This window comes from Puccinia triticina, chromosome 6A, assembly GCF_026914185.1.
Source record: "Puccinia triticina chromosome 6A, complete sequence".
Classification (NCBI taxonomy): domain Eukaryota; kingdom Fungi; phylum Basidiomycota; class Pucciniomycetes; order Pucciniales; family Pucciniaceae; genus Puccinia; species Puccinia triticina.
Window position 1 is genome coordinate 6,249,794 of NC_070563.1, and position 139,273 is coordinate 6,389,066.

At 47.5% G+C, this 139,273-nt stretch overlaps 24 protein-coding genes across 24 annotated transcripts in view; 10 read left to right on the plus strand and 14 right to left on the minus strand.

Annotated features, from left to right (window-relative positions):
* Window positions 1–2,280, minus strand: part of PtA15_6A707 (uncharacterized protein) — a gene marked incomplete at both ends in the record, with an annotated part of 2,755 nt that extends 475 nt beyond the window's left edge. The window contains 4 exons of the mRNA XM_053170441.1: window positions 1–246; window positions 272–729; window positions 944–1,180; window positions 1,834–2,280. The exon at window positions 1–246 is cut by the window's left edge and continues 475 nt beyond it. Of these exons, the coding sequence (XP_053021632.1) occupies window positions 1–246; window positions 272–729; window positions 944–1,180; window positions 1,834–2,280 (1,388 nt within the window). The remainder of the gene's footprint in view (window positions 247–271; window positions 730–943; window positions 1,181–1,833) is intronic.
* Window positions 2,281–2,314: 34 nt separating this feature from the next.
* PtA15_6A708 (uncharacterized protein) lies at window positions 2,315–5,062 on the plus strand (the record flags this gene model as incomplete). Its single annotated transcript, XM_053170442.1, has 2 exons — window positions 2,315–2,431; window positions 4,943–5,062. The coding sequence occupies 2 exons, from the start codon at window positions 2,315–2,317 to the stop codon at window positions 5,060–5,062; spliced, it is 237 nt and encodes a 78-aa protein (XP_053021633.1).
* Window positions 5,063–8,365: 3,303 nt separating this feature from the next.
* PtA15_6A709 (uncharacterized protein) lies at window positions 8,366–9,532 on the plus strand (the record flags this gene model as incomplete). The annotated part of the gene is made up of 1 exon (XM_053170443.1): window positions 8,366–9,532. One exon carries the CDS (start codon window positions 8,366–8,368, stop codon window positions 9,530–9,532), a length of 1,167 nt encoding a protein of 388 aa, XP_053021634.1.
* A 4,501-nt stretch (window positions 9,533–14,033) lies between these two features.
* PtA15_6A710 (uncharacterized protein) lies at window positions 14,034–16,738 on the minus strand (the record flags this gene model as incomplete). The annotated part of the gene is made up of 16 exons (XM_053170445.1): window positions 14,034–14,220; window positions 14,294–14,422; window positions 14,489–14,566; window positions 14,637–14,650; window positions 14,726–14,854; window positions 14,926–15,003; window positions 15,078–15,135; window positions 15,199–15,228; window positions 15,300–15,592; window positions 15,660–15,795; window positions 15,866–16,034; window positions 16,103–16,193; window positions 16,286–16,328; window positions 16,396–16,430; window positions 16,524–16,545; window positions 16,635–16,738. 16 exons carry the CDS (start codon window positions 16,736–16,738, stop codon window positions 14,034–14,036), a joined length of 1,596 nt encoding a protein of 531 aa, XP_053021635.1.
* A 787-nt stretch (window positions 16,739–17,525) lies between these two features.
* PtA15_6A711 (uncharacterized protein) lies at window positions 17,526–18,047 on the minus strand (the record flags this gene model as incomplete). The annotated part of the gene is made up of 1 exon (XM_053170446.1): window positions 17,526–18,047. One exon carries the CDS (start codon window positions 18,045–18,047, stop codon window positions 17,526–17,528), a length of 522 nt encoding a protein of 173 aa, XP_053021636.1.
* Window positions 18,048–28,340: 10,293 nt separating this feature from the next.
* On the plus strand, window positions 28,341–31,559 carry PtA15_6A712 (uncharacterized protein; the record flags this gene model as incomplete). The annotated part of the gene is made up of 2 exons (XM_053170447.1): window positions 28,341–28,499; window positions 31,434–31,559. The coding sequence occupies 2 exons, from the start codon at window positions 28,341–28,343 to the stop codon at window positions 31,557–31,559; spliced, it is 285 nt and encodes a 94-aa protein (XP_053021637.1).
* Window positions 31,560–32,402: 843 nt separating this feature from the next.
* On the minus strand, window positions 32,403–32,999 carry PtA15_6A713 (uncharacterized protein; the record flags this gene model as incomplete). Its single annotated transcript, XM_053170448.1, has 1 exon — window positions 32,403–32,999. One exon carries the CDS (start codon window positions 32,997–32,999, stop codon window positions 32,403–32,405), a length of 597 nt encoding a protein of 198 aa, XP_053021638.1.
* A 5,127-nt stretch (window positions 33,000–38,126) lies between these two features.
* PtA15_6A714 (uncharacterized protein) lies at window positions 38,127–38,577 on the plus strand (the record flags this gene model as incomplete). Its single annotated transcript, XM_053170449.1, has 2 exons — window positions 38,127–38,463; window positions 38,573–38,577. The coding sequence occupies 2 exons, from the start codon at window positions 38,127–38,129 to the stop codon at window positions 38,575–38,577; spliced, it is 342 nt and encodes a 113-aa protein (XP_053021639.1).
* Window positions 38,578–52,278: 13,701 nt separating this feature from the next.
* Window positions 52,279–53,107, plus strand: PtA15_6A715 (uncharacterized protein; the record flags this gene model as incomplete). Its single annotated transcript, XM_053170450.1, has 3 exons — window positions 52,279–52,420; window positions 52,502–52,657; window positions 52,731–53,107. 3 exons carry the CDS (start codon window positions 52,279–52,281, stop codon window positions 53,105–53,107), a joined length of 675 nt encoding a protein of 224 aa, XP_053021640.1.
* Window positions 53,108–54,290: 1,183 nt separating this feature from the next.
* PtA15_6A716 (uncharacterized protein) lies at window positions 54,291–55,902 on the minus strand (the record flags this gene model as incomplete). The annotated part of the gene is made up of 12 exons (XM_053170451.1): window positions 54,291–54,351; window positions 54,416–54,498; window positions 54,567–54,585; window positions 54,660–54,674; window positions 54,746–54,824; window positions 54,882–55,020; window positions 55,156–55,201; window positions 55,281–55,318; window positions 55,429–55,525; window positions 55,589–55,620; window positions 55,693–55,771; window positions 55,847–55,902. The coding sequence occupies 12 exons, from the start codon at window positions 55,900–55,902 to the stop codon at window positions 54,291–54,293; spliced, it is 744 nt and encodes a 247-aa protein (XP_053021641.1).
* A 27-nt stretch (window positions 55,903–55,929) lies between these two features.
* PtA15_6A717 (uncharacterized protein) lies at window positions 55,930–58,543 on the minus strand (the record flags this gene model as incomplete). Its single annotated transcript, XM_053170452.1, has 14 exons — window positions 55,930–55,973; window positions 56,050–56,102; window positions 56,171–56,290; window positions 56,353–56,662; window positions 56,749–56,818; window positions 56,902–56,939; window positions 57,010–57,168; window positions 57,258–57,364; window positions 57,435–57,479; window positions 57,556–57,656; window positions 57,724–57,786; window positions 57,868–57,945; window positions 58,007–58,057; window positions 58,142–58,543. The coding sequence occupies 14 exons, from the start codon at window positions 58,541–58,543 to the stop codon at window positions 55,930–55,932; spliced, it is 1,641 nt and encodes a 546-aa protein (XP_053021642.1).
* A 1,551-nt stretch (window positions 58,544–60,094) lies between these two features.
* Window positions 60,095–62,656, minus strand: PtA15_6A718 (uncharacterized protein; the record flags this gene model as incomplete). The annotated part of the gene is made up of 7 exons (XM_053170453.1): window positions 60,095–60,242; window positions 60,439–60,599; window positions 60,674–60,759; window positions 60,859–61,914; window positions 61,989–62,301; window positions 62,380–62,555; window positions 62,626–62,656. 7 exons carry the CDS (start codon window positions 62,654–62,656, stop codon window positions 60,095–60,097), a joined length of 1,971 nt encoding a protein of 656 aa, XP_053021643.1.
* A 2,645-nt stretch (window positions 62,657–65,301) lies between these two features.
* Window positions 65,302–65,982, minus strand: PtA15_6A719 (uncharacterized protein; the record flags this gene model as incomplete). The annotated part of the gene is made up of 3 exons (XM_053170454.1): window positions 65,302–65,412; window positions 65,654–65,881; window positions 65,947–65,982. 3 exons carry the CDS (start codon window positions 65,980–65,982, stop codon window positions 65,302–65,304), a joined length of 375 nt encoding a protein of 124 aa, XP_053021644.1.
* A 1,167-nt stretch (window positions 65,983–67,149) lies between these two features.
* Window positions 67,150–71,512, minus strand: PtA15_6A720 (uncharacterized protein; the record flags this gene model as incomplete). Its single annotated transcript, XM_053170456.1, has 5 exons — window positions 67,150–67,250; window positions 67,334–67,396; window positions 67,475–67,481; window positions 67,591–71,028; window positions 71,105–71,512. The coding sequence occupies 5 exons, from the start codon at window positions 71,510–71,512 to the stop codon at window positions 67,150–67,152; spliced, it is 4,017 nt and encodes a 1,338-aa protein (XP_053021645.1).
* Window positions 71,513–72,098: 586 nt separating this feature from the next.
* PtA15_6A721 (uncharacterized protein) lies at window positions 72,099–79,870 on the plus strand (the record flags this gene model as incomplete). The annotated part of the gene is made up of 8 exons (XM_053170457.1): window positions 72,099–72,226; window positions 72,317–72,582; window positions 72,679–74,585; window positions 74,662–74,791; window positions 74,860–76,517; window positions 77,179–79,164; window positions 79,272–79,745; window positions 79,832–79,870. The coding sequence occupies 8 exons, from the start codon at window positions 72,099–72,101 to the stop codon at window positions 79,868–79,870; spliced, it is 6,588 nt and encodes a 2,195-aa protein (XP_053021646.1).
* A 1,091-nt stretch (window positions 79,871–80,961) lies between these two features.
* PtA15_6A722 (uncharacterized protein) lies at window positions 80,962–81,904 on the plus strand (the record flags this gene model as incomplete). The annotated part of the gene is made up of 5 exons (XM_053170458.1): window positions 80,962–81,169; window positions 81,256–81,351; window positions 81,457–81,585; window positions 81,674–81,766; window positions 81,837–81,904. 5 exons carry the CDS (start codon window positions 80,962–80,964, stop codon window positions 81,902–81,904), a joined length of 594 nt encoding a protein of 197 aa, XP_053021647.1.
* A 1,540-nt stretch (window positions 81,905–83,444) lies between these two features.
* Window positions 83,445–85,337, minus strand: PtA15_6A723 (uncharacterized protein; the record flags this gene model as incomplete). Its single annotated transcript, XM_053170459.1, has 7 exons — window positions 83,445–83,573; window positions 83,673–83,938; window positions 84,022–84,347; window positions 84,435–84,482; window positions 84,558–84,812; window positions 84,887–84,931; window positions 85,207–85,337. 7 exons carry the CDS (start codon window positions 85,335–85,337, stop codon window positions 83,445–83,447), a joined length of 1,200 nt encoding a protein of 399 aa, XP_053021648.1.
* Window positions 85,338–92,506: 7,169 nt separating this feature from the next.
* PtA15_6A724 (uncharacterized protein) lies at window positions 92,507–94,025 on the plus strand (the record flags this gene model as incomplete). Its single annotated transcript, XM_053170460.1, has 4 exons — window positions 92,507–92,661; window positions 92,746–93,403; window positions 93,475–93,748; window positions 93,823–94,025. The coding sequence occupies 4 exons, from the start codon at window positions 92,507–92,509 to the stop codon at window positions 94,023–94,025; spliced, it is 1,290 nt and encodes a 429-aa protein (XP_053021649.1).
* A 394-nt stretch (window positions 94,026–94,419) lies between these two features.
* On the minus strand, window positions 94,420–95,815 carry PtA15_6A725 (uncharacterized protein; the record flags this gene model as incomplete). Its single annotated transcript, XM_053170461.1, has 5 exons — window positions 94,420–94,830; window positions 94,906–94,979; window positions 95,086–95,328; window positions 95,425–95,686; window positions 95,762–95,815. 5 exons carry the CDS (start codon window positions 95,813–95,815, stop codon window positions 94,420–94,422), a joined length of 1,044 nt encoding a protein of 347 aa, XP_053021650.1.
* Window positions 95,816–111,224: 15,409 nt separating this feature from the next.
* Window positions 111,225–113,017, minus strand: PtA15_6A726 (uncharacterized protein; the record flags this gene model as incomplete). The annotated part of the gene is made up of 9 exons (XM_053170462.1): window positions 111,225–111,230; window positions 111,310–111,361; window positions 111,496–111,555; window positions 111,647–111,795; window positions 111,863–111,904; window positions 111,978–112,010; window positions 112,079–112,115; window positions 112,192–112,318; window positions 112,615–113,017. 9 exons carry the CDS (start codon window positions 113,015–113,017, stop codon window positions 111,225–111,227), a joined length of 909 nt encoding a protein of 302 aa, XP_053021651.1.
* A 2,698-nt stretch (window positions 113,018–115,715) lies between these two features.
* Window positions 115,716–117,542, plus strand: PtA15_6A727 (uncharacterized protein; the record flags this gene model as incomplete). Its single annotated transcript, XM_053170463.1, has 6 exons — window positions 115,716–115,880; window positions 115,976–116,152; window positions 116,263–116,425; window positions 116,481–116,701; window positions 116,795–117,238; window positions 117,327–117,542. The coding sequence occupies 6 exons, from the start codon at window positions 115,716–115,718 to the stop codon at window positions 117,540–117,542; spliced, it is 1,386 nt and encodes a 461-aa protein (XP_053021652.1).
* Window positions 117,543–117,932: 390 nt separating this feature from the next.
* On the minus strand, window positions 117,933–118,309 carry PtA15_6A728 (uncharacterized protein; the record flags this gene model as incomplete). Its single annotated transcript, XM_053170464.1, has 2 exons — window positions 117,933–118,032; window positions 118,161–118,309. 2 exons carry the CDS (start codon window positions 118,307–118,309, stop codon window positions 117,933–117,935), a joined length of 249 nt encoding a protein of 82 aa, XP_053021653.1.
* A 198-nt stretch (window positions 118,310–118,507) lies between these two features.
* PtA15_6A729 (uncharacterized protein) lies at window positions 118,508–119,619 on the plus strand (the record flags this gene model as incomplete). Its single annotated transcript, XM_053170465.1, has 5 exons — window positions 118,508–118,510; window positions 118,591–118,620; window positions 118,736–118,810; window positions 118,935–119,045; window positions 119,158–119,619. The coding sequence occupies 5 exons, from the start codon at window positions 118,508–118,510 to the stop codon at window positions 119,617–119,619; spliced, it is 681 nt and encodes a 226-aa protein (XP_053021654.1).
* Window positions 119,620–127,829: 8,210 nt separating this feature from the next.
* PtA15_6A730 (uncharacterized protein) lies at window positions 127,830–133,854 on the minus strand (the record flags this gene model as incomplete). Its single annotated transcript, XM_053170467.1, has 9 exons — window positions 127,830–127,868; window positions 127,954–128,013; window positions 128,085–128,234; window positions 128,294–128,694; window positions 131,206–131,317; window positions 132,343–133,003; window positions 133,262–133,523; window positions 133,589–133,688; window positions 133,759–133,854. 9 exons carry the CDS (start codon window positions 133,852–133,854, stop codon window positions 127,830–127,832), a joined length of 1,881 nt encoding a protein of 626 aa, XP_053021655.1.
* Window positions 133,855–139,273: the final 5,419 nt, after the last annotated feature.

Consider the following 139,273-nt stretch of genomic DNA (forward strand, 5'->3'; position numbering starts at 1 on the left):
TCAGCAATTAAGGGGATGCCGTGGCAGTCCATGTAGGCCTTGTTCTTCTCGACAGCAACGTTTCCAAAGCTGTGAAATAGTTTCCAGAGTATTTCGCCAGCCTTGGAGGATTCCGACATGAGTGCTTCGTAGCCTGTTGGATTTTTTTCGATGGCCTTTTTGTTCCGATAGCGTCCAATAATTTCGAGGCCTTCGTACCCTTTGCGCCACCCAATCGCCCACATCACCCCCCCCACATTTCCGAGTCTTTGAGGATACAGCATGAATGAACTCCTTGCAACGATTAAGGAATGAAGTTAGGAAGTTGAGTTCATCCAATTGGCCATTCGGCATCGATTCGATGGGCAAGTATTGCACAATTGCAATCAGTTGACTAGTTGATTCGTTGTATATTTTGGTATAACCGTCATGAACTTGAACAAAGTTTGCCTTGACGTATTCCAAAGCGCTAGTATTTTCGGCATCGGTTGGATTGCAAGCGATTATTTGTGTTTTCCAGGGCTTTTTGACTGTTTTCGGATTCGCTTCATGAGCAGCAACCTGTGCGTTGTAAGCAGCAACTCGTTTCATGAGGTCGGCTGTGATATTGGGGAATAGATCGATCGGCTTCACGTGCCCTTTGATGATGTGGATGCCAGACGGAGGGGGTGCAGTGGTGACCGTTTCGGCTGATTCCTGCTCTCTTTTATTCATCCTTCTTTTTGCAAGATACCTATTCCGCCTTTGTCGCTGGTGATCATTCAAATTTCTGTGTTTTCCATTCAATATGAGGCCGTATTAGGCTCAAGTTAAAGTAGAAGACAAGATAAATGAAATCCCATAGTGCCAAAGTGGGTCGGTGACATTCGTGTACAAGAGAAGAAGAGTTGGGAGGTGTAAGAGAAGAGCCGACATTGATCAGCAACACATATGAATCACGGTTCAGAAGGGAAAAAATACAAACGATGAGCTGATTTGGTTCCCTTGGGGGGGTGGGGGCAAGGGAGATCGCGGAGGCGGTGGGGGCAAGGGAGATTGCGGAGGGGAGCTTGGGTGCTTTTTTCGAGTTGATGATCTGGATTTTCGCTTCAATGGGGGTGGGGGCGAGGCTGATAGCTTGGGAGAGCCCGGGTGCTTGTTGGGATTGGATCGTTTGAGGTGTGAGATGCGACCCATGGTCAGTGATGTGTGGAATCACTAGCTGTGTCAAATAAAGCATGTGGTGAGTACTGGTTAGTTAGGAAACTGCTGCCACTCCACACGTACCTGGAAGTTGAAACAACTTGAAACAACCACACGGCACCACTGAAAGGCTAGTGGCTAAGGAGTTGCTGAACTAATATTTAGTGAACAAGCTAACTCCGTGTCGAGGAGACTGTTGCTATGGTGGGGAGGTTAGTGGTGGTGCAGGGCCTCGCAACGGTGGCAAGGCTAGCAATGGCGCCGAGGATTGTAATGATAAGTTCAAGCGTGAGCGGTAGGCTGGAGCGGAGGAAGCAGTAGCGACGAAGTGGGAGTGAGGCTGAGAGCACAGGAGCGAGAGCGGAGACAAGGAAGTGAAAGCAGATATAGTGCAAGGGTGCGAGGGTCCGGCTTGTATGGATTGAGCGAGGGCGATGTGACCAGGGAGACTGAGCTGAGCGTCCTAACCGCTAGCTTAACTAAGCCCTGCAGCAATGATTTGATTGGGAGGCTGGACCTGGCTGGACTGATAGCGACGAAGCTAGACCCACACCGACGGGACTGCAGCAATGAAGGAGAGGCCGAACTGATAACAAGTAAGCTACACGCAAGCCAACCAGACTATTGAAGTTGGTTAATCGATTGAAGTGCTGGCAGGATCGAGAGACTCACCTTGGGGGAACGGCTTGATCCTTTGTCAAGGGGAAGGTGGTGCGTATGTCCCTTACTAGGGCGTTGCAGCGTGAGCGGACCCGCAATTCCACAACCCAGGGCCAAATTTAACGCCCCGGGGATTACGGCCTCTCGAGTGCCCGGATCCGCGGCTCTTCCAGCTGGAGAAGTCGGCTGCTCATGTGTGTGGCCGGGCCGGTTGGCGCAATCGACAACTGGGGCTGGTCGGACACTCCTTGGGCGGCCGTGCTGGCAGCCACATCGATCCCAGAACTCTTTGCGGACCTCCTCCTCATCGACCCGGTGATCGGACCGGCACATGATCACGACATGGCCATCACCACCAGCCTTGTCACCCTGGCTGTTGCCCGCCAGTCGGACCTGAATCCTTTCCACAGATAAACCTCTCCTGGTTTCCGCATCTTTTGAACACCATGTCCCGAGCATCTTCCCCAAGCACTATCCCTTGCTCTCCCCCAGCATGATCTACGACGCCAAGCGGCTGATTGGCCGCAAATTCAACGACGCCGATGTCCAACGTGACATGAAACTGTACCCCTTCAAGGTCTTCAAGAAGGGCAACAAGCCTGTCCTCCACGTTGAGTTCAAGGGCAAGACTTTTTGGAGATGTCCCAATATAATATGGCCTATCTTGCATGAAAACTGTTACACACTTCTTGTTTGATAATAGAGATTTGTGAATTGCACATCAATTCTATAGGCTTGTCTTTTGTTGTAAAATGCTGAAATGAGATAACCACGATAAAATCTGGTCAAAAGATGAACTAAGTGAAATCATGGGTGCTTCTCAAAGTGCAAAGAGGTTAATTTAATGCAACAAACATATCAATCTTCAGAAGATGATTCAGTGATTCGATCAAATTGTGCTTTGACAAGTGGCAGCATCTGTTGAAAAACTTTCCACACATTTCCCACAGACATTTCCGCAAAACTGATTCCAATCTCCTCAAGAACATTGGTTGCCACTTCATGAAACCATTCCGGAGTAATTTCAAACATTGAGGTGCGGTCTTGGAAATCAGACTCCAAAACTGAGTTCACGACTTGGGCCGGAACTGGTACTAGTTGATCCGTAGTTCCTTTAGCTTCAGGTGTGCTGTAACAGAATTCAGCACTACATCCAGTTGGGAGTGCAGTTCAATGGTCAAGGCGCCGTTTGGAATGGTTGTAGATATCAACCCAAATGTCTACACTGGATTGAAACACCGGTATCCATAAGAAAAGAAAAAGGAGCCTGGTACAGTACTGTCAGTTGTGAATCATGTTATTTAATGTCAACCAGGATGCGTGACTTACTTTTGAACCCTATCATTGGGGTCATAAACAGAAGTTTGGATTGCTTCTTCAATGTTATTCATGATGGATCGGTTATGTTGTTTCATCATCTGGGACCATAGGGCCTCAATCTTTTGATTGTGAGTTGATTTGGTGTAGTGCATTCTTGCTTTGGCTTCCTCTACGCTCACTCCAGCAAATTGATGAGACAACCAGGGAAAATATGTTCCAACAAGAACAGTTTCACTCCCAAAGTTGCTGGTAATCTTCAGTGGTATGCCTCCAATAGTTGATGCCAGATGGAGAAAATACACTCCAATGTGTCGTGGGTCGTTATTTGTCACGTGCACAAACATTCCAAGAATTTTTCTTGACCAAGCGTCAATGAATCCGTACACACAAATTCCATACTTCTTCAACTTGTCATGTCCATCAATAGACCAGATGTGATTGGGACCATAAGTTCTGTACACCCGTCGAATGCAAGCATGACGGAGCCGGGCTGCAACTCCTTCAGGATCTACTTGCTTAAGTACTTCATAGACCATTTGTCTGATGGGGAGATAAGGGGTTGTGTACGTAAGTGCAAGGTCTAGTATCTGGCTTCTTTGGGAAGATTTGGGAGCTCACCTGGGTATTCGTATGGAGTATTGACGCATCAGGATAGTTTGCATCCTCCGATATCCAACATTGTCATGGAGGAGACTTCTCCGGGCGTGGTCAACAGCTTCAAAAACCCTTTCCATTGTTACCTGTCCTTCTGCTACATCATTAACAAGCAATTTAATCTTGAGCCTCCGTAAGTACCGTTTGACAGTACTGATTGAGACTTTGAGTTTAACTTCCTTTAGTAGTCATCCGACAATAGAGAAAATTATTTAAGCAGGCACAACAGCTCATCAAGTACTGAGGATCATACCATTCTTTCTGAAGAGCAATTCACCTCTGAAAATGAGCTTGTCAATAGCAATGTCGCATTTTCAAATGCAACAAATAATTTGAACACTTTTCACTCAAATGAAGACTGCACAGATCATTCCACCTCTAATGAAAACCGTACCAATAATTCATACTCTGATGAAGAAAATCACAGCCTTTCAGACAACAATGAAGACCTTCCAAGCAAATTTAGCTCCAAAAAAGACTATTCAGATGTGTCAAACACAAACAATGAATTTTCAGATTCTGCTAGCTCTCACAACAGTGACACTGACAACAGAGGCCACAGATGGAATCTAGCCTCAGATGAAGACAATTTGACCTCGGATGAAGACTCTTTGGCCTCCAATGAAGACGGTTTTGCCTCCAATGAAGATGATTCCGCCTCTGACAAAGATGATTCCGCCTCTGACAAAGATGATTCTGCCTCTGACAAAGATGATTCCGCCTCCTACAAAGATGATTCCGCCTCCAACCAAGATGATTCCACCTCTGATGAAAATGGTTCAACTTTCAATGAAGACAATTCAGCCTCACACAAAGAAAGTTTTTCTCACAGCCCTGATAATGGTAGTCAGGACAACCATGAATATTCAACAATCAAAAATGGAAATACTGAATCTGATTCTCATGAAGACAAAGACCCAATGACATCAGACTACTCTGAATTATCGGGATCCGATGACAATGATTTCTCCCAACTATCAGGCTCAGATGCTGCCACAAACAGCAACTCAACCAATAACCAGTCACCTGATCACTTGGAAAGGAAAATTGTGCAGAAACTACTAGCCCAAGGCCATAAAGGTCCAAGAATCATCAAGAACTTGAAAACTGAGCATGGCATTGACATTCTTCCTCGGACATTCTCTAGGAAGCGCAAGAGATGGGGTCTGCGGCACAAGGACCTTCAAAATCTTCCACCACCCCCTTTGTCACCCCCAGTACGAGCATCAATCTTGTCATCTCATTCCAAAGGTCTTACTCTTGTTGAAATTCAAGCTCGTCTACTAAAGGAAGTTAAACTCAAAGTCTCAATCAGTACTGTCAAACGGTACTTACGGAGGCTCAAGATTAAATTGCTTGTTAATGATGTAGCAGAAGGACGGGTAACAATGGAAAGGGTTTTTGAAGCTGTTGACCACGCCCGGAGAAGTCTCCTCCATGACAATGTTGGATATCGGAGGATGCAAACTATCCTGATGCGTCAATACTCCATACGAATACCCAGGTGAGCTCCCAAATCTTCCCAAAGAAGCCAGATACTAGACCTTGCACTTACGTACACAACCCCTTATCTCCCCATCAGACAAATGGTCTATGAAGTACTTAAGCAAGTAGATCCTGAAGGAGTTGCAGCCCGGCTCCGTCATGCTTGCATTCGACGGGTGTACAGAACTTATGGTCCCAATCACATCTGGTCTATTGATGGACATGACAAGTTGAAGAAGTATGGAATTTGTGTGTACGGATTCATTGACGCTTGGTCAAGAAAAATTCTTGGAATGTTTGTGCACGTGACAAATAACGACCCACGACACATTGGAGTGTATTTTCTCCATCTGGCATCAACTATTGGAGGCATACCACTGAAGATTACCAGCAACTTTGGGAGTGAAACTGTTCTTGTTGGAACATATTTTCCCTGGTTGTCTCATCAATTTGCTGGAGTGAGCGTAGAGGAAGCCGAAGCAAGAATGCACTACACCAAATCAACTCACAATCAAAAGATTGAGGCCCTATGGTCCCAGATGATGAAACAACATAACCGATCCATCATGAATAACATTGAAGAAGCAATCCAAACTTCTGTTTATGACCCCAATGATAGGGTTCAAAAGTAAGTCACGCATCCTGGTTGACATTAAATAACATGATTCACAACTGACAGTACTGTACCAGGCTCCTTTTTCTTTTCTTATGGATACCGGTGTTTCAATCCAGTGTAGACATTTGGGTTGATATCTACAACCATTCCAAACGGCGCCTTGACCATTGAACTGCACTCCCAACTGGATGTAGTGCTGAATTCTGTTACAGCACACCTGAAGCTAAAGGAACTACGGATCAACTAGTACCAGTTCCGGCCCAAGTCGTGAACTCAGTTTTGGAGTCTGATTTCCAAGACCGCACCTCAATGTTTGAAATTACTCCGGAATGGTTTCATGAAGTGGCAACCAATGTTCTTGAGGAGATTGGAATCAGTTTTGCGGAAATGTCTGTGGGAAATGTGTGGAAAGTTTTTCAACAGATGCTGCCACTTGTCAAAGCACAATTTGATCGAATCACTGAATCATCTTCTGAAGATTGATATGTTTGTTGCATTAAATTAACCTCTTTGCACTTTGAGAAGCACCCATGATTTCACTTAGTTCATCTTTTGACCAGATTTTATCGTGGTTATCTCATTTCAGCATTTTACAACAAAAGACAAGCCTATAGAATTGATGTGCAATTCACAAATCTCTATTATCAAACAAGAAGTGTGTAACAGTTTTCATGCAAGATAGGCCATATTATATTGGGACATCTCCAAAAAGTCTTGCCCTTGAACTCAACGTGGAGGACAGGCTTGTTGCCCTTCTTGAAGACCTTGAAGGGGTACAGTTTCATGTCACGTTGGACATCGGCGTCGTTGAATTTGCGGCCAATCAGCCGCTTGGCGTCGTAGATCATGCTGGGGGAGAGCGAGGGATAGTGCTTGGGGAAGATGCTCGGGACATGGTGTTCAAAAGATGCGGAAACCAGGAGAGGTTTATCTGTGGAAAGGATTCAGGTCCGACTGGCGGGCAACGGCCAGGGTGACAAGGCTGGTGGTGATGGCCATGTCGTGATCATGTGCCGGTCCGATCACCGGGTCGATGAGGAGGAGGTCCGCAAAGAGTTCTGGGATCGATGTGGCTGCCAGCACGGCCGCCCAAGGAGTGTCCGACCAGCCCCAGTTGTCGATTGCGCCAACCGGCCCGGCCACACACATGAGCAGCCGACTTCTCCAGCTGGAAGAGCCGCGGATCCGGGCACTCGAGAGGCCGTAATCCCCGGGGCGTTAAATTTGGCCCCGGGTTGTGGAATCGCGGGTCCGCTCACGCTGCAACGCCCTAGTAAGGGACATACGCACCACCTTCCCCTTGACAAAGGATCAAGCCGTTCCCCCAAGGTGAGTCTCTCGATCCTGCCAGCACTTCAATCGATTAACCAACTTCAATAGTCTGGTTGGCTTGCGTGTAGCTTACTTGTTATCAGTTCGGCCTCTCCTTCATTGCTGCAGTCCCGTCGGTGTGGGTCTAGCTTCGTCGCTATCAGTCCAGCCAGGTCCAGCCTCCCAATCAAATCATTGCTGCAGGGCTTAGTTAAGCTAGCGGTTAGGACGCTCAGCTCAGTCTCCCTGGTCACATCGCCCTCGCTCAATCCATACAAGCCGGACCCTCGCACCCTTGCACTATATCTGCTTTCACTTCCTTGTCTCCGCTCTCGCTCCTGTGCTCTCAGCCTCACTCCCACTTCGTCGCTACTGCTTCCTCCGCTCCAGCCTACCGCTCACGCTTGAACTTATCATTACAATCCTCGGCGCCATTGCTAGCCTTGCCACCGTTGCGAGGCCCTGCACCACCACTAACCTCCCCACCATAGCAACAGTCTCCTCAACACGGAGTTAGCTTGTTCACTAAATATTAGTTCAGCAACTCCTTAGCCACTAGCCTTTCAGTGGTGCCGTGTGGTTGTTTCAAGTTGTTTCAACTTCCAGGTACGTGTGGAGTGGCAGCAGTTTCCTAACTAACCAGTACTCACCACATGCTTTATTTGACACAGCTAGTGATTCCACACATCACTGACCATGGGTCGCATCACACACCTCAAACGATCCAATCCCAACAAGCACCCGGGCTCTCCCAAGCTATCAGCCTCGCCCCCACCCCCATCAAAGCGAAAATCCAGATCATCAACTCGAAAAAAGCACCCAAGCTCCCCTCCGCAATCTCCCTTGCCCCCACCGCCTCCGCGATCTCCCTTGCCCCCACCCCCCCGAGGGAACCAAATCAGCTCATCGTTTGTATTTTTTCCCTTCTGAACCGTGATTCATATGTGTTGCTGATCAATGTTGGCTCTTCTCTTACACCTCCCAACTCTTCTTCTCTTGTACACGAATGTCACCGACCCACTTTGGCACTATGGGATTTCATTTATCTTGTCTTCTACTTTAACTTGAGCCTAATACGGCCTCATATTGAATGGAAAACACAGAAATTTGAATGATCACCAGCGACAAAGGCGGAATAGGTAGCTTGCAAAAAGAAGGATGAATAAAAGAGAGCAGGAATCAGCCGAAACGGTCACCACTGCACCCCCTCCGTCTGGCATCCACATCATCAAAGGGCACGTGAAGCCGATCGATCTATTCCCCAATATCACAGCCGACCTCATGAAACGAGTTGCTGCTTACAACGCACAGGTTGCTGCTCATGAAGCGAATCCGAAAACAGTCAAAAAGCCCTGGAAAACACAAATAATCGCTCGCAATCCAACCGATGCCGAAAATACTAGCGCTTTGGAATACGTCAAGGCAAACTTTGTTCAAGTTCATGACGGTTATACCAAAATATACAACGAATCAACTAGTCAACTGATTGCAATTGTGCAATACTTGCCCATCGAATCGATGCCGAATGGCCAATTGGATGAACTCAACTTCCTAACTTCATTCCTTAATCGTTGCAAGGAGTTCATTCATGCTGTATCCTCAAAGACTCGGAAATGTGGGGGGGTGATGTGGGCGATTGGGTGGCGCAAAGGGTACGAAGGCCTCGAAATTATTGGACGCTATCGGAACAAAAAGGCCATCGAAAAAAATCCAACAGGCTACGAAGCACTCATGTCGGAATCCTCCAAGGCTGGCAAAATACTCTGGAAACTATTTCACAGCTTTGGAAATGTTGCTGTCGAGAAGAACAAGGCCTACATGGACTGCCACGGCATCCCCTCAATTGCCGATGTGAACTTTCCAAAATCCGCAGAAGACAAGTCCCCGTACGGTTTTGCCTCCAACCTTGCATACTCAGCAAACGGCTTTTACAATCACCATCACAAAGACACTGGTGATGCCACTGACCTCCCGCTGGCGTTTGCCATGATCCTTCCAACCGCCAAAAAAACTGGACAGATTGCGCCCCCAGGATATAAGGTTGAAAACGGGCAGTTTATTTTTCGTGACATCAAGGTAGCTCTAAATTTCAGCCCTGCCTCTGTTTGTCTCATGATATTCCGAGCTCAGGAGTATGTTCATGGAACCCTCAAGCCAACCGAGTCCAAAAACTGTACCAAAACTGGCATCTCGCTTCAAGTTGCCACTAGGGCAAGTAATGCTTGTCAGAACTACATGAATGGCGAGTATGACGATAGAGATGATATGTATTTTGGTGGCGTTTATCATCATTTAGACAAAGATAGCAACGATCACAGTACCTAGAAATCATTTTCAATCCAGAATTGTATTTAAATTGTTGTTCACTAGAGAATGCGTGTCCTGAAGAGAATTTTCAATGAAAATTACGTGACAAAGCTTGGGGAATCTTAAATGAATGTGCAGTAGTTGGGAGTCAATGATCTCATTCAGTGTTGCTAAACAAATGCATTTCGAACTGAATGTGCGGGAGATGGAGATGCAGAAACAAATGAATGTGAATCAAAAGAATGTGGAGCAGTTGGAATTCGATGTCAAAAGTATGAATCTGGTTGAGAGGTCAAGAGGTACTAGTGTTCTCTAAACCTGGAACTGATGATTAGGTGCCACGACCTGAAGAATGGAGGGGTTCTTCTGGAATCTTCAACAGGATGTGAGACAGGGAGCCACGTTGTGAACTTTGCTGAGAGGGTTGAGACAGAGTGCCATGTTGAGATCGTCTTTGAGAGAGAGGCCTTGGGACTCGAATTGGGACCTTAAGAGAGACTGGTGCAGTTGAAGTTGAATAGTCAGTATTGGATTTAACTGATACACGGTTTTTTGGAACTTATTCCTACCCTTATTTGACAAATCAGTTTCAAATATGTGATCACATGGAGGTCCAAATCCAAGAGCCTTGCATACTTTGTTACAAACATGCTCTTCAAGAAATGTTTTGATTCCATATCTTGAGTTGTTACCGTCAGACCATCGCCTGAAAAATAACTGTAAGCATTTGACTATAAGTTTGTATGTAGAAATTTGAATAACATACCCCTCATCCAAGTCGATGATTTGTGGATCAGTGAGAATAGGTCCCACACCTTGCAAGTCACAGATCAGGCTTTTTCCTTTAGAGCTGACATATGACCAATGCGTAAATGCAGTCAACAGGCGGGCAATTTCCGGGTCTATACCAGGTCGATTCTCTGCATTCCTGAAGTCCACATTGCTTGAATATTTGACATATTTTCCATCCAATGCCACCTCCAAGAAGTAAACCTCAGTGGGTGTTTCACTTTCACCGGTATAAACTACGGCATGCCTAACAACCTAGAATGGAATTATTATGACGAAGGAGATAAGTGCATGATGATATATTTATTATGACGTTATGAATAGCTAACCTCAAGTTGCTTTCCTTTGGTCAGATAATCTTGACTCAGTCTTTGACAGGTGGGCAACACCATCTTGAATTTGTTCAATAGAAGTGCACTTGCTTCGTACATGAGCGCATCCGTTGCGTGATGAGTGAGTTGTGGAGTCTTGTCATGGTAGCGTATTTTGGCAACATATTTCAGAATCTCCATGGATCCATTGGTGGTGAGTGATTTGACTTCAGCTCTAAATGCCTTTCTCATACTCCCTTCACCAATCTTTTGGTCAAGGTGAACTTTCAAAGTAATTGGTTCTGCCTCGGCCCCAAGCAAAAGAAACCTTTTGCTTGAAAAGTTATCAAATTCAGGTTTGTCGCTCTGAGTCTGAAATATTAAGCGGTGTGCGTTGATCCAGCCTGCAGTATTGACTGAAATCGTTGAGGGTACAGACCGGCCAAGGTAACCGATTTGGGTAGATAGACTTGCAGGACCCCTGGCAGGTACAGTACCTGTGGAAATGTGAATTATTATACACATCTATTCAAAGCACAATTGATTAGATAGTAAAATAAAAGTGTAAAACTCACAAGCAACACCATTGGCAGCCCATGAATCAGATTTCTTGACCGCTTTGCTTGGTCTTGCTGGATGAGACTTGTTGGTACGATTTGAGTCTGAAGGGTGTGATTTTTAATTTGAGAATGTCTTTTGGGTGTGAGGTCTTGTGGACAGGACCTCAATTGATGGTAATTCTGCATCAGAGCTAGGTGAATCAGAATCAGATGATATCTTCTGGGCTTTTCTTCGGCAGGAGGGGGCCTTGCTTGGAAGGTATTCACTACTATCGGAATATTCATCTTGATTTTTATTGGAATCACTATCTTCACATGGATGTTGGTACGCCAAATCAACTTGAATAGGCTTTCTATTGGTTGATTTGTGGACTACAAAAACTAGAGAATTTAAATCAAGCAGGCGACTTTTTCCGTGAAGAAGACTAGCATTTTGTTCAGCATGACGCGGTAGTCTATCTAGCAAGAGTTTCTGGAGAATCTCTGGAGTGAATCTACTCAAGAGTTGAGCCCGTAATTCTTCAAACAGGTTGGGGTTGTTGACATCAACCGTTTGTTTGATATTGAATAGTAACGGATTGTTTGCAGGCTTTTTTCCTTTGTACAGGACCAATCCGCAGTCAATGAGTCAAATGTTGGGGGATGGTGCAAATTTTGTCTCCTTGAGGGCGGCCGTGGTTGGTTTCTTTTTGGGGTAAGGAGCGGCTGAGGGTTTTTTTCTCTTAGCAGTGATTGCACTTCGGAAGTATTCTTTAGATCCAACTGGTGGTTGACTGGAGGAGCTTGTGGAGTCTGAAAGAGGACAAATACGGCTAGAGGTAGGCTTTTTCTTTGGACGACTATGGGAGGTAGGTTGGCTATCAAAACTGTTCACGAATGATGGGGGATTGTGTGAAGAAGCTTCAGATTTGTCGTGGCTTCCTGTGCCTTTTAGGCATTTAGAACACCAGGAGAAGGTTAGGGCGGCGCTGGTCCACCTTTGGCACTTTGCACAGGTGGGCATGATTGATGCTGGGGAGGAGCGAGCGTCCTTCTCTGCCCGACAGATGTCCGGCATTTATAACAGCAAGAAGTTGTTATAAATCACACCTGACACACACTGCTTGCTACGGGTTTCATTAGCATACCAGCCAACTGCAAATGTTTTCTTCAAGTTGTTATCTGTAACGTGCTACATAGTACAATATGGGGGAAATGCGAGGATTGCACGCAAAGTAGATTGGTCCAAGGACCAAAAGTGGCTCTTGGATTGGTCCAAGAGTCTACGCGACCCAATTGAGGATGTATTTCATTACTCCTGGCTTCGAGAGCATCCGTCGGAGCAATCTTTGAAATTGTAAGCGTTAAGTGTTATCGGGAATCCCCTGCCAGGATCCTCTTCACCATTCATCCTGGCCCAATCACGAAGATGGTGTATGTACATCTGTGGAGTTGCATGTCCAAACCTGTTGCAACTAGGTTATGACATGTAAGAGCTATGTACATGTACTGTTTGTAGTATGTGTGTGCAATGTTTTTTTCGGAAGTGTGTCAGGTGTTGGCGCGATTGGCGCGATTTGAGGTTGGCGCGAAATATGACCCCTGTGGGCTTCCGTACGCCGCCCCAACCAAGACGCTTGGGTGGCATCGCCCACGGGCGCCGGACTGATGGTGTCAAGGGCAGCTGTCCACCTGCGGCCTATACTGGCGCCCCCACGGCCCTCACGACCCCAAGCGTGACATGGTGGCGTCAGTATGCCAACCTGGTCATCCTGGCGTACTGTACCGCCCACCTGGCGCATGTACGACTGAAGCGTCAGGTGGGCGCAGGCGCTTTTGCCGATTCGCCCGGGTGTGTAGTTCCTGCACGCCTGACATTGGGCCTCCAACGGCGCAGCTTCAACTCCACCCTCTTCAACAAATGGCCGCTCATGAGGGGGAGGAATGCCATTGAGTGGGGTGGTGTCCAACGGGCTTTCCAGCTCCCCTGTGCAGTCCAAAAAAAGGACCTCTGGCCCACTCCCAATCCCCCTCTACCTATAAATGGATCGCTCCACCATACACTCCATTTTCTTTTGGGAGTGCAACTGCCTCAGCTCCTTTATTGTGTTGCATTTTGGTGCCCTGATAACTAGAGATTGCCATTGGACACAGCATTGTGGTACTCCATGGGGAGGCCAGCTGCCCAAAGCCAAAAAGGATGGAGGAGTGCATCCAGCAAAATTTGGGAGTGCATTGAGGCTGACCCAATAAACACAAGCACCAAGAGGCAAGAGGCCTGGCTTCGCAGTGGGCAACAGTGCTCATGTGAATCTGCAGAAGCACGTATAATAGTCGCAGTAAAAAGGGCCAAATGAAGTGAAAAGTGCCAATAGTAGATCAAAGTCTGGACGCACTCACCCCAGGCCAGCCATTTCAGTTCCAAGGCCCCCTTTTTCAGAGAGTTGCTTGGGGACGTTCTGCGGCTCCAGGCCTCCTCCCCAAATCCAGGGCTACGAAAGAAAGATCATTAAGTTGTTCAAGAGACAGCAAGCCGGAGACAGCGCAAGAAGAACTGTGGGGACGCATTACAAGATCAAAAAGAAGCGAACACAAAAGCACTAGTTCGAAATATAAGGGAGGAGAGGGAAGTGGTGGGCGGGGTGATAATAATACATCGGATGGGAACGCGGAACAGGATATTTGTTCGTGAGGAAAAATAGTCTGCTTCTGCTACACCAGTAAATATATGTATGTACTCCTGATGATAACAATACTGCCATGTGCCGTTTGGGAGGTCCATAAGGGAGGGCACACAGGGATTAAGAAAGACAAAAAGCAAGCGAAGCGCTGTTGATTTTGAGGGGAAATCTTGCACTAGTGTTCATTTTGGGTGGGAGATCAAGCGACTTTGGCGAGTTTGTCGGCCCGGTCGTCTTCGGCGATCGAGCCGAGGGGCGTAGAGGCGTGGTGGTTGTCGAACTCGCCGTTGACGAGCCGCTGGCGATAGGCGTTGGAGCCGAGGATGGAGCTGTTCATGTACAGCTGGTCGACCTGCTCGAGCGACAGACCCTTCGTCTCAGGAATACTGTAAGATGACGCCAACAAGCAAGTCAGACAACGAGGCTCTCGACACGGGCTATATGGGGGGTGGGACTGACCAGAAGAAGGTGAATAAGAAGCACAAGGCACAGCATGCGCCCCAGATGAAGAACACGTTCGACTTCAGCCCGGCTTTGCCCTCACCCACATCGACCAGGTAGGGTGTCGAGTATCCGATGGCGAAGTTCCTGGATGGGAAAGCGGAGGTCAGTTGGGAAACGGTGGGAACAGAGGTGAGTAGAAGAGAGACGAACAAGGCCCAGTTGGATGCGGTGGACATGGACATGGCCTTGGCTCGGATGGCCAATGGATAAATCTCACTGGTCACAACCCTGTTGGAAATAGACGTCAAATGATTAGACGTCGGACTCGGCGAGGATCAGGATATGAAAGTAAACTCACCATGCGATGGGGCCCTGTAGGGCAACGAGTCGAAGGAGGATGTCAGCGTTGGCTTGACGCAAAGCAGGTCAGGGGAAATAAAGGCTTACCCAAGTGGCTGCAAACGCGCCGATGTAGATGCACACGAGCGAGATCAAAGCGCGCTGGCCATCCCTGTTGGTGCTTTCAAGCTTCAATCCGATGATTGCGACCATGAATTCACAGACACACATGACGGCCTGTAGGGGGAATGAAGGACAACGGTGGTCAGAGTAGGCAGAGGAAGGGTCAAGGGGGATTGATGGCGTACAGCGCCGGTCAACAAGAGCGATCGTCGTCCGGCCTTGTCCACCAACCAGATTCCGGGGATGGTCATGACTACATTGACCTGCGACCGATACAACACAACGGTCAGCTAGGGTGCTTTATCATGAACTTTCTAGAAGAGGATCGGGTACTCACGACGTTGGTGATGATCGTGATGGTGAATGCGTTCTGGATCCCACTGTTTTTGAAAAAGCTGTGGAAGGATTCAAATGTCAAGACCTGGTCATATGTAGTAGGCGAATAACACACGGCTTACGTTGTGCCGTAGTAGAAGATGAAGTTGATCCTAAAATTAGAGAGAGGCCAGGTTAGTGCAAGAGTTTAGACGAGCAAGAGATTGACGAGTGGGCGACACACCCGGTGAGCTGTTGGAGGGCTTGAATACCCATACCGGTCAGCGTCCTGAGACGGTATTTGCCGGGTCCGGATTTGAAGCAGTCGGCGTAAGTGGAGGTGCCCATGGCGCGTTCGGCGCGCAGGCTTTCGACGACCTCCTCGTACTCGCTCAACACCTGGGGGGACGAGACTGGGATAGAGAGGAGTCTGGAGAGCGACTTCTTGGCCTCCTCTTCGCGGCCCTTGAGGATCAGGTACTTGGGCGACTCGGGCAGGATGTATAGTCCGAGAGACAAGATGAATGCCCAGACGAACTGCAATCCGAAGATGGGTTAGCATTGGATGGAGGTGGTAGGACGGAGGAGGAAGGTGTGGGTTTACCTGGATGCCGATGGGGATTCGGTACGAGCTGGCATCTGAAAAGTTCTGGGTAGCGTTAACGACGATGGCAGCGACCAAGAGACCGATGGTGATGGCCCATTGATAACAGGCCACGACAGCGCCACGGATCCATTTGCTGTGGCAGGAGGGGATTGCAAGCGAGTAAGTCAGGGTATGGATGAGAAAGCGAAGAAGAAAGGACGAACGGGGCACATTCAGACTGGTACATGGGGACCAGACAAGACGTCATTCCGACGCCGAGACCGGCAAACACACGGCCGACGGTGAAGACGGGGACGGAGGTGGAAGCGGTTTGCAGGGCCACGCCGACACAGAAGACGGCGCAGGCGACGATGACACCCCATCTGCGGCCGACTGTCACGGCGGGTGGGTGGCAGAGTGAGCTGGGATGTAACATGTACTGAGGGAGTCTGGACACGTACGGCGGTCTCCGAAAGGGTATGCTAACAGGGCACCCGTAAACGTCCCGGCCGAGAGGATAGAGGTGACCAGAGAATCGTTGGCAGTCGTGAGCTATGTGATTAGTTGCAGAGGGGTCAAAATGAGTTGGAGTCGGATCGAGGTACATGAACGCAGCGAAGAAAACGAGTTTCGGGGCAGCTTACTCGGTATTCCCCGTTGGGCTGCAGATCTCCAAAGTGCTGCTGCCTGGAACGTTGTAGTAAAGAAGCGTCAGTCTCACCGATTTGGCCCTGTATGGTTGGGCGGCACTGACCAGTAAGGCATCTCCTTGGTTCCGGAGATGTAACCCTGGATAGATCACGAAGCAACGGGAGGCGCATGTAAGGCGCTGATTGACATGTGTGGGGGGGAGTGTGGGGTACATGGAAGAGATCTACTGACAGTGTCATAGCCGTACAAGAATCTGCAGTGATCGTCAGTGGGGTAAGAGATGTGAGTGTGTCAGCCCAGAAGTCTCGCGAAGGCGCCGCTGTTGAGGGGGGATGGACGCACCCTCCAAAGGCCGCAAACAGCGCCATGGCCACTCCGACCAGCTTGGCCCTGGTCGTTGCAGGCTCCCCGAGGGGGATCACCCGATCGTCAAACGCTTTTGACATTCTCGAAGATTCTGGACGGGAGCTGCTCTAGCAGGGAAGACGCACGCCGAGCGTTGTCAGCTGCGGCCGGAGGGTGGATGCGCGGGATGGATGGGATGACACGTACCGGTTGGACTCAGGAATTCGGGTGGGGGGTGGAAGGTCTGAGCTGGATCTGAGTGTGGGTTAGCGCAGAGTATTGTCCGTTGAGGCGGAGAGATGGGAGGCGGTAGGTTTTTATTGTGTGTGTGTGTGAGTGTTTGTGGGTGGTTTTGATTAATAAGTTATTTGGAATAGCTTATGATGAATGAATCTTGAGCAGAGTAATGATGTTGCGTGCAACAACGCTTTCGAGAAGGAGGTTGGCGGGCAGTTGGGATGGTGCTGATGAGGAGGGTGTGGAGGCGACAGGAGATCCTTTATGGGGATCTGATCAAGGAGGACGATTGTGGGGAAATTCGAGGGAGTTCCTGGGGACTCCCAGGAGAGAGATGTACGGTATGGGTATTTGCGAATATTCAATGCAATGTATGCACTACGTCGGGTGGTGAAACGACGATGTGAAGCGGTGGGGCGGGTAAGGATGGCTGAATCGGAGCAAGACCAGTTCCGTTTTGGGCCTCTTGGAGAGTGTACCGAGGTGTGGTGGAAGCAAGTCAGCTGGGCAGTGGGGGCAGTCTGTATACAGTGGTGCCCGGAGGAACTGGGGATTGGGATACAGTCTGTGGGGTGTGTGGTCGGGCTTGTCGGTGATGGCGACTGAGTCGGAGTCGGGCGCTGGCTGAGCGCGTCTGCGGTTAGTATCCACTTAATTCTTCTCCTGGCGGCCGGGGTAGCGATGACGAGCACGCTGTGGAGCTGTAGCGCTTGTGGACGGGGATTGAGTTTTCCGCTTCTCAGCGGGCGGCCTTCTTCCTGCTGCTTCTTTTGGCGTGTACTGGGAGCGAAAGCCGAACGCCTGCAATCGATCCGAGGGAGACTGAGACCGGGTCAACTGATCAAGCCAAGGCACACTGCACTCGGATGGATCTCGCTGGAAGATGGCTGTGTTCTGTGGGCTTGTCGGGGGCAGAGCGAGTCGGTTGGGGCTGGCAGTCATGAGATGGCGAGAAGCACACGCGCTCGACGCTGCGATGCTCAGCATTCTCGACACGCTGCTCACCAATCCCGGAATATCTACTTGCTTCATCCGGACCGCCGGAGATGGTGTCCCCATGAAGATGCCGATTTTCCCTACAACGGAGCTGTGAGTTCTGGTCTGCACCCAAATCCGGACACCCCCAGACAGCTGCGAGCCTTGTGGAGCTGTCAGGAGTCGGCTGGATGGCATGGGCAGGCATGAACCGTCTATCCGGCGAGCCGCGGAGACATAAAAGAAATACATAAGAGCTTACATAATTGCCCGTCGAGGTGGGCGAAGACCGTCAGAGACGGATTTGTACACTCCATCGAGACAAAACGTGGCCCGGGCCGAGATCAACGGAGCCTGGATCGGCCTGGATATTCAAGCTGAGCTCATCATGAGCAATTCCCTTTTTTGGCTCCAGGCGAGAGAAACACCCAAGCTCATCGTCAACCTCAAACGATGCCCATATCATCCACCGATGTGTTTACGTTGACGCGCATCAGAGCTCACCAAATTCTTGACCTTGGAGGGACAGACGACACTGGCGAGGAGGTGCATTTTGGCCTCCACAGCTACACAACATCCATGCACATGGTCCGACTCGAGGTCTTGAAAAGGCTGAAAAAGGATGGAAGAGGGGGTGCAGATTTTCCCCACCCGGGCAAACTTCCTTAACTGTGAAAGTGACGAGGGTCGAAGAGTGACAGTCGCAGACCTCGTTGTGAAAACCCCGCCAGTCGGCCCATATCCAGACTGCGCACCCATGACCACGTCATCAATCCTGGATGCTGGGATTCCGTTGTGGCCAGGAGAGGAGCCCGGGCATCACATCTAACGAGTGATTTCAGGGTGGATGCTCCCCCTAACATGTCTCGAAAGTCGTGAAGAGAGGGGCCGAGGTGGGAATGGAATAGTCGCGTAGACGGATAGTTGGCTCACACAGAATCAGCACAGGAACAGCTCAAAGGAAGTGGCAGAGCAGGCCGATTCGGCCTCGCTGACCCCTCATCCAAGATGTCTACTCTCGAGTCCACACAAGAGCTGGACGGTCAACAAGAAGGCACAGAACACACATTTGGTACCGTGCAGCCGTCCAAAGCTTGGGAGAACTCGGATCCGGATAAGAGAGACCTGCGTCGCAAGGGGATGTTATCCTGCTAATATCGGATGGCGGCGAAAATGCAAGCCAGTAGCTCAGCAGAGCAGGGCTCTGTGTGCGCAGATCGAAGCCGGGTGGGCCCGCTGGTGCACCGACAAGGAACGACGCGGATGAATCGTCTGCTGGGACGCAGGGCGAGCGAGAATGATTGGGCGGGTCTTCGGGTTGGTGCTCGTCATGGGCACGCGTCGTCCGAGTGGACCTGTGTCAAGCTATATTGACCCCCCGCTTGGAGGGAAGATCGACTGGGCAAGACTTCTGGCAGCGCGCTGGGCCGCCGGGGTCCCGACATGTTTCTCATTCTGGGCACAGAATTTCAGGGCTCGGTGTTCGCCGTCGGTTGGCGGGAATTGGGCGGGATGGATGGGGCTGGCAGCGGGGCCGCTCATGGGAGGCCAGCGTGGCGAACTCGTCCGGAACGACGGTCAAATAGAACACAGAACATCATGTTGTGGGCGGGAAGCCGGGGACCACTCTTTCCAAAACACATCCCATCAAGCATCAAGGCCTCTGCAAGGCCCCAGAGCTGGTGGTCGAACCTCACCCAAGGCTGTACTTTGTGGCCCCGCCTGATCTTTATCGGGCCTAAAACGATAGGGCTGTATGTCCGATAAAGATCAGGTGGGACCACCAAGGAGAGCCTGGGACGAGGGTCGGACTGGCCTGCCACCTCTATAGAGCCTTGCGGAGGACCTGATGCTTGATGGGACGTGTCTTGGAAACAATGGCTTGGAATAGCTTGGCTGGTCCACGCAACCAAACACACAACGAATCAATTCCGGGCAGGTTTTGACTGAGCGGCTGCCACAGTGTAAGACTCCTCAGAGAATGCACTCTGACGATAAGATGTGCGTCGAGGTGATTAGCTCAAGTGCGCCTCGGTATCGGTCCAAACTCGGTGGATTACACTCACCTGACAATAAGATGTGCGTCGAGGTGATTAGCTCAAGTGCGCCTCGGTATCGGTCAAAACTCGGTGAGGAAAGAGTGGAACCGGTACCGGGCGCCTTGGACTAGACTAGGTACAAATGGGCGCAGCCGCAGTAGAGTATGTATGTACAAAGGGAAGTACATGCATAAAGATGAATAAACTTGGGATTTGCTAAGGGCCTGTACCATGGGCCTCAATTTTGAAAAATTTCAACTTTTTTTGCCCTGTGCACAAAAACTGAAAACTAGCGGAGGGTTCAAATGTTGAAATTCTTCACATTTGGGCTCAAGCCTACATTTTGGCCAGGCTCAGTTTTTGTCCCAAGAAATTTTGAGGCAAATAAATTTGGAAAATTTCAATTTTCATGCCCTATGGTACAGGCCCTAAGTTTACCACATTGGCTCTACCCCGGCCTCCAACACCCTCCCCCCCCCCAAGGTGGTAAACTTCACCCCCGTATAAGGATTAGATCCGGACCCTGAAGACCCGGAGATACCCGACCGGGTATCGGGTCGGGTATCCGATTGGGTGTACCGGCAACCCGATCGGGTATCCGACTGGGTATATGTATGAGAGGCTGGAGCTTGGAAAGTGTCTCCAGCCTCTGGTGAGCCAGTCTATTGATTGATGATTGATTGGTGTGATCAATCATCAAGTGTGATGCAAGCATTTTGAGCATTTGATGGTAGCAATCCTATGAAAACTTGTATGTTATTTTTATTTTGTTTTTCGGAAAATAACTCGATAAAAGTATTGGGTGAGAGAAAAATGAGGAATTTTTTGGGGAATGTTAAGTTGAAGAGGATGATGGGAGGATGTAATCAACATCAATCACATTCTCATCGACCCAGTCCTTCAAGCAAATGAGTGCTTCAAGGGTATCGACGCACATTTGGTTTTGTGTATAATCCTGGATATGACGACCAGCTGAGAAAGCTCTCTCAGACGGAGCACTGGATGCTGGGACTGCAAGGTAGGTTTGTGCCATGTTAGCGAGGCTGGGGAACTGGTCGGAGTTGACCTTCCAATACATAAGCGGATCTCGATCTTCGTCTTCACATTCAGAGGCCAGGTAATAGTCAATTTCATCGTCTACCGAGCACATTTTTCTTCGTTTTTTTGTGAACAGGCTGGATTTCAGAGTGTTTCTTGTGGCATTTGGATTGAGATCGTCATCTGTTTGTTCTTTGTTGTAGCAATCGTGTGTGAAAGTGCGGGCTTCGGTCTTGAAGATCTCGAGAACTGTTTTTCGGTCAACTTTCATGAGGTCCAAAAGCTCCAGTCTAAGTACATTGGTTTTGATTCGAGGATCGAGCAAGGTTGAGCAGAGGTAGACTGGTTTTGCAATGGCCGCATCGAAATAGCCCTGCAGCTTATCGAGCATTTCTTGGGCCGAAGGTATCAATTCACGAGCTTGGTACATGTTTGATGCCTTTATTGTCCAAAAAAATAAAACAATCAGTTTTTTTCCAGATGCAATGAGGAAAATTTTTGAAGAGAAGCCTACCTCTTCAATGTTTTTTATCAACATCAGGTATACCGGCGCAGCAAGCACTAAAGTGGCAGTCTTGTCAGGGGAAATGGTCTGAGTTGCCTCATCAAGAGGCTTCAAGAAGTCACAGAGTTGTTTGACTTTGAGCCATTCAGTTTGGCTGAGGTCGTACTTATCAGTCAGGTCATGCGTGTCGCAAAACACCGAGATACACGAATGAAGTTTCCAGGCGCGTTCTAGCATATAGAAGGTTGAATTCCAGCGCGTACTAACATCCTGAACCAAAGTTAGTTCCTCTCCTCGCATTCCAACAGTGATCTTCTTGAAGGATGCAGCTTTCTGGGGTGAGTGTTTCAAGAACGAGGTGAGCCCACTGATCCAAGAGATGATAGGTTTGACTTCGACCAGAGGTGGAGGATCATTCAATAGGTCTGATAGACGATCCGGTACCGATGATGTTGATGCTGGAAGTTGGGTTGGCTTGGAGAATGCTTTGATTCCCGCTTGAGCAGCAAGATTAATCACATGTGCCATACAATTGAGGAGGCACTTCTGATTATCAAATGAAACAAGAGAGTGTAGATGAGCTCCCATTGTTCGGTTGTTGGATGCGTTGTCCGTGGTAATGCAAAAATTTTTGTCACCAATGTCGAAATCTTGGAGCACATCGCCTAAATGATCTCCAAGTGAGACTCCCGTGTGACTTCCCTCCACAAGTCGGGCACCCAGGATGATTGAACGTAGAGAGAATTTGGCATCGATCCAGTGTGCTGTAACTCCAAGTACTGAGCAATTGCTTGGGGAAGTCCAAGTGTCGCAAGTCAGGCTTATTTTTGATTTGAGTCGTCGAAGCTGCTCACGGAGCACGTTCTTTCCTTCCCAAAAGGTTTTTCGAACACAATCCGAGATAGTGTCTTTGCAGCAGAGAAGCTTCTCAAGGGTTGGGTTGCAGAGACGAAGGAAGCGGTGAAAGTTTTCATCCTCGACGGTGTAGAAAGAAATGTTGCAGGTGACAAAAAAGCGAGTCACCGCTGAAGTCAAGGATTCGCGATCGAGTAGCTTCTCTTTGTGCAAGAATTTGCTGATCGCACCAGTACTCGCCTTTTCTTCATATATCTGATGTTTGCGATCCAAGTGATTTGCCATACTTTTTGTCGAGCATTTTTTGTCAACTGCTAGTTTTGAGTTGCAGATGCCGGTACCTTCAAGATTAGAGTTTACCTGGCAGACATTGTAAGTGACGTTTTCGACCGTTACCGTTTTGAAATACTGCCAGACCCAGCTCTTCTTAATCGCCCTGTTTGGTGTTTCATTGGGTGTGGGGGTCAACAGCTCAAGGTCTGAGTTTGCGGGGTCCTCGAGTTCGTCAGGTGTTCGCTTCGAAGCCATCTTGATGGAGCCGCTACGTTGCCAAGTTACGCCGTGTACCCAATTTTACTTTATGATGAGAAGACCTGAGAAGACCCGGTGTACCCGACATCAGGTACCGGGTACACCGGATCTCATGTCGGCATACCCGGTACCCGACCCGACCTCCCGGATCTAATCCTTACCCCCGTAGTCCCAGCTTCACGACCGCCGCGTCCATTTTGTTGGGTCCTAGCTTTTTGGTGAAGATATCCGCCTGTTGTTCGTGGGTGCTTGTCCAGGTAATCTTGATGTTATTTTCACGGACAAAATCGTTGATGAAGTAGAAAGCTCGAATCAAATACTTTGTTTTCTTCTTTGATGAGTTATCACTGGCTATGAGAATTGCCGCTTTGTTGTCGCAATAAATGTTCATTTTCATTGTGTGGTGAATGTCTTCAAGCAATATTGATAAGCCCGCTAGATGTTGAGTACCTTCCGACAACGCCACATATTCCGCCGCGCACGTCGAGAGTGCCACCACTGTTTGTCTTTTGGCCCCCCAAGCTATAGCGTCTCCCTGATGCTTGATGACAAATCCGGATGTTGACCTTTTGTGTTCTCCTCCCCAGTTCGCGTCCGTCCACAGATCCAATGAGTCCCCTTGCCCTTTCAGCGTCAATTTCATGCCCGTAGATTTCTTCAGGTATCCTATCAAAAAATCCAGCGCTTTCCAATGTGCATTTGAAGGGTTGTCGCTGTACCTAGCTAGCAAATTGACGCCATAAGAAAGGTCTGGTCGTGTTCCTGCCGCTAGGTACATTAGTGATCCAATTATTGATCTGTACGTCGTTTGGTCTACTGGTTCACCGGAATGGATTTCTAGATCGTCATTGGGTAATGTGCTTCTGCAAGAGTAGATTGGTCTTGTGTAGTCATGAACAATTTGATTCGCCAGTTTTTCTTGATTGAGTTCAACTACATCTGCTCTCAACTTGATGTTTATCCCCACCAATTTCGCCACTTTGTCCGTCCATTCAATCTTCATTTCCTTCTCCATCGCTGTTTTCAATTCCATCATCAAATCCTTGCTCAACGCCACCGCAAAACCGTCGTACACGTGTAGCCAAATGATTATGAATCCGCTCCCACGCCGATAGATGTATAGAGACTGTTCTAATTCCAAAGCAATGAAACCAATCTCTTCCATTTTTGACTTGAAAAATTTCCACCAACATCGTGCCGCTTGCTTCGTTCCGTACATTGCCTTCTTGAGTTTCATGATCTTCCCCTTGAGTTCCGGTCTGATTTCTATAGGAGGTTGCACGTAAACTTCTTCCTCAATTGGGCTGTACAGATAAGCCAAGCTGACGTCAAAGATCGCTATCGGATAGTGATACTTGATTGCTAGAGAAATGAGCAATCTCAGAGTTACTAGTGAGGCTGTTGGCGCGTATGTTTTGTTACAGTCTCCCCCCATAACTTGGTTGAATCCCTTGGCTACGTACCGTGCACGGAATATCTCCGGTTCATCCGGGGAGCTTCCATCCTTGATTGCAAAAACCCATCGGCACCCTAGTGCTTTCACGCCTGCAAATGGTTCAACCGGCGTCCATACCCCTAGCTCGAAAAACTTGTCAATCTCGTAATTTGCCGCCTTGAACCACTTCACTGAGTCTACCGCTTGTAACACTGTCTTGATGTTGAGAGGGAGTCTTCTGTCTTCGCCTACCGGAAGGTTTGCTACCGCACGCTCTTCCGCTTTTGCCATCACATCAGTTTCTTCTTCCCCCAATTTGAGTACTAGCTGGTTGATTATGAAATCTAGGTCCGTCTTCTTGGGTTCTTTCTTCTTGACCGGGAGGTTTTGGAATTCAGGAAATATAACAGAAGTCGAATGCAGTATACGTCCATCTCGTGTTGAGTGAATTAGCCAACCTCCTCCCGATGCCGGATAACCGATGAGCTTCCCAACATGCGCACGCTCCGAAAGTTTGTCGCGCTTGTCCTTCGGGATATGCACGATCGCATCAGCTCCAAAAGGGTACAATACATTGAGGTTGATTTGAATTTTGTACAGCACTGTCAGCGGACAAGAGCTAGTCTTCTTGTTTGGAATACGGTTGTGGATGTGTGCCGCCATTCGATACGCGTAACTCCAGTATGGTCGCGGCATTCCTGACTCGTGTAGCATTGTCCTGGCCATGTCGCCCAGGGTTCTGTTAACTTGCTCAGCCTCGCCATTTTCATCTGGGCTGTATGGTGGTACAGGAGCTAATGAGACTCCGATCGGGACCCAGCGACGCCGTGTACTCCGGTGCATTGTCGCATCTGATGTTCTTCGGGTATCGACCAAATGTATTCTTAAGATGATGAAGCCATGCCATGATCTTCGACGGGACCTCGCTCCTTTCAACCATTATGTCACACCATATGTATGTGGACGCATGATCTCGCATCGTGAGTACGTAGCGTTTCCCCGACATGTCGTATTGAAAAGGACCGGCCACGTCGGAAACTAGGAGATCTAGAGGTTCGTCGCGTGGTATGAGGGAGTTACCGCCTGGAGACTTCTTGTCGACACTCTTGGATTTTGCACATTGGGTACAAAAGAACAATTCCCATTTCTTTCCTTCAATTTCATCCGGGTAGTGCTGCTTGAGGTAGTTTCTTACTACTTCTTCTGACACATGTCCAAGTCGACGATGCCACAAGAACGGATCAAACAATGGGCGCTGGGTTACTTTGTTAATTTTCAATGATTGTTGTAAATTACTTAGGAACCAGCAGTAATTTTTGTACAAAGTATTGAAAACTACATTTGAGGGGCTAGTAAGAGTTGCATTCTGCCCTTGTACCATGAGATTCCAACCCGCGCATGTCAATCGACCAACCGAAAGGATGACTCCGTCTACTCCGGGGCAATAGAAAACGCCTTCAATCGTCACGTTCCCCTGCTTCGTCGGTATCGTGATTGTTCCCTTGAGGCTAACATCAACCAAGCAGTCAGTGACTGCTAGGAGTATCTTCCTGGGTTGATTGAGTTTTTCCGTTGAAGTGTAGAAGTCGAGGGAACCACTCACATGAGTCGAAGCTCCGGAGTCCAGAAGAATTTTACCGTCACTCACTTCCGGCACGTCTAGTTGTCGGATCCGGTTGTGTTTGCCAAACGGTCGGTCTGGTGGTAGATAGTTTGACCCTGGCGTATCATGTCCTTCTGGCGGCGATCCAATTTCGCCGGAGTTGACGTCTTCCCAGAAAAGTCGGCAGTTATTGTACCAATGTCCATTTTGTTTACAATAGTGACATTGTATACCATGTTTGGTTGTGAGCCGGGGGTTGAGTGGGTAACCTCTGAAGATCGTTGCTTTCTCAACTGACAGGTTGTGCTTGGGTTGGGTTGTCGGCAAGCCGTTCTGCTGGTTCGTTTGGCCTTGGGGGTTAGGACTCGGGGTTTGTGGGTTGCGGCAATGGGGCGGAGCATATCTGCCTTGAGGGAACCGGACTGCATTGATTGTGTCGAGGTCCATTGGGGCATATGAGTCTTCAACAGCTGCAGCGACCACTTTTTGTTGAGATTTGCCTGTTGCTGCTTGTATGACGGTCATCACATCGCTTAGGGTGGGCGCAGCCGCTGCTTCGAGCTTCTGGCCGACAACAAATTCGAATGTCTTTGCGTCTATCCCCACCGGTGCCGCAAAACTGAACTGCAAACACAGTCCACCGACTTCTTCAAGGGTGAGTTTGAGTTGGTTGATCTCCGCCCACACTTTGCTCCATCGCGCGAGATCTAGATCGGTGCCTGGAGTATGGGTGCTCATGAGTTTGGCAAACTGTCCTATCACATCGAGCTTGTGCTGTCGGTCAGATCGATTGCACTGGCTCTTCAAGTTTGTGAATATTGTCCAAGGATCATCTGAATTGGTGCCATCGACAATATCGAGGAGGGGTGTTTCAATGGTTGACCAAAGAAGGCAAGCTATTGCGGCTTGATCTTTCGCTGACTTAGATTTGAAATTCAACTCTAGTTCGGTGAAGGTGCCCTCATTTTTGAATACATATTTCAACGTTCGATTAATTTCGCAATTCCAGACAGTGAAATTTGCTTTTCCTTTTGCTAGCTTGGTTTTCTTTGGGTTATGCATCAGGTGGAGTTTGAGGGGTTTCTTGTGGAAGCTGTTGAGCACGCTATTGTTCCCTTTGTTCTGGATTAATTGGGGTTGTTGAATTCCACTGGTGTTGACTAAAGTCGTGAGCCGATTGAGTTTGGCTTTTAGTCAAAAAAAATCTTCAGCGGTTACTTGGTCCGCCATTTCGACTTCTTTTGAGGAGGATTGTTGAGGAGTGTTTAAACGTTTGTAAAATTCTTTCCGTTCTTCTTCTATTTTCTTGATTGTTTCTAATCTTTCTTGTTCTTCTTTCTCTCTTTCTTTCTTCTGTTTTTCTAACGTTTCTGCTATCGCTCGTTCTTGAATTTCTTTGATTTTTCCTCCTTTACCGACCATTCAGATTCTGGTCTCCCAAAAATTGGAACTCGAATCCCGATCGCGCTGCTCAGAGCCGGCTTTTAACCTGTAAGACTCCTCAGAGAATGCACTCTGACGATAAGATGTGCGTCAAGGTGATTAGCTCAAGTGCGCCTCGGTATCGGTCCAAACTCGGTGGATTACACTCACCTGACGATAAGATGTGCGTCGAGGTGATTAGCTCAAGTGCGCCTCGGTATCGGTCAAAACTTGGTGAGGAAAGAGTGGAACCGGTACCGGGCGCCTTGGACTAGACTAGGTACAAATGGGTGCAGCCGCAGTAGAGTATGTATGTACAAAGGGAAGTACATGCATAAAGATGAATAAACTTGGGATTTGCTAAGTTTACCACATTGGCTCTACCCCGGCCTCCAACACACAGCACGTCGATTGTGGTATCCAAAATTGCATATGTCACTATTTACATAAAATCATAAAACCAATTTTGGCTGGGAGATGTCAGCGTGCATAAAACTTAAAGTGACATCTCCCAGCCAAAATCGCGGTTTATGATTTTATGTAAAAAAATCTTATGCAATTTTGAATAACATACTGTGTTTTGCAGAATGGTTGAATTTTTCTCAAAATTTCTGGTTTCGCTATGCACTTACATAACTTTATTTAAACTTTACACCAAACCGTAGGCCAACCTTGCATTCAAGGTTCTTTCAGCACATGCAGACGAAAATCCACACCTAACTTTAAACCCAACCCTTCAGATTGACTCCCGCCTGGGATATCCTTCTGTAATGACCCAGCGCTCGGTCGGCCCCTCCCTTCCCCCTTGGTACGGGCATGGGCAGTGGAGGGTAGGGTAAAGAAGGCGCTCCGGTTCTGAATATGAACTCAGTTCGTCTCTTACCCAACTCCAAGACAATCTACCGGATGACACTGGCTCCGGGGGTGGATTTGGCCTTGGGCCTCATCTGACATCTGTCAGGTGCACCATGCGGGAAAAGATATTGAAAAGTATGTGATGGTCCCCGGTTAACGAAACCAGAAATTTTGGAGAATGATCCAAGCATTCAGTAAAACACAGTAGATGTGTAGGCCAACTTCTTCGTCATCTCAGAAGCATCAACTCTTGGCTTTGGGAAAATGGTCTCGTCTCTTGGCGGAAGCCCTTCGCCCAGTCAACGGGCTTGAAAGCCGCCACCTGCGGATTGCCGAAATCGGAAGACGCTTTGAGGAAGAACTGCTGGTAATTTCAAGGTCCTGCACAACTTCACTGGAGGACTTCCCGCCATCGAGCCCAGATTTCCCCGCAAAATCTGGAAAAATCTGAGTTCCCAGATAGCCTCCCAGAGTCTCAAAGCCTAAATTTCCCTGCAAAATTTGGCTCAGATCTGGGTCTGGAAGGGGTTACCAGATTGACGGTGTGGAACCTCTCAAATGGGTGAGATGAGCTTGGAGGGGATAAGTATGATAATATACTTGGGTGTTGGTAAGACTGCCCTCCTGGAATAACTCTGGGAGAAGGGTTCACTAAGAATAAAAATAATTTTGTGGCTGACTTCTATTCTAGTGAGAACTATTACTGGAGTCTTCCAAGGACAACCTGCAAGGAGGGGAGAGTGAGGGTTTGAGAAGGGAGAATGGTTGAGGATTCAAGGATGTATCTGGTTCTCTGTCAATTTTTTACTAAGGTAATCTGTTCTGGTTTCAATGATGGTTATCTGTCTCTGATGATATTTCTCAAGGATAAAGGTGATGAATGCTAGTATGTATCATTTACTATTCTAATGCAAGCATAGGGAGAAAGGAAACAACAACTGATGAGTGTAATCTTTATAACTGATCTAGTACATTGGGGTAAATAATAATCAAGGGAAATAGTGGGGCAATGCCTTCCCTGTACAACAAGTTGGGGTTTGTCTCTGGGGTTATTCTGTACTGGGGAAGGATATTTAGTTGGGCTAATTCCACTACTACAACTGGCTGGGGTTTCACTAGAATATTCTTCAGGCTAAACTATGTACTCTTCAGTTGGGGTGACTAGACTGGATGATGTAATAGTACTAATTATGCCAGATGCTGATGGGGTTATTTATCTAGAGTGATTTTAGCCTTCTTGATTATGTATTTATCTGTACTACTAGAGGCCAAGGCGGCTGCGCCGCTGCAGGGGAAAAAGGCACAAAATTGCCCCCAATGACCACCACATCCTCAAAAAATCATGAAAATGTTGGCTTTACTTTTAGTCATCACACTGGAGTGACACAAACTGGCACATTTCTCATTGGAATCACTTCAAGCTACAAATCATCACAAGTTATTCCAGTCATCATCTTAAAACTTTGAATCTACTCACAAGGCTGCTCCACCACTGAACATAAAATGCACACTCCTTACCAAAAGGAGGTATATCAACATACTCTGCCAAAAGCAGATTTATTTCTTTTGTTGAGGGTAACTGGGTGACACAAGACTAAGAGAGATTGACAAGGTGTCAAGGACATGGTCCAAGCACAGTGATCAGTCAACTTGCAATAATCATTCAGTGAGGAAGGATAACAGTAAGAAGAACAACTAGACTATATACATGTATAATATAGGCTAAGTTGTGGGTGTATAGGTTAGAAGCATACTACATAGGGAAATGCCAATATACTATCTCAACATCTTTGAGGCCACCAATAGAATCACACTATGATTGATTGCAAAAGAATTAAAGGTAAAAAGATACAAGCCAATACATCACAATTGCTGTCATTTTTTGCAGTGCTCATCAGGCCCACTCACCTTGGCATGGTAGTGCCATATTAAAACTCTCTTTACTTATACTTCCACAGATCCTAAATTAATGTATTGAATTATGAATCCATTTTGTCAAACTGTGGCATGTAGTCTTGTTTCAGTAGTGTTTCTTGTTTGGATCCCTCAAAAATAAAATATGGAAATCCATTAAAATGATAGATCACTTGGTGATTTTGAGAATTATCTGCCCATGATTTAACTTCATAAATAAAAACCATGTAGATATATTTATAAAAAATCAGAATACCATCAGATCACATCTATGGCTGATAGTTATTATAAATTTGACATTTTCATTTATGTGGGTCTAATTTAACATCTTCAAGGGTACCAGACGGTCTAGGAATTCCTCCACTGTGCTGAATAATGAACAATTCAAAAGCTGGTAATCACAAAGAAGAATCAGCCAAAAAGAAATCTGGTCCATTTTCAAACAACACAGCACAACAAAAAATTTGAATTGTTTTTGTTCTTCTTAATATAGGGAAGCATGATTGGCAATGCCATTGACATCTTATCAGCAAGTTTCTAAATCTGGAAGGCCGCCTCCGGTCTAAACATATTATGTGTGTGACAAAAGGCTGCCAAACATACATTACAATGCACTGGGACCCACCCCCAATGGGGATCGATGGGATGGGAGAGAATTCAGTGAATCTTCAATGGCCAGTGGGCAGAACTGCCTGCAGCTTTGCAGAGAAAGAGGAGGACGACTGGGTGTGCAGCTTTAGGATAGCAGTGTCTGGGAGGGACAAAACAATTAAAAGAGCTGGGTAAAGGGATGGGCACCGGAGTTGAGTGGGGAGATGTAAGGCGGGGTGGTTGAGTCACTTGAGGAGCAAGCATACATACATCCAGCCGGCAGCTGATTGCAGCAAATCAATTGGCGAGCTAAGCAACTCACAAAACTGCCTGCTTCCGGCACCAAGCTCAAGGGAATACCTTGCACCCACTGCTAGTTGTGTTTGAAAAGGGTGAAACTTACCAAAGTTCTTGGCGACGCTAACCATGACGCTTTCACCGAAAGCATGGGATGATACGAAGACCTACCAAACATCATATCTAGAGGAACGAGGTCCGTCAATTAGTTGCATGCTTGACTCAGAAAAAAAAGGGGGAAATGACTGACATGAACAGACTAGCAAGTAAGACGGTACCAGTCTTGAAGCTATCAAGCTTCAATAGTGTGATAGCGTTGAAGGCAAAGCTGAGAGCAAACAAGTTGGAAAGCATCCATTTTTTGGTGTACCATTTGACTGCGGAGAGGATGACGGAGATGGTGATGAAGCTGATGTGCCAGTTGGTGAACCGGAGACTGTACAAGACATCCGCCGTGTTCCGGGTCAATCTGAACTTGTATTTTGTCTGTTTCGCCCAGTTTGTTGGGCCAAGATTTGTCTTGGTGATTGTCACTAGCGCTCCCAAGCCCATCAGCAAGAAATATACGGCAAACACCAATCCTAATAAGGCTCCCGAGCCCCTGATCATCAAATTTCAGATATAAATAGATATACAGGAAATAAGTTGGATTGGTGGAAGGAGTCAACAGTGCAAGAGCTACACTACAAAAAGCGGCAGCGTAGCAAAAGCGTAGCGGTTTTAGCCTTGCTTTGCTAAGCTTTTTGTAGTGGACTTGGCGCTTTGCTATTTGCTACATTTTTTATAGGGAAAAAATTAAAGAAAATAGCGCGCTTTTTTTAGCGCAGAGTAGCGGCAATTCGCTACGCTTCTTGCTATAGTAGCGGAAAAAACGCTACTGTAGCAATTTTGCTGCGCTGCCATAGCACCATTCAAACATCAATACTGCACATCATAAAATGAGAGGATTGATGTTTGTGTACTATTTCTGGCATTTTCCACCAAAAGGCAGAGATGCCCGCTACGCTTTTGACACAAAAGCAACCCGGTTCGCTACGCTTTTGGCGCTAAAAAGCGCTATTAGCGCCAAAAAGCGTCAATTTTTCCGCTGCGCTATACTGTAGCAAAGCGGCAAAAAAAAGCGCTTCGCTATGCGCAGGCCAAAGCTGCAGTAGCGGTTCTGGCGCTTTGCTACCGCTCAAAGTAGCGATTTTCCGCTAGCGCTAACGCTATTCTGGATCCAGAGTAGCGTGTTTCCGCTTCGCTACGCAAAAGCGTTGCTTTTCGTAGCGAAGCGTAGCTCTTGCAGTGTTGAAGGAGTGGATAGCCTGGGATGTGCAAAATGACTTACAAGACCGGAAACCAGTAAGCATCTTCACTGGTCATTCCCTTGATAGCTTCCTCTTCCTCATTGGAAGATTCAGTGGAATCAGCAGAATTTTTTCCTCCATTTTTCTTCAACACAATTGGAGCCTAAGTCAAAGCATAATCATGAGAACAGCTTGGTCTGTTGTTTTTGTTGCTGCTCTTGCTGTTGGGCGGAGTCAAAGGTCAGTTCGCGGGGCTCGCTGGAGCTCTCAATTGGTGCTTGACCACCGGCAAAGGCAGCTGGGAAGAGCTTGGGGTGTTGAAGAGCAGCGGGGAGCAAGAGGCATAGCGCTCCTTCTGCTTCAGGTCCTCCATCGTCCTGTCGTCGCATGACGGGAGTGAGTACATAGATCAATAGCCGGTGGCCCAGGTTCGGGCCTCTTCCCTGGGCGCCACGCAGCGCGTCGGGATGCGGATCATTGTTGATTGCTGGCAGGTTGGGGTTGTACTTGGAGGAGGGCGAAGGGAGTGGGCTATGGTTGTGGTGCTCTGTTGGCTGGGGCGTCTTGTTGGCGGCGATGGGTTGGTCGTCATCCCTGCTGTTTCTGCAGTCGTTGTTGTTGGTGGATCTTGAGCCGATGCGGAAGAGCTTCTTCCACAACCGTTGCGAGCCGCCCGAGCTGGTGGTATCGATGGACGAGCAACTCTGGACGGTATTTACATTGAGTTTTCTTTTCTTGGCGTTGGTTTGCGGTATGTGCATACATGAAGGTGGCATTGATGGCGTGGGTCAGGTAGAGTTTGTTGCCTGTAGCAAGGATGTTGGCAGATGGGCGTGGTCTGAATTTGTTAGGGGGCGGGGTGCCAGACAATCATAAAAGGAAGAGAGTCGGAGGCCAAAATGTTTCCTCAGGCAACTATTGGGCTGTACTTCCAGTTTGAGGGTTGTCTCACCCCCGTCCGCTGTTGCATTTGCGCAGTTTGGCGGGGGATATTTGTGGACCCCCCTGTGCTTCTGGGCTGGGGGTCTTCTTCCCAACGCTTTTTGACCCTGCTACACAGGGATGGGTGTTGGGCCACGGTGCGTCAGCTTGCTGCGCTGGGTGGCTGGTTGTGGGTTGCGGGTATTTTTTTGCTTGTAGACTGTTTTTTTGGTGTGTGCATGCTTTTTGTAGGCAAAACCACAGTTTTTTGGCTTGTTGTATTAAAAAAGGGAAAACCTTTGATTTTTTTTTGTAATTTTGGCCTTTTGTAAGGGGAAACCCTTGAATTTTTTTTCTACAAACCTGAGGCTTTAATATACTTGGATTTTGCAGAGCCAACTTTGGCTGATATTTTGGGTTTAAAAGGTGTAGTGGGGGATTTAAAGTGAGTGGGTAGAAGGGCCAAGCATGAAAATGCTGGGGGGGGACTTAATCTGGGGCTTGATCTTTAACCTGCAGGTAATGAGAGGTACTTTTGGTGTAGGGTGGCCAACCGGCTTTGGGGTGGAGGAGGTGGGTGTGAGCCTGAGTCTCTATAGTGACAGCAGGACACAGGAAAAAAAGGGGGGAATATTTGGATTTCTTTGGATAAAGAAAATACAAATATAAGAGAGAGAGAGAAAGAGAGAGAGAAACTGAGCAGATTCAAGATAAGCAGATATTCAAGGTTATTCTGGTGGGAATGCACAATGCACGTCCACTGGCAATGCTACCTCTTCAGAATAGTGCTGCCAAGCTGTGCTAGAGAGTGCTACAGCCTCCTCTCACCAAAGAAACGTGGAGGGCTTCTGGATTAGACATGTTTAATCCAGCCAAAAAATTTTGGCTTCCTTCTGGATAGTCAAGGTTCTTTAAAGGGAAACCTATGTGGTTTGTTTCTTGCAAAAACCACAGAAAAGGAATACTGTTAAGCAGGGACAGCCCTGTGATCAAGGATAAGGCAAAGGCCAGAAAAGAAGAGCAGATCAAGCAGACACAGAGTTGTACCTCTGAGATAAACAAGGTTCAGTGAAAGAGGTTACTTACTGTCAATATCCTAGGCGCCTGTGACGGTAGGTATACTGGGAGTGTTGTAAACTATTTGGTGGTGATCCTGGGGTTATCTGGGGTGTGGTTCTGGTGTGCTGAAGTCTGTAGATCCTCCTCAGGCAAGGGGGATCCTGACTACAAAAATTTTCACAGTTTGCTTATGTAATTTACATATGGACATGTGGTTTGGCGCGCCTGGTAGCGCTGACACGTCACAACTGCGCATGCGCGCTACAACTCAATAACTCAGGGAAGGAGTATAGTTACAAAGAATTGGTAAGTTGTAACTAGGGTTACAATTGCATGAGAAAACAGAATATGAAGTCAAAACAAGTTTATCTCTTAAGATGAAAAAGATATGAAGTAATTCATATGTAAAAAGTAGAAAAAGGCAGACTTTAGGTCAGCTGAGTTGGCTCTAAGGCTGACAGTGGGACTACATGAGGACCAATGGGAAAACTAGGCCTTACCAAATCATGAGTGTTATGGGAAAGGCTGGGAAAGGCCTAAGGTTGACATGATGAAGGCTGCATAATCATGGGGTGGCAAACATGGGTTGGAAAGGGTGTGGAGGGGGCTCAACAACAGGAGATGGGCATATGGGGGGGGGGGGTCTTACACCCTGCAGTGGCGTAGCCGCTTTGGCCTCTAGTTATAAATAATTTGGGAAGGGTCCACCTAAGCCCCTGGCTCTGCATGAGCACTCAGGTTGGAATCAATTGGCTCAGTGATGAAAAATGGGACACACCAGTACACATGTGTAAATTTGTGTGACACTTCAGCTGCTAAATTTTGTCCCAAGGGAGTTAAAATTCTGGGACAAGTCCAGGGGAGCCTCAGATTATAACCCAGGGTTTTTGAATGAATTCCAGAAAATCTCCTTGAAAGAATTTCTGTAATGGTGGATGAGAATCAGATATAATTTGTAAAGGATTCAGCCAATTAGCCCCTGGGATTGCCAGGCACTCATCTTGGCATGATACAGCTGGGTGATGGTCTATATGTTGCACAAACGTGCGCACGTACGTTTTTGTGACACAATGTGTCACAGAAACCCGCGCATGTTACATTTTTGTGTGACAGTTGGCCCCTCAGCACCAAAGTCAAGCTGTAGACCAGAGAAAAATCAGACCTCCCACTCAAGCTGACACTTCACACCTGGTTACCCGCAGCAGGAGCGGGTACCTGCCTGAGTTTTGACACAGACTGGACACCCACACCCTTGCCTCGTACCTGCGTACTCCCCACAGGTACCTAGTACCCCCCAATGGGCACTAGGGGCCAGCAGAGATGTGAACTGGCAATTTGTGCGCAGGTACAGTCACTGGACAGAAACATTGGTACCCCCAAAAGCTCATTCTGGAAGGCCAACCCACAAACTTAAATTAATGAGGATTCAAGAATGAGTGAGTAAAATTACTTCAGAAGAATGAATATAAAAAAAGGGGGTTACTAAACGTACCCGGTTTTTCCGCGTTTGTACCCAGTTTTTGCGTACCCCCTTTTCCGCGCGCGTACCCGTTTTTTTTCTACTCATTTCTACGCAACACAAGTAATATCAAAATTTGTCTAAAATGATGAACAAAATTATCATGCAATCAGAATACCAAAAAAACCAATTTTCATTAATTAATCATTTTTTGCATACCCCCTTTTCTGGGGTACATACTTAGGGGATTGCTTTTTTTACATGCCCCAGCCACACAAGAATTTCAGGGCACCTATGATTGTGAATATTCTACATTCCCTGAAACTTTTAGGATTTTCAGGGAGTGCGTGGTGGGCTTAGTAGGAAATTTCCTGCTAACTGAATAACTCTTTTGTTACATTTCCAAACAAGCTAAAAATTTCAGGAGTTTTCAAAATCTGTATATTCTCCGTGTCCTGAAATTTTCAGCAATGGTGTGGCATAAAAACATGAGATATAAGGGGTGTGCCGCAGTCTTGAGGGGAAAAATCTGGCTAATTGAATAGCTTTTTTTTTTACATATCACAGCAGTCTAAAAACTTGAGTGAACTTTCAAATATGCATCTTCTCCGTGACGTTTAATTTCTAGCAATGTTGTAGCATCAGAACATGAGTTATATGGGGTGCGCAGTAGTAGGTATTATGACTACCGCACATCCCTTACATCTCATGTTATGATGCCACAACATTGCTAAAAATTTTAGGTCACAGAGGATATTCATATTCGAAATCTCACTCAAGTTTTTAGACTGCTGTGATATGTAACAAAAAAGCTATTCAATTAGACAGATTTTTCCCCTTAAGACTGCCGCACACCCCTTATATCTCATGTTTTTATGCCAAGAAATTGCTGAAAATTTCAGGACACGGAGAATATACAGATTTTGAAAACTCCTGAAATTTTTAGCTTGTTTGGAAATGTAACAAAAAAGTTATTCAGTTAGCAGGAATTTTCCTACTAAGCCCACTGCGCACTCCCTGAGAATCCTAAAAATTTTGGGGAATGTAGAATATCCACAATTATAAGTGCCCTGAAATTTTTGTGCGGCTGGGGCATTTGACAAAAAAGTTATCCCCTTAGTATTTACCCCAGAAAAGCGGGTACGCAAAAAACCGGGTACAAATTAATCAATCATTTGGAAATTGAGTTTTTTGAAATTCTGATTGCATGATAATTATGTTCATCATTTTAGATGAATTTTGGTATTATTTGCGTTGCGTAGAAATGAGTGGAAAAAAACCGGGTACGCACGCGGAAAAGGGGGTACGCAAAAACCGGGTACAAACGCGGAAAATACCCGGGTACATTTATCCAAGTTTATTAAATTCACAAAAACATGGCAAAAAAAATTGAAGTTTTGGCGTGCAGCCACATGATGGCCACTGTTGAAGAGATTACCCCCAAACACTATGTGCCATGGGTAGACCCTCCAGCTTGTGACAGTGCAACAAGCAAAAAAGGGCCAGCATTTTTTTAAATCAAGCAGGGGCCTATCCAAGCGAAGTAGGGGGCCTGCAAGGAGGGGCCAGGACGAAACCGGAACCCCTGGGGGGACAACTGACACCAGCCCCCCCTCCTTATATACTCAAGCTCGCCCCATCCATAGCTGGTGGTGAGTTGACCTCTCAAAGACTCTAGCCGCATCCAGCGCCACGGCCGCCGTATCCTTGCCAACGCCACGCCACCCAGTCCACCCCAACCAAAACCAAAACAACCATTGATACACGATGCCCTCTTTGGATTGGATGGCCAGCCAACAGTAGTCAACACATGACGGTGAGACAATGAGAAGGTCAAAAGTTGACGGCTGGGTTCTGTTATGTCACTTTTGCCAAAAATCAACCATCAGTTTCAGTCGTTGATTTTGCAAAGAAAGGCACATTGATCTTTTCAGTCTCGCTCGACGGGTCCATTCAAGCCTTCCACTTGATCTGTGCCCGCAACTTTAAGACGTCCCACCCAGTCCAATTCAAGGCACTCGCTGTCAACCCCTCTGCCGAGTTCGTTGTTGGCGGCGGCGTTGCCAAATGATTTGAGATTTATGTCTTGTTGGTTCAAACAGTCAGGATATTCAACATCTTAACCGGCCACAATGTCCAACATCCGCCTTAGCGTTCTTTCCACTCGGAGATAAGTTGGTCTGTTTCATCTTGGACATGCGGATCTGGGAGACGTACGGAAAACGAGATCAATGATCCTGCTGAACTGTCTGACTCAGATGATGTCCTGAATAAAATACAAGCAAGAGGTTCGGACAAAATCAGTGAAGTTTTTGCCCACTGGAAGGTCGAGGGAAGCCGCTTTGACAGATGGACTGCTACATACTCTATTCTTTAGACGACACGATCCACTTTGATCCCTTTGAGCTATCGCTCAAGATCACACATTGCTCCAGCAAACCGTTAAGAAATCAGAATATCTCAAATGCATTCCAAAAGGTGTACATGTGACTCTTGTGATGGCGTTCAGGCCTGTTCAGGCAACAAAGAGTACATCAGCAAATTCTACTACCAATCAATCCCGTTCAAAGAAATCAAGGTCATCGCCGCACAACTCCTACCAACTTCTGTTTCCAAGCTGCTCAAGTCCATCTCCAAAGCCATGTTTGACGGCTCGTCTAATCATCTCCAGTTCAACCTTACTTGGATCAACACTATACTTCTCATGGACGATACCTCAAGAACCATTCCAACAAGGTCGCGCCGACGATGCGCTCTGTCCAAGATGCCCTCCTCAACTCCTATTCTTCCGTATCTAAAATGTAAGTCATATCCTCTCCAGAGACCAAAGGGGTTCTCAGGAAGAGAGACATAGATTGCAATGGCTTGTACTAACTTCTCGTTTATGGCCATGGACTTTTTGCTACATAGATTAAACTGAAATACTTATATGCACCGTTACTTGATCAACCAAAGTTTCCTCCAAGTAATCATCTTACGCTTGGCTCAGATCCTGATGGTGATGGTGATGTGCAAATGTCTTGATCCATTTTTTGTTTGTTTGTTGGTTCCACTCATGCTCCCAAAAAGTCATCTTTTTTGTCTTTTCTTGGAATCCTTTTCCAAGATTGAGTTGTCACATCCTTCATTTACTTTCTGTCTTTTACATGGGGTCTTGATCTCACTCAATTTTCCCTTTTGGTCACCTTTGGTTCATTTGTTTTTCCTCTCACAAAAATTAAATCACATGACTAAGACATTCAGCAGTTATTCAAACCCTCAGAGAAATTGTCATGCTTGGAATCAATTGTGGTATTCAAGTGGGTAGTTAGAAAATTATTAGCCTGAAAGTCACCAAGATCCCAGGGGGTGGAGGCCAATTATATCCAATCATGTGGTTTTTTCATGGGGACTTGTGGATGCAAGTCAATCACCCCATTGCTGCTATTAATGTTGGCTCAGCTGATTGTTGTTTCTCCCTTTTCTGTGAATGTAATATATCTTTTTTTGGATACTTGATCTGTAGCTCTTGGGTGAATGGTTGATACCCTGAGGTTTGGGGAGGATTGCCTTCAGTTCCAGCCAGCTAGATGGATTGTTGAGAATGGAAATATCAAGCAGTTCACCCTTCAATGTCAGCTTCCTCCATCTCCTTTATGCATTCTGTATAAGTTTGAAATTAAACATTTTCTCATACATTGTGAACCTTGACAGGGTGGCCAAAGTGATTGGATATGAACCTTGCGATCTTTCAATGTGACTTGCTGATTGTGAGAGTTTTTCATAAATTTTGAATTGCATTTTCCCCAAACTGGTAGACAATGAATCCACAAATCAATCAAGCAATCAGTATCTAATTCTAGGTCTGTATGCTGAAAATTGTGGGTGATAAAATGTGCTACAACAGGTCAAGAAATTAACCATCATCCAATTTTATTAAAAGTGCACTGTGTGGGCTACTGGTAGGGCTACCTTTGAGTATACATACATGCACTTTAGGAAGAGTCAAAGGCAAGGAGAGCCTTGAGGTTTCTTCCCAGATAACACTTGCTTCTCCAGCACCAATCTCACCCCTGAACTTCTTCATGTTGCTGCCGCACACGGAAGTCACTCCCTTGCCAAACCTTCATATTGGCTGTCACAGGCCCCAGCCTGCTCTTGTCAATAGCTCTTCACAGCCTACAATGGCCTTTTTGATCTAACAAGCTATCTCCCCCACTGCTACCATCTATCAAGTCAAAGCAGAAAGAGTTTAATTCAAGTTTCTCTTATGTTCCCCTCCTTTCCTTCTTGAAATGAAATCCCTAGCAAAAAGCTCATCCTTTCTCCATTGTTGAATTGTTCTCTGTTATCATGATTCTTATTCCATCAATAAATATCTTATCTTTCAAGAAGCCTGGAGGATCCTTACAATTCCAGGGCCACTTTCATCATGATGGCGACCCTCTGACACTCCTACTCATAGATGAAGCATTGTTTCTTGATTTAATCTATTACAAAGTCTATGTAAAATGTAAAACAGTCTTGAGATTTCTTAGTCTAATCATGGCACTTGATACATCCAGCAGCATGATTGGCCAGATGGGGAAGAATGTGTACCTCAAAAGCTTCAGGAGTGCAGCTGGGTTGGACAAATTTGGCACTGGGCACCTCACAGGCATTCAGACCTTGAATGCAAGCAAAAAATGTGAGCTCTGGATGTAAGTTTGATGGGAATGTGCAGAGTGAGGTGCGGCAGAGGGAGGTGGACAAGGCTAAAGAAGATGGTGTCATTCCATGCGTTTTTTCCCCAGGCCTGGTGGGTTTTGAGTTGAAGCTGGGGATCAGACCCAGGGTCAGGGTGCAGACAATGAGAAGCAAGGGAAGAACAGGCGGAGATGGATTTTGGTCCGGGTATCCTGGAGGGATGGGACAAGTGGGCAGAGCAGGATTATTTTGCTACCTGACAGCTATTGGGGCCTTGCGGGGTTACTGGGCGGGTGAATTGGTAGACCGTCAGTCCACCTGGCCTGAAACAATAGCCTTATTGGATTCCATTTTGATGGGGGCAAGGCTTGGTTGGTATAATTGGGAGATGTGCTGTGATTGGTGCTTTTTTGCAGCGGTGGCGGAGGAGTAAAAGGTGTTAGTGTATGGTTAGGAAATCAGAAAGCCCCAACCAAGCCACCTTATGTAAATTCTGGTGATTCTGGGTTTCAGGCTCACAACAGGTGCCAGGTGCCAGTACAGGTTACAGGATCTTGGGCTGAACAACAGGCAATTACTTGGTACAATTACTCTCCATACACCTGTGTCCTGCGGTTTGTCTTATTTACACCAAATTTTCACTGTTCGATTACCCATAACTAGGGAAGTTGCGGCTCCCAATTGTACCTTGTTTAGATATGTAAAACATAAGGAGGATTTTTTGGGAGAGGCCCAGCAGGGCTTGGATACTTTTTACAAGAGGAAAATTGACCTAAATATTTCTTTTTCCTCCAGGCAAACCCAAAAAAATCCAAATCACATTAGGAAAATCTTTAAGAAAAGAATATGGATAAGTATCTGGTGATTTATATATTTTGCAAAACAATGTCCCCCGGATACATGCTACATAAGATGGCTTGGTAGGGGCTCTTGAGGGTCCTGTGTGGTTTTGCCTGAATCAAGGTTTGAAATGTATGGTGTTAGGTTCATTTGGCATGGTGGTGGTGGTGGGCAAGTGGCTTGATAAATACCAAGTGGTTGCCTGGTGATTCAAGTTGTGGCTTCCAGTTGAGTAGACTTGGATGGTACAACAAGTTTGGTGATCCAGGCCAAGTCAAATACATATAAAGATTGAACCTTATATGTAGCCAAATTCTTTGTTCTTCTGCCAAACCTCTGCGCTGAACCTCCTGCTAGATCAAGGTGGCTCACGCCCCTCTGCTGTTGCATTGGTGCAGCTTGGGGGGTTATATAAATATTTTCTGGCCCCCCATAGCATAAGTCCCTTTCCGCACGCTGGGGGACATCTACCTACTTTCTTTTAACCCCACTAGAAGGAGAGGGATGGTGGGCCCAGTTGCATTGGATCTTGTTTTTGTGGTCTTGGTTTTTGAGTTGGATTTTTTTTTTTTTCATTATTGTGTTGGTTTCCCTGTTTGAGCTTGTTGGAAAGGGGAAACCCTGGTATTATTTTTTTTGTAAGTTGGTGAATTTTAGGGGGAACCCTTGATCTTTGATTCTGTTATTCCCAGTAATGGGTACTTCAAAGATTTTTCACAGTCAAGCTACTTCTTGATTTGAATGGTTATGAGGAGTCAGAAGCAATTTTGGAAAAGCCCCAGATGTGTTGTGAGTAACCAGAGGTATGATATGAGAATCATCAGTGTGGGATTTGGACACCACAGTTGTGTTGGTAGAAACCATCTATTTTCTGCCATGTTTGCTTTGAATTTTCTGGGTGTGCTTTGTACACCTTGTAGAAGATATAATACTTGCATGTGTGATCCTGGTCAAGTACCATTTTGAGATTGTATTGTAAGGTGCTAATATTACCTTGATCTACAGGGTTCTGGAAGAGGGATTCAACACAGGGTGGAGAAACTGAACCATTAACTTGCAGCGGCAAAGCCGCCTTGGCCTCTAGTACCATCATATTGCTTTGCTTTGGTCAAAAGCAATATAATGGTACTACAGTACTGAATATGGCTGAATCAGTTGAATCTGACTTCATAATTGAAGAGACCAGTATTGTAGGTTGCCTAGAAAAAATATTTGGAGGCTTTATGTTGAATTTTGTAGTTTTCATTGAATTAACCAATGGTTATATCACCTATATTTATAGGGTCTTGGAAAAACGACTCCCAAGTTTTGGGAAAACAACTCCCATACGTCCGCGCGACTATTTTTCGACCAGCGCTGGACGTCAACCTAGACCCTTTTTTTGGGTACGGCTTTTTTGGGAGTCGTCGACCCAAAAAAAATATTTTTTGGGAGTTGTCCCCACTAATTTTTTGTATTATTTTTTATTATTTTTAATATGTATAACTTTTTTGTTCCACGTACTAGAGCCATAAAAATTTGATGGCACAGAGAAACATACACAAAAAGACAATACTGAAAGTTTTAGCAGTATTGTCCCATCAGAAAATGAGATATAAGGGATGTGCGCCAAAATTAGTAGGAAAATAACTGCTGACTGTGTAACTTTTGTGTTACACACCCAAAATGTCCACAAATTCCAGGGATATCTTAAGACTGCATAAACTCTGTGATATAAAATTTCTGGCATTATTGTTCCATCAGAACATGACACATAAGGGGCGTGCCGAATGCTCAGTAGGAAATGACTGCTAACTGTGTAACTTTTGTGTTACACAACCAAACAGTCTAAAATTTTCAGGGATATTTCAAGACTGTAACTCCTCTGCGCTATAAGGTTTGTGGCATTATTGTGCCATCAGAACATGAGATATGAGGGGTGCAGCTCCACAATAGACATGCTCCCTACCAGCGCACAATTTGTACCTCATGTTTGATGACACAAACTCTCAGAGCTGCCAGAAATAATGAGGACAAGAAAATATAAAAATTGTTCATTCAAAAAATACTAGAGAGGAATAATAACAATATTTATTCAAAAAAGACTAGAACAACCACCAATACATGAAAACTACAAATGGAAATACTAGTAAAATTTACCACTCTTATCAGGAAAGAGGAGCTTTCTTCCACCTGTTTGAGCAAAACAATCAGAGTATCTTGCCTCCCAACCTCGTGCCTCTGGGTTGGCATTTAGCTTCCAGCTCTTTTGTAGGGAAGGGGCAGGGAAGACGTCAGGGGAGGATAGTTCTAGAGCCACAAAGTGATCGAGTCGCCGGATGAAAGCCAAGAAGATCGGGGGGTTTTGGTTAGGAGGGCAGAAGGAGGGAAGGAAAGTTTGAGACCACTCTTCAGTGAAATAAAAAACTGGCCGTTGGAAAGTGTTGGCCAGTGCTTCGCCGGAGGAGGGCATCGCCATCCAATGAGCCATACCGCAACCTTTGGTACCGGAAAAGTTTATTCTGGCCAGAGCCGACTTGATGTTGTGAAAATGTCCCAACTTCACGTACCACTCACCTCGTTTGCTGATTTCGTTGGCTGGAGCTTCTCGGGCTGCACTCCAAGCGCCCTGACCATTCTCCAAGCACCATGCCACCGCGCGGAATCCACAATGGCCATCTGACTCGACATCAAGTATCCGCTTGACCGAGGATCTGATGATGACTGGGAGTTGATTGAGCCAATTCGGTTGGTCAACTGGTTCTTCGGATGGGGGTGGGGGGACTGGTGCTGTTGGTGGTGGAGGGACTGGAGCTGTTGGCGGTGGAGGGACTCGCGTGGCTCGCGCGGCTCGCGGAGGAGGTACCCGGCTAGATTTCGGCGGAGGGGCGGGGGCAGACGAGGTTGATTGAGCAGGAGCGGAAGGTGGTGCTGGATTCTTAGCGGTGGCGCGGGTCGGACGTTGCGGCGGAGGCGCGGGGGCAGACGAGGTTGATTGCAAAGGAGGGGAAGGGGAAGGCGGAGCTCGCATCTTCCCAGCGGCGCGGGACGTACGTTGCTGCGGAGGGGCGGCGGCAGACGAGGCGGAGTTCACAGGAGGGGAAGGGGAAGCTGGCTTCTTAGGTGCGACGCGGACCGGTTTGAAGCACTTTGTTGGGACTTGGGCTTTCGGCGGCGGAGGAGGAGGAAGCGCAGGTGAGGAGGGTGGTGGTGATGGAGACGGCGACGGAGAAGGAGTTGGAGAAGGAGACTGAGCGACTTTCTTGGCGGTCTTTGACTTTTGTGCCGGGAGTTTCCTCTTCTTGGGTGCTGGTTTGTTCTTCTCCTCTTCTTTCTTCCTTTTTTGTTGCTCCTTCTCTTCTTTCTTCATTTGTTTCATTTCTTCCTTCTCCGTTTTTCTGGTTTCCGCTAGCCTCTGTTTCTTGGACTTCATCATTGCTCCTTCTTCATTCTTCCTTTTATTTTCAACGTGTTTGAAGGCGGAGGGGTCCCTTTTTGTAGTTTTTGGTTTGTTTGGCGCGCCTTTTGGACGTCCATGGGTGGTCTGAGCTTGTGTTGGTTCCTGGATCGTCACGAAGGTTCCAGAGCCTTCCAATAGGCTGTTGATAGCTTGTAACTGGGCCGCCATCTGCGCGGGATTCATCTGCAGGAGCCTTTCGCGGATCCAGTTGACTTGCTTGATTTGGGTGAGATCAGCGTTGGTGCCAAGAGCATGGAGATCCTGGGGGGAATGAAAAGACTCCAATTAGTAAGGGAATGGCGCAGGGGAGGTTAAAAATTGGAGGGAGGGGTGGCAGAGGGGCGGTGGCAATGGCCGGACGAATGGGAGTCGGCGGGAGTCGTTCTTCCAATCAAGGCTTCGCAGCTGGGGGATTTGGGAGTCGTTGGGAGTCGTTATCCCAATTGGCAGGCCGCACGGACGGAAAATGGGAGTCGTTCCTGTCCCTGGTGCGCGCAGGGGTAAAAGGGAGTCATTGGAAAAAAATGGGAGTCGTCCACCAAGAAATGGGAGTCGCCCGCGGAGAAACGGGAGTCGTCATAGGAAAAATGGGAGTCGTCCACAAAACCCGGCCATCCAAGGCCCCCCCCACATGACAAAAAGATAAAAAAAGACCCAGATCTTACCTTCATGTGCCACTGGACATGAAAATCCTCGGGGAGTATCTTCTTGCCATCCATTGCGCGCTGCCGGAGTGTATGCTTACAAGGAATTCCCATCCGGTTTTTGTAACACCCGTTGCACCTGTGCCAATTCTCCAGGTCAACACTTGCTCTGAGATTATCCTGCGCCTTCCGGAGAGCAAAGTGGGTGATCCGGCCGTGACAGAGCAAGAAAATCTTCCCTATTGATCAAAGGCTTCTAATCTTCTCCTTGTGATGCGCCGCGGAGATTTCGTGGGATTGAGCTTCAAGCGCATTTGTGATTAACTTGATGACGGCGGCAAAAGAATTGTTGGGGCCCAGGAGATAAGATTTAATAAAAGCATGCGATGATTCAATTCGAGACGTCGTCCGATGGTCGAAATGAGGTATATCCTTTGTCCAAGCGTTAGCATACTTTTCACACACCGGAAGCCATGTCTCAATCATATAATCTCCAAAAGCTTCGCCGTATTTTGCGCAAAACCAACTGAAGCTTGAACGGAAATCTCCAGGACTAGTCATCTTGATTAAGTTGCTCCAGTGTTGAAGCATTTCAAACTCCTTCGCCTTGTTCTTGATGTGTTTTGCGCCATTGGAGACCAAGTTCTTCTGTATGTGCCAAGTGCAAAGCATGTGGGTCGAATGGGGAAAATTGGACTGGAGAGAGGAGATGAGAGCTTCTTCTCGGTCGGTCAGAACAACAGCAGGAAGGGGAATCTTGTTCAAGGTGAAAACAGTCAGGAGGGATTCAAGCGCCCAGTCGTAATAATCTTGTGTCTCTTTGGCAAGAAAGCAGAATGCCAAACTGAAAGACTTGTTGGCTCCAGTGACACCGGTGATGTGGAGGAGAGGCATCCAATACTTATTCGTCTTGTACGTACAGTCGAGGAAAAGGATTGAATGGTACTGATGGAGAAGCTTCACAGAGAGGGAATGGCAGAAAAAAAGGCCCTTGAGCTCGCCAGATTCGTCGACCTTTGTCATAGTCGTGAAATCGGTTCCAGCCAGAATTTCATTCAGGTGAATGATGGGACTGATTCCTTGCAACATCTCTTGCGCAGCCCGCTTTTGTGCTGAGTAAATCGTATCAATTGTGGCCAGGATTGTCTCGTCAGGGTGCAGCTTCTTGAGGCATTCAAGTATTTGTGCCGGTCGCAATCCGGCCTCGCCAAGTCTTTTCATTTCTTCGTAGAGAGTGTCGCTGAGCTTACGGTGAAAAGTGTGGGCAACGGCGGCGGTGGGGCAGTGATTATGAGTCGAGTTGGAGACTGTGAATTTCCAGTGGCCCTTCTTCTTCTGGTTTTATACGGCAGCGGCGAACGGACAGCCAATCAATTGAGATGATATATTTTCACGAGTATCACCTTTACGTTTGTTTTTTGCAGGATCACCTCCTCTGTATCATTTCAATGTGGATTTAAAGTCAGTCAATACTAACAGAAGAATGAAAAAGAAGTGGGAAATAACAGACCTGACACATTTAAAATGGACACTCTTTCCAGGAACAGAGCGTTTGACCAATATCCCATAGCCATGCGCACGAGCAAATTCTTGGATGGCCTCCTTAACCGATTCAACGTTGTCATAATTTCCAGCTGGCGGCGCAGGAATGTTGCCGTAGATCGTCCTTTCTCCTTCTTCATTAACTGAGTCTTCATCATCTGGTTGATTCTCATTCTCAAGTTCCATTTCTTTGAGCTCCGTCTCAGTTCTCTCTTCAGCAATTTTCTCAAGTATTTTCTCTATTTCTTCTGCGTTTTTTTCAGTTGGAACTGTTCCAGAGTTTGGATCATTGTTAGTATTATCTTTGTCTAATTCTAACATTACAATACAATCTTCTATTGTTTTCTCTTCTCTGGCTAGCTCTACATATTCCTCAAGTGTCTTCTTGTCATCTGGATTATCTAAGCTATAATCTTCAACTACTTCTTCCTCATTTTCTTTGTGGATTTCGTTTTCTAGTTTTTTTTGGCAATTTCTTGAGTAATTTGAAGGAGGAGGGGGTCTAGGGTGACGTCTTGAAGGGCTTCAGTGGTCTGAATGCAGGCTTCGACGGCGGCAATGGCCTGGGAGTTGGCGGCTGCGGTTTGGGAGTTGGCGGCTGAATGGGAGTTGGTGGCTGAATGGGAGTCGGCAGCTGAATGGGAGTTGGCGGCTAAATGGGAGTCGGCGGCTGCCGTTTGGGAGTCGGCGGCTGCCGTTTGGGAGTCGGCGGCTGCAGAAGGTTGGGAGTTGGCGGCTGCGGGACGTGGGGAGTCGACGGGGTCACGGGAGTCGGCGGGGGCTAGAACTTGATCACGGGAGTCGGCGGGGGCTAGACCTTGAGCACCGCTGGCTAGGACGGCTCCTTGGGGGTCTAGAATGGCCAGGGTGGCTCCGTGGTCCTGGGCTGCGATTGCAAGGGAGTCGGTGTCGATGCCAGACCCGTTCGCGGGGCCTTTGGCGGTGTCTTCATCGGCAGCTGGATAGAGGGTGTGAAAAAGGGTGTTGGGGGCTCAGTGCCTCCATTTTGGATGGGGGAGTCGGCAGGGGAGGGAGCTTACCTGGCTCTGCGGCTGGGGTTTCCTCGGCAGCTGGGGTTTCCTTGGCGTGCTCGCCAGGCACTGGGGCCTTGGCGTCCTGGATGGCGGCGACAGGGGGGTTGGCGAGCTCGACGGCGGCCATAGGGGGCCCGGCGTGCTCCATGGCGGCGACAGGGGCCTGGGAGTCCTGGTCCTGGACGGCGGCCGGGGCGGCTGGGTTGATCATATTATTGGATTGATTGGGCGGTTGGTGTGGACGGGTGAGCGGTGATCGGGCGGTTGGTGTGGCGGTTGTGGTGTGTGACTTGTGTGATGGGTGGGGGGCTCGAAGGGGAGTCGTCAAGGGGAGTCGTCACGACTCCCTGGGGGCTTCCGTGGCCCCCGCGGCCGACTCCCAAAATAACGCAGGGGGCACTTGTTTTGGGTGAACAACTCCCAAACCCCCCGAGAAAAAAATAATAAAAATTAGTGGGGACGACTCCCAAAAACAAATTTTTTGGGTCGACGACTCCCAAAAAAGCCGTACCCAAAAAAAGGGTCTAGGTCGACGTCGAGCGCTGGTCGAAAAACGGTCGCGCGGACGTATGGCAGTTGTTTTCCCAAAACTTGGGAGTCGTTTTTCCAAGACCCTATTTATACGGATGTACTTCGCGCACTGCGAAAAACTCGTCGCGCACTGCAGGGGGCGTCCACTTGACGTCCCGGCCACAGTGCGCGGAAGCTCAAAATGCTTCGCGCACTGCAAATGAAAAGCTTGAAATTCTCATTTTTTTTTCTGCCAGCCGGCAGAGGGGATTTTTCTTTCCCCTCCTCCATTTTCTTGGGGTATTCGGACCCCCCAGCATGACATAAAAAAAGGATGATAAAAAAATACAAAAAATAAGCGGAGCGCCTCCCCGGGGCGCACCCCCCGGGGATTCTTAACCTGCTAAAAAGCCATGGATCGGGTACCCAGCCCCTCGAAAACAGAGTTCGAGGGGCAGAAGTACATACCCCATGACTTCGCCGTGCGGATGGCCGGCACAGGCTGGTCCCAGAGCGGAGTACATGCACACTCCCCCGATGACCGGCCAGCACGCACGTGGAGTGCAAATCACCGGTCATCGAGGGGATTACGTACTCCTCTCAATGACCGGAACGGTCCCGCTTATCGAGAGGAGTAAACACACCTCTTGATGACCGGAACAATCCCTGTCATCAAGAGACTAAGCATTCCGCTCGATGACCGGAACAGTCCCGGTCATCAAGAGCAATTGATCCCCTCGATGAACGGAACGGACCCGGACATCGAGAGGAGGAACACTCTCGATGACCGGGTCTGTTCCAGTCGTCAAGGGGAGTGTTTACTCCTCTCAACGACTGGAACAAACCCAGTCACGGTCATCGAGAGGAGTAAACACTGCTCCTCTCGACGACTGGAACAGACCTGGTCACGGTCATCGAGAGGAGTAAACACTGCTCCTCTCAACGACTGAAACAGACCCGGTCATCGAGAGTGTTCCTCCTCTCGATGGCCGGGTCCGTTCCATTCATTGAGGGGATTAAGTGCTCCTCTCGATGACCGGAGCGAACCGTTCATCAATCCTCTCCTTGAACAGTTTGCTCCGGTCATTGAGGGAGTGTTTCTCTACTCGGTGACCGCAGCAGACTCGGTCATCAAGATGATTATTTTCTTGATGCCCGGGTTCGTTCCGGTCATCGAGTGGTGTATTTAATCCTCTCGATAACCGGGACCGTTCCGGTCATCAAGAGATGTGTTTACTCCTCTCGATAAGCGGGACCGTTCCGGTCATTGAGAGGAGTACGTAATCCCCTCAATGACCGGTGATTTGCACTCCACGTGCGTGCTGGCCGGTCATCGGGGGAGTGTGCATGTACTCCGCTCCGGGACCAGCCTGTGCCGGCCATCCGCACGGCGAAGTCATGGGGTATGTACTTCTGCCCCTCGAACTCTGTTTTCAAGGGGCTGGGTACCCGATCCATGGCTTTTTAGCAGGTTAAAAATCCCCGGGGGGTGCGACCCGGGGAGGCGCTCCGCTTATTTTTTGTATTTTTTTATCATCCTTTTTTTATGTCATGCTGGGGGGTCCAAATACCCCAAGAAAATGGAGGAGGGGCAAGAAAGATCCCCTCTGCCGGCTGGCAGAAAAAAAAATGAGAATTTCATGGTTTATTTTCTGCAGTGCGCGAAGCGTTTTGAGCTTCCGCGCACTGTGGCCGGGACGTCGAGTGGACGCCCCCTGCAGTGCGCGACGAGTTTTTTGCAGTGCGCGAAGTACATCCGTATTTATATTGGCTCCAAACAAAGCCCTAATGATTTGCTTGTGAATTTTTTTGTTTCCCTTCTCCTTGAAAGCCGACTTGATAGTGTATATATATGTTGCCAATGCTATACAATCTTTCTCTTTCGCACTTTGACCAATAAACAAGCTAAAGCCTAAAATTACCTTACCAATTTTCCAGAACACCAATTGCATCACTTCACTAATGCCGCTCCCCCCCCCCTGACTGAAGTCGATGATCGCCGTAAAGTTGGATCTTTTCTTCTCCTCGACCTGATTGTCGCCCAACGCATCCAGTGGGTTTAGCACCAACACGACCGGGTTCACAGAAGATGGCAACAGGTTAAAATACATTTCTGAGATCCTTGACTTTCCGAATCCTGTGCCAGCTAACAGAAAGGTGTTTTGTCCTCGAACAAGGCTGGCCACCGCCTCAATTTGAAGTGGCTTTGCCTCCTGACCGCCGTAAAATTTCTTTGCTCGAGTGGCGATTTCCATCTCCAAGGCTTCACCTTTCTTTCGCGAGACCTTTTGAAGGACATGAATACCAGTAGTGGGGATTTTGGAGCTCTGCGACCGTTTGCGCTTATTTAACGACTTTTTCGAACTAGATGACGACTTGAGAGGTGATTTTGATGACTTGATTGGGCTTGTGGATGACTTTGTCGGAAGCTTGGATGGAGCACTGCGGTTAAGTTTTACTGCCATTCTTGATTGTTCGGTTTCACAGAGAATTTTGTGATGCTTGAAGGACTGGTTACTGCAATCTCCGGGCACTTAACCAAACCATTGTTCACTGGTATCTTGACTAACAATCACGATCATCAGATTGTATGTATTTAACACTGACCGCTGGCTGCATGAGGTCGAAAACCCGTGAGAGGGTCCATGGACCGATGATCCGAATGGATCCGCACCCATCAAACTCTAATGATGGACTAAAACTTACAAGACACTGGCTATTTTTGGCCAAATGTTTCCAAAAAAAAAAGGAAAGATACCTGAGAAGCAAGGCTACAGCTTTGTCTACCCAGAATCATCTTCAAGAGGTTGTATTTTTTCCAAATAGATGTTGAGCATGAAAAATGTGAAATTCTGACCAATTTCTCGAAGTGCTCAGGCCCCGCGGGCGACTTTTGAGGTAAGCCTGAGAGCCTCTCCTACGGAGAGTCCCTTCGGGACCCCCGTTCGAGAGGCTTTGTTAAGCTCGCTCAGACCAGCCGGCCTCCAAGTGGCAGTCATCTCTGCTCGGATCTTGGCATGTTGCCCTTTTCGGGCTCCGGTGCACAGCCCAGCTCGTGTGATACCCTAATTTTAGAAACAATCTCTGGCAGCACCCATGGCGTATCAGGATTCTCCAGGAATGACGTGGTAGTCTGGTGTCTTTTGTATGTATGAGGCTTTCTCTGTGTCTCGTGGTTTGCACCCCCTGGGTGTTTCTCTCTGGCAGTGTTTCTCTCTCTCAACCGCTGGAGCCAATAGTGATACCCCGTCTCAGTGAGGGGCAATCTACGCACCCAGACTTCCGCTGTAGAACCGGTTCGGCTCTCTCCTGTCCCGTTTCTTCCGTTCCATTCTCAACATATTCCACGTCCCATCTTCAGCATTCCGACCAAGTCCCCTTCCAGTTCCACCCCACTGGCTTGTCTTGCTCTCCGCGGCCAAGTTACAAACACATTCATTTTGATAAAGCCGAGATACGTGGCCGCCATATTTCATCACCCCAGATTGCACCCGGCTCAAGCTGTACGTCTACCCTTGTGCCTCCGATTTGCATACCATTGAGTGGGGCCTGTCAATTTAAAAAAATCTGGCCAGACAGTCAACTCCGCACCCGTCAACTTAAACCTACTTCAACCTGTCGCGGCCCCGCACTCGAACAGCTCAACTTGACCCCGGCATCTCAAATTTGAAGCGCTCAATTCACGCCCGGTAACGCTTTATATTGTCGTTCGCATTCAGGCTCTGGCATTCCTACGTATCCAATTGTCGGCTCTGCCACAGTGGCTAGCTACTTTACAATCATTAATTACAGGACTACGCACAACTTTTTTCCTCAAGAATTTTTGCTGTCGGCTTGGACCCCAGGCCTCCTTTAATACAAACCACGATCCTGGCTTGTTTGTACTTGACTAATTACTGATATCCACCCAAGAAATTCAAAATTCCAATCAGAATTTTTGCGATGACTGAACCGCCAAACTCTGGCTCCCTGTCGGATCCGTTCCAGCCTAACATTGGAACCAGCTCGACATCACGAAGAACTTCAACAGATAGCTTTGATTCAGTACTTTCTTGCACAAAATCTACTCGAACAGTCAACACGAGTAAGTTTGTGGTTTGTTGATCGTTTGTCCATCTGAGAAGACGCGAGCAAAAGAAGATGCTTATCCTCGTGCTGCCTTTAGACGATTCTTGCTCATCATTTCCCCCATCACCATCGGCATCCCAAACGACTTTCGATAATTCCGACTGGAACCTTGACGAAAGATATACGATCAAGAGCTCTCCTGACGCCTTTTCGGCTAGCATTTGGAAAAGAAAACGGCCTACTCGTTTACTTCGTGCGTTGGATGTTCCCAGCTATTCAGCACTCTCAACATCAGGGACGCTGATTATTGTTCACCCTTTTCTTAGTCCCTCAGCACGAGCCCAGACGAAGCCAGTTGACAATTAGCGAAACATCGATCAGTTTTGAAATATCTATTGAGCTTCCAGAATTTTCTCCGGATTCGATTACGGTAGCTCAACGCAGAGAAGATCACTCAATTCACATCGTAGCAGATCAAGTAAACGGCGAGAACACAGGCCATTACGAGCGACTTATCAAGCTACGAGGACGCGACTCCGAATCATCCCCTAGTAAAGAAGTCACCAGCAAATTTGACAGCTCTACAAGTATCCTTTCTGTCCGAGTAATCAAATTGGGCTATTCACGAATTCGTCAACACGCTGTAGTTTGTGACAACGGGAGTGGCCTCACGGGCAACAAAACATATCGATTAATCCTTTAATAACTTCTTGCGGCCTATTCTCCGGCTCGACTTGTCTCAAAGCTTCCTCGCGGTATTCTCCAAAAACAATCCTCGGAATTCGGAAACATCTCTCTTCTCAACTGCACTGTTTCGTTGATCTCCTATGAACCTCAAGTCTCAATTCATTATATATCCATTTTGTAAGACGCTCTTCTGTGTCTTCAGTCTAAAAACAGAGCATAACTATGCTTCTGGATGAGTTGCCTCGTTCTTCTAGTGCGTGATCCGTGCTTATTCCCTCTCCAAAAAATGAGTTCAGCGCATCATGCATCAACTTCTAACTACAAGGATGATGCTGTAGTACAACTTCGAAAGCCCTCATGAATGAAACCCCTCACTTGTGAACAATTTAACCTGAGCTCGCGAAAACGACTTGATGATCACACCAATCCTCTCCGCCGAGAACTTGAAATAATGCATTTTGCCTAGTTAGTCTCGTTGGATTAGGTTGCTAATCCGTTATTGTGATTCGGCTTGGCGTGTCGTTTGTTTACTATGTCATCTGCTCAAGATTTCGCATTGTTTCAGGTACTTTGTGGTTTTTTGTTTATTCAGCTCAGATGCATATTTCCAAAATATCCACAGATTTAGTCGTTTGTATGCAATTTTTTAATTCTTGTAGCTCTACAGTTTTCTGTTTCTTTCTTTCTTATCAATTCAACCTGGCTTTATTGTGAGCTCTGGCTTTGTTTGCCTCGCCTGTTGGGGCCTCTTCATTTTCCTTGTACATGAACTAACTTTTCTTCTTAAGTAACATCATTGATGTCGCTGCAAATTAATGCAATGGGTGATACATACATTTAAAACTGGGCTTCCAAATGGTACCAATTTAGGGTAGCGTGAGGTAAAATTTCGTGAAAGTATCAACAACAAAATTAGAAGCTCATGTATTTGGATTCCAAGGAAGTTTATGTAGCTTCAGGAAACTGCGCGAGGAGAAAGAAAGGCCCAAACTTTTGCGGAAACAGTGGTACTAAATATGTATTCATCTTCCTTGAATGTCTTGTAGTCTAGGGAACGGGAATTGAAGTGCGTTACATGGGGTCTGTGGTAAAGGTACAGGATGATATAATAGCCCAAATGAAATTCTTGTCATTGGTAGAACGAGTGCTGCACTGTGGATATTAACTACGCAGTACCCTCTGCGAATCGAGTTTGTCAACTACGGCTTTGCTGAAGGTAGGTAACAATAGTCACGTGCCCCCTTCGGATTGAGGAAGTAGCTAACCAAGTGGAAAGTTGTCAGAGGTCTTTTTGAAAGAAGAGACAGTCAAGTATCGAGCTAACGTTGGCATTTCCACCTTGAATCCAGTCCCTCCCTGAAGAGTAAGCGTGAGTATCAACATCGTGAATTGGGTACCTCCGTCAAACTAATATTGTTATTGCAATCAGTCAGCCGCCAGCGGGTTTTGAAAAACAGTCGAGGCAAATGACCTACCGCTGCACTGAGTACATAGCTATTCAGGCAAAATAAGTCACTAAATTAACGATGTGCTGTCGAATAAAAGAGATGCACTAAAAAAACACGAACTTATACTTTTGATACCTGGATCGAAAAATGGCAATCAAGTAAGTCAGCCTCCAATCAACGCATATTCAACCACATTCAAGACTTACCATTGGAAACGGTATTTCCGTATATAGTACTGAGTGTAAAACCCTATCATGGTGCAAACAGTTCTGGCAGAAGTTACGCCTATAAAAATTTGTCAGCAAAAGGCACTTGAGGAGACGACCGTTCTGCGAGACTCACCACCTATAGCACCATGGAGGGCAGAGCAAAACAAGGATACGTTGATCTTATCGAAGCCAAAACGTGGCTTCCACCGGTGGAGCAAGAAGAAAGGTATCGGCAAGAAGAATCCCACTAGCAAAGAATATGGGATAACTGCCTATGGAAGAACGTTTTCAGGTTAGCCGTCAAACTTTTCGACCGAATCATACTGCTTTTTCTTCCCGTTGTTGTATGTTTACGGCATTTCACTATCTCGCAACTACTGTAATGATTTTAGTGGAAGAGGACCAACATATCTTTGTCCGGACAAATAGAGCTTTCTGCTGAAGACTCCCCAGCTGTGTGGCAAACAATCGTGAAAAGTGAGGTTTAGATAATAAGAGTTGAAGATTTCATCTCGAAACAGATCTGACGAACGTGGTAGATTCAGCTGCGAAAGTACTCAAGGCCATCCCCTAGTATCATATTTGAGAGCCTCAAATCAGCTTTGATTTATACCCTTTTCTTATGATCCGAATACTGTAACCTGGGGGAAACTGAATCTAGACAATGCCAATTAACTTACGGTAAAGATCCCGTTCCCATTTGGGAGTAGCAGGACATCTCGTTGTGTGCTGAGAATGGCTACCATCACGAAATAGTGAGTGAAGCCACCCACCACTCTGTTGAACAACATGTAACGTGAGTGAGTAGCTGATATATCCATGCTTCAGAAGAGAGCTTACGTTCCGGTCAACTGTGAACAAACCACCGATAACTACAAACCCGAACAAGCTCCTGCGTTAGAAACAGCTTCGATCAGAAACGAGGAAATAAACATTCAACTGACTGAAGAGAGATGCATGTATTGTCCAAGCTTCAGATCTTTGAGCATGAAAACAGACTGGCCAACGCTGGTACTTCCGAACCTATGAATGATAAATAACCGAAGTATCCTTTCAAGATCACGATTCCTTCTCTTCATTTTGAATTGCAGTGCTTACAAAGTGAACCACATATTTGCGATAGCATTTCCGGGAAACATCAGGCCGCTGCTCATTTCAAAACATCAGCATATGTTTTGACCTCAAACGTGAAGGCGAATTCCTAACCCAAGCATCTGAACAACAGCTGCAGGAAGAAAATTCAATTTTCAAAACTCGTCGCTCTTGTTCAAACAGAATTCAAATCGTAATTGGCCACTTACGATGGCAATGCAAACCAATTCCGACTGTTGCAAGAAAGAATCCAGCGGCCAAACTATGGATAGCGGTTTATCAGCAACTGCCCGGCATGAAAGATCCAAGACTTCATCATTCCTTTCCTACCTTAACACAGCAGATATGCAGAATGCGGTGAGGAGCTCGCCAAAGGAGAGCCCAGATTCTCCAAGGTAGGAGCATAAGAAGGCCAAACCCACAAACAGTAAGGCCAGGAGCGCAAAAGCCCTGTAAAAAGATGTATTAATTTTCGTAATAATTGCAAACAGGCGTTGTCATGAACCACTTACCATTCGGGGAATTCGCGATATTTCTTGGTGATTGTACGGTGGGGGTCTTCGGTCGCATGATTATCCCCTTTTCTGAAAGCTGCCTTGGTCTCTTCCCAGTTCCAGAGAAATGCACTCGTGATAGCCGCACTCACAGCAAGAGAGACTCCTACTTTCCCAACGATATAGGATATCGCATAGTAAGGCAATCCCAGCTTCTCAACTCCCTGAATGTTTTCTGTCCCGTTTCTGTTAATGGTAGTAGTCAGGTTGTACCGCTTGCCGTGCGAATCCAATATATCATAAGAGATGAAAGGAAGAGGGGGTCCTCCTGTAGGTGAGGATGACAATGCCATCAAATTGTAATAAGAAATAAACTCAGTTTCCGCCGAGAATAAAACTTGAGCGAGCACTAACCAAACCAGTTAAATCTGTATGCAGCTCCCATTAAGAATATTGCAACGGCGACTGAGGCCCAATCTGTGATCTGAAAGGTTTCCGTGGTGGAAGCGGGGTAAATTGTTTTTGTTTAATGTCCGAAATAAGCGCACAGAAAAGAATGACTCATACCTGTGCAATCAGTGGAATGAACAGGGGACCATGGGAACCTTTTTCGGATTTACAAGTCAGTTTGATGGAAGTATTTGTCTCGAGTTTTTTGCCAGAATACAAACTAACCAATCAGCGTCCAATCTGCGGAGAACGCGAAGAGTCCCATTCCTTCTGCGACCATCGAACCACCAAAGATGTTGGTGATGGCAGGCACTTGAGGTAATGTTAGGCACCAAGGACTGATGGCTTGAAGCGCAGGTGCAATATAGGTAGGGATAACTTCGTCTGCGGTTTCCAATATGCAATTAGTGGGTAGACACAAATAGTTAGTGGATACGCACAGGGCAGATAGATCTAGTAAGGCCAAGACTCACACAAAGTGGTCCAGATGAACGTTTTTTTGAAAAACGTTACCTGCGTCTCCACATCAGGGGTATATTGGCACAAAGATTTAAATAGCGCCACAGATGGTAATACGCTCCTACAGAATGTTGCAAATTGAACTCGTTGGATGATTGTGCTTCTTGATGACTACACATACTTAGACTCACGGGAATATCGACTTGGCGGGATAAATCAAGAATGGTCGAAGAAGCCTGTCGTAAAGGAAAGAAAAGAAGTCCATCAGCCTTGTACACGCGGAGATTGCAGTTACCAGCGAATGTGTTATACCCAGCCCATCCGTAGCCAATTAATTGACTGCTCATGATAGTCATGATGACAACCAACGGATGCATTTTTCGATCGAAAAACAAATCTAGAGTCGCCACCATCTGGAGAAAGAAATGTGTGAATCAAGGCTCTGTCATAACGCAATGGCCCAATGGGTATGTCACTCACTTCTACGCTGGGAGTACCAGCCGCACCAGCGGTCGCCATAATGGCAGCAAATACAGTCTCTTTCTATAGATTCCATAGGAAATTGAAAACGAGCCGCAATTCAATTGGTGAAATTTCAGTTGGTTTGAAAAAAGCCATTCTTACCACCGTCAAAGGACCCGGATTCCACCAACGGGGACCAGGTATTTGAGCAATTGCCCTGCCAAGGATTAAACAAGCCAACTAGATTCTTACGGATTAGCATTGAGTCACGCTTGATCAGGGGATGTTACCTGGAGCGTACCTGTATGAATAATGGATGGGGGTGTAGATGCACTGGTTTGTACATGAAAATCTGCAGCGGCGAAAACGGAAAAATTTAATGACAAATAAGGGGAATGTAAGACTTGTACAAATCGTCAAGAGTTTGCAAGCTCACCTGCGAGACAGCGGCACCAAATGCGGCCATGATTAGCCCGACGAGACAAGACCTGACTGTGACCGTTGGCATATCAGGGTCATCATCCCCCTCGTCAATGGCCGGTACCACAGCGGTCTCGTCAAAGGGATCGGAGGTATTAGGATCTTTCCCGCCCAAAGCTTCGGCGCCAGAGTGCTGGGTGACTTTTTCCTGCTCTTTACTTTTCTGGCACACCTGGTCCTGGAAAGTAGCCGATGAAGCGTTGTTGGATGCGGAATAGTGCTTCTCAGGTGGCTGTTCCTTCAAGAGGACATTGACTTCTGGTGGATAATTAGCGAGATAGTTGTCTTCATCGGCTTTGTCTGGCCGTGCAACGTTGCGCTTCCTTGCCCCAGGTAGGACTCCCGTGTCAGTTGCCATTTAGGATTAAGAGCTTGGTTGCGTTTGAGGAAACGTCTATGTCAGAATCGATAACAAGAACACTGTTGAGATTTTTACGTTATATTTGATGTTCTACTTGAAGGCTGAAGATGCTGTGGACCATTATTATGAAGGAGTTTCAGCACTCAGCTTCCGAGGGAAAATAAATGACACGGGTTGATTGTTCGAGGACCTACTGTGGGGTAAGGAAGTGTTCCAACAAATGAACGTCCCTGCCGTAAACAGGTTCCAGAGACAGCGTGCCGAGGTGTGGGAGGTGGGCTCACGAGATGTCAGGCTTGGACCAACATGCCTTGTTGAGCTGTTTTATTGCCTTAAAAATTACTCATCGGGTTCTGCTTGAGGTTTGCTGCGCTTCCTTTTGACATGATGCTCAGAGAAGCGTTATGGCTCGGTTAGATCTACGTGACTTATGGCTTCGATGCCTGATACTAGTCTTGTGAAGGGTGATTAGGCCTGATTCAGGTGAGATACATGGGTCCGCTATTGAGTATGATGTGCAATCCTGGGTTCAAAAGTAAACATTCGAACAGAATCATTGATGAGTTGTGGATCCGCTGCTCAATCGAGGACCGAGGTAGATCGACGTAAGTATAGGTATTGCCGCTAGCTTGGGTTCACATCGGCGCCGATGAAGATCCGCTGCAGTGCTCTGCGCCGGTTTAAACTTTAAATCGGTAAGATCGGAGTACATACAACGCAGCCGAGGGGGTAAAACACCCGGCAGTTGCACCCCTGGTAGTGACGGTACAGCTGTAAAGATCGGGCACAAAGACAGCGTCGGGTATGCCTCCGGTTAGATCACGTTGCATGCATGCACACAGCGGCCACAGTTCGGACATGCCTCTGGTAAAAGGGACACGCTATGAAAAAGGTTTATTAATTGCTAGAATGCGGTTATTGAGCACGCGTGTTTGTCTAACCGGAAGCTGCTTGTGGCGTCAAGCCTTTGGTGTATCCACTTTGGGACTGTGATGCCGATCTGTCAACCTGCTCGGAGAGCTTGCGGCTTCTCATCGACTTGAATACGGTGCCACTTTCCTAAACAAGGTCTTCTCTTTGTAATGCGTATCAAGAGTTGGTAAGTTTCTCTAACAAGAATATGCAGTACATAGAACAGCTTTCATGGCAGTGGCATATTATTTGAGCAGGCCTTTTTATTGGGGTAAATGTTATTTTTGGATGGTCAGGGAGTAGTCTGGAGTCCAGAGATGCATCTGGCTTGTCTAACTGAAAAGAGGCCGATATCTTGCCGGCAATGTCATTGACGGGTATTAAGCGGAGATGACAGGAGCGCCCCCAGACCTCTGCTTGTAAAGAACCACGCATCAAGCCAGAGAACGGTTGTCTTGTATTACAAGTTGAAACTTGACTTGCGAGTAATGGAATGTCTTGATTCTCGTCAGTTTGAGGCATGTGGATATCTTACTCCACGCATCGTCAGTTACATACTAGTACATCAGAGGTAAAATGATTGGGAGGCTCAGGATTTTGTCAAAAGTTAAAGAGTAATAGAGTTTATCTCATCGTTTATCTCATCAATGCATTGACGACGTGGTTGACTTTGAGGTTTTTCAAATCGGTGTAAGTTTGCCCGGTGCCAACAAAAAGTATCGGCTGGTTGATTGTGTAGGTCATGGACAAAGCAGCTCCAACCTTATCATCAATCGTATCGAACCTAAATGAATAAATGAATGAATGAGGTTGTACGAAAGCTGTCAGCGCCTTCCATTGAGGCTATTTCGGGCATTATTTCTAGGGGTAGTAGGAAGATTTGGCACGACTCAAGGCCCGATCGAGATATGAGGCCCGGTAACTAACGAGAAGATCTCGAACAAAGACTGAAAAGTATTAGAAATAACTGTTGACTCAACTTAGTCAAAATGATGCCGTCTATGCCCCGAGCAAGATGTGAATCAAGCCCGCTGAAAGTCTTCAAGGATTTGTCGAATTTTCCTAGTTGATCTACTGCTTCATTGCCAACCAATGCTTCCCCAACAAACAAGATTTTGTCTGGCTGGTTTACTACCACAAGCTATCCATCGATCCAGCAAGAAAATCAGCCGATGAAAAAGATATAAAGGATATCTGAAGATCTCGCCGACATACCTTCCCAAGCGCCCGCATCAATGGCTCATTGTCTTGCATTCTGCCAGCTGTATCGATCAGGACCACATCGAACCCATCGTTTTTGGCTGGTCAGATGCGCATCAAACCGTCAGCTTACATATTACTCAAAATCCGTGCCGGACCGACGAGTCAAAAAAATTAGCTGGAGAGACAATCAGTATTACCGTATTGTATTGCTTCTTTGGCTATACCGGCGGCGTCCTTCCCGTAGCCCTTCTCAAACAATTCAATCGTCTTGCGTTCTTCTTGGTTTGAACTGAATGATTGATGCTCGATCGCGCCATCGAGTTTCCCAAGATTCCGGACGTGGGTTCTTAGTTGCTCGACCGCTCCAGATCTGAAGGTATCGCATGCCGCGATCAATACTCGCAGGCGATTCTGGAGTAACCAGAAGGCGACCTTGGACAAGTTGGTTGATTTGCCGACCCCGTTTACACCCACAAATGTCATCACATATGGTGCAGTAGAGGATCTACCACTGAGCTGAGATAAGTTCATCTGCTTTTGGCGGTCTTGCTTTTGATGGATATCAGCTAAAACATCCACGCTGGTTTTCGGTGTAAGAATCTTGGTTAAGCTGATCTCTAAGCTCTGGTTGATTAATTTTTGGAGGGAGTTCGTCGATCGGTCTGCTAGTTTCTGCCCGACCAACTCCACTTGGATTCTCTCACAAATCCTCACAGCAATCTCACGAGCTACGTTTTTCTTCATCAGCTGGAGTTGGATCTGCTCGATCATTGGCTTGACATCATCTTCACGCAATGTGATTGGACCTGATTTCTGTCCACCAAAAATCGGAATGGATGAGATGATCTTGGAAAATAGAGTGGGTTGTGATTTATCTTCTTCGGACTGTTGGTCAGGTCGACTGCGGTCATAATCGGCAACTTCATAGAATCCTTTCTGATTACGAGTGCCCATCGACGTGTTATCGATAAAGTTCGATGACAATGTTTTCGAATCGTTCAGGTGAGCGTCTTTTTCACTAAAATCATATTCATCGATGTCGTTTGCGGTGATTCGGCCGTTGTCCCACTTCCTGGCAGTTTTTTTGTTCGGGGTTTGTGATTTGTTGCTTGCTGGAGCAGTGTCAGTGTCTGTACCAGACCGAGATGTCGCTCGACTGGTAGAGGACTTGCTGGGTTTCTTTCGTGCTTTCAACGCAGCTATATTTCTGGCGATCGCTTCTGCATTAGTGGCTGTCGTAAGAGCAGTTGGTTCTAAAAAATCCGGTGGACAAGAGCACACAAGTTAGAGATAAATAGTACTGCTGGATACTTCTTGAAATACCAACTTTGGTCGCCAATGAGTTGCTGTTCCTCGGCTTGTCTTTGCGCAGCCCTCTTATCGAGCTCGTTTGTTTTCTGATGATCGAGACCACCCCTTCTGCGATCGGCCATCCGCTCGATGTCTTTCAACAACTTATGAAACGATTGGTCCCACCCTTTAAACAACTCATTGAATCCTTGGGTCAATCCGATCTCAGGGACGATCCAAGAGTTGAAGGTAGTGTCGAGGATTGAGCTGTACAAGGAGGTGAAGAGTGATTTCATAGATTCGAGCAAGTCATTGATGTAAGTGAGTTGCAGGATCCGCTGATAAGCTACCTGTTCATAAACATCTTAATGGTGAGCTTCACCATGCCATAAACTGACAAAAATTGGCTGGAGAAAAATTATACTGACAACGAAAATCAATCCAAATTCATTGGAGAGATTCCATTGCAGGGAATAGCTTCCAATGTGCATCACCATGAGGTCATCGAAGCCAGACGCCTGCTCCCCGATTAAACCATCTCCAATTAACGTTCGAAGGGGAGAAGGGGTGGGGACGAATGATTTGGACCAGAGCACGAGCCCACCTGTGAAAGAGTACAGCCCATTCAATATCCCATGAGTTGTTAGAGGTGGAGCAAAGGGAAATATGCATACCTCGATGGAAGATATGAACGTGGTCCAACATCAGTTAAGCTATTTGATGGCGTCCTGTGTGTGTACAAACAGGAGCCTGGGGACTTGGAAGAGTGGTAAAATGGATGGGGTCCGGTGAGAAGAGCACCGGGGTCCCACACACGCCTCCGGGGCAGATTCGGAGGGCAACATTCGTGCGCGAGTCTGCGCGAGTCTATGCGCCGCGGTTTCAATTGGACATGTAGTTTTTTTGTTTGTGAAAAAATGTCAGGCGCTTTTCAGACGGTCCACTGCAAGTCTGCAACAGTCCGACAGGTTAAATTAAAAACCAATCCCATCACATCATGAAGACGCTAAGAACTCTGGCTCCTGACACAGGTCAACAATGGCTTTAATTTTTGCTGGGTTATCAAGATACATATGAAGTCAAATAAATCCCAAGACTGTGAGAAGACTGCCAAGGTTTTGGGAAACAACTGGTCAATAAGCTATTCGAAATAGCTATCTTTCAGTGTCGTCTACGTCTAATCAGTCGAGAATCTGGCTTGACCGATCCGGGAAAGAGAAGAAACAGGCTGAAAGAATCGGAACAGAATCTTGCTGCATAGAATGCCTGAGAAATATTTTGGAAAACGAAATTGCAAGCACAAGTATTATGTAAAGCACAAAAAATACTCAGGATTCATATTCTGACAATTTCCCAACACCAACACTTTTTACATGATTTATGTGTGATTTAAGGCGCTCGCTGATAGATTTTGGCAGGAAATTTATGTTGGGTGGAATGACTGAATGGTCTTGAGCAAGAGATCTGAAAGCACTCAATCTTGAGGTACCAGGTAATTCTTTCAGAAAAGCAAGAGTTTCAAGTGGGCCAAAGTATTTTTGATCAACATTGTGCAAGAGAGCTTGTTGGTATAGTGAAAATTCTTCAGTACAAATCAAACGACTATCCTCTTCTAGGAGAACAATTTCTCGGCAAGATCTAAGAAAAAGGTCTTTTTGAGAAATCAATCCACCCTTATTATTGTACACAAATCTTGAGATTGGCGAGCTGATTAACTCAGATGTTTCCTTTAATTTATTTAGCACTACCTCGTGAAGCCTAGCCTCAGTTTCTCGCTGCGCTCTGTCAGCCTTGAAATATTCGTCGTCGAAATTCCTGCTGAGAATGCTTATTGAAACCTTCGTAGCGTCATGGATTTTCTTGCTCTCTTGAGGCTGTGACAGCAAGTTGATGACCCGAATTTCATCACTTTTGAACTTGAGCATCTTGCTACACGGCGGGCGCGTTTCGCCGTCAAGAGGACAGAGATTTCCCGTACTCGGGACTCTGTTTGACCCACCAGTGGTTGACGACATCATGGCGGGGCGCACGATGTCTGCCAAAGAGCTGGCAGGCACACCGGTCGGATGGCCGGTGTAATAGCAGTGCCAATGCCAGCAAGCAGATTGTCCATCCGACCTGGGCCGTGTTGAAGACGACAACATGTGTGGCATTGCGACCAGCCCACCACGCCATAACTTTGTACACCGAACCAACCAGGTTGGCCATTGAGGCGGCAGAATGCTGGCTTTCAGACCCGGGTGGGCCGCCGGCCCGATTGGCAATATTATTGATAGACAGCAACAATATTTACATTAGCAGAATGGTTTTGTTTCAAGAATTAAACAAGGAACAAGATATATGTACACCGAGCTGATACAACTACAAACATGTCACACAGACTACTATTACAATGATTTGAGCTGATTATCCGCACAAGGGAGGAGCGATGGAGAGAGGAGCGAGGGAGAGAGGAGCAATGGAGAGAGGAGAGAGGAGCGAGGGAGAGAGGAGCAATGGAGAGAGGAGCGAGGGAGAGAGGGGGAAGGAGCGAGGGAGGGAGGGGGGGAGGAGTAAGGAAGGGAGGATGGAGGAGCGAAGGAAGGAGGAGGAGCAAGGAAGGGAGCTGGATGGAGGAGCGAGGAAGGGAGGCGGATGGGGTAGATGATGAGGGGGGACTTGAGACTGGCTCTCAAAGTCAAGAATTTCTGAAGCAGGTGACGTCACCCCTGCTGTTCAAAGTTGCCCCAAGGACTTGTGCACAGGACCGACCGCCATCTGCCCGGGAAACTGACCGAGTTGAGCAGCTCCCAACAGGTCTGGAATCATGACCGATAATATCTGGTCATGATGCCGGTCCCTAGCGAAGCGGACGTGGTTTTGCCGGGGTCGGGTCCGACCTCACGTCCTGGCCGTCAGAGATGGGGCAGCGCGTCGTCTGCAGGGCCCTGATCAGGCAATTTGCCGTCATCTGGGGACATTTCGGCGTCAATCCGGCCCGCCCGTCGGCTGGACGGGCTGGATCATCCTCGATCGCTCCCGCCGTGTAGCATCCAACTCGACGCCCTGATAAATGTCAGGAATGGTAGATTCTGAGATCAGGTTCGAGAGCCAAACAAATTTCTTCAGCACGTGAAATATGTCATGTGTTCCTTTCGAGGCGTCCCAGAATCTGTTCCACGTATAGATTATGCTTTTCCAATGAGCTCGCGTCAGTGACTTCTTCATTAGTTTATAAATGAAGGGAATCAAAATTGAATGTGATCTATGCAATTTTCGAACACCCGATGGCGCGTTAAAAACAAATCTAGGGGCTATGGAATAAGAGGCAAGGGCTGTTGCTGAGTTGATGTCAGGGGGGCTCCAATCAATTATTTGACAGGAGTAGTGTTGACAGACTTGTGCAAGAAGGCCGGCGGGATCATCACTAGGGGGTGTACTGGTTCCTGATTCTGCCCTTCTGATTGACGATTCGCCTTGCCCTTGTAGCGCAAATTGCACGGAGGAATCCAATGTGTCGGATGTAAATTGCACGGAGGAATCCAATGTGTCGGATGTTTCGCATGGGAAGGGGGGAAAGCTCAACCCGCTGGTTGGCTCTGCCGCGTTTGGGTACGTTAAATGGGATCCAAAGTGATCGAAACCAGGATGCAGCGGTTGAGCGAAGTCTCCACTCCATGGCTGCTGCGGATGAGCGGGGCCGCTGGCCGGATAAATGCTAACGGGATACTCCGATAACTGTTCCCGTCTTGACATACACTCTGCCTGCGAGTCAATGTTCCCCCTCGTGAGTGTTTCTGACCTCCAGCGTTTTGGCGAATGAGGCCCCTCATCGGCCAAACTCACAAATCCTCTTTGATTCTCCAGTTGCTCGGAACCGATTGGACTCATGACGGGAGGCTCGTTGTTAACCCGCTTGTGACTCTTCGGTGAATTTTTCCATGGTGGCAGCTAAACATAATGCGTGGGTTTGCATCAGCTTTTATTCACGTTTCTGTTTTTATCTGCAGTCTCACCTTGCCCTCCAGTGGGTGTTTTGCGCGCCTTTGCATAGTTTCTAGGGAAATCTGCTGTTCTGTATTAGGGTTAAATCCGCTTTCATGAACAAAATCCAGTGTGCAAAAAGCTTTGTCAATTTTTAGATAGCATACTAATAGCGGCAGTAAAGAACCCAGCCAAAGCTGCATGCTGTTTTGAGCTTCCTTTGATTGAGGAACACTAAAGGGCAAGTAAATAACGGGATGGCCCTGGGTAAATGATTGGGGGGTCGAACTCGAGTCAGTTGTACAATAAAAGTCAAGACGGTGAGTCGAGCACTGTCCAGCAACGCTTCATGAGCTATCCGAAGGTCCGTTCTTGATACCAAGTATGGAGAGCACTTGCCACATTAAAACTGTTTCCCCCTTCCGACAAAGAGGGGCAATTGAGTTGGCGACCCTGCGGATTTTTTCGCAAGAGACCCTGTCCGCGCCACCCCGGTGGCATAACTGATTAAGCGTAGGTTATCGCTGTGAGTATCTGTATTCATGGCACTTAATTGAAGGTCTTATCAGGTCTTATCATGCCTGCTGAGGCTACCTGAAACTTCTGAGGCTGATCTTCTCACGGAACTCTAAAAATGAGGCGTAGGATTAAAGTCGAAGATGAAAGTGTTTTTGAGAGTTCAATCAGGTGTTTTGTTATTGTTATGGACTTTTTGAAAGGTCCTTGCTTTGCAATTTTAATTTGCTACAAACCAGTCAACAAAACAGGAAAGGAGTTCTTTGTATTTGTAAAAAATTTGCCAGCACCCAGCCCGGTAAATATACACATTTATCCTTGCATTTACACCTGTTTAGTCGGCGAGTTGCTTGTCATGACTAACTTAACAAAGTCACTTGCCGTTATTGGGCCGATGCTTTCCTCCACCAAACATCGCAGAATCGTTCCCGCGGGGCTTTACAGAGCTAGGTGACACGCGGTAACAAAACTTTTCTACGAGATCATACCCTCTCTCATGCCATGTAAGATCCAAGAAAAATACACCACAAAGTAATACACATGTGCGCCCCCAGAGGATGTTGCAAGTTGATGATGGACGGGGCTAAAGGCACCCATAAAAATTAATCGAAATCGGAAGTAAACGATTATGGATCAACAATGACGAAGTAGATATTAAGTATTCAAAAAGTTCATGAACGAAGAAGTCTAAGTTTTACTGTCTGAATATATGTTTGAGATTAAAAATACGAAAGGAATTGAGAGATATGATACATGTGGGTCTTTTTCTCTAGAAAGGGACAAGTGGGAATGGATGGGGTGATATATAATGGTGACATTTCTGGAAAGTGAACAAACAGAAGAAGAAGGATGGGGGTTAATGGGGCTGTCTTTTCTTGGATGATGAATGCTGTGATGGCTCACTTTGATTGGCTGGGTGTAGTGCTCCGCTCTCATTCTTTTGATTTGATGAATTGGATTGAGATTCTAGTTATAATAAAAGTATCCAATGAGTGCTCATTAAATCTATATTTTGTGATGGAGAGAAACCGTCAAACAACATACCAGATGACTATACAAATGATTGATTATTCTCGGATGCGTTCGAGAGTTCTGCCGATGACTCTGATGATGAAATCGTCCTTACACCAACGGGTGACTTGCTCATTGCTCAAACCAACGGGAATGTTCTCGGTGTCGCTGATCGTCATCACCTCAACCATGGTGTTCGGATACCGGGATTGGTAGCCGTCAACGATCTCCTGAACGGGTGCTTTCATGATGTCCTTGTCGTCGACCAGGCTGCCTTCCAAGCGCATCCGATCTTCGCCTCGCGTGGCCTTGGCTTCGACCTCTTCCCACTTTCCGATCACCCAATCCGAGCATTCTCTCCACATGGATCCGTGCAGCATTCGCAAGACCTTCCCCGACGGCCTCCATCCCAGCTCCCTCCTCGCCTGGCTTATGTGGTCTAGCTGCTGACTCCAGCCCGAGTGGCTGCCAGTGTAGCCGTCGTGAACTGAGGGGGTCGAGTCTGGGTTTTCGAGCCAGTTCAGAAGGCCTTGGACTGACATCCGAGTCGCCGATTCGTCATCGAACCGGCGAGTCTTTCTGATGAACGTTCGATTCGGCGGTCGGATCGGGCTTTCAGTCTTCTGTGCCCCACTCAGTCGAGTGCCTTCCAAACCCAGCACGGTCCGTCCAAAGCGGAAGCCAGTCGTACGCTCCAACAACCTTGCCCAATTCATCTCATCTGAGTCGTCCACTTTCGCCCCCGTCTCGAGGGCCTCCCCTGGGTCAGCTTCCTTCCCGAAAAACACCCGCTCCGCAATCCACCATCCCATCCTGTGATTCCCACTTCTGAACATTGCTGCGCATAATTCATTCCAGTTTCCCGCATCAAAGCCGAACCCGCGTGCCTGGACTTCATGCCAACTTTTGGCAATCTCCTCGTGGTAACCGTGTCTCGAGAGGCAGTCTGTGTAGATAGATAAGGGTAGACATAGTTTGTTGGCTTTTCGTCTGTGGCGCTGTTCGGCAGTCGGTCTCCTGGGTGGCTCCGAGGTATTATTGTTGCCGGTACCGCCAGCTGGAAGTCCATCATTCTTGATCAGACTGATAACTTTGCCAATCAATTGCTCGCTCGCATCTTGCGATTGATTATTCTCAGTGGCCAATCGGAAGATCTCCCTCCAGACTTCCATCACACCCACCGGATCTTGTGCTCGACGGTAGCCATCCATCAACATGGTGAAGATATCCAAATCGATCGGTTTACCGTCACTAGAGACGATACCGGACTCGGCGCCAAGAGAGGACACCAACTCGCGAAACATCTCAAGTGCTTTGGCCGGTCGGGCAGACTTGGCATAGGATTGAATGATTGGGCCGAGTAGTCGATGTAAGAGTTTCTTCCGCATCAGCGGCCGCTCTCCCCAGGTGGCTCTTTCGGTAGGCGGCTTCCGGCTGACTTCGCCATCCACCTCATTACCCAAAAGCTCGCGTTTGAACCGGTCCGCCATTTCGTAGGCCACACGCACCCCATCCTCCTGCCTCTCTTCCTCATCCTCTTCGCCTTCAGCTCGGCCTTGAATTTGGGTGCTCGAGGATGCAGACGCGGCGTATGCGGTTGTCAGCATCGAGTAGATCACCAGGTTCGGCCGGATACCTGACGACTGCATTTCGCGCAAGTACCCATGTGCCAAGTCATGCTTTCCAAGCCTTAGTGATGCTGAAATCATGATACCGTACATGTACACGTTCGGCTTCACTGAGCCGCGTAGCCGATCGATCTGACCATCTCCGTTCAGGTTATTCTCTTTAAGGCTGTAAAACACCGTCTCGGCTAGGTCCATCATTCCACTATCGCAGATCGATAGAAGCAAGAGGGTGTATGATCTCGTGTCGGCGGCTAGACCGGTTTGGCTGTTATACATCGACTTGAAGGTCTCCAACACTTTTTCAGTCGGTGAGCCCGAGAGTACCAATGCCTTGAGGACACACCCATTGGTAACTGCATCGGATTCATTCCGGTGGTGATCGTTGAGCTCTAGATACTTGAGTAGCTTGGCGGCTCGGGTCCAATCGCCTGATTCAATGTAAGCGTCAAGGAGAATGTTCCACAGTTCCCGGTTGAGTTTTAGTGATCGACTGGGGGATCTGTGCTCCGCTAGCGCTTGGATAACTTCGCGAATCAACTCGGGTTCGCCCAGATTTGAAAATAATAAGCAGATATTTCCAAATGTGTAGATGTCGGGGCGGATTCCAGAAGATATCAATCGATCTAAAACAGATGAGCAACCTTCAATGTCTACCCGATTGGCGTAGGCCTGCAAGAGAGTGTTGTAGTGACGTTGGTCAGGTTGATTCAATCCATAATGGTCGGGCGTGCTAATCATTCGTGCCAGAAGTCGCTCGATGGCTCGAGGATTGTCTGCCTTCATGTATACCTTCATGATCTCTGCATACAAATCAGGGAGCTGGGAAGAAACGCCAAGTTTGGGAGGAACAGTGCGCATGGTTTCTTGAAAGATATCGATTGCAGAGCGTGTCTCGCCGAGCATCCCAAGCGCCTCAATCTTCGCCCGGGCGACGAGGATCCTTGGATCTTGGAGATGAAATGCGCGGCTCCGTTTGTTCCTCCCAGCCACATCCTCGATTTCGTTCGTGCTCGCCCATGTACGCTGATAAGCCTGGCCGATCTTCACCACTTCTGGAAGTTCCCCACGCGTAGCCTTGACCATCAACATGCTCAATAGATATCGCTGGTAGAGCGGCCCGAGCCATTCACCGACCAAGAGGACTTCCAGAATGTCATTCGCCGCATCGATTCTTTTGCGAGATCGTAAGGCATCCACAAGACCAAGCGCAGTGGCAGCGCGGCGTTCGTATGGTAAGACCTCGCCAGAGAATCCGTGGATCCGGGGTAATCTGTCCATCATCCAAAACAACTCCAACGCTTTCCAAACCGAGCCTTCTTTCGAGAGGGCCACGATCAAGAAAAGTCCGGCTTGGGCTAGCCTACCCAGTTGAGCCGACTCACTCTGAGCTTGAGAGATTTCTGAGGACCACCATGTCGATAGGTTGGGATTGAAGAGATTGATAAATGTGACCAGAGTTTTCAAGGTTTGGATTCGAAGATGTTCTTTGATCAAGTTACGCCAGCCTCTGACCGGATCCAAGCCCAGAGTTGAGACCACTCGATCTGAATTTTTGTTGGTGACCAAAAAGTATATGACGGCGTTGAAGATCTGTGATTTTTCAGCTTGAGGCAGGTTTACATCTGAACTCAGTGAATTGATCATCGTTTGTAGGAAGATCTCAATAGACTTTCTCTGCAGTTCGATGATTCTGAATTTCTCCTCCTTGTCATTTTCTTCGTTCGAATTCAAGTCCGACCAAATTTGATCGAAGTAATTTTGAAATTTGGAGTCTTTGAGTAGAGATGTTACGCTCTGGATAACAGGAGTCAAGGTTGAATTTTTGGGAAATGATTGAATCTTGACTAATTCAGAGACGTAATTCTGGAATGATTCATTTCTATTGCATTTTAATTTGAGCTTCTGGTGGACCGTGCCCTTCAAATCTCCCCTGGTAACATCGCGATGGTCTAGGGAGCACTGTTGTTCCCGGTAGAAAAATACAGCAGTTCAAATTAGCTCAGATAAAGAACCGTGAAAGGACGGATGCACACACCTGCCACCAACTTCGGTTGGGGTGACCAGAATTGTTGGAATTGATGAATAGGTCGATGGAAGATGGTCCCCCGTTGACAGGTGTGTGAAGGCGTTGATTAGAGTGATGGTGATTAACATGAAAGTAATGACGCAAGGGATGATTGAGAGAGTAAGAATGGTGATGCTGATTATGACAGGATGGTGGAGGATGGTCAGGACGGGCGGGGTGAATTTGATGCTGAGAGCGGAACTCAGTGAAGAATTTCAGTGGGTGGTTTTCGGGTGTTTTGGGCTTCGATCGATTGTCGGTTATCGTTCTGGAGCAGGTCGAGAGCTGGCCAGACTGCAGAGGGAGATGGTAGAACGTGGCTCTGTTGGTTTTGTGGTTCGGATGACGAATCGGATGGTTCGATCTGATTCTTCTCATTTGGTCAATTCGGTCGCATTCGTTGATGGGTTTGCTGCCAGTCCTTTATCACCCTGTCTTTGTTCAGTGATGATCGAGATAGCTTACATCAGCATCGAGGGGGGGCTAAAGTGTATGCAACATAGGACAATGAATATACCCAAGATGCATGCTCCGCCCACTGCTCACTCCGCATATGCAAAATCGGAGAAAAATTTCCGCCCAACGGCAGCAATCGCCGTAGTACATACACCACCTCTAACAAGTCGCCAAGATAGCCACCTTACCCTTCTGTGCACGCACGAGTTACGAATCACGAACAAAAAGAACAAGACATCCACCCCCCGAATCCATCCGTGAAACTGGTCTAACCAGCTCTACTGCCATCATCCTGGTTACGGACGAGAGCTCGATTGCTGCTTCTGCCAGAGACAACCCTCCCACAAAAGCATTTTCTTCTCCAAAAATAGATCATCAACATCATCCGACAACAATAATCAATAGATAAATAAACGTCTGTTCTCCGAATCTCTTCTGGATACCCAAAACCATAATCTTAACCTTGACGGACTTCTCGACTATTCCATCCCCCATTTCCCCTCACAGAATGTCTGGACTCGACAACGCAATCCTGGATGGTAGTCCACTCGCCAGTCCCATCGCATCTGTCTCAGGTACCGAGCCTCTGGATGTCGCTGCCAGACGTGCTGCAGCGATCAAAGGTCCCAATGGAGTGTGGGTCTATCTATCTCAAACCTTTCACGTATTCATCTATGCTGATAAATTGTTTTTCATCCTGTTTCCAATCCTTTTGTAACTCGCCAGCCGCTCGCCAGTGATGTCTCGTTCACCCTCCATCTCCAGCCACCAGAGAGGCATTCATTCCCTACCTCCGGCCACCCCCTCCGTGCCGGCGCTTGAAGATCTATATACTGCATCTCCTGGCGAAAGCGAGGATGGCAATCATGTGGTTCGCGAGGGACTGTCAAAGAAGATGATGGTTCTCGAGCTCGCCGATGGTACCATTTATCAAGGCTATGGCTTTGGTGTATCCGGTAAAAGCATCAGCGGAGAATGTGTCTTCCAAACAGGTGCCCGCTTTTTTTCTCGCATGTCTTTCCTCAATACACCCTCTTCGGTCTGGCTCATCACACTGACTCCTCGTTCATTGTTTTTCTTCCCCTTAGGGATGGTTGGCTACCCCGAGTCTCTAACCGACCCTTCATACAAAGGCCAAATCCTGGTTCTGACGTACCCATTGATCGGCTCATATGGCGTACCCAAACGAGAAGACATATTCTTACCGACCCAGTTTGAGTCCTCTCAAATCCACGTGGCCGCCTTGGTCGTCGGCTCTTATAGTGGTGACCGGGAAGACTTCAGTCATCATCTCGCCGAAAGCCCACTCGGTCAATGGCTCCAAGAGCAAGGAATCCCCGCTATCTATGGCGTTGATACTCGAGCACTGACAAAAAAGATCAGGGAACGGGGTGTTATGCTCGCCAAATTACTCGCCAAGTCCGTTTCCCCACCCACATCCTCAAGCAACGGTTCACTACAGAAGACACCTCTTTCAAGACTCAGTGGTATGGGCCCCTCCCGCGAATCATGGCGCGCTGAATATATCGACATCCCACTTCACGATCACAATGCCGATAATCTCGTTCAAGTTGTCTCCCGGACTAAGCCGACCTTGTATCAACCCCAGCACCTACCGGCTCATGATCAGCCAGCTCAAATCCTCCAGCACCATTCCAAATCAAGACCTTTACGGATCTTGTCATTGGATGTTGGGATGAAATACAATCAAATCCGTTGTTTCTTGCGTCGTGGAGTCGAAGTGCTGGTCGTTCCCTGGGATCACGACTTTTTAAACCCATCCGTCCAAGAACCTGGATCGTTTGATGGGCTTTTTATCTCAAACGGGCCAGGAGATCCCAAGCTGGCCGAAGCCCCCATCCTTCGGATCCGTCAAGCGGTGGAGATGAAAGCTTTCCCTATCTTTGGGATTTGCTTAGGTCATCAGTTGCTCGCGTTGGCAGTTGGCGCCAAGACACTGAAACTCAAGTACGGGAATCGAGGCCAGAACATACCTTGCACTGACCTCCAATCAGGTAGATGCTACATCACGTCGCAAAATCATGGATATGCCGTCGACACCGCATCGCTTCCCGAGGACTGGAAAGAGCTCTTTGTCAATGCGAACGATCAGAGCAACGAAGGTATCTACTCAACCCGCTACCCGTACTTCAGTGTCCAGTTCCATCCCGAAAGTGCGCCTGGTCCACAAGATACCGAATTCCTGTTTGATGTCTTTGTCAAAAGTGTCACTTCCTTCGCGCAAGACGGTACCTTCCTGCCCGTCACAATGCCCGGAGGCAGTGCCCACGAAAATAGCCTGAAGAACCCGAAAGTTCACGTCAAGAAGGTTCTCGTCCTGGGTAGTGGTGGTTTGTCGATCGGTCAGGCCGGTGAATTTGACTATTCTGGAAGCCAGGCAATCAAGGCCCTTCAAGAAGAAGGCATTTACACGATTCTGATCAATCCAAACATTGCGACTATCCAGACAAGCAAAGGATTGGCCGATAAGGTTTACTTCCTGCCCGTCACCCCTGAGTTCGTTCGGAAAGTGATCCGACATGAGCGCCCGGACGGAATCTATTGCACCTTCGGGGGCCAAACTGCCCTCTCGGTTGGAATCGCCTTGAAGGACGAGTTCGAAGGATTGGGAGTGAAGGTATTGGGGACTCCGATCTCTACTGTCATCACCACCGAAGACAGGGAGCTGTTCGCCAGCGCGATGGCCGAGATTGGCGAGAAGTGTGCCACCAGCGCTTCTGCGACGTCCATCGAGGAGAGTCTCAAAGCCGCCAATCAGATCGGCTATCCCGTCATCGTCCGGGCTGCCTTTGCGCTCGGGGGCTTGGGAAGTGGCTTCGCGAACAACGATGAAGAGCTCCGAGAATTGTGTGACAAGGCTTTTGCGATCAGCACCCAGGTGCTTATCGAAAGGAGTATGAAAGGATGGAAGGAGGTTGAGTATGAGGTCGTGAGGGACTGCAGAGACAACTGCATCACCGTTTGTAACATGGAGGTCAGTCTTTCGTTGTTCGCGTTGCGGGTTCATGTGACGCTTGAAGATCAATCCTGACGAGCCCAGAATCTTGTAGAACTTCGACCCACTGGGCATCCATACAGGTGATTCAATCGTCGTTGCGCCTTCTCAAACGCTCTCTGATGCCGATTATCAGATGCTCCGAACTACGGCTATCAATGTCATCCGTCATCTTGGAGTAGTTGGTCCGTGATTCACGACATCTTCGTCATTTTTCTCTTCTCGCAAGTTGACAGTCTCGTTCAATCATCAGGTGAATGCAACATTCAGTATGCCCTCAATCCCCGCTCGAAGGAATACGCCATCATCGAAGTCAATGCCCGTCTGTCGCGTTCTTCGGCTCTGGCCTCCAAGGCGACCGGATATCCCCTGGCATTCATCGCTGCCAAGTTGGGACTGGGTATCCCATTGAATGAGATTCGCAATTCGGTCACCAAAGTGACGTCCGCCTGCTTCGAGCCCAGCTTGGATTATTGCGTCGTCAAAATGCCGAGGTGGGACTTGAAGAAGTTCCAGCGTGTGTCCAGCAAGCTTGGTAGTTCTATGAAGTCGGTCGGAGAAGTCATGGCCATCGGTCGTACCTTCGAAGAGGCGATCCAAAAAGCCATCCGGTCCGTCGATCCGGCATTCACCGGCTTCGATAAAAATTCGATCGTAAGCCAAGATGAACTCAAGCAAGAATTGACCCAGCCAACCGATCGAAGAATCTTCGCCATCGCTAATGCCTTCAATGAGGGATGGACTCTCGAAGAAGTGTGGGAGATGACGCGAATCGATAAATGGTTCCTCCACAAGCTCAAACATCTGGTCACGATGGAAAACATTGTCCGGAAGTATCACGCCTCCAACTTCCCTGTCAACTTGCTCCGTTACACCAAGCAACTCGGTTTCTCGGACAACCAACTTTCCCGATTCTTGAATTCAAATGAGTTGGCCATCCGTCGTCTACGTGTTGAATTTGGCATCATGCCCTTCGTCAAGCAAATCGATACCGTAGCTGCGGAGTTCCCGGCATTCACGAACTATCTATTCACCTCCTACAATGCTACAGAGCACGATGTCACTTTTGAGGACCGAGGGATTATTGTTTTGGGATCTGGTGTTTACCGCATCGGCTCTTCAGTGGAATTTGATTGGTGTGCAGTGCGAGCCATTCGCACCCTGCGTGGTCGTGGGCTACGTACTGTGATGGTCAACTATAACCCAGAAACAGTCTCGACCGATTTCGACGAGGCAGATCGACTATACTTCGAAAACATCAGCCTTGAGACTGTCCTGGACATTTACGACACCGAGAAGTCTAGCGGAGTGATCGTTTCGATGGGCGGGCAAACCCCGAATAACATTGCATTGCCCCTGCACCGCCAGAATGTCAAGATTCTCGGAACTTCTCCTGAAATGATCGATAACGCCGAGAACCGATACAAATTTTCCCGAATGCTCGACAAGATTGGCGTTGACCAGCCCCGATGGAAAGAGCTGACGACCATCGAAGAAGCCCACCTTTTCTGTGAAACTGTGGGCTACCCAGTTCTTGTTAGGCCATCCTATGTGCTCTCTGGCGCCGCGATGAATGTCGCATATTCAGCAGATGACCTGTCTGCCTATCTCGCCCAAGCCGCACAAGTCTCGCGCGAATATCCGGTAGTGGTCACCAAATACATCGAAGGAGCCAAAGAAATCGAGATGGATGCTGTCGCTCGCCACGGAAAATTGATCATGCATTACGTATGTGAGCACGTGGAAAACGCCGGGGTTCACTCGGGCGATGCTACCTTGATTCTCCCCCCTCAAGATCTTGACCCCGAGACGGTGCGAAGGATCGAGATCGCGACCGAGAAAATCGGTAATGCGCTCAACATCACCGGTCCCTTTAACATCCAGTTCATTGCCAAAAACAATGAAATTAAGGTTAGTCACTTCAACTTATCGGCACAATATTTGTTCGACTAACTAACTTTTCTCTGTCCAGGTGATTGAATGCAATGTTCGAGCCTCTCGATCATTCCCGTTCGTCTCTAAAGTGACCGGGATCGACGCTGTGGCGATGGCCACCGATGCCATGATGGGATTCCCCGTCCAGCCATACCCGGCATCCACCATGCCGAAAGACTATGTCGGGGTTAAGGCCCCTCAATTCAGCTTTTCCCGTCTGGCCGGTGCTGATCCTGTCTTGGGTGTCGAGATGTCTTCGACGGGCGAGGTTGCTTGCTTTGGGAAGGACAAATACGAAGCTTATCTCAAAGCTATCTTAGCCACCAACGTCAGACTGCCCAAGAAAAGTGTCCTCTTTTCTATCGGAGCTTATGCTGACAAGCTCGAAATGCTACCTTCGGTGGAACGGTTGCATCGCCTTGGGTACACGATCTACGGTACTGCCGGGACCAATGACTTCATTTCGGTAAGCCTCTAAGTTATTTCTTCTTTCCAAGCACGTCGGATAGCTTGACCCATACACACTTGCAATCGCAAACAGGAACACGGTATTCCGTGCAAATTTTTGGAAGCCTTTTCGTCTCAAGAAGAAGCGAAAGGACAGAAGGCGGAATATTCTTTGATCGATCACCTCAAGCAAGGGAAAGTTGACCTGTTCATCAACCTACCCTCCCGAAACAGGTTCAGGCGTCCACAGCAACACATCTCACTGGGCTACCGAGCCCGACGAACCGCTATCGACCACGCCATTCCCCTGATAACCAATGTGAAGAACGCGAAAATCTTGATCGAGGGTCTCGCCAGATACCCCACACTCTCAATCAGCTCGATAGATGCTAAATCCTCGCATCGGACCATCAGGCTTCCCGGACTCGTTGACTCTGCTTGCTTCGTCAATTCTCTCATCTCTCCAAGCTCGGATTCCTTGGAGCAAACTACAGCAACCGCGGTCAAAGCGGGCTTCCTTACTCTGTTGGTCTCCGGTATTGGCGGTGATGGACGTATCGACGATAGCAAGAATTTAGCTCTGGTCAAGTCATCCATCGCGACTCGTGCCCATTGTAACTACAGCTTTGTCGTTGCCGCAACCGCCCATAACGTCAACTCTCTTGAAGGACCGGATATCAGTCTGGCCAGTGCTTTGATGCTCCCGTTTGAGCGTGATTGGAATGGCGCTAATCAGGCTGTGGCTATTGCCGCCCATTTCAACCATTGGCCGGTGGACAAGCCAATCCTGACCGACGCGAAGACTACAAACCTCGCCTCCATCTTACTCTTTGCCAGTCTTCACAATCGCAGTGTTCATGTCCTCGATGTTCGCACGGCTGCCGATATCGAGTTGATATCTTTGAGCAAGCAGAAGGGATTGAAAGTCACCGCTGACGTGACGATCTACACATTGTTTTTAAATCAATCAATGTACCCTCAAGCTCAGTGCTTACCAACCGTTGAGGATCAGGACGTGATTTGGGAACATCTGGAACATATCGACACGCTCTCTGTCGGTCGACTACCTTTCGAGTTGGCTCAAGAGCTAGGAAAACCTTACACCCCAGGAGATGGATATGCAGAATGCATCCAACTACTTTTATCCGCCCTCAGCCAAGGTAAACTAACTCTAGAGGACATAACCCTTCGATGTTCCGAAAACCCTGCTCGAATATTCCATCTGCCTCCTCTGGTGGACACCTACGTTGAAGTGGAAGTTGACCGTAGCCACAGGTTCACCAGCAGTAATTGGTCACCATTACAAGACCAAATGTTCAATGGCCACGTCCACCGTGTCGTCTTCCAGGAAGAAACTGTTTGTCTCGACGGTTTCTCTCACTCCAAACCAGGTACAGGAAGGCACCTCAACCAGGCTCCCATCTCACTTTCGCGCACCGCGAGTGAGCTACAAACCTCATACTCCCATCCTGGTGCCAAGACAAAGCCGGCATTCCCCGGTTCCAACTTGAATGACTCTCCTCAAGGTGCGGCCAGCCGATCAGCGCTGCGCTCGGTCAGTGCAATGGCCACCGGCTCGCCGAATGTGCGCGCTGAGGAAGCTGATGCACAGTTTGGCCCAGGAGCCCTTCCTGTTATCCGTTCTGGATCGCATGCCAGATCGCTCCAATCTGGTATGCCAGAGGCCCACCAGACCTCCGCTTCTTTCACTCCTCAGCTCATCCCCCGCGAGCCATCCAGTCCACGTCTTGGCCTTGATCGAAACCCAGCTTTCCACCAACGCCACATCTTGTCGGTCAATCAATTCTCCCGCCACGACCTCCATGGGTTGTTTAGCATTGCCCAGGAGATGCGCACTCAGGTCGAGCGCAACGGAGTACTCGATGTTCTCAAGGGCAAAGTGATCTGCTCGATGTTTTACGAGCCGTCGACCAGGACGTCGGCCTCCTTTGAAGCGGCCATGTGTCGATTAGGCGGCAGGGTTGTTTCCATCTCGGCCGATCAGTCGTCTACCGCCAAAGGCGAAAGCTTGCCGGACACCATCCGAACTCTTGGATGCTATGGCGATGCCATTATTTTGCGACACCCAGTTGCCGGGAGCTCCCGAAACGCTGCCAACGTCTCTCCCGTTCCGATCATCAACGCAGGTGACGGTGTAGGGGAACACCCCACACAGGTGAGCTTACTGGTCGCTTTCTTCCTCGTCATCGCCGCCTTTCCCTTGCCGTCACACTGACCCGAGCTTAACCCACCTTATCATTGCTTTATTGTGACCGATCTCAGGCCTTCTTAGACGTTTACACGATCCGAGAAGAGTTGGGAACGGTTAACGGACTGACGATCACTATGGTTGGAGATCTGAAGAATGGACGCACGGTTCACAGCTTGGTTAAGTTGTTGTGCCTCTACCAAGTCAACCTGATCTTTGTCTCGCCTCGCTCGCTCGCCCTTCCGGATTCGATCAAGCAAGAGGTCGCTCGAGCTGGGATTTCGTTCGAGCAATCGACCAACCTCGAAGAAGTGATCGGCAAGACAGATGTGCTCTATGTGACTCGTGTCCAACAAGAGCGCTTCACCAGTCAAGCCGAGTATGAGGCCGTCAAGGGTTCATATCGCATCAATCACGACTTGCTCAGCCGCGCTCGTAAACATACCATCGTCCTCCATCCTCTGCCTAGGAATGCTGAGATCGATGCCGAGGTCGACCTAGACCCTCTCAGGGCAGCCTACTTCAGACAAATGCGTTACGGCCTCTTTGTAAGCTTCGTTTCTCTCTTTTGCTCTCGTTCTTCTTCAAAGTGGTTCGTCCGAGGAATTTCTGACTTGTCCTTTTTGGTTCTCAGGTGCGCATGGCTCTGCTCACTTTGGTTCTGTCACCTTAGAACAATGAGTCCAATTGAAATGACCACCCCACGAACCCTTATGCAACCAAATCCACTTTTTTCTCCTAAAAACTACAACAACACAGAGCAAATCCCATGCATCTTTTTTCAATACATGACATCTTGTGACATAACTTACAAATCCACTCTCATGCGCATAATCTCTATCATCATCTTCGTCATCTTCATCACGCTCCTCAAAATGCGATCTCACTGCACGCAAATATACCCCCTTTCAATATCAGCCGATTCTCATCTTTTTCTTCTCTCTAATTGAATAGCAAGCATCCCCCTTCTTCATTTTTTCTCCTCTTTCATTCTTACATGGCTCCACACTGCTATCCCCGAAAGCCTATTGTCACATGCATTCCCAATTCCCTGGATCACTTACATAAAAAACACTCGAACCTGTTCATTCTTTGATCGAGATTTACTTTGTCAATCAAAGTGTGAACTGGTTTGTCCAGCAGATATTCAACCTGGTTGAGCACCCTGAAAAGGATCGGAAGGACTTGTCTTCATCAAGACTGCTAGAACTTTCCCAATACCCAATGTTAGTATGTAAACATCAAAATAATGCTTCGCCACTGGCCCTACAGTAGCAACCAGTTCGCGGCACAGCCGGCGCCGAGGCAAAGGAATGCGCTGCCGTGGCGTACTACACAAATACAGCGTCCCAATAACGCCCAACCACCTCACCTAGCCAAGCATCTTTGGCGGTCGTTGGAAAACGAAATGAAGAAAATGGTTGTCCCCTCCTTCCCGGAAAGTCCGTTTCGAGGAGGAGAGGAACTTCCGGGCCATGTTGTGGACTCGCGACGGTCCATCTTTGGGCCGGCCGGGTGGCAGTTGGGGTCGTATGCGCCCCCTGGGCTCGTGGCGTCCGGCGTATTCCTTGGCCTGGCGGCTGTGTGCCGCAACCTAAGTACTGCCAGTGCCTCTTAATTGGTAACGACGGTTCGCCCGGGTCACGGGTGTGTATATAAATACCACTCGAAGTCCTCTTTCGCCGCATTGCACCATTTACATTCACCAAAAAATTCCACATTATTTCTTCTTTTGAGGACTTCTGGGTAACCTTCACCAGCAACATGTTTCCAGCCGGTTCAATCTGGAGACTTTACGCCGTTTCGGCCGTGATTGCTCTCGTTAGCCTACCAGCCGTGGAGCTTGCCGAAGTCCAACGACACCCCCTTTCACGAAGAGCCGCGAAGCCGCCACCAGTCGGAGCGCCAGGCACGAATATTCGCTGTGGTAACAGCTGGAATGCAACAGCTTACATACCAGCAGGCCATAGCTGTAAGCTCCCAAATCATGTGATTGTGTTTCAATAGGAAGTTACCAAGCTCTGACTCTCGAAACACGACTATTTACTTTGTCTACAGCTTGCATAGCAGACGATGGTCTACCTTACTTTTGTATAACGTCTACATGCCATCTAGAGAAACGAAGAGACCCGAAAACAGTCCCCGGCTTCCGTCGTAAGTTTGATTGTTCATTGGGCGCTTGGTAAAATATTTGACAGTGCAGAACTAAGACAAATAATCTTCTCCTCCCCTTAATTTTACTGTCTTTCCGTTCATCAGTCGAGGACTGGGCGTTTATAGGCTGCACACGGTACCCCGATGAACAAGATGCACAAGATGTGAAGCCTGTAGAAGTACCACTAATGCATCCAACCCAATTCTGGGCTGATAATCGCAGGAGACAGTTAGGTGCGTGGTCTAGCGCTATTTTTTTTTTGAATATATGTTTAAAAGTTGTGAAGTTCATCCCACTCATTTGGAAACCTTCGGGCTATAGTGGCTAGGGGTCGGGATCCATCAGGTGATCAAAAGATACGTCCATACAAATGCGGGTGGACCGAACCTCTTGATATCAACAACCAAAGAATTGGTGAGTCCAAGCTTTGAATTCTGAGCAATACCGAGTTCATTTGCTAAAATCATCCTACCACTCTCCCCAGTGTGTGGTAGATGTACCCGCCAAAACTTCAAAGATCTGAATCCGCCGAAGATCCCTGGGGCGTGGTGAAAGCTGAGGCCCCCTCCTCCAATTTGCTGACTCAAAGCACCAAGAAAGACTTTATCTCTTCTGCCCATTCTCATCTTCTCATGCTCATCTACCCATTCTAGACTCCGGGTACTTGTCGATTTATCTGCCCGTCCTGACTTTTCCATTTGCCATGACGTTTCTAACCGGGAATTAGCTCAATGCTTACTACTATGTTGACACAAATGCACCAAATCTTTTTTCTGTATCTTTTTCACAAGTGTTGTAGACAGTTATTTTGTCATTTTGGAGCCATCTTTTGACTGGACAATATCAAGACTTGGAATTTCCTTGTCACATTTCTTCTTCCTTATTGTATAAATTTCTTCTTTTATTCACACATGTTGGATGGATGGGAAGACTGCCTAGGAACTCAATGTATAGAGGAGGGATAGAATTTAATGAAGCTGCGTAGTATACAGCCCCGATTTTTTTGCCCAGTAATCTCAGGGACAAAAAATGTAATACATCAGATAAGCTCTCATCAGCTTTACAAAAGCGCTACATGATACATCCCAGGCTACAGTTTGGCCAGAACAAAAAATGGAGTTGAATGTTTTCTCTTCTTTTTTGTGTTTGTGGACTCAAGATCACCCAACACTCCAAGATCGAGTCATCCGTGAGTGCCGGAGGCACAAATTTTGCGAAAGAGTACCAATGCTAACATGAGCCGCTTTCAAAAGAATACAAACATTGATCATACTTGGAGAAACGTAATCCTTGTTGGCAACTACGAAGATATGGTTGATTGCCAGACATTTTAAGGTTTGATATTTTAAAAAGCTTTCATCAAAGATTGTCCATTTCTTTTCATGCAAGCTACATAGCAGCGGCGTGTACTTAAACAGCGGGGTTGAGAAAGGAGAGAGAAAACAGTCCAAAATAATAAACCAGTTTTTTGTGAGGTTTTTTTAAGATAAAATACTTGATGTGAGATAAGATAGCGGATCAACGGAGGAGAGAAAGAGCTAAAATTCGGGTAATCCTTTCCTAGCACGATTCATTGACAAGAAGGAGATATGAGACCAAGTGAGGTCTCTAGCACCACGACCAGCGCCGTTGACCCGATCGAATTGTTCATGCATGGATCCGTTTGGTTGGATGTGATTCCTAACGATCTGTACAAATTGGTCCCCGATCATCCGTGCAGTCATGTTTTGACTTCCTCCTCCTATAAGCTGGGTTTTCGGATTCAGCCGGTACAGGTATTCTGCCATCGTCAATGTCGTTATGAACCATGGGTTTGCGATGCTCGTCGAAACGCCATCATAAATCTGGGTTTAAAGAGAGTAACGTGGTCAAAACATTATACATTTCAGTTGATCTTGAAACTTCTTTCGTTTTTCTGTTGTCTAGGTGACAAAGACTTACATCTTCAGGGTATCTTCCGACGGCTTTAGCAATTAAGTCGTGGTATCTGCTGTTCAGAGGATATGTTTTTCTACCATTCGAGAAAGATTCATTGATGTACACAGCAATTAGTATTCGAATAGCCGCATTACTTTGCAAAAGTGGTTACAACTTACGCCATGGACTCCAATATAGCGTGGAAGGTATTGACCATTTTGTCGGAATCCGGTCTGAACAACTCCGGAGTTTGTGTTCCAGCATGCAAGCAGCCCAGCAAGGTTCCGACATCTAAGCCAGATTTCTGAACCGAGGCGCAGAAAGATTGAGGAGAAAAGCACAGGTCAGTCGACTGGATACTGAACGAGACACATAGAATGGATGAAAGATGGGTAGGACAGACCTTTCCATGAGAATCGACAAAGTTTCGACTGGCTTGAATGTATCTTGCTTGCTTGTCCCAAAACAAGTCGAGTTGAGCGCCAATCTGATCAGCTTGCTTTTGGTACCAAGCGGCTGCCCCATGGTCTTCCATCTTCGTCGCAAAGCTCACACCATCCTTTAGCGCTCGGTGAATCACGGCAAAGGTGAAGAAGTGGGAACCATTGACTTCTTCCCATAAATCAAACGAGCGTTCTTTCCAGCTGTTCGAAATGTATTCGAGATCGGCTAGTAGAATAGTTGTTAATGGAATCAAAATCAGAAACTTCTCTTGATAACGAAGATAGAGAAGAAGAAAAACCTTTGCTTACCCTTTATCACGGATCGAGATCTCCATTGGCCATCGTACAAGACACTTTTCACATATTGTGCAGCTTCTGGGCCACCAACACTGAGATAGGCAAGCGCAAATTTGATATACACCGTAGCTCTAAGGGCTGGTCCATCTCTTTGTGGTCTACCCCAAGGACCAGTAAAAGCCGAGCCGTTGACGAAGTACTTGGGCTCCCCGAGACCACCAGCCGCGCCATAAGATGAACGCTGTATGACTTGAGTGGCCGAAATAGTTTGCTTGATCAGAGCCAAAAGCTTCGGATCATGCGACTGCTGGTATCGCCAAACGATCTCCTTCAACACTCTTTTTTCACAGCGAAACGTTTATATTTAACAAACTGGTTAGCATATCTAGAATCACTAACGAATATGAAGATCGAAATTGACAAACATGGATGTATCACGAGTCCAGCTGTAGTAGTAATCGGGCTTCGAGGTTCTGTTTGTAATATGTACAGAACACTTGGTCAGATGACGAAAACATAATCGAGCGCAGATGTACCTAAGGACTCACGAACGAGAGGCGACGATGATCCCAGGTAAGGCTCCGTTAGGGGAAATGTTAGAGAGCGCGTTTGACCAAGACAGCTCGGCTTGTTTGCCAATCCACGCATCCAGGTCGGAGTGCTGGGGCTGCTGCTGTCGGCCCGGGTAAGTTGGGTTGGTGTTTAGTGGAGGAGCTCCAGTGTCAGCCAGGCCGACATCTAGCAAGAGCAAGTGGGCCAAGAATGCGAGGAATAACATGAGGGAAGATCGAGAACTGTAAGCTCTGAAGAGAAAGTGGAGAATTGTTCACAATCAGCGACACTTGTTGGAGTCTTGGAGTCAGGGGATTGAGCTTACCTGGGAGTTGTCCGTGCTTTGCGATCTGAAAAAGTCGAGCTTAAACTACCAGCCATAACGGACAAAGAGAATCACAAGACAAGATCAGTCCATCATTTTACATAAGTATATCTCTCTACGTGCAAGGGGGATAAGACTGACGAAGATCAAACACAGACAGACGTGCGAAATACTCTGATGAATGAAGAGGGAATTTCCAAGTAAAGGAGGTCTACACTGCGTAACTGGCTATCATTCAAACTTCCGATGAGGGGGGGAAGATGATCGATAGCCAGTTGGTAGGAAGGCAGCCTTTATATAACCAATTTGTGCCACCCGACTTTGCGAGCTCCATCGTAGTGCCGGTGACGATGACATGTGAGGCGGCAGACGAAGGTCCGACATAATCCCGGTGAAGTGAATCGATGGCCGAGTTCCAGTCGCAGCTCCGGTCTTTGCTGGGCCAGTGCATAACTCAAGCGGGGCTGGCATGCACTTCGGCTAAGAGCTGTCAAAAGATATCACATTCATCAACAGATGCGACGCGTCGTCTGCATCTCTCAGCGGCGATATGGCCAAGGTGGCTTGCTCAATCGGAGATTTACATCGCCGGCAGCACTCTCTTTGGAAAAGTGCATCGCCGCTGGGAAAACCCTTTAGTCGCTTGCCGATAAACCCTGCCTTTTCCAACGACAGATCAAGAAGCCACGGAAGAAAATTCAAACAAAAGAACAAAAGCACGCAAGTCAGATAACAAAAAAGCACAGAGAACGCAGAAGAAATAAGAAACAAAAGAAAAGGCTCAATGAGCGCTTACCGAGCGTCATACGCTAGAGTGAATCGATGTGGAGATCGATGTGACCTGGAGTGAAGCGGGCAGCATGAGCATTCTCGGTGGCTATAGGCAGGTTCATGAGTGCCATCACGGAAGCTCAGGCAGCAATTATAAACGCAAATTCGAGATTTTTTCGAAAAGTAACTGAAAAGATTTTCAAAAGAAATTACAATTTTATTTTATTTTATTTTCTTTCAAATATCTTTTGATTGAATTTCAGATCATTGGGTGCAGTTATGAACACCCAATGCCACGCGTCCACAAAGCGTGTACATAAGACTCAAGAGCCTGTAGCCAGTGTACCACGCAAGCCACCTCCGTTATTGGAACGGACATGGCTTAATCATGGAGCCTCTCCACCACACTGCAATACATAGCCAGCCTCCTGGGGTTTCTGCAGCGCCAGTATCCTCCTGGGTGGAACAAGACAATTTCTGAGTCGTCTGCCAAAGCCACACCGCTCACGATGCTACCTCCCCCGCTCCTCAACATCAACACCTCGAATCAGTTGATGGCCTTTTGGTTCTCCAATCAGCACCCGCACGAAGAGGTTTATATACGAGCAACCCGGCAGGCGTTTAAGCGACCCCCCCCCGATGGGAGCCATGGAACGATCCCCTCATGCCACACACAAGATTTGTTGAATATTTCCGGATGTCCTTGGCCGATTTCCACTGGCTAGCCGACAGCTTACGAGATACTTTGCAGCTCAATCCCTTGCGGCGTGGAGATCCGCTATCCGTGGAGGCTCAGGTTGCCGTTGGCCTTTATCGGCTTGGCCACGGGTCCTGTTATGTTACGATTGGCCACGTTTTTAGCATTGGCAAGGAAACGGCTGATAAAGCGTCTGCGCGGTTTGTTACTGCCGTCCTGCAGACGTTCAGGTTGAATACCGTCAGGTGTGTGCTTCTGTAATCCTCTCCCAACGTCTATGACTGATCCCTCCCATTGATTCCAGCTTTCCTCGTCTGGACAATCATGAACAATGGGATGAGATCAAAGCATCTTTTGAAGAGAAGCATGGAATCCCGGACATTGTTGGTGCGATTGACGGGACGCACATCCCGTTGGCCATGCCGGCAGAGGATTGCTGGAAAGGGTATGTCAATAGGAAAAGTTGGTCGTCCATTGTGTTCCAATGCGTCGTGGACGGTGACGGTAACTTCTGTAATGTACATTCATTAGCTCTATTTTCCCTGCCCTTTGGCTGTTCAGCTTGGGTCACTGATACTTTTGGTTCAGGTCAGCGGGGGTGCCCCGGGCTCCATGCACGATAGCCGACTGTTTCGGCGTTCACAACTGGGTCATAGTCTTTCACCAGCCTCGCCAGTTGCGCTGATGATACCTGAGGGCTCTTACCTCATAGGCGACGCCGGCTATCCATCTAACGTCAGGATACTGGTACCGTATCCTTCACTGGCGCGCGAAGACAATGTGGATTTCAACTTCATCCACTCTTCAACCAGGATGATTGTCGAACGGGCCTTTGGTCAGCTGAAGAATGGATTCCGGATCCTCCTGACGGCACAAAAGGCCAAGCCCCTTCGAGCCAGAAATAACACGTTTGCCTGTATGATTCTTCATAATCTCTTACAAAGACGAGGCTCTCTCTACCTTCAAGTATGGGACAAAAGGAGCTCTAATGAGGATCTTTTTAACGAGGTACCCGCGGCCGATGCGCGCGCTGGGGACAGAGCTGGATATCAGCCTAATCCTCCAGTTGAACACATGAACTCAATTAGGGATAGGCTCCGGTCTTATTTAGTGTAGTTAGCTTCTTGTGATTAAAGTAATCCATCAAATCATATGGCAATGCTATTCTTCCAGTGGCGGCTGAGCCGCTGCTTCCAATGCCTCCGCGGCGTCCATGGATCTGATTAAGATCTTATTGCTATTCATCCTGTGGCCGCTGAGCCGCTGCGTCCAATGCCTCTGCGGCTTCCCAAGCCGCCACTTCGTCTAATGCCACCCCCGTTTGACATCCCGCGGCGTCCATGGCTCGGCGGATCCGGGCCATCGCATCACGTGATGCCCTCTGCACGTCATCTGGGGAGTCGTATTCCTCCGATGATATCGTTGAATGACAGGATGACATGGGCTCACGGATGCCCCATGCCGTTTCGGAGGAGTATACCGCCGTGCTCTCATCAGTCCGCTCCGATGACACAAGGACGGGGCTGCTGACGGGTTGGTGATTCTAGCAGTGTTTACCATGGTCAGTGATAGGATCATTGGTGCCCAGCGCCTGAAGATGGTTGCTAACCTGTTTGGATATGGACACATATTCATACCCCTGCTGGGGACGGGTACCATTGCATTGGTCTGCTGATGGGGCTAGCCCGGTCGTGCCAAGGACTCGCGTGTGAAGGGCTATTGTCTCCTGCTCGTTTGAATCCGGGATGCTAGGGTCGTGGGCTGGGTCAAATTGCTGGGAGCTAGAGGCCTTGGGAACACTGGCGGCGTCTTTTGTGTCGCCCATGTCTATGGATGATCCCTTGGCGGTGTCCTTGGGAGTTGGAGGCTGCGCGTCAAACCTAGTAGAAGCCCATGAAACTAGGGATGAAGTGTGGCCCACAGTCCGGGTGGATCCGGACCCCCCCAGCCAGAAGACCTCATCCGGCATCTCCCTGATCAGCCTATTCCGATCCGTCCGGTCAATCCTCTGCCATTGTTCACCCACACAACACATCATCATCAACATTCAAATGACACCAGTCCAAGGAATCTCGTGGAGCTCTGACGGGGTCAACGGTGGGCCTCCTTCAATGACCATACTCATTGATTGGATGTCCACTGGAGACAATTATCAGCGGTGGCATGGATTAGGGTCGCAGGCTGCAAAGCGCGCAATGTCCCAGGAGATACTCAGGGAGTTGGCCGTCTACGGGATTAACAATCGCAAGGCAACAGGTCAGCCCTCCGGCTTATCTGATCATTTGCATGTTCCTCCACTGACGCACCAACCACCATTGTAGAGATATGCCTTTGGATTTTCTTCCTTGAGCAATCCTACAAGGAAGCCGCGGCGTTCCGCCGCGCCTCAGTGGGCTCCCAATGGGGCATTGATCCAACAGGTCGCCGAGTATCCATGGAATGTCAGTGAATGCCAGTGATCTCGGCCGTCATCATTTTCATGGCAATAAAATCCTGACAATGCCTCTGATCCTCCACACAGCTCATACCCGGCGCATTTGCAGGCACTGGGATCGACTTAACCCAATTTTGGCCCCGTACGAGGCCATCTCAATGGAAGATTGAATCAGAACTTAGATCCCATATTAGAGCTTTTACCAACTTCTTCTGATTAGAGACATGTTCCGAGACACTTAGAAGCAAATAGATAACAGCTATTTTGCCAACAGTATAATGCTTTTCTGATAGAGAAAACAAGGAGAAACCTCGAGAATAATCAGCCAAAGCTACTGGAGAGTTGCAAGGAAAAGCATATGGAAAAGAATATGGTCCATAAGTAATTCTGATGGGGATAAAATAGAGAATGATCTGTAATAATCTGCAGAAGCCACAGGAGGGTGATAAATCTAGTGATTGACAGCATGCGAGGCAGCGCGTAACATGAGGTACTAATTCCTGTTGGCCAGATTGCCAAGCATGGTCAACATGGCAGTCTCAAATAGTTGCCGGGATTTCTCCTGTGCGGCCCGATCGGATGCCATGCGCTCCTGGTTGGCCTCATATCTTCGTGCCTCTTCACGCGCCCGACGATCATCCTCTTGAACCTGAGCTTGTTGTTCGGCATTCTCGCGTTCCAACTTGAGATGGCCCTCGGCAATCGCCCGTGCGGCCTCTGCATCCTTGAAGGCCGCCGCCCGCGTGGCTTCTTTCTGATCCTCGCGCTTCTCGGCGTGTGCACGTTCATCCGCCCGCAACTGGTCCTGTCGCCGGCGATCCTCGTCCTGTCGCCGGCGATCCTCCATCATCCATAGGCTTGACGTCTCCTGGGCCTTTTGCATCATCACGAGCATCCCGGCCGCAGTGGTATCTTCCGGCTTGACGACCTCAGTACGACCGCGGCGTCGTGCAGACAACTCGACAACCCTTGGGGGCTGCGGGGCCGGCGGCATTGGCAAGCTAGTTGGAGGGCGGTTCAATGGCTGAGATGAAGGGATTGGCGGGAGAATTCCCGCGGGCTGAGTCAATGGCTGCAACAAAGGTAGAACGAAAGGGTTTGTGTCAACCCCAGCCGCCTCTGCCGCCTCAGGTTCTGGGTCGGATGGAGGATCGAGGGCTAATTCTGCCGCGGTCAACCCGGCCTTGCCTTGGTGGTCCCGGGCGGCGGTTGCGGCATCCGAGTTGCTGATTGGGTCCTCCCCACCCCCCTCTGGGCCAATGTCAGCGACCAAGGCCGCCAAGTTGTTCGAGATCTCTTCATGCCCGTAAGCTACCGTGGCCGCGTTGTCACCATGCATTGAGGAGATGTAATGCCAATACTGGAAGAGAGCAGATGGATTGGCCACGCATCCCATAGAGATAATGAGCACAAAGGGAAACTCACCAATGCAGGAAAGCTCTTCTGAGTGAGTACTACATATAGCCCACCACTGCCCGAATGGGATAGCATATCGTACACCTCCTAGGTGCGCATCATGGCAGAGAGTGCATCAGTTTCCATGTGCACGGATCCAGTAAGAGCTGCCTACTTACTTTCCAAACTCCCATAACCACTCGGTAACGCCGGGCCAGGCTGTCCTTAACCCGGTCCGCTATCAAGGGGTAAGCCTCGCGCGCTGGATTGCATTGGTTATAGTAAGTCACCCAGTTCATGTAGCCTGGGCGGACACGATCAAGCTCGTCAAACTCTGTTTTGACCTCGTTGTACCACTGCAATAGTTCCAGAGTGGCTTCCTCCGTCCACAGCGAGCGAGGCGTTGGCAGAGGCGTTTCTGCGGCTATGATGGCCGCGCGAACACCCTTGTGTAGGTTCTTGAGGCGCACCGCTTCAAGCCGCTTGGCCGTGATCCTGGCGCGATCCGCCTGCTTTTGAGCCTTGAGGGCCTCAGCAGCGTTGATTTCCGCCCGGGTTCTGTTCTGCCGGCGAGTCGACGATGATGCCACTCGGGCTCGAGTCGACGATGATGCCACTCGGGCTCTGCCTCTAGATCCCCCGCCACGAGATCCACCGCCACGAGTGGTGCAGGGGCCCCTTGCAAAAGCATTAGTAGGGCTGATACCTGCTTGCAAACCTGTGATTGCCTGCGCAGATTGGCCAACGGTATTGTTGTTTGAAGACCCCAAAGAACCTGGGGTCTGGAGCAATCCGGCCGGGGTGTTGGAATTGACAGGCGTGCGCTGTCCACGGTTAGGCAAGACCGGTTCGTGGTCCTGAGGTGAGTTGGGATTGTCGACGTGGGCTGACCCTGATAATAGGGCAGGATCAAGGCCAAAAGAGGCAGAGCCTTCAATATCTTGATGCTGCTGAGTGGACATTGTGTCAGATGGCAGTGGATGGATGATGGATTGTGGGGTGAGCAGATATGGGAGTCGGATGACTGTTGGTGGTGCAGAGGGGATGATGGATGGCGGATGGGGGAACTATGTGAAGATGGCTTGGTTGGGCGGTTTCATAGCTCTGCCGACCTCCGCCGCCCCAAAATACAGGAAATAGTATTGGGCACGGCACCAATGACCTGCAAACGGTACAGATGTACAATTCATCTATACTCATAAATGACTTTCGGAAATTTGAAAGTTTCAATCCCGCCTCCTGCGGTTCTGAAGATTTTTTGTAGTATTTTTGAAATAAAATACATTTCAAAAAAAGTTGAATAGAACTTTGGGAAAAGTTTGAATACTTTCCAAAAATATTTCAAAAAGGTGTTTATAATTGCTGCCTCAATATCACCAAATTCTTTGGCACGCAGGCTACAAGGAGGATTTAGGTCCTCAAAGAAGACACCTCTCTCAGCCAGCTACTTCACATCCTCTAATTCCTTGCGATGAATAAGCACAGATAAAACACCTGATTGAAACTTGGGTTGGATAGCAATCAGGTGTCCCAATCTCACTATGGATTGTTAACTGGGTAGCCTGGCGGTGGTCAGCGGGCTGTGTGATGTCCGGCCCCCAGGACATACAGTTCAATCGGGTTTCCTTTAAAACCTGGAACTATATATAGCCCGGGTGGATTTCTTCTGTGCCGAAACAAGTACGGCACGGATGAAGCAAGCTGATCAAGGGTCGTAGAAAATATTCGCACTCCATACATAATCATAGTGCACAAATCCGAACCACAAGCGAAGCTCAGATCCTCTACTTCTGTGGCGATTTGTGAGAACAAGTGACGATTGGGGAGTTGACCAATTCCCTCTTGTTGAATATTGGCCCATTAACCCAATCGTCATACTTCAGATATCTGCGGGGAAGAGAACCAGGAGGAAAATTCCCAGCTTGAAGAGACCACAGTCCTCCCGACGCTAGCTTTCGGTTTTTCGAAACTTGATAGTCGACTTCACTGCAGTGAAGTCTATAGAATCTCGTTGATTGACGATCAAAGTCTAAACTGCGTTTGGGATGATGCGTTGTGCGTTTGATTCGAAAAGCTGTCGGGTCCAAAGTATTGAAAGCAATCGCGAAACTGCTTTATCCGCTTGGCTCGCGGAGTGCACTGGAAAGTACTCCCCCAGAATGTTGCCTAAATGTTGCCTAGATGTTGTCTAAATTGTTGCTTTGGATGCGTGTAGACCTGGATGTATGCGGGCACATACCCGCGTACTTTCTTGACTGAAGAACTGAATGCTTTTTAACATCGATGTCCCTCAGTCGCGATTTTTTGAAATGTAACACCCAAAATGAGTTTCCTATATAACTGGCTCCAGCCTGAGCAGCATCGGGCCCATCCCGACTGTAAGCTATCCTCCAGATCGAGCTCACTAAATCTCTTGAGAGCCATAAACTCCTACCCCCAATACCACCAAAATCGCCCGCCCAGTGCTTGTATGAACACGTGAGTACCTCAGCCCTATATCTCTCAGGTGATTATTTCTGACTTCTTTCGTCCTGCCTGCTGACCCTTTATATTCTCATCAAGACTCTTCAACCGATTCAAGAAACTATTTTCACCAATGGGCAAGATCACCGAATTTCTCTCACCCCGAAGCTCTCCTCGCAAGGGACAGGTAAAGCCGGAGGAAGAAAAAGAAAAGCGCACCGCACCCCGGAAAACCAAAGCCGATTCACCCAAGAAACCTGCCAGAAAGCTGAGAAAGCCTCGAGACGAAGCATCCATCAAGACCCGATCGAGCGCTGGTAGCTTAGCATCGTCTTTCGTGCTCGTGTCCTCGCAAGAGACTTTCCTCTGCGAGACAAGACCAACTCAGGGTCCATCCAATGCAAACTTACCTCCAGTTTCTGAATCACCGTCGCGCGAAGAACCCGCTCACCCCAGCATGGTCCCCACCTCAAGAGCTGTTTCGGGCCTTCGTAAGAAGTCCCCCACACGAACACCGATGTCCCGTGCGCCTATCCAAACCAGAAGCCGAACGGCAGCCTCTCAGCACCAGTCAGCAGCACCTGCAGAGGTCGCTTCAAGTGAAGACGCGCATGACGTACAGAGATTCTCTTATCCAGTAGAGATTTTGTCAGTGGATCCGGTCAGCACCCAGGCAGGCAGCTCAACTGCTCAGATCCTCGATATTGAGGGATTTCATACCGATTCAATGGGACCTAGTAAGAGGCAAAACAATGACGTGTGTTCCCCCCTTTTGATTGAGCGGAGTACATGACTCTCTAACTTATCTTCGAATGCGACATTTTGTAGATGGTCATTTACCCCGACAGTTTTCCTGGCGTCAAGAACATAAAAAATGCATGGAATATCTTCGACAACTTCGCGGTGCCTCCATCCGCCTTTGCGACTCCCCAGCCTTTTGCTGCTCCTCAGCCAGTCCCTCGTGTCGATAGCCCTCCCAAGAAAAGACGGCTTCTTTCTCGAAAGACTAACCAGAGAATCGACTGGTTCAGCCATCCATCGAGACCGAAGCTCGAGACAATCCCGGAATCCCAGTCGTCGGACGCTGAGACTCTGAGTGAAAGTAAGCCTTCTTTTCCCAATAATATCGACACATTTTGTATGAAACTAATTTAACTTTGGTTGGATTTATCGAAGATGAAAGCAGGCTTTCTCTTTCTCAGAGCAGCTCAAAAAGATTCTCGGCCTCAACTCCACCGCACTCCCACACGGAGACCGTTGGCGGATTTAGCTCTCCTGCCCAGAGTACCTCTACCCAGAACTCGCAGAAGGCTACCAAGCAAGACCCGAAATTGATTCTATCCAAACTGTTCCAAATGATGGAGGAAGACTCTATTTAAGCACTGATCTTTTTCAATCCGTGATTTTCTATCATCTTTCCTCCAGTATTCTTGTTCATCATATAATAACCAGCTCTCCATTTCTTTGTATGTTACCCCTTGATGCAAGAGCATAACAAGATTTTGTATATTAGTTTTTTTATGTCGTCCCCTAGCTTGCCTCTTCCGAGGACAGGCGGCCTCTCAAAATTCCTAAAGGATGACACTTGAACTGTAAACACATCTCTTCGCAACCTGTTGTATACTTGATAGTTTTGTAATTAAATTTTATTTTCCATTTCAGTAAAAATGTGGGCTTTGTAGGCTTATATTCTGAGTTTCACGGCGACCCTTGCTGAAAGCTGATGGTGGAATGAGTCATCCTAGCCATATTTCACGCAGGTTACTCCTTTCCTTAGAATCGGGCCCCGAGGTCGATATAATTTTGAACAGTATCTACAATGATTTCATCGAATTCCCTGATCCTGATACCAAGTTCTATCTTCGCTTTGTCAGAGTTAAGAGCGTAAACTTCTTCTGGGCGATAATGCTTCCCTGGTCGTCCGGTAGGAACTTGCCCCGAGGCGTGGGGGATCTTTTGACGTATCGTATCCACGATGCGCTGGTTATCGTAAACGCCTGATGCGACTATGAATCTACCGCTTGCCATTCGGGAAATGGCTTGGTAATGAGCCTCGGCCACATCACGCACATCTGAAAGACAAGGGAAGCGTGTAGGCGGTACTTCTCCGTGCGTGTTTCCTGCAAATAAGTCGTACAACTGGCGTGAGGATTCATTCAGGCCACTCAGGTTTTCGGTGTGAATCTGGCTTGAATAAAAATTTGTCACACAATTATTCAGAATTGTCACTTTTTGAGACCCTAATTAGAAAACACCTACGACTGGACCAAATATCATTGGCGGACAAATGGTAGCCAAATTCCAAGGTGCACCCGCTTCTTTAACTCTCCACGCTACAAAAAGAATGGACACGGATCAGATTGTATTCCATTTCTCCATCAGATCAAATCCGAATAATATTTTGTAAACATGAAATTTGTAGCAGGGAGCAAGGCCTACCGGCTTCTTCCGCCAGTTTCTTAGATGCGCAATACCAAAGTGAGGAATCAGTACTTGCATCAGCGGCCTCATAGGTGATTGGGAGCCAGTCGGCCTCCGAGTAAACTCTTCCACCTTGCTTTTCGGGAGGCTCCGTGTGATCGACTACCGATACGAAAGAGGAAGTAACAACGACGGCCTTGATTCGAGGAAAGCCTTGAGCAGCCTTGAGGACGTTCAGAGTCCCCTCAATCGCTGGTCCAGCTGAAAATCAGAAAAAATTGGGCAAACACATTCTTTCAATGGGATGTTCATCCAAGGCGTCGCTGAATCTATCCAGAAAAAGAACAAAACTCGCACCATAATCGGAAAACTTCTTGCCGTCGAAATGAAAAGGGCTAGCAGTATGCGCGAGGGCATCAACACCGCACAAGATTGGATTGAAGTCGGCCTTGCTGATGTCTTCAACGACTGCGAATTTTATTTTGCCATCTTTTGCAAATGATGAAAAACCTGGTAAATCGAGTAGGCTTTCGCCTTTCTCGGCTGATCGCACCGTACCGATCACTTCCCATCCATTATCCAGGAAGGTTTTTGCAACATGAGCTCCAACAAAACCACTCTATATTAACGATAAAATAGAGTCATCGCATAAGTGAAATCGTCTGTCTTGGTTTGCCGAATAGTATTTACTCACAATACCTGTGATTAGAACTTTCTGAGGTTGGGGGCTGTTCTCTTTAAATGGCATTGCGCTGAAATACGTGGATCTCAAAAAAGTTCTATGTGAAGTTGAAAATTCCTGCCGAAGCCCTCACCACGATGTGACTTGAGCCATCTTATACAAATGCTCTTTCCATCACATCCAAGTACACTGCAGGGGGAATCCGGACCATGCAATCTTGCTTGGGGTCGAACGTCTAAGGACCAAAGACCATGCAATCTTGCTTGGGGTCGAACGTCTAAGGACCAAAGACCATGCAATCTTGCTTGGGGCCGAACGTCGGTCTAGGACCAAAACCCCTACACACCGGGACAGGTTCCTGCAGATCCAGCCCGTCAAATGTCGGTTGGGGCTATAATGATAAAATTGAGGTCAAAATGACCCCAGGCTAACCGCTATGCGACCCAGCCCGGCAAATACCTGACTCCAAGGCGTCAAATGACCGGCTCGGTCAAAATGGCGGCTGAACATGAGACCCCATGGCCGCCTCTTGTACCACTCATTGAGATCCCACCAATGCCGGGACCCACTGGTCATTAAGAGGAGTCCCTTGATTGACCCTCCTCTTGATGGTCAGATGAACCGGTCACATCGATGAGCATATTATGTACTCCTCTCAATGACCGAACCAATCCAGTCTTGTAGTTTCACTGGCAAAGAATTGGTCTTTGTTCCTCCTTGCTTTTTTACACCACTCCTGCCACTGGCAGTATTTGATCTATTCTTCCCTATGTATTTTTTTGTTGTCATGAGAAAATAACATTTATTCATGTTTGGTTCTCCTAGTCTTGAAAGTGCAAGGTTCATCAAGCCTTTCCCAAAAATAATTTCACTACTAAACACAGTAGGAGACAATTTATATACTTCAGTGGGAATTTTGTTGACTGGATTGCACTTTAATTTAAGTCTTGATGTCCCAAGGAGTTTTTCTTTCCAAGTTCTCTTGAGAGAATGGATGAATTTTTTGCTCTACATTGACATATATGGAAGGAATTTGGACTCAATCAAGCCAGGGTGAGAAGATATAATTTCTGAGAAGAATTAGCAGCAATTCTAAAGAATTGGAAGCTTGAAAGCAGGGTCTACAAAGCCAAGGCCTCTATCAAGAATGGTTTGGATTTCCTCTTCTGATACATCATACAATCTCAAGGGTGTCTTTTAGATGAGTCAAAACTCCCACAATGGGCAAGGGAAAGCATGTCATATTATTACTTTGGTGTTACCAGGCGTGTTGCAGAATTTTCATTATATTGAACTTCAACCTAGCTAGTGTATTTTGGCATCCAAGGATATCATGAGTGAGTAATCAAACACTAAATTGGTTGGATGAATCATTGGCATGTGATAATTTATAGTGTTATCATAATCACTATGTATCTCCAAGTGTGGCATGAAGATTTTCTGTTAGTATCACCAAGTCCTATACCTGAGGTCCTTCACTGTTATAATCAATTCTGCTCTGATGCAGCCTGCCAACCAAAGACAACTGAGTTTGAACCTGGTAACATGACAAGCAATGTAAACACATAGAAGACTTGATCCCAGGATACATGTCAATAACACCAACTTTGGTGACCGTAAAGTGAATTGAGCACCCTAAAAAGCAACAGCGCACTTATCTCAGTTGGTAAAAAGCATCAATCATGAAGTTTGAGGACACAGGTTCAAATCCCATAGGGCACAACTTGAATTTTGGTTTCTGACATTCACAGTGGATACATACAACACTGAAACAAGTACGATACATGGAGCGTATCTGGTAAACGTGTTTCATTGAAGATGGAGACCTACATGTCCTGTTTTTTTGTTTTCAGCCATCCTATAAATAATCAGGACTAAAAACAAAAAATAGGACTTGTAGGTCTGTATCTTGAATGAAAAAGGTTTACCAGATACACTCCATGTATTGTACTTGTTTCAGCATTGATACATACTTAGGCTTTGTTTGGAGCCAATATAAATATAGGTGATATAATCATTGGTTAATTCAATGAAAACTACAAACTTCAACATAAAGCCTCCAAATATTTTTTCTAGGCAACCTACAATACTGGTCTCTTCAATTATGAAGTCAGATTCAACTGATTCAGCCATATTCAGTACTGTAGTACCATTATATTTATGGTGTTCAAAGTTGGTTTGCATAATTTTATGCATGCATAAATCATAAAATCATAAAAATATTTTGGTGAGGAAATTTTGTATTACATAATCAGACTGTCACATCCCCTGCAAAAAAGATTTTATGATTTTATGATTTGTGCATGCATAAAATTATGCAAACCAACTTTGAACACCATAATTGCTTTTGACCAAAACAAAGCAATATAATGGTATTATGGTGCTGAAGATGGCTGAATCAGTTAAATCTGACTTCATAGTTGATGAGACCAGTACTGTAGGTTTCCTACAAAAAAAAATTGGATTCTTTATGTTGAGTTATATATTTTTTATTGAATTTACAAATGATTATATCACCTATATTTATATTGGCTCCAAAAGGGGCCTTAAATTCATTACTTACTGCATACACCCCATGTGTGCAGTGTTACAGTACCATTTCTAAACTAGGGGGATTTAAAGTTGGCCATGCATTACTTGCATGCACTTTTGCAAGTTGGTGTTCAAGGATTTCATTGAACACCAAATTCCAAAAAAACATTTAAGCAGGCTTAGGGGGTGTAGTACAGTGTGGCTTGCATGCACTTTTGCAACTTGGTGTAATGGACTTGAACACCAACTTGCAAAAGTGCATGCAAGTTGCATCTAGGGATGCCAATTGGGCGGGCTTGGGCCGCCCGTGGGCCCGCCCAAGTCATGCCAACTTTTTATTGGGCAGGCCAGGCCTGGCCATTTTCTGCCAAATGGTTGCCCACCTCAAACCCGTTTGGCTCCCAGGCGGGCCACGGGCCGCCCACAGGCTGCCCATGGGCCCCAGCCAAAAATTTGAAAAAGTGAAAATATTTATTTTTTTCTTCAGGGTAGTCTGTAGATTAGGGGGTTTCAAAGTTGGCCAGATGCGACTTGCATGCACTTTTGCAAGTTGGTGTTCAACTTCATTCTTGAACACCGAGTTGCAAAAGTGCATGCAAGCCACACTGTAATACACTCCCTAAGCCTGCTTGAAGGTTTTTTTGAAATTTGGTGTTCAATAAAAGCCTTGAACACCAACTTGCAAAAGTGCATGCAAGTCATGCATGGCCAACTTTGAATCTCCCTATTATAAACAAAAGAAAAAAATATACTTAATAGCCTCATAGGCATAAACAAAAGAAAAAATATACTTAATAGCCTCATAGGCATAAACAAAAGAAGTAAATTAGTTAATAATTCCTTGCCAGCTTGCTCGCGTGCCTTGAACCAATCTTGAGTGCAGATTAACACCTCAACAGAATCCTTGCTTAAGCGCATCCAATAATCATCCAGGACCCGTCCACCTGTAGAGAACGCGGACTTGGATGCCACTGAGGTCATTGGAAAGTCCTTGTTGATGTAGTGGCCAGTCACAACCATGTATCTGGTAAGATCAGCAGCGGTCCATAAGTCAGTTGTGAGGGCTATTTGTTGGGCTTGCTGTTCAATCTCGCGGAGAAGCACCGCCTTTTGCTTGTGGAAGATCTTGATGCAATCCTTTTGAATTGACATTTGTCCTGGAACTACAAACTGGGGCTGAGCCTACTTCATGAACTTGAGGAATCCTTTGTGTTCCACCATGGCAAACGGTGACAGCTCTGTTTATGAAGCTTAGGGCAAAAACCCGTCAAAATAAGGGTTTTTAGCCCTAGCACTATAACTGTGCTGATGTAAACACTGGTAATTTAAATTACCAAGCTTGTTACGTGGCAAATATGGCCACTACAAGGGTTTTAACACTCTGTAACAGAGGAGGAATTAATTATGTAATTAATAATATGTAATTATTAATTACAGGGAATTAATTTGGCGTAAAAGTAGGTGGTAAGCGCTTAAACTGATTGGCTGCTTGACAGAGGCGGTGGTCTTACTGCAACTACTTATAAGGATAAAGCTTTTAAATATACTAATAAGGGATTTTTGATGATTTAAAGGGTTTAATCCAGTGTATTTTACGTGCTGGGGAAGGTTTATAAGGAAAAGTGGCTACAAATGTAGCAGAGGAGAATATTCACGGCAAACTTATGTTTATGGGTGGTGATGGTCTGGGGGATCTTTTCCTGAGGGCCAAATAGGCCTCTATTTATAGAGGGGACTTCAGTGGGCGTAAACACTGAGTCCTTTTCTCCCTATGGGAGTATCCAGGGCTGTAGCCGTGAAAAGGGCTTGGCTGTGGGTATTTCAATTGTATTAAAATAGACTAATTTCCCTGACTCTGTCACATGGCATGTTTATAACCAATTGTCATGTGAAAGAGCTTCAGTAGAAGTCTACATAATACTTTCACGGGGTATTTTTACACGAGTAATATTACTCATTATTGTACAACAGTTTATTTTCATGTACTTTAATTGTTTTACTAATTTTTTGTATGTAATACTATTTTTGGGCGCTTTCTGTGGCTAATTCTTAATTATACAATTAGTACATGAAGGAATAGGAATAAGGGGGTACTTTAAGTGGGTGACCCCCCTTAATTTATGATGAGGAATCTGATTCTGCAATAATAATTTAATAATTATTATTATTTACTGAGTTATTGCAGTCTTTTGGATACTTGATGTATCTCTAAGGCTGACAAACGGATACTTGTGTTTGATAATCATTTTGGCCATGCCCTTGCGAGTTTTTTCTTGATTTTATATCCAGACTCCATGTCAGCTAGAAGGTTGATTTGAAGAGCTGAAGTTCAAGAGGCCTTGTTGAGGTCCAATAATCCCACCTTTTTCAGTTATACACTTCTGAAAATGCCTGCAAAGATGGTTGGTTCCAGCTGATGAGGCGCCCAAGAGTCTTGTATGGCAGTAGTTGCACTGTGCCTTCTCCTTTACATTCTCTAGATCAAAAACAATCATGAATAATAAAGATTTAAGGCCCCGTTTGGCACCAATATAAATATAGGTGATATAATCGCCAATTAATTTAATAAAAAAACGGACTTCCTTCGCGCACTGCGAGAAACTCTTCGCGCACTGTGGGGGTCGTTGTCTTGACGTCCCGCCCCCAGTGCGCGCTTTCGCCACGGCTCTTTGCGCACTGTGCATTCCCCCCCAAAAAAGGCTTGCATTTCTTGAGATATTTTTTGATGAATCAATAGAATGACTTTTTATGATCCCCCTAAAAAAATAATCAAGTCATTTAGGGGTCTCCTTGAGCCTAGAGAAAATTGACATGAAAAAATCATATTTTAACGCGGCAGGGACCTGTAATACCGCTTCCTGTGCCCCAGTAGCCCAAAAATTTCACAGTATCATGGTACATGTGCAAATTCATGACCTGATAATTTTCAGAATTTTCACCAGCTTTCCTTTAGCCCAAATAGGTATTGCGTTTATTATTTTGCATATATGTATAACTTTTTTGTTACACACAACAAAGTTACAAAATTTTGAGAGCACAGAGAAATATGCTTCAAATTAATTCCCTGAAATTCCTAGCAATATTGTGTCATTATCAAATGAGATATAAGGGGTGCGCAGCAGGCTTAGTAGGAAAATTACTGCTAACTGTATAGCTTTTTTGTTACACACCCAAACAGTCCCATAATTTCAGAAATGTTTTCATTGTGGATATTCTCCGCGCCATAAATTTCTTGGCAATAGTGTGTCATGATAACATGAGATATAAGGGGTGCGCGGCGGGCTTAGTAGGAAAATGGCGGCTACATGTATAGATTTTTTGTTACACGCTGAAACAGTCTGAAGTTTTCAGGAATGTTTCAATTTTGCATATTGTCCGCGCCATAAAGCTCTTAGAAATAGTGTGTCATTAAAACATGAGATAAGTTAGCAGTCATTTTCCAACTAAGCCCGCCGCACTACATCTCATGTTATCATGACACACTATTGCCAAGAAATTTATGGCGCGGAGAATATCCACAATGAAAACATTTCTGAAATTTTGGGACTGTTTGGGTGTGTAACAAAAAAGCTATACAGTTAGCAGTAATTTTCCTACTAAGCCTGCCGCGCACCCCTTATATCTCTGGGAAAAATTCTGAAAATTATCAGATCATGAATTTGCACATGTGCCATGATACTGTGAAATTTTTGGGGCTACTGAGGCACAGGAAGCCATATTACAGGTCCCTGCCGCGTTAAAATATGATTTTTTCATGTCAATTTTCTCTAGGCTCAAGGAGACCCCTAAATGACTTGATTATTTTTTAGGGGGATCATAAAAAGCCATTCTATTGATTCATCAAAAAATATCTCAAGAAATGCAAGCCGTTTTTTTGGCGGAAAATGCAGTGCGCGAAGAGCCGTGGCAGAAGCGCGCACTGGGGGCTGGACGTCGAGACAACAACCCCTACAGTGCGCGAAGAGTTTTCCGCAGTGCGCGAAGTAAGTCTGTAAAAAAATACAAAATTCAACATAAAGCCTCCAATTTTTTTAGGCAACCTACAGTGCTGTTCTCTTTAACTGATAACTTGGATTCAACTGATTCAGCCATCTTTGACACCAGAATACCATTATATCACTTTTGACCAATGTGAAGCAATATAATGCTTTTATGGTGCTGAAGATTTCTGAATCAGTTGAATCCAAGTTATCAGTTGAAGAGAACAGCACTGTAGGTTGCCTACAAAAAACATTTGGAGGCTATATGTTGAATTTTGTATTTTTTATTGAATTAATTGGCGATTATATCACCTATATTTATATCAGTGCCTAACGGGGCCTAAGGTGTTGACATTCTTGACGGGCTGAAGAGAGAGAAGCTTACCTATAATCTTTGAGAAGTGTTCCCAAACACTGCTAGTAAGTTTCCTTTTCTTTGATTGACTCTCTTCTTGTGATTCACTGACACTGTTGGCGGGTGCTGCAGTCTGTGGCCCTGTATTATTGGTCGTAGTAGCTTGCAATTGCAAATTGGACTGGGTAATGACATTGATATTGCTTCGCGGTTGCCCAGTGTTATAAGCCGCCATTTCCACTTTGACCAACAACATTGGTGACTGATTTGACTGCGTGATAGTCAAACTGGTGAGAAAATAGCTGGGAATCGGGATGGTGACCGGCTCCGGTCCGGAGTTGAACTACATCCTGGCACTGGTCACAACTGCCCCCTTCCCCCCGGGGCGGGGACTGGGAAAGCCCATCAGGCGCCCAACAGGCTTCCTGTGCCGGCCCAATTTCTCTTGCGGGTCTGCTGGGCTGGGCCAACATCCGTATTTTCTATGAAAAGGCGGCCCACGCCCGGCCCAAACCCGGCCGGGTTGCAGCGGCCTGTTGGCAAGCCCGCCCAATTGGCATCTCTAGTTGCATCTGGTCAACTTTGAAACCCCCTATAACTATATTAAAATAACCATAGATCAGGAGTTAATTATTGGAGGCATGAAAGTCCAAGTCCAAGGAGAGGCTTTTACCTCCAAAATCTGATAAGAAGGCTTTACAGATCCTTATCTTGTTGCTATTGGGCACTTCCTTGAAAATGACAACTGTTTTTTCTAGAATATTCTAATCCTTCTTGTTGCTAAGGCAAACCTTCCATTACAGTTGATAGACCATTGTGGAACATTACATTTCTTCTTGGGGCCATCATCATGCATTGTTGCACAGCCTCTGCTGTATTGTTGCACAGCCTCTGCTATATCCATAGTTACTAGAATATTCCATACTTGTATTGCTGTGCTACCTGAACTTTTTGCAGGGAAATTGTGATCCTCCAGGGGGCAAAAATCCCTCACTTTTGTCTATAAAAGGAGGCTCTCCTCCACTGTGTTTCTGTCCTACAGCCCAGGCATGCTAGGGCAGCTGAAGTATATGGCCAACCAAGTATTTAGCCAACAAAGATTGTAAACAAACCAGCACATATTTACTAGCAATACATATATACCAGTTACACCTTATAAATAAACAGCAGTTCATCTGAAGAGTCCCAAATAAATCCTGCCAGGCTATTAACAAATACACAGTAAACTTCTTCTTCTTCCAAGCTTAGCTTGGGGGTGTTGTCAGTCTGATTTTCAGAGAGGCAGGGTTTTACCCATCCACACTTCTCTAAATTCAGCCAAAAGCGGTGCAACCCACTTTTGGAGTCTCACAACAACTTTTGTTATTGGCTAAGGCTGGCATGTAATGCTTGTAGGTCTATCTTCAATACCAATTGTGATTTCTTGCTTGGACTATATTTGCAGTTTGTGCAGTTTCCTCATTGCAAGAAATGACCAACCTTCTAGAGTATTGTAATACACAATCAGGGAGTGACCAAATGGAAAGGAGATCAATTGTAGGCTGTCACCATCAAATATCAGGCTGAGATGATGATTTTGATGATTCTTTTGGGTCCTACCAGAACATATTGCAGGTCAAAAATGCTCTGGTATTGAAATTGGGTTTTTAATCTATCAATAAAGTGTACAGTTTAATGGTTCTGGGGAACTTCTGCCTGGGAAAAAATTGAATAACTCAAAATTCTATGTTTTTGATATGCCAGGCACAAGTTACAGCCAATTGTAATTCAAATTGCATATTCCCTAATATCTAGTACCTTGTAGAGTAAAAAGAAAACTTGAGAATGAACCAGTTTCACTGCTTCATTTTCTTCTGCCAAATTCAAAAATTGCTCAGATCTATGGGCCTCAGATCAGTCAAATTTTGGGCAATGAATGAGATGAAGTTGTGATAGGAGTAGGCAGAGAAATTTCATACTTGACCTATTCTGTGTTACATATCTGGATGTGGCAACCATATTTCAGGGACAAACCAAAGGAAGGAAGCTGCTATTCAGGGATCAATTTATCAGATGTTAGTTGTAAGAGTTTCCAATTCCAGGCTGTCCAAGTGAATTGTTACTGTGAGATTGAAACAAAAGAAGTTTGGATGAATTCTTGATTATGGGTGTGGAATCTGAATTCAGAGACCTTGAGCAAGACCTTGAGCAATAGAACTATTACACCTGGAAGAATAAATAAATAACTTGGTATGAAGATTGAGTTTTTCTCACTTTGATGCCTGGTTAAGTTGACAGTAAAGAAATATGTACACCAAACAGTTCTCTGAATGAGAATTATTCATTTTTAGGAGAGCAGATGGGAAAATGACTGTACCAGTCAGTTTGGTGAGCCTAATTTTTGACCTTGTCACACTTTAAGGGTTGGCAACCATTGGGGTAACTGCAACTGCAACCCAGCCACCCTCACTCAACACACCTAACTCACTTCAGAGGGCCATAGTTCAGCCTGGGCTTCCTCTGTTTGAGAGGCTTAGTTGGTGAACCATATCTTGAGGTGAAGTGTTTCCTGGAATCAACGCTGCAACCAATCCAATACAATACAGGTATTGGTATTGGGCTGTATTGTATCACAATACATCCAGATAATTGGTGTTGGTATTGTATGGGAAAAAATGATTTTAGCGCGCTACAAAAAGCGGTCACGTAGCGCAGAACCGCTGCGCTTCAGCGGTAGCGCAGCGGTTTCAAAAAGATGAATGAAAATGGTTTAAATCATGTCAAAAGAGGTTTAACATTACATTAAATTCCGCTATCCGCTAAATTAGTGGATAGCGCAGCGGATTTCCGCTTCCACTGCGCTATTGCTAATTGCCCTGGGTTGATCTGCGGATTGGAACCCTGCCTGTGGGCTTTGTTAAGAATTCGGCAGCGTTGTTTGCGGACTTGACGTAGAGTAGGTTGATGAGGCCTGCCAGAATGAGTTCCCTTACGAAATGGAGCCGTATGGACATGTGTTTAGTCCTGAAGCTGTTCTGAGACGTCTCGCTTTTTGCAAGATTGATCGCGCCCCGGTTGTCCATATGTACACTGATTCCTTTTAGATCCGGAAATACTCTGGTCTCTCCGGCTAAGCTTGCTGTCCACGCTAGATCCCTTCCTAGGTCCGAGAAGGCCTTGTACTCCGCCTCGGTGGTGGATAGCGAAACTGTGGTTTGTTTAGTTGACTTCCAGTTGACTAAGTGACTGCCAGTGAGAACGACATAGCCGGTGGTGGAGCGGCGAGTATCGGGGCAGTTGCCCCAGTCGGAGTCAACGAAGGCTTGCACGGATGTGGCTTTCTCTTTGATGTAGTTAAGGCCAACGTGTCGTGTTCTGATTAGGTAGCGAAATACCTGGACTGCCGAGTGATAGTGTTTGATGCCTGGTTGTTCAAGGTACTGGGATAGCGAGCTCACCGCATATGCAATATCCGGGCGGGTCCAGATGCTGAGATAGTTTAGAGACCCCACCAGTGCTCTGTAGTTCACTCCTAGCTCCTGGAATTGCTTGATTTCTGCTAGAGATGCTTTCTTCAAGTATTCCCTTGGGTTGAGAGGGCAGGATGCCGGATGAAGGTCGGTCATCCCAAACTCCTGGAGCTTGCGGTCGATATATTGAGTCTGATTGATTTCGATGCCGCCTTCGTGCCGGTCGATGTTCATTCCTAGCAAGAACTCCGCGTCGCCCATATACTTTATTTCGAACTCCCTTTCCATTTCGTCTTTGAAGACCTCCGGCTTGTCGCTGATGATGACGAGGTCATCAACATGCGCGAATATCCAGGTTGCTGGCTTGCCTGTCGACGCCGTCCGCCAGAAGACACAAGGGTCAGACAGGGCCGCCTGGAATCCGATCGACTTGAGGTATGTTGAAAGTCGCTTGTACCAGACTAGCGGTGCTTGACGCAAGCCGTAGATCGCCTTTTTCAGCTCCAGGACGGAGTTGGGGGGGCAATCCAGCCCAGGAGGTGGCAGCAGGGTGACCCTATCTTCGAGCGGACATGTCAGAAAAGCCAATCGAACGTCCAGTTGGTGGATCTTGAGCCCGTTGTTTACCGCAAACGACAATAGGAATCGGAGTGAGGAGGGTTTGCCCGTTGGTGCGTACTTCGCTTCAAAGTTCAGCCCTTGGGTCTGCTTGAAGCCTTGTGCACAGATACGTGCTTTGAATTCGACGACTTGGTTTTCGGACCCTAGTTTCTTCCGATATGCCCACGTAGATGGTATCGGGTCGTCGCTTTCAACCCTTATCCGAACTATCCAGACCTTGTGCTTGTCCATGTTAGCTATTTCTTTTTCCTCGGCGTCCTTCCAGTTCTGGCTCTCAGCACAAGCCATTGCTTGTTTATGATTCTTTGGCTCTATTGACACAGAGACTGTGTAAGCCTGCTTGCGCTCACGCTTGCCCTCGAGTATATTGCGCTTGTCGATTCCTCCGATGATTAGCCGCCCCGGGGCTTGGTCGCTTCCCTCTGTGGTTGGTGTTATCGCCTGATTCGGCTCGGTGTTGCCAGTGCTTGTTTTGAGATTATTGAGGATGTCGCGCATGTCGGCCTCTTCATCCTGCTGTTCAGCCTGCTCCTCAGGCCGCGTCTCATCCGGCAGGGCCGGCTCGTCCTCAAAGGGTAATTCAGGTGCGGCGTTGAAGATTGGAAGTCTGTTGGCTCCCACAAAAGTAGGCCCCCTATGGAGTGGACCCACGTGCGGAAAGTTTGCTTCGTCGAAGTGGACATGTTTTGCTGTGATCACTTGCTTGTCTTCATGACGGAGAATCTTGTACAACAAGTAGTCGTTTTCATACCCTAAAAGCGTGCCCTCCCACAAAATGGGACTAAATTTTGAGTCACGGTTCTGTTTAGGTTTCACCACCCAGACTCGGCAGCCGAAGGGTCGAAAGAAGTTCATATTCGGCCGTGTCTTGAAGAGCAGTTCGACAGGTGACTTGGTGCTTCTAGATAGCGACAGGAGGCAGTTGGTGGTTGCAGCGGCTGTTTTTACCGCCTCACCCCACCATTCCGGCGCTAGGTTTGCCTGCATAATCATGCATCGCGTCATGTCAATGATCGTCCTGTTGGCCCGTTCAGCGATCCCGTTGTTCTGAGGCGTGTAGGGGGGAGCAATGTTGTGTTGAACGCCCGCTTCCTTGAGCAGGTCCCCGAGGGTGTGATTGCAGAACTCGCCACCGCCGTCAGTGACTAACTTCTTCAGAGTCTGGCCAGTTTGCTTCTCAAACAAGGTCTTAAAGTCCTGTATTGCCGCCGGTGCCTGGCTCTTCTCCTTTAAGATCGCGGTGTGTATGTAGCCGGTGTGCTGGTCGACTAGGGTAAGGAAGTAGCGCGCACCTCCATTGGTTGGAGGCGTTATTGGGCCTACCAGATCGCCGTGGATAACTTCGAGGGCCGCGTTTGTTTCCTTGAAGTGGCCTTTGCAAGGCTGCCTTGTGACTTTTCCTTGCATGCAAGCATCGCATGCGTGAGTTTTCTTCAGGTCTAGCTTTTCCGAAGTTGCCGCCGCGATCCTGCTGGCGCTAGCATGGCCCAGTCGATTGTGCCATTTGACGAAATCCGACTGAGCGGGCTTTTCTGCAAACAGTCCTACCGCAATGTTGGTAGGGTCGAGAACTCCCTGTATTTCTAGCAGGTCATTGCTTAGGTCAACTTCTATAGATTTGCCGTCGTCGACATCCTCTCGGTTGACTATGGCTTTTGTCTTCAGGAGCTGTACAAACGAGACTAGGTTGCGCGTGAGTCTTGGCACGTAGAGCGCGTCACGGAGTTTGAGGGTGCCTCCGTTTGCTAGTATTAGAGTCGCGTCTCCTTTTGCTGTGGCCACGAGCTCACCCAGGCCGCTTCCAGTGGCTATTCCGATAGAGACTGGTTGCGTACTGGTGAAGTAGGACAGGGATGTCAGCATGTGGTTGCTGGCTCCCAAGTCCAAGATTGTCGTTTGAAGCTTGCTTTCAGCTGTGTCGTGATGATAGCTGAATGACAGGCGGATACCGCTGGAGGAGCCTGCGGTTGGTGTGGCGGTGGTGTGAAGAGACGTAGCTTTCTTCTGGTCCTCCCTCTTCTTCTTAAGAATGCCTGGGTGAAGAGTCCAGCATTCCTCGGGTGGATGGCCAGCGAGGGTATTGTGGTCTCCAATGCACCTGATTGGGTTGTATGGTTTCTTGCGCTTGGTGCCTTGGTGAGCTGGGGCATTGGTAGCGAGAGCCGTGGTTGTTGGTGTAGCTGTTGTGCTGATGGTCTTGGAGGTCTTCTCAAAGCGGCCGATCTCCCTAAGTTTTACTAATAGCATCTTTGGTTTGCCTAGCGCGTTCATGTCGCCGAAGAGGTTTTGCATGAGTAAAGGCTGCTTCTTTGTGATGCGACTGATGATGCTGCAGCATACTACGAAGTCGGGGACGTCCATGCTTAGGGATTCAAACTTTGCAAGACAGTCTTCAATCCTTTCGATGTATTTCGACATATCACCTTCATATTGTGTGTCTTCCCATTGAGCCCAGACTTCGTATCCAGCGAGTATCAAGTCCGAGGCGTAGACCGATTTGAACATTTGCCAGAGCGCATAGGGGTTTCCAGAGTTAGTCTTGTTAACAATCGTGTTGAATACGCCGTCCAACAAGTTCATGCAAAGTATATTTGCCGTCCTGACCATTTTTCTTTGGGTTTTCTTGTTTGGGTCTGGTATTGGAGGATTATCGATGAATCTTGCTAGGTCGTGTTCGTCAAGAGCCATTCGAACCTTTTTCTCCCAAATTTCAAAGTTATTGCCGGTGAATCGAGGCACTTTCATCGAGGATTTCCCGTCGTCGCTGGAGCTACTCGAGTCTCCATTGGTATCGGCCATATTGCCTTGCTCTGCTTTCAGTAAGTCCTGGGTTTCTCGAGGCCAAAGCGCCGAGACTGTAAATCTGAAAGATTAAGGAGAACTGAAATGCATTTCTCTTAGACTGTTTGTTCTTGGGTTGAAGGGCTAGTTACAAGTTGTTTAGACAGGCAAACGGGTTTTTACCTGAAAGCAGTGCGAGTGACCGCCGCTGACTTAGACGTTGAGAGCAAGAAGTCTTGCGAGCCGTTATGTGGCCGGGTTTTTTCCAGGCTTGAACCTTTAGCTGAGACGGTCCGATAGAGATGCGCTCCCTACGCTTTCTGTTGAACGTAATGGTTGGCTCAGCATCTCTTTTTCTCGGCCGTTGTCTCTGGCTTAGGACCTCTCCACTTACTTAGCTCCTTTCCTGTTTGGTTAGGAGTGTTTGTGGTTCGGGTCTTGTTCTTGAGTTCTGGTGCTGCAAGTAACAGGGTCGAGCATTTAGCCACGACTAATTAGTTAGCTGGACGGTTCACAGTCGCTCACCTTTGGTGTTGGATGTGATCCTGTCCAGTAATGATGATCGACGGAGTTTGTCCGTGTTTTCGATCTTGCTGTCCTTGGTAGATGTACCTGCTATCATCAAAGTTGATGAAGTCAGTTTTCCATCTCCGCGAGCAGCTTGGGCTGCGGAAAGAGGTTTGCTTTGCTTACCTGATTCCGCAGCTTTTGTGGTTCGCGGCGCTTTCCTTAGATCGCGCCGTTTGCCGGGGTTTGTATTCTTACAGGTAGCGGTCAACCGCTGCGCCTAGCGAGTAGCGCAGTGGTTTTCTCAACAGCTTCCGCTACATGCCTCTGGGATGTAGCGGTGTGAGCGCTGCGCTGCGCTAAATGACCGCTTTTTTGAGCGCAGCAGAGCGGTTACAACATTGTCACCAGGTACCTCTTTGCGGGTACCTTGTGTCCGTGGGCGGGTACCTTTGGGAAGGAAAAGCTAAATGGTCACAATCTTCAACGTGCCTGTCACATCACCTTCATTTGCTCACATCTTAAAAACAGCTTTGTGAGAGATAATGTCAAAACTTTAAATGATGGATTAATGCGATTTTTTTCTAAATCTTTTTATCATACCAGAGCAGTTGGATGATTTTTCATGGGTTTTTCAGGTTTAGGAGTACAACTGTTGTATAAATGCATGACAAATCATCACAGATAAATATAGAAATAATCACAATTTGCATAAATTTAGACATGACCAACACCACATGAGCCTGGCACTCCATTTTGTATGCTTGCAGCTGGTAAAGCTTGAGCTTGAGTAACCTCTGTTCGCCCCTATTTTTTCAATCATTTAGCCGCTAATTTGAGTGTGGATTCTATTTGATTTTCAATTAAAAAGACTTACTCTAAAACTATTCAAGGCTTGGGTGTCTACAGCAAAGTTGTAATTTGATGACTGAATCATGAGATTACTGACACAAGGTCTGCCAAGAGCTGCTGTGCAGAGATTAGAATCTTCATTTCTGAAGGGTATAAAAGACTTTCCACCATCTTTTGTTTTTAAATCACTGTTGTTTTGGATTTTAACATTCTTGAAAACGTTGCCTTCTGCCAACACATTGCTTCCTTGACCCACTTGGATTGTCTCGCCTCTTTTTGGGGTAAAAATTGTCTTTCTTCGTGAGCCAGAGTTTTCATAGGAACTTGCTAGATTTGATCTGAAAGAAAAAAAGGGAAAATGTGGAGAAGAATCTTACACAATATTGGTGTGTAGGTTGTTATAGCTGCGAAAGATTAAACGTCTTGTGAGAATTTTTGAGGGTGTAGAAATTGGCCTAAGCCCTTTCATTGAAAAGGACTCACTAATGCAGTAGGACCTTTGGATTCCCTGAACCTCCGGTTCGTGGACTTCTTCCTGAGGTTGAATCAATACAACTGATTGAGGATCGTCACATCATTTGTCAGACACTTTTTCATTACTCAATCTGATGGGTTTTTCTGTTGTGTTGTATTGATAGAGAAAAGAAGAAAATCAGACTAGAACCCAACTTGCGAGCCATTGTGATTTGATCATTTGGTCCTGAGAATAGTGCATTCCAGTAATGTCGGCTAATAACTCACCCAATTGTCAGTGTTAAAATTTTAAAAAACATTCAGGATTGAATTCAATTGCAATAATAGCCAAGTTGAGTCCACTCACTCGTTACACTTTGAAGACCATTTAGTTTTGCCCGAAAAGAGATTATTGGATATTGTGATACCCGTATTGGCCTCGGTAGCACTTGATTTTCCGCCACTGACAATCATTTGACGACCTATGTTGCTGAAGGAGCAATGGTCAATCCATATCTACACACAAAGAAAATACATGTGAGAATGGGTTGTTAATGATTATTAGAGAAACAAAATGAATCACATTACTTGCGCCATTGAATGATAACGCATCACCTCCCCAGACCTGACGATTACAGTTAGAAGGGCCGAGGGTTTAACGAACTTGCATTTAAATACAGAGAGAAAAAAATACTGACTACCGATGGATTGAGCCAAGTAATGTGAACATTCTGGTCAAGTGAGATCACAACTTCTTCAGTGAATGCTAGATCATAGAGATTGGACGGGACATACAAACCTGTATTATAACATTTTGGACCTTATTCAGGGCCAGCCTGTTGGAATAAAACACACGATCAAATTAGCCATCTATGCAGATGAGAAGCCTTGTAAATTGGCCATGACACTTACCCTTTTCCTTTGATAATTGCTGTTGCGCCGACACCCAATAAAGTCTTGTGGCTTGCCACTTTTATAGGCTCCAAGCCAGAAGCTTGGAGTGAAACCTGGGTGGAACAATGGTTATCAATGGTGTAAGCTTAAAAGGTTGCGTTTTTATACCCATGCGTACTTGTAAATTACCGGCAAGTGGTTTTTCTTTGCTACACCAGTCATCTAAATCAGTGAGACCAGTTAGCTGGAATTCTACCTTCAGTTGATCGCCGGAACTGTAGAAAACTTACTGAAATTCCTTGCTACTTGTACTTGAAGCCCGTTAGAGCAAGGTTTCCATGGACGGCTATAAAAAGCAGTGAAATGTAACCATTCAAAACGAGAGGCGTTAGAACGAAAACTCAGAGGGAAACTAATCAAGAAATTTTTGGACATACCAACCGGGGGCGGTTATGTTTCGAGAGGGAAGGGTGAAGTCGTAAGTTTTACGAATTAAAATCACGCGGGGAACCTTATCGGTGAGCCAGGCTTGTAGCTCCGCTGTATCCCTTGGGGTTTGTGGCGCGGCATTTCCACCACCGGTAACTTTAGAACCGAAACCAAATGGGACCGGTTTCCCGTTACTGGGTGGATTTATTGGAGTCCCACCCTCAGTCGTGCTGGGTCGCGGATCAGGCGAAGGAGGCCTTTTCTGATTACTTCCAGATGGTTTGGTTGTGCCTTGTGGGGAGCGGGGATCCATGTTACGATGAAGAGTAGATGTTTCGGTAGACTTGCTGGCCGCGTTTACGACGATAGAGAGCACCTGTAAACCGAGAAAAACGAGAGCTAGTGAACCGACCATTCCTCGTGAATTTGAGTTTTCTATCCAACCAATGCGAGTTTATTGCTGAGGTGAATGGATGGAATTATTTTAATTGAATTTGCTAGGGTTTGAGAAATATTACAGTTTGAGAAATATGAACTAATCGACACGTGGAAAAAATAAAGGACAACTGGATGCCAGGTGACACCCTAGTCATGTTACTATTTGCACATAAGCACTTACGGCTGATGGGCTCAGCTCCTTGCTGAGACAATGCTAACCCGTTGTCCAGCAATCAGCACCTTCAGCTGGGCAGCCACACCGAAGGGTAACCCTCAGGTCAATGGCCAATGCATGTTGGCTGTTGGACTGGGCAAACTCTCATGTCACTATCCCCGTAGCATTGGCCACTGAGCTAGGTAACCACCTGGCTCAACGCGAAGTGAATACTGGCCATGGGTTGCGCGACATGTTGGCTTAATGGCTGGTCGCCAAGCTGGGCGAGGCCATCCAAGAAGTCGCGAAGCTCGATAGCCCGTGAACACTGGCCATTGAGCCGGGGATCGCTCAGCCCGATGGCGATACATACCCAAAAACTCGTTAGTCGCAGTGCTACATATCTCTTGAAAAATAGATGGACCGGGAGAAAAAATGGGGAGGGATGCCCTTGACGGTTTTACCAAGAAATATTGTCTACCAAACAACAGCAACAGTTGATTTTTGTTATGGCCTGGTGTTATACCTCTCCGGGGGAGAGTTGATGCCCGCTACGATCGTGTAGTCGGGTGGTACCTTTTCTTCCTTCCCCGGGGTTTTTACAATTTTACCAAAGCTGCATGCCCACTCCTTCAGCTGGACATCGACCGAGTGGATCATGAGGGAATGAGACACCAATAGAAGACTCCTGAGCTCCATCCTCAGTTTTACGCTCACCAAACATCAAGCACCTTACACACACACACACACACACACACACACACACACACACACACACAATGTCGTGGTTACTGGGCCATGAGCATGGATGCTGATGCTAGGCTCGTCATCCATATATGTACGCAGCCAGGCAACGAGAGTATGTATTTATGTACCTTTCTCCAGACCCAGCTTCAAGCTTCAAGTGTACATATGTATTTATGTAAACATTTGGATTTCTTGATGAAGCGACAGCTTATAGGAAATCCAAACATCGCACAACCTGGGGCCAAATGGGCCATGAGAGGAAAGGGCCGGTCGCTCAGAGTGGACCTGCTTCCGTGCCAACGGGCAATCGAGAACTGAAGAGTTGTCCGGGCAAAGCGGGCGCCTTTTTGTCTATGACGGGCAGAAGAAGCCAAGATGACAAGACCGCCTCCTATGCCGATCTCCTATACCTGGAGACCGCCGATCGCATCCACCAACAAAGGCCGATCTTTGCTCGCTCCTTTCTTTGGATACGCCTGGCAGCTATGGACAACGCACATATCCAGGGCCGTGCAATCATCCGGGTCGGGGCATGCACTAACTTGACACAAGTCCCCCCTGGTGGGAGGCTCGCTGTGGCTGGCCGCGAAGCGGCCCCTCCCGCAGGGAGGGACTTGTGCACAAAGTCAAAATTTTGGCTGAGAAAGAAATCATGAATGGCTGGAGGAAAAATACTTAGCATCACCCAGCCTCCCCCTCAGCTCCTGTGGACCTGCCCCAGAGCCAAATTACACTTCTCAATCTCAGCTTTCAAATGGCGCTGGTCTCATCTCCTCAATCCTTATCATTTTTTCTGTACTAATGTTTTAAAAATAAAAAAACACAAAGAAATGTAAACCAAGGAATTACAACCATCATGCCTTGTGGATATTGGATTCACAAGCCTGCAGATATCTGCAGATCCTACACCTGTAGCCACCCAATTGTTGCAGATAGGATATTCAATTGTGCATATTATCAGAAAATCCAAAATTGGATCTTCAGTGCAATGGAATATCCTCCAGGATTCCTTTGACCTCCAAAACGGATTCCTTCAATCAGTTTTGGAGTTTATGCCTCAAAAACTTGGGGGAGGGTGCCCATCAGCACTGCCAAGAAAACTGTCTATTCAGTTTTTCTTGTACATATTTTGGTGAATTTTAAATTTTGTTTTTGTGTTTTTAGGATTGAAAATCCTTCCTTTGTCTGCCAGCCTGCAGACATTATTCATAAGCTCTCCTACGGAGAGCCCTCCGGGCGGGGTCCCCCAGACCCTCCGTTCGAGAGGCTTAGTTAAGCTAGGGGCATGCATATGTTTCGAGACCTCTTGGTACCCAGACCGTGGTCTCGCTGAGGCGAGTCAGCGGGAGATATGGGCAACGGCACCGACCGGGCTTTCGCGGCCTGCAGGTTTGCTTCCGCTTCTTTGTGTGTACCGTCGAAGTTGTGTGTAGAGAGAGATACTTGCGGGCCGTAGAATAGTTTTTCAGTCGGTTTCTACGAATGAGTTTCCAGCCTCCTTGGCCTTCCTCAGACGGAATGCGCAAGTCACGATTGCCAATATTTGTCCCCGTCTCTCGCTGCATAGCACCACCCTTTCAGGCTGCCTTTATGCACCCGTTGCAGCACGACTCAGTCGACGTACTGCGGAGCTTTCCCACACTTTATAAGAGGAGCGCTGTCGCATCCCCCAGCTGAAGCTCCCACCAACTGCCTTCCCCCATCTCTTCCCCCAATCGCCCCGTCCCCCCTACGTTCCAAGTCTTACCCTCACTACCAAAGATTCTCTTCCGACATGAGATCCTCTTCACTTCCTTCATTCTGGCTCCCTTCTGTGCTCCTTATTCTCCTCCTGAAGGCCACTGGCGAGACCCAAGCCTTGGCCAACACCACGAGCTGCCCGTCGAAAAGAGGCGGCAGCTATGCCAGCCCAACGCCGATAGTGTCGGTGTACTATCCCGTAAGAGCGTCCCGGACCAGCTCTCTCTCCTCTCCTCTCATCCCCTCCCGACTGGTCTGCACAGTATTTATTCTCTCAGTTGGCTCTTTGAACAGGGTTACAATGCCAAGTTTCTCCCGGTAGAGCAGATTCCCTGGAAGATGTACAACCATCTTCAGTACTTCGTCGCTGTTCCGGCCGCCACACCCGAAGCCGACTTGCTCATAGACACGGAAGAGAATATGATCCAAGTCATCAAGGCCGCGAAGGCCCACGGTGTCTCCATTTCTTTGGTGGGTCATAGTACTCATTTCCCTCTAACAATAACAATCTTTCCGATCTATCAAAATATTCACGCTCGTACCCATCCAATCCGGCGAACTTTCTCTCCCTACATCAAAAGAGTATCGGCGGATGGACGGGTAGTCGGTCTTTCAGTTACTTGGTCGGAAACCACAGAAACAGGACCAGTTTTGTCGAGACGATCGCGCGTGCTGTCAAGAAGTACGGCCTCAACGGGATCGACCTTGGAAAGTTTCCATTCTCTTTACATAACCAATCCAAACGTTTTAATCGCCTTTCCACTAACCGTCTTGACATTGGTCGTGGTTGATCTAACAGATTGGGAGTATCCAAACGTCCAAGGCATCGGATGTAACGCGCTGAACAAGAACGACTCGGAGAACTTCCTCCGCTTCCTGACACTTTTGCGCGCGAAGATGGGCACGGAGTTCCGGCTCTCGGCGGCCGTGTCGATGAAGGGATTCATGTCTTCAGACGGGAAGAACTACCTGAAAGACGTCAGTGCATATGCGAAAGTCGTGAACTTCTTCACAATCATGGTATGTCTATACTCTCTCAACGGGCAGCGAATGGAGAACCACAGAGGAAGAGAGACACTTGAGCTGAGAATGATGATGTGGAATGGGACACAGGCCTACGATGTGTATGTGCCCAGTCTCTCCAAGGTAGCCGGGCCGAATGCGCCGTTGTACTCGAGTTGCTCGGAGCGGACGCAGCGATACTCGGTGGCGCAAGCGATCAAGCAATGGAAGAGCACGGGGGTGCCCGCCCACCAGATCTTACTGGGGATGCCAGCATACGGGTACGGCTACACGCTGAAGCGGAGCAAGATCGTCCCGAGCCACTTCGCAGACACGCCTGGCCTCACCAGCCAGCTCTTCCAGCCACGCGAGATGACCACCCCGCCCGCGGGCCAAACCGCCGGCGAGGCCACCGGCGTCGATGTCTGTGGAACCCCCAACGTCGCCGGCGGGTCCTGGCTGTTCAAGGAACTGTCCGAGACGGGCAAGCTTTCGCGCAACCAGAAGCAGGGCTTGGGCGGCTACCAACGCCATTACGACAACTGCACCCACACTGTGAGAATCCTCCTCTTCTTCTTCCATAGCCATCTGTTCTTGTCAATACTCATCCAGCTTGCTCTCTCATCCGATACTGCCTCACTAGCCTTTCCTGTTTAATCCGGCCACCAAGAACCTGATCAGCTACGACGACTCCTCCTCGCTCAGAGAGAAAGCTTCGTTCGCCCAGAAGTACGGCTTGGGAGGCGTCGAGATCTTCGACGCGACGGGCGACACGCCTGACTCGCAGCTCTTGAGGAGCGTCCGGGAGGTTTTCTTCCCGAAGACCAAATACTCCCAACATGGGATCAGGGACTCTTAGTGGACTTTCTCCAATTCTCTCCGCTTCTTTCTTCTTGGGTCTTGCCTGGTATCTTTTTTGCACTTGTCTTGCCTCGTTTTTGCGACCATCGTTATCCTACACACATGTGCATCTCTTCTCGCCCGCAAGGGCTCCTTTGTTTTTCACGTCTCTTGAATGTTTAGTCCCAGGCCAGCGGCTTATACTCCCTTGTTCATCTTCTAAAAGAAATTGAAAACCAACCATTGAAGCCACCAGAAACCACGAACTTGCCACAAGTCCCACCCGTGCTTGCAGGGTTTCAGCACCCTCCCGTCCCTTTCGGAGACGCTTCGCGCCTCCTCGGAGAGGCTCAGGTATGTATACGTGTTATTAGGCGTCATGCCGGAAGAAGACAATTTGGCCGAGTGGTTAAGGCGATTGACTCGAATCGTCTAGACTCGTCATCAATTGGGATTTCCCGCGTAGGTTCAAATCCTGCAGTTGTCGACGTTTTTTTGCCTCCTCTTTTCTATCGTGTGTAATTTTCCAATCGAGCTGCACTCGGGTTTGAAATTGGAGGAACCAGCTTTCTTATTTTCTCCTACCTTCGGTTATTCTCCATTTTGAGCTATGTAACCATGAATCGGTTACATTTACAGGTCATAGGCCAGATCGGTGTCTGTGTGGGGATTCGGTAGTCCGGCGTTCAGGCTAGTTACCAGATTGAGATCCGGGGTAAGATCCGGATCCAAGGCCCCGGGTCGGAGCTCTAAAGCCGTAGCCGAGGCAACACAGCATTGAACCATACCAATTGTCACTGGAGTCCCCTGAGTCACAACAAAAACCACATACTCGATCACTAGCATGTAAGTCAACCTTTCAAACCGTGACCAGCCCCTCCCCCAACGGACACCGCCAACCAAAACCATTTTCCAATTGAACTGAACCGCGTTTATCCACACACACCAACAGGGGAGAGCAAACTGGAAGAAACGCGAATTCAAATGGTACCAATCCAACCAGGAAACCAAAGCTTGATCCAGAACTCCTACCAGCCAACAAACATGCACCTACTCCGTTGGAAAAGCAGAGGGTAGAGGTGGCTAGACTTTTACAGGTTAATCATTTCACCTTCCGAATTTCATGAACTATGTAGAAGGAATAGTTGACCAAAAAACTGTCGCACTAATCGACCGAAGTGAATCCGTTTGTTTCATGACTCCCTCATCTAGAACCCAGCACGCGAGATTCATTTGCCTAAAGCACCCAGAGAAAAGTCAATCCGACCACCACGAGAAATGATGAAGGTGAGTTGATTTTGACTTTTCAATCCATCAGAGGAATTCAGTCTCGCATTCGTAAAAAAATAATCAATAAAAGATAAAGGCTGTGATCTTTGCCGAATTAATTTCTTTTTTCATGAATTAGTAGAATGTGCAAGGTAGTTCAGCTGGGGCTGGGTCGGGTGAATTCCATGTGTATAAGCAAAGTCGTAGGAGAGAATATGAACGACTGCGATTGATGGATGAAAATGAAGAAAAGGTAGGAATCAATCTCGACATTGATTCAGATGCAGAACTTGCTTGAGTTTCGATCAATTCTCACCCAAATGATTCACATGGTCCTCGGCATTGAAAAAACACATAATTGACAGGAACGATTGAAGGCCGAGTTCGAGAGCAAACAAGCCGAAATCAAGCAGCAAGTCGAAGCCAAAACAAATAAGAACCGACTAAAGAGACAAAAGAAGAAAGACTTGCGGAAGAAGAAGTCGCAGAAATTGGATGATCAAGGGCGACCAAAGAAAGCCAATCAAGCCGGAGAAGAGCAATCGGGAGACTCGGGATCTGACGGTTCTGGTTCAGAGACAGAAAACGATCCGAAAAAGAAGAGAAAGAAGTTGGGTGCGGCGCCGATTGCTGAAGGAATGGTCTTCAAACAACCTAACCAAAACGACGAAGATGACCCCGAGAATGACGAGCAGGAACAAGCCCAAAACCCCTCCGAAGACAAACTAGATAATCCTGATCCGACTTCTGCTCCATCCGACCAACTTTCAACAACAGTGCCTGTAGCTCAGTCGGTTGGTTTGATAATAGTCGACGATGAGTTGTGAATGTAAATGATAATCTCAATCGCTATGTACAGCTAGCCTAGGCTGTCCAGAATTCCTTTTCCAATAGATACCAAAGCCCTCTTTGGTTCAAACATACACAGTGTACCTCCCTCAGAATCCCTGCACACTGTGAGAGAAAGTTACTCAACTGCCAACTGTTGACCAGCAAGATGCTCCAGAATACCATCCACCCAAATTCACAATTCTGTGATAGTGTTTTGGGCATCACTGCACATCAAAGCTTAGTTGAAACAAAATTTGAGAACTATCCCCAACTAGCTTCCTTTGTGTTTGCGCATGTCAACTGGCAGCAGTTGAGTGACTTTTTCCAGAAGTGACACAAACTCTTGGAAATACTTGGCATGGATTGATTTCATACTATACTAGTGATCTCAAAATTATGTCCAAAGCAAACATTCAAATATTATGGCTTTGTTTGGCAGCAATATATAGAGTATTGGGGGGGGAGGGGGTTCAAACTTGGCTGGGTGCAACTTGCAAGTACTTTTGCATGTTGGTGCTTCCTTGAACAGAACAAAGAAATGGCCTCTGGGGGCCAAATAAATCAGTACAAATATCTGTCATGTGAGTAACGCCGGCGTCAATGCTCTGCTTTTGTATTAACCACACTTTTACTCCACCTGGTCATGAACAGAACCTTGAACTCTTCAAGTTTCAATCTATGGCCTGTCCCTAAGTCCGTTTGGGCAGACTCAACGGATTTATTACCTCACACCCCCTGGAGCCCCAAATTTGGGGGCTATTGCCTTGTATATAAATAAATAAGTAGGCCTGGGGATGTGGTAAAACTTGACTTGGTTGTTCAAGAATAAACTTCAACAATGACTTGCAAAAGTGCATGCAATTCACACCTTGCCATAATATGGGCAAATTACATAGGGGGTTTCAAACATGGTGCAGGCCCTTTTTCAGAAACACCCAATTCAGGAAATCAGCACTCCTGCAAGAGAAACTGAAGACTGGAACCTAATTTTGCGCAAAAAACATGCAAAACTAGATGGAAAATTCTTGTTGCAAGAAATTTGTCTTCCTGAATTGGGTTTCCTGAACTGGGACCTGCATCGTATTTGAAACCCCCATGATCAAGTCACAGTTTTGGTGTTATTTTCCAGCATTTTGCAAGAATTTCTGTTCTTGGTTACTGCCCTCACCCTGCCAAACGGGGCCTATCATTTGTATGTTAGAGGATCTCAGAGAGCATCCACATTGGTGGCTAGATTGGTGTGGACTAACTAGCTTGGATTACTCTTGCTACAATTAGCTCAAGTGAATCTTTTGTGTTATGCACATACATGTAGCTCCTATGTGCAGCATTTTTGTAGCATATTATGTCTTTGGCAGTATAATGCATAAAATTCATGCATGTGAGATTGATGCCTATGCATCTTGGTCCCAGGATTACTGGGTGCTAGATTTGGACCCTGCTAGCTCCAAATGGAGCTCTCTGTCAAGTTCATCCTGGCTAAACCTAGGTTAGCTAACCTGGACTAGAGAATGCCAAAATGGAACCAGGTGCAGGTACCAGTGGTACCTCAGGGTGTAAACAACGGTGGGCCGCTACGCTACACCAAAAAATGAGCTAATAGCAGATTACGCAGCCCTTTCTGCAGCATTGAACCACTTAAACTGGTGAGAATATTCTAGGAGCCTCCCTGATCAAAATGGTCCAGCAGGACCATTGCATCAGGGAGTCAGGACATCCTGGTTACAAGATGCAGAGCCAAAATTCCATTTTGAGGACAGTTCAGCTAACATGGTCTGTTTTGCAGCATTCAACTGCTTGCCTTGCGTGGATTGAACCATAAGCCTCCCTGAGGAATCAGTCAATCAGGACTGCACAATTCAGGGAGTTTGGAAAATCCTGCTGCCAGCTGCGCCGCTGTAATTGACAGTTAGCTGATTTCTAGCGCAGCGTAGCGGCCCACCGTTGGTGTAAATGGGTTGGTTGGGTTGGTTTGGGTCTTGGGTCAACCAATGTTGCAACAAATACTATACATGTATTTGTATATGGCATGTATTGTATTGTTTTGTATAGCATGTATATTGTATTTGTATTGTATTTTTTATCCAATACAATACAATGTATTTTTTGCATAATGTATTGCCCTTCCCAAATGTAATATTTTGTGGATTGGCACGGTCAATACATTTTTTTTGAAATGTATTGTATTGTATTGTATTGGGTGACCAATGCAATACAAATACGCCAAGACATTTTGTATTCAAAAATAAATACAATACAATGTATATGCCTATACAATACATGTATTGCATTTGTTGCACCATTGGGTCAACCCAACCTATTAGGTGCCAAAAACCCCCAACTTGAGTATTGGAGGTGTCATAGTTGGGTCACAGGCTGACCCAATTAGAAAATAGGCTGCCCTAACCCAACCCAACAATTTTATTAGTTGGGTTGGTTTCATGCGAGTTTCTCCCAAAACATGCCCAAACCCAACTTGGACCCCTTGGGTCCTGGGTTGGTTTTGGGTTGGCCCAACCCATTTACACCCTGAGTAGTACCTGCCGGTTTCTTTCTCATCAGTATTTTTTTTATTGGCTGCAATTAATGAAAGGCCATTGAGGGAGTGTGCCCTATGACCTGTCTGTGCTGGCCAGCTGGAGTGGAGTATATAGTGCATGAAGCCTTTCTGGGCACATGCACAAGTTTGGAGGTGAAAAGCCCAAGCCCGCTGGGCACTCGCCCAAGCCCAAAGCATGTGTGATATACCCAAAACCCTGAACTTGTGGAAGCCCCTCTTCTGCAGGGGGGCGGGCAGCCCTGGTTGCAGAGCGACCTCTCTGCTAAAACCGACTTACAACCGTTTTTTGGTTGGCCAGTTTTGATGTAGCCAACTTTTGGACGGCTGCAACTCCTGATTTAGCCACTAACTCAACCAATTCTGGTTTTAAATCACATTAAACTCTTTCTCCAACACTGTTTTTGTTCCTCAGTTCCCTTTTTAATACTGTCTGCATGGATACTTCATTGTGTCAGGAGACTGTTGCTTCATTGGGATGTTCATGCACATTTTTTTTTTTTTGGTTTTGGAGTGTTGCATGGTTGTTATTTGGTTTTTTGACTGTGTCTGTATGTCTTGTTGTCTTAGTAGCGGATGTGCATCAGACACAAGGGTTGCTCACAAACCACTCCCAAACCCTGAGTATAATTTCTGTCTGAAATTGGACACCCAATGCAATTCCATCATGATCCAAGGAGGATGCCATCAATTCTTTTGATACATAATGAAACTATCCTGATACTGATTTTTTGAGTTCTGCCTCCCCTCCAAAGGGAGTGTTCTGAGTTTTGATCCTATTCCCTGATCCCTTTTCTGACTTCTGACCCTCAAATACCACCATATTTATTTTTGGAACCTTGTTCTTCCCTTCTGCACCTCTCCAAAACTGTTTGTCATACCTTATTTCCTTAATTCTCATCCACTCACTTCTGCCAAGGGTATCCATCCCCCTTGCTTTCTCAAACCATCCCACCCCCACCTATGCTATCCATTTCTTAGATCCTTTTTCAACTCAAGATTTACATACCACCTTGAGAGAAGCTGCACAGCACTTTAAAATCACCGCACTGCCCAAGGTCTGACACTGTAGGAGCTCCATAATGTCACCACTTGCAATCATTGGTTCTTTTGGATGGAATGAACAGTTGGTGACCGTAACGCTATGGCCAGGAAGCTTATTCAAATATGTTGCCAGTATTCAAATTCCATATACAAAATCTTCAATTGGCTGCTCCTACTCCAGATTTATCAACAGAAGCATCCCATTCTAGCAATTTTAATTGCTGTCATATGAAAAGTTAATCAAAACAGAAATTCCTGGAGGCAAGCTTCCCTTATACTTGATTAATTAAATATTTTCAAAGACGTGATTTATGCTATTTAACCCAGTTGGTGCTCCTAACAGTTTACCAAACAACAATGGGCATTTTGACCATGTGTACTGGTGACTGGAGCAGAAATCCATACATCCAACTATCAACCATAGGGGTATCAATGGACTCATATTACAGAGTGTGCTTTGGCACAATCTATTGAACCTATGACTGGATTGCTAATAAATATAAGACCAGAACTAGAAAAGTGACAGAAGTTACTGAGAGATTTAGATTAAAGCACCATGAAGAATAGAGATGCCACTTTGCACCCGGGCACCCACCTCAAATTTCCAGGATTTTGGACACCTGAACCCAGGTGCAAAAGGCAGGTACCCATGGGTACTTGCACTTATTTTTTGGTGAAACAGGTTTGGTTGGCAGAATTTGGAAGGGTGGAGCTTGGTTTCTCAGGTGTTCTGGGTAAGGTCCAGGTGGGGCGGATTGTGAGCCTGTTTCTCTTATGTGACATCAGGACACAAAGAAAAGAGGTGGAAACTGCTTGGATTTCTTGGGATAAAGAAATACAAACAGTGAGAGAGAGAAAGAGAGAGAGAAGAGAAAAGATCAGGCCAAGACTTTAAATCTTTAAATATGATCTAGGCTATTCTCAACCTGGAAAAGTTGGATGCCAGCTGTTCCAGGCCAAGAGAGTGCAACAGCCTCCACTCACAACAAAAGTTGGCGGGATTCAGAATTAGGGTTACTGCTCTGCTCTGGGTTTATAGGTCTTAACCAGAGATAACCTTTTGATCTTCTATGATTGAAAGAGTTTAAAGAAACAGGAGATGGAGATTCAATAGCAACACATTTTCACTTTGGATAAGCAAGGTTCAGAGAAGAATTTACTTACTTTCAATATCCTAGGTGCCTGTGACAGTAGGTATACTGGGAGTGTGGTAATCTCTTTAATGGTGGTGATCCTGGGTTATCTGGGGTGTGTTTCTGGTGTGCTGAAGTCTGTAGATCATCCTGATGCATGGGGAATCCTGAATTTGAAAATTTTCACAGTTTGCTTATGTAATTACATATATTGTACATGTGGTTGACGCACTTGGTAGCACTTACACATCACAACTGCGCATGCGCTCCACAACTCAAGAACTCAGGGAAGGAGTAGAGTTACAAAGAAATGGTTAGTTGTAACTAGGGTTAAGATTGCATGGGGAAACAGAATATGAAGTCAAAATAAGGATAGCTCTTAAGGTGAAAAATATATAAAGTACTTTAGGTATAAAGAGTAGAAAAGGCAGACTTTAGGCCAGCTGTGCTAGCTCTAAGGCTGAAACTGAAGGGGATTTCCCCTAGTCCTTGGATGGCTCAAGTAGCCCCGGCAATCCTGAGACTTGTTGGGATGCTTCAAGAGGGAGCTGAAACAGGCTGATCAGACAGGAAGGGGAAGAAACTTGTATCTGACCCAAGCCTCCTCAAAATCCATCCACTGCCAGTTGCAGCCCCTTGGAGGCTGAGGCACCACCTTGGGCTCAAAAATAAAGTGTGGCTACAACCATTTCCACTACCTATCACCCAAGTTAAGGCCTGCATACAGGGTGAATAGACTGATTTTGAGAAGGTAGTGGTGGGGGCTTGGGTTGGATATTGAGGTGGGGGCTGAAAGGGTGTCCCCAGCCAAAAAGCATTGCCGGAGGGATCTCCATAACCTGCTTGTCCTCCTTGCTTGGCCCATTGGCTGCCAGCTGCTTCCAGGGCGGGTACCTGCTGGTAATTTCCGGTTTTCTGGACACCTGCACCCTTGGACGGGTACCCACCTACCCATCAATGGGTACCCAGTGACATCTCTAATGAAGAAAGAAACAACTAACCCTAAGTAGATTATAGATATATAAGTATGTGAGAAAAAAAACCAAGATACAAGATCATGGAAATGATTGCAAGCTGAGAGAATAAGTGAGGTAGTTTGGATGAGTGATTGAGTGGAACAAGTATGAGAAAGCACAAAACCTAACAATATAGGAATTTTAAGTAACAATAAAGAAGAAGAAGAGCATACAATCCAGGAAAAGATATAAAGTGCCAGACACCTTGATCTTGATCCAGAAGAAACTGGTCAATGAAATCTTGGACACACATTGGGATGAGGTGAGAAAGGTGAGAAACCCTTTGCCTGCTAACATTGACAACAATTCTGAGCAGGATGGGGAGCCTTCCTTCTCTAAGGAATTCTTGTACATGGTAATGTCACCCAGCTACATGGCTGTCAGGAACAGACCAGACTTTTATTTTGCAGTGGATTTTTTGGCTGCTCTGGGTCTGGCACATTGAAAAGGAGTCCACCATTTGGTGAATTAATTGGTGCACTTGAAGGACCAAGTTTGAATCTGCAACCAACTTGGTATGTTTCTGTGCTGAAGTGCTTTTGTGACACGTTGGGGTGGGGAGCATTTGAAGTCTACCTATGGGAATTTTCTGGCCTTCTTAGTTTTTCCCATCATATGGGCGTCCTGAAGACTGGCAAGAGTGGTAGCATCAACTTTTGAGGCTGAGTACATGGTGCTTGGGATTGCAACATCACCAGTTCTATGGGTACAAACTCTGCTCAAGGATATTGTGTCAAGAAGTTCAGGGGAAATTTGTTTTGCAATAATCAATCAGAAGTATAAATAGTGACAAATGACTTAACAAGAGAGCACATCACACAGATAGGGAATTCCATGTTACTAACAAAGCTCTCTATCAAAAGAAGACAGACATCACCTGGGTGCCAATAGGTGATTCATTTCCCAATATTCTCAATAAGTCACTTACACAGGAGCTTTTTGAGAGACTCAGACAACACCCTCTTGGCAGCTGATTCCTGTGGAATATCTGTTTTCTATTTTCTTCAATCTTTTCTCTCCTTCATCATGTGTTTTGTTTTGTTTTCTTTCTGTCTATTGATGAGCAAGAGCAAGCTGAGAGCTGAGAACAGCAGGCACAGTACGAGATGATGTTTGAGGTTTGTGGAAGGATGATGAGATTGCATATTAGACTGAGAGAAAACAGGAAATAAAGGAGAGAAAAAAAATAAAGAAATAACCCACCTGAGAGCAGCAGGCACAGTGTGGATTGGTGTTCAAGGTTTGTGGAAGGATGATGAAAGTTACTTTCATGCCTGCTGCCTCAGGTAGCCTACATACAATGTGTAACATGTGTGTGAATTGGAAAATACATGTGTGAAACAGATGACAAGGAAGCTACCTGAGTGACATACTTAACATCTATTTCTGAAGAGAGTTGTATCTGGAGCAGAGAGGAGTCTTGTCTCTAGGTGAGGAATGGGCTGGCTTAATTAAGCCTCTTGAACAGAGGGTCCGGGGGACCCCGCCCAGAGGGCTCTCCGCAGGAGAGGCTTACACCAAATGTCTGAAGTCTGGCAGGGAAAGGAAGGATATTCAACCCCAAAATCACTAAATAATTATTTAAAAATCAGTAAAATATTGTGTTTTGAATAATTGTTGGACATTTGGGTAATCCCCCCCTCCATCACAAAAACACCAACTTCACTTGATGTAAGCCAAAAATGGGGGTCACTCACAGATTCTACTCATATCCAGCTACCAGTGCCTCCCAGACCCCAAAAGTGTAACTTTTGAACTTTCCGGTGCAGAACTGATTTTGGAAAAGTGTCCAAGCTTTTTTCAAAACACAATATGTACAAAAAAACGGAATGGACAGTTTCATTGGAGTGCTGATGCGCACCCTCACCCAAAATTTGCACAATTGAATTTCCTATCTGCAACAAAATGCAATACTACATGTGTAGGATCTGCGGGTTTGCGGATCCAGGATCCACCAGACATGATGGTTGTGCATCCTTAGTTTACATTTCTTCATGTTTATTTTTATTTTTAAAACATTAGTACAGTGCAAATGGTTTGGATTGAGGAGATGAGACAAGTGCCAAAAGAAAGCTGAGGTCCAGAAGTATCTTTTGGCTCTGGGGCAGGTCCACAGGACCTGAGGGGGAGGCTGGCTGAGGTTCCCTCCAGCCATTTGTGATTTCTTTCCCATCCAAAATTTCGACATTACGCACAAGTCCCTCCCTGCGGGAGGGGCCGCTTCGCGGCCAGCCACAGCGAGCCTCCCACCCGGTGGGACTTGTGTCAAGTTAGAGGAATGGAGAGGGGGGGGGAGGTTGTAGCCCTCTTTTTGGAGGCACGGGCACTTTGCTCTCGCGCTTGTTGGTTTGCTCCTCATCAATTATCATCGTCTCAAACCATCGCACAAGCGAGGCGGAGAGAGGGAGGAGAGGTTCTTTACAAGGGCTAGGTTGTACAGCAACAGTCGGGCGGGATCAGTCGGATTCTTCGGCGCTAGGCGAGGCCTGCTTGACCTACATACGCGACAACACACCACCGGGGGGAAAACACATCAGGTACAGAGTTTTTTGGGGGAGAGAGGAGGGGTGCGATGCGTACGCCTTGGCCGGGGCCGCCGAGTTCTTTGGTCAAGCCGTCGAACGGAAAGGTTCGTGGGACCTTTGATAGCGTCGGGGCCGTTCAAAAGATCAGTGGGGACGGCTAAAATTGAGGGGGGAGGCAAGACTGACGACGGGAGAGGAGGGGGCCAGGGAGGCGGCGGTGGCCAGGACGAGGCCCAAGCCTGTGAACGCCACCGCCAGATTGACTAGGGCCGAGGAGACGGAGATGCGGTGAACGTCGGGGGCCCAGATGCCCATCATCTCTTCCTCCGCATGCAACTATCATCACATGCATACATTAGTTTCCGATAAGAGTAAGGGGGGAGGAGGGGACGGACGGGCTCGTCGAGGTTGCATCGTTCTTGCGGGTCGTCCCACTTAGCATAAGCGTTCCTCCACTGGCGAGAATACGAAGGCACGCGGGGGTATCCGAGGCCGTCGAGCTGGGGGTCCGGCTCGTCCAACGCCTTGTACTCGTATGCCGTCCGTTCCCTCGGCACCGAGATCTCCGAGCTGCTCGGCGTGATCAGCTGGCCGACATATCCTCGTCGACTGGGCTGAAATGACGGGCCTCGTAGACGCAGTGCTCGGCCTAATCCTGCTCGCATTTTCTTCTCGGTCCGGTCCTGGTTGTGTGTGGTGGTGGGTGGTGCGTCCACCGGCCCTCGGGCTTCGCCAACTCTCGGATCCTCCACGCAGTCCGCATCCTCCTGCCGTCCGCAGCCTCCGCCACTCAAGTCTCAAGTCACACCCCGGATTACATAAAAGCTTTCATGTCTGCAGGGAAACCAACACCATAAGAAAGCCTCCAGAGCTGACTCATCAACCCCGCTAACACCCCAAAATGTTATTGAGTAAATGAGTTGTAATCATTGATTATGAAAAAAAAAATAGTAGCTATCTGTAACTAGTTTTTTTCACTCAATAAACATGTGATACTTTTTGCACAACTTGATTTTGTAAATACAAAGCCCTGGGTCCTGGGGGTTTAATCTGGCTGATAAATTCAAATTTTGAGTGTAAAATTCAAATTTACAAAAAAAAACCAATGGAATTTGGAATAACATGTCTGCCCACCGCTGCAAGCATTCCGCCTCTCAGGAAAAAGATAGCCACAAAGCATATTGATCCAGAGAATGGAGTCATGGACCTTTAATGGGAAGACCACTACAGTGGTGTGGAGCTTTTTGAGTCAGAGAAACAATTGCTGAAGAAACTGGCCCTCCCAGGATGTTGCCCACTCTGTGAGTCATGAACAGGATGCCATAGCTGCAGAACAATAAATCCAGATCTGCTGCCAGGAGCATCATGGATGATGAAAGTGGGATTAGAATTTGAGGAAAGGTGGAGGTGAATTTTGTTCATCAGTTTCTTCTTTTATTGTTTTGAAATACCAGCTAGAAATGTAACAGGAGTGCGCTTTGGGAAATGTAAAAGGAGTGTGGATCCAAATTTCCTCATCAATATCCGAGTTTAGGTAGGATGCTATGAAATCAAAGAAGTAAACTGGCCATTCATTAGCAATTTTCAGGTTCAGCAGCAAACTCATGGATGCAAAGGTTGCGGTTGGTGCAAGAGTCTCCTTGAAATCCTTCCCCTCAACCTGCACAAAGCTGAAAGAATTTAACAAACTAAGATTTATATTTTGTTAGACTTTAATTTTAACAACCTGTTGCTGAGACATAGCCCTGATGTAGATGAGAAGCACAAGTACCTAAGAGAAGTCTTTAGGCTGTATTCTAGGTAGTAAATAAATAAGAGAAAGAAACAATTTTCATGTGTAATCCACTACGTGGTCTGCTGCAAATCATAGCAACTAATGATTTGTCTTCTTTCTCTAGTTATTTAGGTAGAAATGAGTGTCCTTACTGAGTTGGGTTTTGTTAACCTCACAACCTATGGGCCTTTTAAGTGAGACAACATAAAAGAGAAGCTGTGTGATCTGTGATACAATGGCACTATTGGCTCTGTGCCTTTGGTCTCTTTTTGCTTGGTTTGAATCTTTGTCACTCACAGGTTTCTCTTACCAACAGTAAGTTGGTCTTGGTGGTCAATTTGATATGTTCTGTGACTTTTTCTACATAGGTGTCTAATCATTTGCTTATAGGAGATAAATTAGCAGCTCACCTTTGGTGCTCAGGGATACATATTCTCTCCATGGATTCCTGGTGGCCAGTATTTGACTCAAGTCTTGTTTTGCGTCCTGCAGCTGTACCTGAATGCATCAGATGTTTTGGCCCGCATGCACGGTCTTTTGGATTGCGGATACGGACAAGCTTTTCTCCCTGCATTCCACAGCTTTTGGGGCGTGCAGTACCTTCCTCACTTTGTGAGGTCTGCAGTGCTAAGAGCGAGGCTTCCCCCCAAAAAGAGCGTTTTAAGGAGTCCGCTGGCCGCATGTCTTGTTTGGTAGCCGGCTCAAAACCCATGATGCCCACTCAGAAAAGCAAAGCGCTAAAACCACTGGGGAAGCTTGCTGAAGCTCATCGCTGATACTGCTTGATTGCAGCATTCCACAACCCCATCCTGGGAATGGTGGCATGGCAAACTACACCGGGCTTGTATTCCCCTGGATTTCAAAAATTCAACCACAATCTTGTGAGCAAATTCTCCACTGTTGTGTCTGGGGAGTACTTTCCTTTCCTTTCTGTCTCCATGAAATATTCACGCCATAAATGATATGTATGTGTTTGTTAGGCATAATAGTGATTTCATTCTAACTGCAAACAAAATCTTGTATACACAATTAAACACAATGATCACTTGACTACAAGTGACATGAAATAGTAAAAAGGCCCCTTTGTACTTTGCTGTGTCACCTGCAGACAAGTGATCATTGTTTTTTCCTGGTGCAAGGCATAACTATTTGGATTTTTTAAGTCTCAACCGGCACCAGACCCATCAGATCTACATTGAGGGTCTCCTGTGGGAAGACTGGCCGATTTGACGAAGCTAAAGAGTTGGACCTGTTGCTGTTATGTGTTGCCAACCCTGGACCGCAGATCTGGCCGGCATCTTCTGAGTGAGACCACACAGCGCCCTCTGGTGGCCCGATTGCCGGATCGAATGCACGCGTGTGTGGCCAAAAAGGGAGTGCCGAAGCCGCAAGCCTTTGGCTTCCCGCCGCCATGTGAAGCGGGGAGAGCTCTCAATCAGAGACTCAAAGTGTCCTCCAGTACGGACTTCGAATACAAAATGGCTGGCTCTTTACAGACGTCCGGCCTCTGTCTGTCTCCCTTGCCCCACCTACACTCGTCTCTCCTCTCCTTGGCAGCAGGCACAATCCAGCCCGGGCATCCGAGCCGGGTGCTGAAGGCAGGCGGCCGCGGCTCATCATTTGCCTGGACAGTGGCTTCCAACCGCTGGTGTTAATTCCAAGGATTCAGCTCTTCCCCTCCCCACTGTGTCCCTGCACTCTGAGAGCTCAGCGCCCACATGTGTTTCATCTCAGCCTCCTCCGTCTGCCCATTTTTCCCATGTTGTGTCTCTCAAGCTCAACGACATGAATGGTGAAAAGGGTAACACTGATCATGATGATGCCGAGTTGCCCAGCCCACATAGGCGATGGGACGAGCTGCAGTGTTCCGGCAGCGTTGCGGCGGATGGCGGTAGTGCGCCCTGAGAGCAAGCCGGACAAGCGCAGGGTTGGTGCAAGTGGGAGTGCAACGGGCTGTCCAGCACGGGAGGTGTGCTAGCCGAACTATGAAGCCCCTCAAACGGAGGCCCAGAGGGGATCTCTGTAGCCAGTTCTTACGACGTACATCTTGCCTGAGAGGCTGGCCTTTCGGGGCTGGTGACGCCCGTTTCTCCTTCCGCCCTTCCGCCCAGCAAGAACTAGCCCGCCTCTGCTGAGGAGCCCTGGACGGCCAAGACAGCTGAGCGCTTGTCCTTGCGAAATTAGGAGTGGATGCAGGCGCTCGAGCGGCCGAGGCATCTTAGCCAGAGCTCAGCGAGCCTGGGCCCAGTGTACTTGAATTGAACAACCATACCTCCATGGCCAGGTCACACAGCCCAAGCAACCCCGAAAATCCTTTGAACGGTCATGGGACAAGGATGATAGGACTGCGCAGCATGACCTTTGCAAGATTGGGATCTCTCAGCGCAGGTTGGGGCCACCAAGTGCCTGCTTCGGAGGCCAGCCCAGGCTGTGCCAGGGCCCTTGTGAGGGAAGCGTGAGTGAGCATGGATAGATTGGATCGCGACGCGCTTCAGGATGCATGTATGTGAAAGCACCACACCGAACGGCGCCAAGGAGTACAGCAGAGGGGATATTAAACGGGGCAGCAAAGAGAGCGAAAGGGGAGGGGTTTTAGATGACGGCGGCGGCGCGTTGGCGGCGGTAGCGGTCGTGGACGGTGCCGTCGAGGTCGACGGTGCGGGACTTGACCTCGCGACTGAGGCTGGTGGAGCCGTCGTGTTGGCGCTCGAAGCGGATGATGACCTCCTTGAAGGCGCTGCCGAGTCCGTTCTGCTTTGGGCCGCTTGGACCGGGGGGATACTCGGGGACGAGGGTTGCGGCTCTGGGCCGATGGTGACGGGGGGCGTCGGCGGGCCGGGGGGCTGGGATGGAAGGACGGCGCGGGGGGCCGGGGGACGGGTAGCGGAACAAGCGCGGCGGGTCGTGCGGGGGCGGAGGATGGAGGAAGGCGTGGGAGGCGCGGCGGGATGGGGGGCCGTAGGCTCTGTCGTCGGCCGTGGGACTAGCACACCACATCTCGGGGGGCCCGCCGGCGGAGCGGGGGCGTCCGGGGCGCGGGGCGCGGCCGGGGTGGTCGGCCGCGTCGGCGCTGCGGACGGTGGCCGAGCGGTGGACGGGGCAGGCGGGGTCGAGGAGGATGGGCTCGGTGTGGGACTTGCGGGCGGCGGCGCGCCGCGCGGGCTCCCGGGCGCCGAGCCCGTCGACCAGCCCGTCCAGACTCTGGCCCCAGGCGCGCTCGAAGGTCAGGTACGGGTCGGGGGCCGAGCTGGACATGTCTCGGGCGTGGCCGGGGTGGAAAGGGGCGGTGGTGGAGCAGGTGGGGCCTTGAGGGGCGGGGCGAGCCTGGGCTCTGGACGAAGAAGGGATGTTGTTGTTGTTGTTGTTGTTGTTGTTGTTGTTGTTGTTGTTGGGTCGGCTGGGGGGTTGGGTTTGTGGGTGGAGACCCATGGTGAGGATGAAGTCGAGCGAGTCGAGGTCTTTGAGGTTGATTTTCTGGGTGAACGGTTTATGCTGGTGTGGTGTGGGAGCGGCGGGCTGGTGGTGATGGGGGGAGGTGTGGCGGAGGGGCTGGCGGAGGGCGGGGTTCTTGGCGGAAGAAGAGGAGGACATCGGGTCGTGGACGGAGGGGGCAGCTGAGCGGGGTGGGCCGGCGGGGACGACGGAGGGGGGGCGACGGCTGGGCGGGGGCACGTGTCTGGGGGCCTCGCCGGGGTAGGCGAAGAGGTCGAAGGTGGAGGAGCGCTTGGGCTGGTGGTTGGCGGGGCGGGTGTTGGACTGCTGGCTGGCGGGGCGGGGCGGGTAGTCGGTGGCGGAGGAGTGGAGGGCGATGGTGCTGGCCACCTTCAGATCGTACTTGCGCCGCTTGGCCGCTGGACACCAAGACAGAGATGTCAGCGTCTGGCAGTCAGTGGATGGGGGTTAGGAGTACTCAGACGGTCTCTGAGGACTTCGTATGCCTCGGCCAGTTTCTGGAACTTGTTGGTCGACTGCGTCTGCGAGTCGTTGGGGTTCCGATCGGGGTGGTGGATGAGCGCCTGCGGGTGGGAGTGGGGGCAGTTGCTGTTAGTTTGGGTGGGGGGCTGCCCAGTGGTGGGTGCTGCTGACCTGGCGCTTGTAGGCTTTCTCGATCTCCTTGGGGCTTGCATCCTGGGGGATGTCGAGCAGGGTGTAGTAGGTGCGTGGCTGGTGGCTGCTGGTCATCGCTGGGCTGGTTGTTCCTCCTGGGGCATTTATCTGTTGAAGTGGTGTTAGTCTTTCGAGTGAGGCTCTCGATCGATCGAGGGAGGGTGTTGTTGGCTGGAGAAAAGGCTGGCTGCTGACTGTGGAGCTGGCTGCTGATCGGGCGAGCGGGTACCAGCTGACCGACACCTGCATACAGCCAGCCAAACTGCAACAAGGTTCACCCGCCTGTCAACATAACCCCAGACTATTGCATCATCATTACCCGACAGCCGGAGCAAACTAGCCAGCAGACAACCATGGGAGAAACTAAGCCAGCAGGGCGCAGGAGGAGCTTCTGCTTGGCGAACATCACAGGAACCATCCTACTCCTAGCTCCAACCACTCTGGGTTTTCCTTGGGCCTCCCGAGCTCGCATCACTCGGCCAGCCCTATCCCAAGCCAGCCGATATCACGACCGGCTCCAATCGAGAGCGGTGTCATCCGCTTGGGGGAGACGGACAGCCACGAACCTTGATGCGCCTCACACAGGCTTCGCCAGCAATCGGCGCATCCTCTCGGATCGAGATCCCGCCAGCCCAGAGGGTCCTTCCAGTCTACCCCGCCCAGCATCCGTGCCCCCGCGCCGCATCCCCCCACCGGCCGGGTCCCCACACTGTGCTCACACTCATCCCTGGGGAACCCAACCGGACCGCCCATTCAAACCCATCATCGCGCGCCTCAAACCCTAGCTTGACTAAGCCTCTCGAACGGAGCGTCCGGGGGACCCTGCCCGGAGGGCCCTCCGTAGGAGAGGCTTATACACCTAATGTCAGAAATCTGGCAGACAAAGGAAGGATTTTCAATCCTAAAAACACAAAAACACATTTTAAAATTCACCAAAATATGTACAAGAAAAAACTGAATTGACAGTTTTCTTGGTAGTACTGATGGGCACCCTCCCCCAAGTTTTTGTGGCATGAACTCCAAAACTGATTGAAGGAATCCATTTTGGAGGTCAAAGGAATCCTGGAGGATATTCCATTGCACTGAAGATCCAATTTTGGATTTTCTGATAATATGCACAATTGAATATCCTATCTGCAACAATTGGGTGGCTACACGGCAGTTGCGCGGATTAAGGTTTTGCCCGTTGAAACTGCCGTCAAAGACAAAAGACCCGCCTGATTGACCGCCCACCTGTCGGCCTCCCGTCAGCCGTCAAACTGCCAGCCGAATTAACAGTCATACAGCCGGCACTTGACTTCAGGCAAGTTTAACATAACTTGCCTGGGGTTGGTTTGCCGACAAACGCGCTTGTGCTGGCCTCCAGGCTAACCCAAAAAAAAGGGCAGAGGGGGCCAAGACAAAGTCCGCCCATCAGAGGGACACGTCATCCTCGGCCCTCGCCCATCCACCCGCCTCATTTTCTCTAAGTCCGCTCATCGGATCACCGCCACCCTCCATCTCCCCACCCTCACCAACCCACATCCTCAGATGTGTCCCTCTGCGCCTGCCTCCTCCTTGCCCGGCCCACACCTCATCCACAGCACGCCCACCTCCACATCACATCCTCCATCCATTGAGCTCCGCACCTCGCTCGGCTCCTTCCAAGCCTTGTTCCCCCAACTATTGCTCTTCCTCAACACCCACGATGGATCAGGGATTGGGGCGATCTTCCGGGCGGATCTGAAGCAGTCGAAGCAGAGCAGTGCAAAGTTCAGGATGACGGAGCGAGTCTCAATCAATAGCTTTAATGATAACTTTTATTTCGTCAAGTTTGATTGGGACAGAGAAATCATCGGCAGGTTGACTATCAAGCGGAATTCCAACCCATTCTGGAGCAAAGGATTCAAATTTTTGTAAGCATAATCATCTGCCCTTGTCGCTCTCTTTAGCAAATCGCAGCTGCTTTTGTTTTCTTAGACCACACAAAAAGCTGCAAGGCTAATCTTGCTCTTTTGTCTTTTGAAAGGGAAATCGGCTCGTTCAAAACGCCACTGATTTTAAACATTTACCAAGTATTCCGCGATATCTCTCCCTTTTCACTATCTCTCCTTCCCTCCCTAGCATGTATTCCGAAAAAGAAAAGCTAAAAAAAAAATGATAAAAGATAAAAAAAAAAAACGATATAAAAAAAAAACATTTAAAAATGCAATAAAATACAAAAAAATACAAAAAAAGAGCCCTGGTGGCCGTTAAAACAAAACTGAAAGTGCCTGTGAGCTATCCTGAGAGTTCGGCCGGCAAGCTGCCGGTGGTGTGTGGTTGAATGGTGGTCGAACGGTCGGCAAGCAGCCCTGACCGCTTTTGTAGGGGGGCTTGGGTTGGACGGCGTGTTGCCGGACGGGTTGATGTGCCCTTACTTTTGCCAGCGGGTTGTCCGCTTGCGCATTGGCGGGGGTGCCGCCAAGTTCGGCGGTCCGCTTGACGGTTGACGGGAGGCCGGCATGCGAACGGTCAACACTGGCTGGGGGGGAACCGTCAAATTGACGGCCGAACTTTGGCCGGATTGGCGGCGATGTGGAACCGCTGTGTAGAGGTGTAGGATCTGCAGATATCTACAGGCTTGTGAATCCAATATGCACAAGGCATTATGGTTGTAATTCCTTGGCTTACATTCCTTTGTGTTTTTTATTTTATTTTTAAAACATTAGTACAGCAAAAATGATAAGGATTGGGGAGATGAGACCAGCACCATTTGAAAGCTGAGATTGAGAAGTGTAATTTGGCTCCGGGGAAGGTCCACAGGACCTGAGGGGGAGGCTGGCTGAGGCTTAATATTTTCCCTCCAGCCATTTGTGGCTTCTTTCCCAGCCAAAATTTCAACATTACATGCAAGTCTCTCCCTGCGGGAGGGGCCGCTTTTTGGCCAGCCACACCAAGCCTCCCACCAGGGGGGACTTGTGTTAAGTTAGCCTCAAACCAAACTCATCTAAAAACCTCCCCATGGGCTGGCCTGGGAATTGATTCCTCTCAATGACCGGTCTATTCCAGTAATTGAGAGGGATGTGTCCTCTTGATGACCGGAATGCCAGTCATTGAGAAAGATGTATCCTCTTGATGACCGGTCTATACTGGTCGTTGAGAGGATTGATTCCTCTGGATGGCTGGAGTGTCTCAACCCGGCCACCTGTCACCGCAAAGCAGCACCCCCCGTGTGTGGATAGTTTTTCAGGGGGAGCTGGTGGCGCGCACGGAGGGGGGCCCAACTTCAAGTGAAGTTGAGTCAACAGAAATCTCTGTGCTCAACAAGTTTCCCTCTGTGCACAAAGTAAATCTGTTTTAGATTGGTTGAGTGCATCCCAGTTAAACTGGGATGAATTCATCCCAGCCAAACATGCTGTCAGTGTAGGTGACTATAATGAGCGCAACAGAACTGAATGCTCAACTGTCATCACCATGCTTGTGATCATCCTGGCCAAGATGAAGAGAAAGCCATACCATACAACAATCTTCTGTTTTCCGGCACCAATTATACAGCTTCAATAACAGATTGTGCTTCAAGGAACACTCCAATAACAGAGTGTGCTTCAAGGAACACTCCAATAACAGAATGTGCTTCAAGGAACACTCCAATAACAGAATGTGCTTCAAAGAACACTCCAATAACAGAGTGTGCTTCAAGGAACACTCCAATCACAGAATGTGCTTCAAAGAACACTCCTATAACAGGGTCTGCTTTGGCACACTCCTACACACTCCTAGAATTTAGTGGGCTTTGGCACACTCCTGGAATGTAAACTCCTAGAATGGAGTGTGTATGGGCATACTCCTACAACAGAGTGTGCTTTGCTTGTATGTACCCACCAATCATTTTTCTTCCTTCTGAAGACATTCAAGCATTGTCATAGCAGGTTGCCACACCCAACAAAGCTGGTCAACCCAGATGATCTTGAGATGTCATCCATTTCCCTTTTCTGTTCCTCTTCTTCTCTGTGATTCTGCACTTTTTCATTTTGTTTCTCTCTGGCTCTGCTTCTCATATCCCTTGATGTAAAAACTTTTAAACACCCCCCTTTTTCTCTTTAACACATCATTTGTTTTCCTTTTCTTGTAAATCACATGCCTCTAAGGCTCCCAGAAGATTCAAACCATGTGATCTGGTCAATGGCCAGGTGAAAAATATGTTTGGGAGAATTGGTTATGGTAGGATTCTCTTCCTTGGGCTTGCAGTGAGCGTAACACTGCTGTCATGGTGAGTTATACAAAGCTATAAATAACAAAGGGTTATTCAATCATGTATTCTTTTCAAAAAACATCATTGCATGTATCTACATAACTTAGTATTTGCAATGTCAAAACAACAAGCACTATAAAAATAAAAAATGGTGAGTTATATATACATACTCCCATCTCCAGCCCACTTGAACTTCAACCCAAAACAGAATCCCCCTCCAGAACTCCACAAAGTTAAAACAAAAACTCCTCCAACAAAGAATCCACAGCCACCTGATTATTCTTGGTTGATCACAAGCTACATATCCACAAGTCAAAAAATTTCAACAACACAACATCCAACTTGAGCATGTTTTTGCAGATCTAAACAAAAAGGAGCAGGTGGTTGTCAGCATGGACTGGAAGTACTTGACCATTGCAGGTAAAAACCTATTCTTGGACAAACTCAAGGAGAAGATTCAAATAACTGATGAAGATGCGGTCAAGACAGAGACACTGCTCTGGTGTGCCCAATTTTTCTGATTCCCCAAGTACACGGTGTGGTGATCAAACTGATAGAGGCCCATAAGAACATCAAAACCTTCAAGTCAGCAAGATCAGCAAGACCCTTCAGCCTCAAGACCATCAAGATCCTCAAGATTCACTTTCTCCTCAAGACTCATCCTCACAACCCCTTGTCCTCCTTTTATTTTATGCTGATCCTTTTCATGTTTCTTGGTCCTAACACAATGTAATTGTGGGTTTTTATTTGAGTTGTTTCTTCTTCTGCTTTGATCTTTCTGTTTGTTTGGTTTATTTCTTTCTTCTTCTAGTTTTGTTCCTGTTTTATTGTTGTTGTGTTTTTTCTTCTTTCTCCTCTCTTTCTGTTTGATGTGTGTAGTTAGGGATGTGATGACATGTCACTCCACAGAGTCCAAGTTCAATTTTGAACTTGGAGGATGGGACAGCATGGGACTTGCTCTGATCCAAGAGAAATTCCATCACCCTTTTATCATCTACTGGCAGTATCCCCAGCATCACCTTGATCCCTGATCCCTTATCTTCATCATCTGATCCTCAACAAACCAACCACCGCCAATGGTATTCCATCCCCGTTGTCTCTCTACAAAATCCCCCCCAACGCTATCACATTTTTTATCATCATCTTTCATTATACAGACAACCACAAGGGCAGCCTCAACAGCACATATCACCTCAACGCTCTGCCTACTGCCTGGCACAGTAGGATTTCTACAACAAACAATAAGATGCTTTCTCACCTCAATGGTTCCACATCTCATGC